The sequence below is a fragment of the Centruroides sculpturatus genome, unplaced genomic scaffold (assembly GCF_000671375.1).
Source record: "Centruroides sculpturatus isolate CEXI.00-Female unplaced genomic scaffold, Cexi_2.0 scaffold1334, whole genome shotgun sequence".
In the NCBI taxonomy this organism is placed as follows: Eukaryota; Metazoa; Arthropoda; class Arachnida; order Scorpiones; family Buthidae; genus Centruroides; species Centruroides sculpturatus.
The window spans coordinates 74,625-218,803 of record NW_019385450.1 but is presented as its reverse complement, the minus strand read 5'-3'; the positions used below and the strand labels follow the sequence as shown (position 1 = coordinate 218,803).

At 32.8% G+C, this 144,179-nt stretch overlaps 4 protein-coding genes across 5 annotated transcripts; 3 read left to right on the top strand and 1 right to left on the bottom strand.

Moving 5' to 3' along the window:
• The first annotated feature begins 26,897 nt into the window (after window positions 1–26,897).
• LOC111639119 (solute carrier family 35 member F1-like) lies at window positions 26,898–76,030 on the top strand. Of its 2 annotated transcripts, XM_023384900.1 has the most exons (7): window positions 26,898–27,367; window positions 29,081–29,240; window positions 61,210–61,366; window positions 71,304–71,359; window positions 72,385–72,539; window positions 74,991–75,099; window positions 75,173–75,331. In XM_023384900.1, the coding sequence occupies exons 1-7, from the start codon at window positions 27,206–27,208 to the stop codon at window positions 75,199–75,201; spliced, it is 828 nt and encodes a 275-aa protein (XP_023240668.1). In that variant the 5' UTR covers window positions 26,898–27,205; the 3' UTR covers window positions 75,202–75,331. The 2 variants fall into 2 exon arrangements, with proteins under 2 accessions (XP_023240668.1, XP_023240667.1); XM_023384899.1 differs by having other exon boundaries at window positions 26,899–27,367; window positions 74,991–76,030.
• Window positions 76,031–88,042: 12,012 nt separating this feature from the next.
• On the top strand, window positions 88,043–105,985 carry LOC111639117 (calcipressin-2-like). Its single transcript, XM_023384897.1, has 4 exons — window positions 88,043–88,304; window positions 104,807–104,980; window positions 105,060–105,237; window positions 105,314–105,985. Exons 1-4 carry the CDS (start codon window positions 88,155–88,157, stop codon window positions 105,466–105,468), a joined length of 657 nt encoding a protein of 218 aa, XP_023240665.1. The 5' UTR covers window positions 88,043–88,154; the 3' UTR covers window positions 105,469–105,985.
• A 1,163-nt stretch (window positions 105,986–107,148) lies between these two features.
• On the bottom strand, window positions 107,149–111,679 carry LOC111639118. Its single transcript, XM_023384898.1, has 4 exons — window positions 111,545–111,679; window positions 109,398–109,472; window positions 109,201–109,338; window positions 107,149–107,389 (listed from the first exon to the last, which is right to left on the bottom strand). Exons 1-4 carry the CDS (start codon window positions 111,579–111,581, stop codon window positions 107,187–107,189), a joined length of 453 nt encoding a protein of 150 aa, XP_023240666.1. The 5' UTR covers window positions 111,582–111,679; the 3' UTR covers window positions 107,149–107,186.
• A 7,219-nt stretch (window positions 111,680–118,898) lies between these two features.
• On the top strand, window positions 118,899–122,362 carry LOC111639124 (disintegrin and metalloproteinase domain-containing protein 10-like). Its single transcript, XM_023384906.1, has 4 exons — window positions 118,899–119,590; window positions 120,304–120,959; window positions 121,046–121,592; window positions 121,668–122,362. Exons 1-4 carry the CDS (start codon window positions 118,992–118,994, stop codon window positions 121,831–121,833), a joined length of 1,968 nt encoding a protein of 655 aa, XP_023240674.1. The 5' UTR covers window positions 118,899–118,991; the 3' UTR covers window positions 121,834–122,362.
• The last annotated feature ends 21,817 nt before the right edge of the window (window positions 122,363–144,179 follow it).

Here is a 144,179-nt window from a genome sequence, read left to right as displayed (position 1 = left end):
TTATAAAATTTTTATAAAATTAAATTTTATAAAATTTTTATAAAATTTTTATAAAATTGAAAAATTTACACATAGGCCTATTATATGAAACGTAACGAACGTATTATTTATTAATATCATCTATTATACACTTATAACAGAACCTTACGTTGTAATTTGAAAATTACTGTATAAATATACGTTTTTTAAAAGTTTTTCGGTTGTGTTTCTAGAAGAAATTTAAGAAAATTTAAAACTTATAAATTTTCTTACCGTTGATTGGTTGTAGATTCAAATTTTTAAAAAATTCTGAACACTGATTGGTTAGATATTTAAATTTTTAAAAGCAGCCACTCTAAATGGATGTTTCTGTTGAAAAATTACTTTATATTGTTTCCTAACTGCGGATTTTTTCTGCTACACTTTAAACAATGAAATAAATTGGTTTAAAAAACACAAGATCATTGGAAGTGAGTTAAGAACTGGAAATTTTATTCTGTTTATAAATACATCTTGGTGTCACAGCATCCCACCTATGAGCCATTTCTCTCTCCTCCGCATCATCGAGCAGTTAATGGAGGCACGCGACGTAATTGCTCCCCTTCCTCTGCTTACGTAATTACACGTTAAACAGTTGTTACGTCACACATGAAATGCTTACGTTTCCTTATTTGATGACTCGATCTAACAACACACGATGTCGATGTGAAGATTCTGTGGTGATTTATTTTCGTGTGTGGTTAGTTTCTGAATTATTTAAAGCCTCCGTTTACGTCATTATAATAAAATTACACACGAAATTGATGTTAATTGATTTTCAATTGTAGACAAGATAAATTGCATTCATATCGCCATTTTTCATGACTTTTCCAGTGAAAAACTTGAGATTTTAGCTTAACCTTTGCTTTATTTTATCTAATTTGCATGCAAATATATACACGTAAGCCTCTTCTAGTGTTTAGTAGAATAGAAGTTCGTTAACACTGCTACGAAGTTTGTAAACAACTACTACAGTTATGAAAAATTGCAATCGCTGTAACGTCGCGTCGCGTCGCGTCGCGTTGGCGTCGACTGCCGCATCTTATTTATCGCTCACTGTTTACAGCTAAGAACATTATTTTAACTGTTTATTACGTTTTTAGAAATGATGAAAATATATTAAAATTCTTAATAAATCAATTAAAATGTATCTCGGTGTTGCAGATCACAAGAAATCGCATTGCGGCACGACCTGTTAGGCGCGGAGCTGTTATTTTAAAGTACTTTTTAAAGTGTTTTTTTATATTATAATAATTATATTATTATTATTTTCGTTGCAAATAAGTTGTATGACACTATTTTATATCCTATTAGCTTTGTACGGTTTTAAATTTGCTTTCGATTTAACTCCAAAGTGTATATTATCGCGTCGTCGCGTGCACCAACTATCGCGTCACATAAAGCACTGGTTATTATATGAATGTTAAAAATTAGTTTAATTGTTCATTATCTTAAAATAACTAAATATGTTAAAAAATTTAGTAAACTTAAGGAAAAAAGTAAAAAAGTTCTTTCATTTTGTAGTTTGAAAGGCTGACGCATCGCGACGCAACCTTTCGCGCGCGACAATGAAATCTCATCTTGGGCTACGGAAAGAGGACGATACAAGATGGAGAAGTGATCAGCACGTTTACCTCCATATTGATCAGCTCGAAAATCATGTAAACATCAAAAATTCCTTATATATACGCACATTTGTCGCTCGATATTCTCTTATCTATTGAATGAGTCCATTGTGAATTGGTTTAAAAAATGTTTCGGGTTGAATGAAAAGTTTTCTTAGAAAAAATTCCATTGGTAGAGGATATTTAAAGTGATTTAGAAACGATGAAGAGCATCATGAAATTCCGAAATCCGTAATTTCGGATCGAGAAATTCGCTTTTCTCTACAACAAACGTGATGATAAAAACGAGATGATGTGATTCAATTGCCTCGTTTCATCCTTAAATTGTTAAAATTTTATGTTAAATGTAAAATTGCTTTAATTATAAGCAGCTGATGACATTTGTTTTTTGTACAGTGCATTCCTCTTCAATGTCTTTGTATATCCCTCCATAATAACTTTATACTTCCTTCTACAATATTTTTTACACACCTCTACAACATTCTTATACATTCCTCCATAATATCTTTGTATATCCCTCTTTGAGTGATAGCAAAGTGAAATATCTGGATAAATCTCGATTAAATGGTTTGTTTCCATCTAGAATCAAGAGAGAGAAAGTCATCGAATCGAAAATTATAAAAATATATCTTTTTGTATCGTTGTAGAATCTAGAAAATATATCTTTCGTACAAAATATACATCTTCCTTCGAATCTCTATAAGGAAACTCCACAGCAGTACAAATTAATTCAAGATTATAATGTTACTACAGAGGTATACAAATTTACATTTTATATCCTAGCTCGTAATGATATCCTTCTTATTGAGTTAAAAATATTATAATGATATTTTCTTTCACTTTGTAATGACATGAAGATACCTCTTGTTATATCATGAAGAGAGACTCTAGTATCTCTACTTATATCGTAAGGAGAGAGTCAATATATCTCTTCTTATATCGTGAGGAGAGAGTCAAGATATCTTTTCTTATATCGTGAGGAGAGAGTCAGGATATCTCTTCTTATATCGTGAGGAGAGAGTCAAGGTATTTCTACTTATATCGTGAGGAGAGATTCTACATCGCAGCTTATTAGACAATTTTACAGAATGTTTATAAGGATATCATTCTCTAATCGCATTATAATTCACTTCTAACAAACCAAATCATTTTTGTAGGGAGATATCAAACCGCAATTATGGGCATCAACTTAGTCTGATTGAATGGAAGTCTCTATTGGTGGAGAGTGTGTGCCGTATCAGCAAACCCGGACCATCTGATTGAAGTTGTTTACCAGCAATTTGTCGGCCCGGGGCCAAATTAGCTGCAGCCATTAGCCAAATGGATTGTCTCCTGTTTTCTGCACTGACAATGTCGTCAATTAGTTGGCAACAACAAACAAAGTGCTCCTCCACCCCGAGATCGGATGAAGATCGCAGACTCTCGCTCTCCCAAATTATCAAATTACCGCTTTCGATCCGATTCTTGTGCAGTCGAACTAATTTTTGCTAAAGCATTTAAAGTTCTGCAAACTTTGGTGTTCGGCCCATCTCCGGTTTTGATTAGTTTGCACAAGTTACTTTAACTGCTTATTGGCTGATAGGTGCGTGATGCAGTTAATGAGTTTACAAAAGTTGGTGGTTGTTGCACGTTTTCATTGTCGATTTTATATAAAAGAGGAGATTTTTTTTGTTCGGTCGTGTTGCTTTTAGTATAATTTTACGCTTCTACTTCTTTATAAAATATCCTGTATGCTCCAAGAAAAATTGCTCTATAAAATCCTGAATGCTGCAAGACAGTGTGCTCCTAAAGCATCCTGCAACTATAGATGATATTCTCTCCGAATTCTTCTGTTCTATTACTTCTCTATAAAGTGATAAAGCTGATACGAGCCTACTCCTTTACGAAATACCTTACTTTCTGTACAATAACATGCTCTACGAAGATCCCGTTGCTCAACTGTGACGTGTTCTCTTCTCTCGAAATTCTGCGGATCACACACCTTGCTACGCTGTCCTCTCCTCCGTAGCTCTCTCGATATTCTATATAAAATACCATTCTACTACAGGCAGCGAGGGGTACACCGTCTATCCAACATTGCCATTTTTGCAGTATTATCTTTTTGCACCACTCCATTCATTATTAATTCAAAACAGCAAATTAACAAGAAAAATGACCAAACCCAGTAAACTTAATTACACCAAGTGAGACCAAGCGTGCGACCAAAGATTCTTCATTCTTCTCGAACTCTCGTGTTTCTATCGTTCCTTAACAATACTCCAAATGACGTAACGATAAATACACCTGCAATTGAAAGGCAGAAAATGGCAAAGTGATCATTCTTCTTGCAGCTCGTTCGATCCGGCAATTTCAGATTTATTGAATATCACTCAATTAGGAAACTATCAGAATCCTGTTTTACTTCGCCCAGAATTTAGTTCGGCAGCAGAATGATTGATATCAACAAATATATCTTCAGACGGTAGTAACGAATGTGCCAAAAAACAGAGGATTTATGGCCCGTTCGTTTTTACAAACTGCTAAACCCTTCCTCCACCAATTCCTTCACAGCTTCTCGAGAACCACGCGGTAAATGTTGGGTGGTTGTTTTGTATTTATTTGGTACAAAGATCCTGGAAACGTGGCCGTTGTTGGGAAGTTCGACTTTATTTTCTTTCATTTGTAAATATTTTTTAAAAAATGTATTCCATGCTGCTAAAAACAAATGAAGCAACGAAATTCAACATCATTTCAGAAGATATTTAGGGTGATAACGAGTGTATTTTATGTCAAAATCGACGAATTTACTATGGAAACGAGCAGCTGCGCGGGTGATGAAAGGAGTAAGAATTAATCGATTCTTACAGAAATCGGGTATGGAACTTCAACCACTTCATTCCTTTCATCGCTAAGCAACGTTCTGTTTTAAGGTATGTAAGGCATTTACACGCAGTTAACTCTAAAACAATACGTTCGTTAAGCTTCTAAAGGGAAGAAACTTATCCCTACAACGGTCGTACGTCATCGTTTTCTCTCCCTCTTAATTATACGACAAGATTATCGAGAATTTTTGATTGAATGGAGTGCATTGAAGATGACTGAGACTTCCTGCTTCCTCTTAATTACTTCCTCTTTCGTCACAAGGAAAAACTCCCACCACTATTTAATTATCCATTAGGAACCATGAAAGGGGGTGTTAAAAAGAGGCCACCAAACAATATCTCGGTTTTACATCTCCACTTCTCTTATCTGTAAGGCACAACTTCTTTCCATCCATTATGAACAGAAGGAGCGAGTTGAATGCATCTTCGGTAAAAGAATTTTCCAGTGGAAGTATTGGAAAAATTGTTTCTTAAATTCTTAAAGAGGAGGAGAATCCTTTTTAAGAATAATTTTTCCAAGATTTTTCTCGTTTTAGTTTAATTCTTAGCCATTTATTACGGCTCCGATTCACTTTACTGTAATAATACAGTGGATCTTCCTGATTCTGGGTTGAATCTTACTTGAATCTTTGATTCCCCATTGAATCATTCGTTATAAATTGCATATTTATATGCAACCGTGGCAATAACGAAGCGTTTAACTGCGAGCTTCCATTACGTTTTTCTCCCCCCCCCGAAGCGACTGTGCCACCAGAAACGTAAGTGCTGCCAGCTCCTAGTTGGCATTTACTACTAGAAAATCCTCCATCCGACTAAATTGCATTTCACGGATATAAAATGTTATGGAAACAAAATGTTTTTGGCGTACAAAAGGGCTTCGCTCTAATGACTTTAGAGAAGCGACCCGTGCATTAACGCATCTAGAGGTAATGAAAAGGACGACTCGTAAAACAAATCGATGCCTGTGACGTCAACAGCAAGCACCCCGTGTCGGCCAAGCGAGCCGAATTTCCTCTAATGAACGTGTCGTTTAGTTGCAACATTCGGACAATGGACTTCCTCTTTGTATGCCCATTAAAATTCCTCATTTTTATTCGAATTTATTTAATGACTAACAAGTTGTGTAGTAAAATAACAAGCAAACGGCAAGTACTCTTACACTGCCGCATTGCCAAGTTGGTGCTCTTTCTCTCTCCCCTTTCTCTCCGCCCCTCCTCTAAAACTTTTAGCAGAAGCTCCTTTATAAATTCTCTTAACTCAATATCCTAGAAATTTCCTTAGTATCTCCCCTTGCGATATCCCTTATTACATTCCTACACCAGTGCTCTCTTATAAACTCTGTTTTAAACTGTTTTCGGAACTTCTACCTTATATATATTCTCTGTTTATTGTGTTAGAAACTCCCCTTACTCCCTTAAAACTCTGCACATTCTTTTGTCAGCATTACTTTATAAACTTTCATAACTTCTTTGACATTCTTTGTCACAATTCATTAGCTGTACTCCTTTAGAAAGTTCCACGCACACGCTCTTTTGATGCAGCATTCCTTCATTCTACTGTTTAGAAACACGCTTCCTTCTAAACTCCATTTCAACTTCCATCTTCTCGGCATCCCTTTGCAGTACACTTCTTTAAGTAACAGCTCCTTAGCTCCTTTAGAAACTCCTTTTGTAACAGCTGCTCTCCCTTATTCCTTACACACTCTCTTGACACTCCTTCCTCCATTCTACTGTTTAGAAACACTCATTCTCCTATACTCTCTTTCTACTGTCCTTTGCAGCACAATTCTTTAATAAACAGCTCCTTAATCTTTCTTAGCTCCTTTAGAAATTCCTTTTGCATGACTTTCCTTTAAACTCGCTTAGAAATCCTCTCGGCATCTTCCTTAACTGTCTAATTATGGAATTAGTTATAAAAGATTTAGAAGATACTTTGTTCTATCCTCCATTAAAGGGAATTAACTGGAAATATCCTCCGTTTTATAGAAAATTATTGGCCAAAGTTTGAAGAAGAAAATCACTTAATCTCTAAAGCGTTGGAGTAAGAATAAATCTGGACTTTCTCCGGAGGAATCGAATGATCTTGCGCTTCCAGAAATCATCGTCTGTAATCTTCTAGAGAGTTATCCTCCTCGTTTTACTCAAGATCCAAGAGAACAGGACCTTTACCGATTCGAAAAACCGATCGATCAACTAAATCTTTCCCTTATTCTACTGCTTTGTACTTTCATTTTCTACCTCTTCTCGATAGAAATTCAACATTTTGCATGTTGAGTATCACTAAGCGATAACGTTTTCTTGATAATAGCACTTGTTAATAGTACTGGAAGTATCTTTAAACGTCAGAAAATGGCTTTCTCCTTAAGATTTAATGGATAAATTATCTCAATTCCTGAATTTTTAGCTTTCGATTATAATAATCATCCAAGTTATAGCACTAAGGAAGCTCGAGAGCAGTTAGAGATGCTGCGGGTGATATCCCTCTGATCTGAAGCATTTCTAGTTTTCCAGCTTATTTGACTAGAAAATTATAATAGGTACCTTATGAAAACTATTTATAATTTATAAACTTTTATCATTTTAAGAGAATTTTACAGAATATTTAAGTATCCTCATTCCCAACTAAACTAAACATTAGAATTACTGCAGGAAAAATATCCTCTAGTCTACAGGAATGGAACTTATACTTTGTCTAGTACAACGTTATTCTCTATGTATATTTTCTCAGTTTGCTGCCTTATAAACCTTCTAACATTACTTTCTATGTAGCAATCCTCTAGAAAATCCTTTATAAATATTCTTGAAACACCATCCCTTTATAAATATCTCCGTTTTACCTCTACATTAGAAACATCTTTACTAAAAATTTCTTTTATACTACGTAAAATTTGGTTAGTTCATTCTCTCTTTAGCTCCATTATCTCTTTCTTGTATCCTCTTAAAATTCTTCCTATAGAGCAATCCTCATTTATTCAGCTGTTTTATAAACTTCTTTTGCATTAATTTCTTTAAATATCCAACATTTAGTTCGTTTACTCTTTTCTAATCTCCGTTAGAAATCAATCATTCATCATTTTCTAAACCCATCTTTATAGAAACCTTCTTGAATTCATAAAACTTAAATCATTAGAGCCTGTTTTAGAGCGTTAACAACATTTAAAGAATGCATATAGACATTTGCTTTCTCTAACTTCTCTCGGAGATCTCTAATTTTTCTCTTTCTCTAACCTCTTTTTTCTCTTTGTAACTGCTTTCTCTCTCTCCTTCTCTAGATTTCCCCTCTAATTTCCTTCTCTCTGAGATTAACTCTTCACAGTTAGAGAGAGAATTTTAGAAACAAATATGCTCTACTCTCTCCATCTCCTCTACTTCTCGAAAAATATTTAAAATTTTATAGAGTAAAATCCCAGTGGAAACAATAAAATACTATACACAGAAGGATGTCGTTGAGAATCTAAACATCAACAACCATACTTCCTCTCGAAAAAGTCAAAATTCTCCACGCGTTATACATGAAGTTATAGGCAAAAATTTTGGGCTGGCATAACTTTAAAGATACTTATCAACTAGTAACGATAGTGTTAGAAGCGTAGGAAGAAAATACTCCCAAATATCCGACATTTTTCACATAAAATTCTTCTGTCGATCCATCCAGAAAAATCGTGTCCCGAATCAATGATGATAAATTGTATAAGGTTTATCGTCTAGAGCGAATCATAAACATTTTGTAACTAAATTCTTGACATGTACACATCAATATCCGTGAAATTTTTACATCGTGATACGTGAAAGATGATACCAGAATACGAGAAAAAATGATATAAAGTTAAATAACAATATTTCTTCTTAAAGGAGGTGAAGTCTGGTGTATTCTTGAAGATCTCGTGTGCTAAAATATAAGAATTACGTTGACTTTTTTTCGGTCATAATCTCCTAAAATTAAGCGATAAGGTGATGCGGATGGAAACGTTAATGATGCTTAAGATAATGGTGCAATTATTAAAAATTTATGATGTATAAACAGATTTATCCACGTATTGCTTGAAGGAAAATTGGACGTTTCTATGACTATTAGGAGTGTTCGACTGTGTCTTATGCCTTAGCCTAAAGCTAGAATCACAAGTAGTATCTTTTGATATCTTCCTTATGGTTCTTGCTCCTTTTTATCCTCCAAATTTTATACTATTTTCGAGATTTAACAAGAATTTTCAGCCTTACGTAAGGAGAAATGAAAAAAAAAAAAAATCTATGATTTCAAGCATTTTTATTGAGGAAAAATATAGAAATATTTTCTAAATATACTTTTCTTCTTTTAGTGATGAAAGTATTTCAAAGAATTTTGTAATTTTTATGATTAAATTTTGTAAATTTTCTTTGATGCACTTGATAGAAACCATTAACATCCTTGAGAGATTCAATTCATTGTTTGATTTTATTGCTCGAATAAACATTTTATAGATAAAGTAACATTTTTTACCTGTTTTTGGATAAGTAAACTTGATTTAAACACAAATTTAAATATTTTAATCTACTATTTAATAATTATTTACATGCGAACTGCTTGTAAAAAAATGGAATCAAATTTCTCAATTTTGTCTTCGATACAAAGAAAATATTAGTAAGTATAAAGAATTTTAACATATAAATTGATATTTCAATCCATTATCTTTAAAATTTACACGAAATTAATTAACCAATCTTTCATTTATAGATTCCAGATTTACTTAATTAACTTCTCTACATTCTTCCATAATTATCATCGATAATTTATGACAATTAGCAGCTATAACATGCTATTTTTGAACTTAATAAGTTAATTATTAATTTAATTGCTTTATTAGGAATAATATTAAAGATTTTACTATATATTTTTTTTATCTTTAGAAGGTAGTCTATCTGCATTTATTCAATAAAAATCATGATAAACTGAGCTTGATAAGAAAGAAAATTATGCGATAAAATTATAAAATATTAAATAATTTACTAAAAAATTTAATAATGTTAAAGAATCATTCATATTTTCTTTCATTTTAATCAAATAAAATTTGATATTTAATATTTAAACTAGATTTTAAATGATTTATATCAATTGTCCCCTATTTTCGGCTTCACTGCAAACATAGGAAGCTATGCGTGTTGCCTCCCATTCAGGAGTTTCGGCGCCTTGTAAGACGAATCTAAAGAATTTGTCATATTTTATTTAAATTATTTTAATTTGGATTAATCTATATAATCTAAACTGTAGTATGCCCCATTATAAATCTATATAGGATTATAATTTTTTTATATTTTAGACATTTTCAGTCATTTTCACGCAATTGGAAGCTGTAAATTTTATCAATTTCTCGACGTTTAGAGACTCAAAAGAGAGGCTTTTTCTATATAAATTTAATTAATTTATCGTCTAGTTACTTAAATTTTAGACAATTAAATCGACGTTTTAAACGTGTTTTGTATAGAAAATGTTAATGAATGTTCATGAAATCGGTAGAATAAGAATTGTAGTTCAGAAAGGTTTTCCAAGCACTGTAATCAGGTTCCAGGTAATAATTCAATGATTAGGGGGATTCCCGCTGATTGAACCTGCTCCGGATCTCTTTAATTGGCTCTTCACGGGGTATGAGGCGCAATTCATGCAATTCCAATGGAGCTATTGTCCCAGATGGTGGCCGAACAGCTAATCAAAGGTCCAAGTCCGGACCGGTGGCAACTACTTCCCTCCAGATTAACAAAGTTCCAGATTGCAGAGGGCATCGATGCGAACAAGTCCCAATGGGCAACCTCCGAGGACATCCCTCTCCTTAACGTCTTTTAAATGAACTTCTTTGTCACTCCAGACGACAAAGAAAGCTTTTCACTCGGATGCTCTCGTGCCCGTCCGATGGTAATTCCAACACGGACCAAGGAAGTTAAATGGATAATTCGAGAAGCATCATCCTTACTTCAAACGTTGGAGGAAAGGGATAGAGAGAAGCAAGAGGAAAATCGATCGGGTACGGAACCGATAGGCAAACAAGAGAAACCAATATAACAGGTACTAAATACAGAATGGAATCTACACTTTGCACAGTTCCTAGGCGTGTTCTTTACTCGAAAAGGTGAATATATAGAGAGAGATAGAAATGCTCCTGATGTTCTCTATCCTCTTACTAACATCAGCGGACGTTAAATGAGGTTGATAATTATAATATTAAGCACGTTATCGTAGGAAATGGTTTCTGATCTCTCTGAAACTGCACTCATTCTTTCCTATCTAATTCTTTGGATGTACGCGTGTTATATATAGTGAAAATTCTCAATTTCGGACCGTAGAAATGGTGTCATTATATAATAATTATGCACAAGTTTCGATAATCGTCTTTGATGTTATGAAAATCATAGAAAAGTTATTGATGAAACTAGCTTTAAAAGGATTGAATTCTCTTGAAAATAATGAAATTAAATCAGTTTTAATTCCAAATATATCTTACAAATCATGTAAAATTGACGTATTTATGAAAATTTACAGAGAATCTTTGTATAAAACAATTTAAAATATATTCTTTATTATAGAAACTTTTATTATTTAGTGGAATCTATCTTAAATTATATTTTATTTACTTTCAAACGTTTCCATACGTCCTTAAACGTCAATTTTGATCTATTCTTGACAGTTTTATTTGCATAAAGTGATAAGAATATAAGATACTAAAGATGTAAGGCACAGAGAGAGTGTAAGATGCTGAGTGTGTGAGAGGTTGAGAGCATAAGATGCTAAGAATTCAAAATACTCAGTGTGTAAATGACTGAGAATGTAAGACACAAAGGCTTAAAATGCTATGAAAATAAAGTTTTATGGATATATCAGATGATAAGAGAGTGTAAAATATGCTGTGTGTGTAAGAGGTTAAGAATATGTACATCTAAGAATACAAGATACTATAGGTAAAACATGGTAAGAATGTAAGATGCTGAAGATAAACAAGATGATAAGAATGTAAAATACTAAAGAGTACACTCTTTACTCGTAAAAACTTGCAAAGAAGGCCACTTTTCTAGTTATTTTCGATCAAATTTGAATTTTTTTAAGATACGAAACAAGGTAATTAATGAGAAAAACACAAAGAAATTTCTGTAATATTAAAGAAAAATGCTTCTAAAACTTCTTAACCTAGCCGAAGATGCAATCTAACTATTCCACAAACTCGAGGAGAACAAATTCTGTAAATTGTAGAAAATTTTAGAGTTTATAAAATTAAATTACATAAAATTCTGATTTTAATGAAGTGTAAGCAATATAAATGGTCACTTAGAAGTAAAGTGATAGTCAAAAAAACACAATTTAGACAGTGACTTGGAGGGCATTTTCATTTCCCCAAGCTTATAAAACAGCTGGAAAAGGTTGAGAAATGGGGTAATTTTTTTTATATTTTAAGTTCCATAAAATTCTCTTATTTCTATAATTATTGATCACTCGACTGGAGGGGAATAAAATGTAAAATATTCGAAGATCAGCTGATGATGCATTGGACCAATCTCTTCGATCAACTTCTCAACATTTTCTAGATTTATCTTTAGTTTATCCGAATGGATTTTTATTTTTATATTTCGATTTTTTAAAATATTATAATTCCTTTGCGAATTTATCTGGAAAGCTTACTCTTATATATTTGTCTAGGAAATCCGAGAGTTTGCTTGATCCTCTTTATTCCTTTATCTCTAGCTGATGCTGTAGGAGAGCATCACCAAATCTTTAGATCTTTACTTAAATCTCGAGCGGAAATGGTATTTTGCGCAGAATCGACGATAAAAATTCTTATTTTTTAGGATTGTTGCATCTGGATCTTCCTCATCACCTATTTATTATACAAGTCCTAGGAGTAAAGTAGAGGAAAAACATAAAATTTATACTGTAAAAATGGATGGAGGACTTGTCTCGCTTCTCAACTGTCAAAAAGCGTTTACTCGTTAAATCCCTCGCCGCCATCAAATTTCGCACGGGTGCCTAATCCTTTAAAGCCTAGTTTCTCGCCTTATCCTTGAAATTTTGTCCCTTACTCCCTCCCAACACGAGATCTTTCCTCGCTTCTTTGCGTAGGAAACTTGCCGAGGGGATGGTCTCGTTCCGAACACGAGATAACAACTGTGGGAACGAGCGTGTCTAGTTCCGGTTGGAGAAGAGCTCGTGCGATTGCAACAGAAATTGGGAGCCGGAGAAACAACAAACAAAATCTCCTACCGGAAGGACTAGAACAAACAGCACTGTTTAGCAAGGAGAGAGAAATATGTCAACTCCACATGTCTGGTTCCGTTTCGACCCCCTCCAGACGGACACGTTCTTGGTGTAGTTCTGAGTAAACACGCTACAATCCATACATTGATCCTCCGCAATCAATGGTTTGCTTGATGCTCCTTTACGCTTTACGCAGGTCCTGATTCTTGTCAGAGTGTGGCCAACGATGCGAATTAATCCCTTGTAACACTCTTAAAGTGACTCCGCTTCGTCAAACCCCCTCCACCTCCTTACGACGTCCAAAGCCTACCTTAATTAAATTATCTAGCGATGGAAGTCGAATCAGTCGAGTCTATCGGAAGTGAGTCATTATCTAAGATGGATGTTACCCCGCTCTGGTGCAGGCTTGTGAGAAACAACTGGGTTGTAACCTGGAGTTAACGCTTGATGGAAGTTTCTGCGTCCGTTGTCAACAAGTTCCAGGTGCAGACATAATCGACAAATTTGATAAGACGAGATTGGCTGCTTAGTTATTGCGTGCTGAAGGGATTTGGCGGCCCTCCCCTCAGGTAGAAGCACGTGTTAATCAGCGGAAAGGAAGTTCATACCCCTCTCAGTCGTCATAAGAATGGAAGCAACCACTAAGAGATGTTCTCACTTAAAATATCGACCAGTTACTGCGCGAAAGGTGTGGGTGTGTTTGTGTGGAACAAAATGAACGGAAGTGTATCGATCCACGTTTTTCCTATATTAGAGTAGCAGCCGGAACAAATGGCGCAAGATCAAATGGCGTCATACATACATCGATGCGAATTGCATCCGATGACGTGACCGAAGTCGAACCCCTCTCCAAACAATCGGTTTCCTATCCTAAATGCAGCAGAAAGTTTGGTCAAAGTTACACGGAAATCGACTTGGATACAAACTTCTCAAGCTTTTATAAAGAAAAAATAATTATCTCCCTCATCAATGTGGATTTTTACTAAGGAAACAATACAAGGAAAGTGAAAGGGGGTGAAAGAAAGCGGAAAAACAAAGCGAGAAACCGAAGAAACGATGAATAAATCCCTCACCTTCGTTCCATTGTCAAGGATATCAAAAGGATTTTGCAAGAGAAAGACTGGAGAGGAAATTATAGAAATGGCTCTGACGACTCTTCAACCTGTTTAAAAGACATTTCGTATCACATTATAGCAATCGTTTCCTATTCAATTACGAAATTTGAAGTGACGTCTCTTTTTACATTTCTCAATAAATCCTTAAAGCACGAACATAAAAGCAATTTTTCTTTATCAAAAGAATTTCTCTACCAATTTCTCGTACACTTCTTTATAAATAAAGAAATTTTAAATGCGACAAAATTATTGCCCTCAAATTAAATCGTTTGAAATACTTTACTGTAAGGAAATATCCATAACTTTCAATTTTTACGTTTATTTTTGTGAATGTAATATAATTAAATAGTTTTTTAAAATGTTCGATTTAAAATAATACGAGAAATAAAACTTAAAAAATTAAAATAAATATATGTAGACCTTTGCTTTATAAATTAGATTTAATTCAAATTGTATTTTTCAATGCTCATTGCTTTAAAATATGATTGTCTTAACGACGATTGGTTCAATTGAGATTGTCTTAACGACGATTGGTCGAATTGTGATTATCTTAACAGAGAAGTAATGTTAAAGAAATAGACTTAAATATGCGCTGTTTCTTCGCAAATAAATGAATAAAACTACATTTTCTTTATAAATATAATAAATGAGGGTTTGAATGAACTTTCCAAGTATGTCTTTGCAATAGTATTTTATATTTCTCAGTGTCACTCGATAAGCAGTGTCGCATGCTTTTAGACACTCTTAAAATGCTATTAAACAGTGACAAATACTCTTAAACTGTCTTAAACCACTTTTAAGCGGTGTCTTCTCATGCTCTTGTGCTCATTTTTATATCCTCTTAAGCAAATTCACGTAATTCTCGAGTTATAGTTTGTCGAACTTATTAAATAGATTACAATCGATGGGGCATAACGATCGAACATAAACTACGACAGAAAGAAGCATACTTTTTGAAATTTCTGGTAATTTTTCTAACCAAGATACATCCGCTCTGTTCTTCCTTCGTGATTAAAAGCTTTTACGAAACTTTTCTAAAAGGAGAAGCAAAGGGAAGGTTTGGTTGTCGTCTATCAATGGCACGACCTTCGTACAAGGAATCGATAAAATGGACGAAATCACCGCCCGGAGTCTGACGGATGGTCCCGTTTTATTTCACATAACAATCCATCTCGAGGTGGTAGTAGGTGTACCTGTACAAGGGGAAAAAAACATGTCCGACTATGTTTATTTTCCCCTCAACGGTCGTAAGAAATGGCGGAAGAGTACAACCCTTGGGTTATAAAATACAATGATTCGCTCCATCTGTTGAGAGCTTTTACAAGTGTACCTGTCTGCCTGCCGTTCACTCACTATATATCACTAAAGCCTTTTATTGCCTGTACAATATCGAACAAGCATTATTTTATCTCTGGAACACGAGGGAGTGCAGAAGCAGCAGTCATTTTTATTACGGAATAACGTGATAAGAAGTAAAAGTGAAGGTGTCTTTTATCCGTTTCTATCGGTTTTATAGAAGAATTAAGAAGTTTCTTTAACAAACTGGCAGGGATGTTGCCTAGGAAGCAAGGGATCACGAACGAATCTTTAATCTCTCGCTGAATCCTTTTATTAGAACACTCGCTCCTGTTCTCGTTTTGGGTGTACCCTCTGTTAGAACATTCTCCTGTTGACATTTTGGGTGGTTCAAGAGTAGTAAAACTGTTTCAGGTAGGTGTAAAAGTCTTTCATCTTATCCTTCACCCCGTATCTTTTAAGGAAAGCTAATAAGACAAGCAGAGAGGAAGAGAGATGCAGTTCCCTACACCTCAACTGTGCTCTTGCATCATTTAACACTTGAAAAATCGCTGAATCTGTGAAAATGATGCTGCATTTTTCTCAATTATGTACTTATTGAGAGTAAGATTTGGACTCTTAAAACATCCTCTGCTCAAATTTTAACAGTTCGAAGACTGTATAAGAACTCCTTTATTAGAATTTAATAAATATAATCAAGCAAAAAGAGAGTGAAATAGAGTTTCGTGTGTTACAACTGCCGTAAACCTCCCTAGCCTTAAATGGCAGCATTTCCGTTTTTTTCAGGCAATTAAGAAGTTTTCTTGATGAATCGATAGGGCCGTCGCAAACGAGTAATTCTCTCTTTGATCACGATGTAGTAAAGAGCAATAAAAAAAACAGGAGAGCCAAACAGCTCTCATATGTCAAAATTCCCTCCCTTTGGGACTCGATTTTACTTCATTGTGGGTAGAATGTAGATCCTTTAAAGCTTGGATTTGCGGTCGTGGCCTTGTAATTAACTTTCTCCTAACGCTTATCTTCTTCTGAGGAAAAGAAAGAATAAAGGTTGCACACCAAACACCTAATTAAAAAAAGAGCATCAAGAAAGGGCGCCCTTACAAAATTGCACGACTTTAATTAACTGTCTTCTTGGCAGTCGTTTTTCAAAGTTCAAGAGTAATTAACAATTTAGTTTCTGTCTTCTCGTAAATAACGACGTCTTAAAACTTCTCCCCTCTAGACAGATAATAACCATAATCTATCAAAGGTTAATAGTCAACAGGCTTTGAACGTGGCTCCTCGTTTCTTAAACTTTTCGCAGCAACCAGTTCGTGCTCCAGTTGCTCCTATTCACCTCGAAATCCGCAATAAACAGAAAAAACGTGGCACCATCTTGCATCAAGAGCTTGCAACAAGAGTAAAAGAATTAATTTTCATAAATTTTTTTTACACCCAACTTTAGGGGTGTGATCATTTCTCAAGGATTTATCCTCTTGTGTAGATGTAGATAACATTAATAAACATCAATTAATGGTATCTACACTTAAATAATCCTTATCTAAAGTGGATAAAATTGTTTAAATCCTAAAATTTTATGCAAATTTTGATTTAAAACATGTAAAAATTTCGATTTCTAACGAAAAATTCGACATATCTAGTAGATAAGATCTCCTATTTTGGAAGATAGATATTGAAAAATTCGCATTTGGTAATAGTTTGTGGGTAATGTAGTGGTCCTAAACATTCATTTTTACAGATATCAAACTACCATTTACTAGCGAAGTTGTAAAAATAAGTGTTTATCAGAAAATATGATCATCAAGATGAAAGGATGTAGATACGAGATGCACTGGAAAGGATAAACAGGAGCAACAGCGTAAGATCTTACTGCATCAATCTAACTTAAGAGATGGTGGCAATAAAAAAAATGATATCGACAGAGAATTGCGCACTGACAAACATCTGTTGCCTAGGAATTACCCACCTGCAACATTACCTCCTGGTGTCACTGATCCTGTGAAATTATCACCAACTTAATCGGCATCGATTCCAATGTGCCATCCTCTTATGGGTGCAGTTTTTAATCTCCTCTTGTCATATTTCTATATATTCTATAATTTAATGGCTTTTTGGAAATGGATAGAAATCCCGGAGCCACACTTAACCAGGTTATACCTTCATCTCTCTTCTTGGGAAATTTTCGAATTTCATCACTGGCTGCACGCTATTTCTTCAATTTTCTGATAGAAATTATATCCGAAGGCTGTTAATCCCGTGCTTTCGAATTTGAAATTCAAAGAAAAAATAAACATCTCCTATAGCTGGAAGGAAGATGATGCTTAGAGAGAACGAGGATTCAAATTCACGTGCAGCATCCTTGCAGCATGGCAACTAAGCCGATAATTCCTCATGTAGAAAGGATAATGTTATGAGGTCATCTTTGTGTTGTGGCCGGAAAGATGACCTCAACTGTTGCCAATTTTACACAGAAACGGAAAGGGAGGAAGTGTTTAATCAATGACAGAAGATGAAGGGAAAAAAAGGAAGGTGGACGAGATGCTGCGACAGAATCCAATTTCCTTGGATCGGGACGGAGGTTGAAAGGAAGGAAAAGAGGAACAAGAACGAGTATCGATCAGTTGCTGGCTTGGAAAAGAGCACATAAATATAGATGCGACCGGACGATTAAAGGAAGATTGGTAGTCCCTCTGAGACGTTATAGGTAAATGGACAGCATTAATATCTGGTCATGTCACGATGGATATACTTTTGCTCGTCTCTAAAGGTTGTCTGACGTATGAATTGAAGGATAGAGCTTGCATATATCTGTCCTCTTCTATGGTTATTTCATTACCTTCATCTACTAATCTTACTATATTATTTTGTCTGCTTTTCTCATTTTCTGGCATTCGCTTTCTTCTTTGCTTAGGATTCTTATTCATAATCCTGTACGAATCGGTGAATGCCATCGTCGGATATTCTTGAATTTATGTATTGAGTACGATCGAACTGCCATTTATGATCGATTTAATCGATCGTATACATGTTAAAATTAACTGGAAACTAATAAAATCGAAATTAATCTTATACTGCATTTATATTTCATAGAACTGTGATACGTTTTAGTTCGGTTTTTCTATAGGGAACGCTTGCACTTTTGTCCGAAAGTTTGCCCATTCTTTTTCTTCATCATCTGCGTGTTCCAATAAGAATTTTCAACATCCCCATTCTCTTACTGAAAGCAGAAGATTCCAACTGGAAGAGTAAGACAAAGATTTCTCTTTCGATAAATTTCTATTTTTCAGCATGGTTTTTTCATAACTTGTATACAAAATTCACTTTCCTCTGCACCGAAACTATCTCCAAACTGTAATATTAATGATAAAAATAACTTAAAGTCCAACATCCATCAAAGTTAATTCACTTAATTTTCTAGGAACGAGCTCAAGAGTGATGGATTTTAAGGTGATTTTTTGGAGAAATCGATCCAAAGGAAACGAATCTTTTCATCCTTTATACTCTCCCAAGCCAGAGAAAAAAAAAACGCTATTTCTAAGAAATATCACATGAATTATTAGTCATAAGATTGCTTTCCTCTAACCAAAGTGGGTGTAGTTCAATTTTAGAGTGATCAAAAAATCGATCTCGTACTCTATCGGGACAGATAATCATTTTATATTCAAAACTTTGATTAGAAACTCGGTATTGATACACGCGATTACAGTATTGATTGGAAGACCACAATTGGTATCGGATAATCGGATTTGAAACCCATAGAACATAATTTCCGAGGTGGTAATTAGCATCTAGATAATCAAAGATATAATTGATTGTCTATATCAAAGCATAATTTGCATCCTGATGAGCCTGGAAAGTATTCGCACCCCTAAAGTAGTGTTCTGTAAGGTTAACGTTGCCAGAGTTTACAGAGTTGCAAGTCACATCGACCGAAGTATAGAGTAAGAGCGAGTGGATGGGCTTCAGTGACGTCCGAAGTCGGGTCCTGGGCCATTAAGCTAATGGGTTCTTAAAGTAAATTCTCAGCCAGAACACGGGCCGGGCCATAAATCACAGGGCAAAGGAGGGAGCTCCAATTCCTATTGGAGACCGTTGGGGGTCTGGTATTGACAAGACCGGGTTATCGGTCGAGTCGACCGTTAAATGGATGCCAAGTGATTGATCAGTTGGAAAACATGTTCCCCGATACGATCGTTCATCCCCACCAACCGGTTCACTTTTATGGAAGCAATGCTGATCACTACCGAATTTTTATGGTTAGGAAACGGCTCATCTCCATTCCTTTTATTCTGCTTATTCAGTTCCTGCTAGGTGGCGCTGTCTCGAGCGGCGGCGCTTCGTACGAAGCGCCGCCGCTCGAGACAGCGCCACCTAGCAGGCTTTTTGTTACGATCCGTTTATTTGTAAAAGCTCGTAATCTGTTTCGGAGTGAAAATTTCATTAAATTTGTATAAATAATGGATTTATCTAACAGATTTTAACTTGTAAATGGAGAGTTTTAACGTAAAATGTTCACTTTTCTTTTAAATTTAGTTGTAGAATTGTTCTTTTGTTAAATTTAATATAAAATAAAATTAAGCTTGACAGAAGATATCGCTACAAACACTATCCTCACTGGCACGTCAAATGACTGTGCGAGCGTTTGAGTTTATGTAACAACGTCTTAAAGATTTTTATTTACAAGACCCAAAATCTTGCCATCTTTCTTTAACTTTATTCCATCAAAATGGATTCTAACAATTAATTTTCGACTTCTTTCTTCCTCCTTTTTGGACATTTTCTTTCAAATGAGGAAAGGGCGTTGGGTTATGCCATTTAATCTTTCTTCGCTTGGTAGAACGTTACAGGGATTCGAAAGGAAAACATCTCTCGTCTGCTCTTCGTCATCCGTCATCTTTAACTAGGTTCAGACAACAACGCCATCTGTTGTCTCAATTACTGCTTCCGAGCCACCGACTCTACTCACTCGCGCCGGAATAAAGCCATTTGACCAGATTTTTCATTCCCAGAAATCGCCCAACGGGGCTTGCAACAACACGATTCATAACTGAAAACAGAAACGTAAACGCGATTAATTTTAGTGGTTGGTTCATTCGATAGGGTCATGATCTCATGGCTAATGCTTCCTCTTTTCTTTTTACTTCTGGGATTTTTTGGCTTATATCATCTACATCTACGAGGAGTGACACGCAAGGAATGATGTAAACAGAGCATTGTGACGTTATCGTACTGTGAATCCATTGCAACAGGCTACATTTCCGCTTCAGAGATCACTGAAACGAAGCATTGACAGCAACGTTTACGGTCAGTCGGCATTGGTTATGGTACCTTCTTCCTCTTATATGTATTATTATTAGACAAGGTAATCGAGATCCGTCGTTTCCCCTTTGCTCTGCTTTCTATGACGTTGTTACTAAGATTCTGAACGATTTCGATACTCGCGTGAACCACTATTATATTTTATTACCTCCCCTAGCTTAGTAACGTGAGCTATTAAAATAAATATGGCGGAGACTAGCAGATACGGACGAAGGCCATTTCGATAAATTATTTTCTTAATCGACTTACGTTGCTCAAAATACTAAAATTTAGAATATATGAAGCTATAAGTCAAGGAGATAATGCTGCAAAAGCCAAGAGAGTGACCTTAAGAAGTAAATTTCAATTTATTTTCGTCTGTGTAAGTGATATAAATCATCACGTCCGACAGACGGACGACACCGCTCGCAGCTAATCATAAAACTAATCGAAGTCTACCTATATTTCTATCTGCAAGTTGTTTCCATTCAATTTGTGAGCCAAATTTATATCGATTTTCAATTGGAAAAACCTCAAAATCCACCGTTATTTCTCTACCTTTTAACTTGGAGACATAACGGTGGTTTTATTGGAGGTCTGTTTTTCCATTCTTCGTAAAACAAACTGAGAATTTACCATCGAAGAATGGGGGGGGGGAGATTTGGTTCCATATCGGAAACACCTGGCTTCAGAAATCGTCAACCACTCAACTCAGATTTATGAGTATGGTGCGGAGGGATAAATTAATTGGTAAGCGATTAGCCATTAACGGCGACTTAGCCACCACCTGGTTGTTTCCGTCGGGCTTTCGCCTCTCGTTAAAAGATCGTTTGCTTGAGAAAAGTGCAGCGAGGAGAATAAAATATGAGGTTTTAATGACGACGCGTCTCAAGTCGACAAAATCTCTCCCTCCGTTTTGTAGGGAAATAGTATAGTTTCCTCTCATCATCGTGTTTCTTCATGAGAATTTGGACCGCTACGACACTTACTGTTACCTATATTGATCTGTTTCTATCGAGATGAAAGTACTGTTCACCTGGTTTCTATGGCACATATCAGTTTTCATTCATTTATAAAAACCCACCTAGTGAGGTTAGATTTACAAGAGCTAAACAATTTATAGTTTGTGGCCTTAAACTACGAAGCTAAAGTTTTGGGCCTCGCACTATCTTAGAGCCCCACATCTTATGATTTCACACTGTTAGAGCCTCACACTATGAATGTATATCAAAGGCCTCACGCCTTTAAATTTATTACTATTTGGAGTGAAAAGGACTTATCTTTTCGTAGTTTCTCTGTTGTGGATGGTAAGTTATGAATTCCTCACGTGCCAACTTATTGAAATGGATTATTGATACATTAATGGGAGAGATAAAACAATGCGAAGTTATTCCCATAAAAAAATAACGACCTTGGAAGTGATATTGATGAAATTTTTCGACTTTCGTCTTTCTTTTTAAACTGCATTATTGATCTTCTGGTTCGTTACGAGACGATTGCTGCTGCTGCAAAGGCGTTAAGCGTGTTTTGATTATTAGCGGTTCCAACCGGCAAGAAGTTGAAATAAACTGTTTCTATAGATCCACGAAATGCTATTAACGATATCGGTAACCGGTGGTACAAGTTTCTAGAAGCGTAAAAGCCACGTACAATGTAGACAACTCGACATTAACGACGAGAAAAATGAGCTCGGGGTTGGCGCGTCAAGCAGAGATTTATCCAGTTGAGAAATAGCCCTGGGGGAGAAATTAGAAAATTTCCTGACGATTGTTTTTTTTCTTTCTTCCTCTTCTTCTTCTTTTACTTTCTTTCTTAAGATTTGATACGTCAACACGCTAAGAAACCAATCGTTGGAGCCATCGATCGGGAGTTGTCGGAAAGTAATGAACAAATTAAAGCACATCTCGTCTCAGAAGTAATGCAGTTGCTTGATGTATCGAACGTTTGCTTGTTGGTTCGGTCCGGAATGTTAGAAATGGATGAACTTAGCGATTTTATGACGTTAACGAGGAGTGGCGCCGATCGAAATGTCGTTGCTTCCAACGTATTTTCAGAGGGAGCAAGATTTCTGAGGACGATAAAAACGTTTCTGCTATTGAATGAAATTACTTTCTTGTAGTAATGGTCCGGTGTTTAATTTTATGTTTATCGAGATATTCTTCCATACTTTTTTTTAATAAACATGCCAACGATACGCGCGCTATCAAAAATAGAATCGAGTGGGATTTAAGGATGCTGCATTGACAAATTAAACATCATTCGGCTTATCTTGTTAAATTCGTGAGTTGTGTTGATGCAGGTAATTAAATAAATGTGCCAATAATGTTGTAAACATTCTAAGTTCTTGAAAATTAATTAACATTTGCATCTTTTAAGTTTCCTAAGGAAGGAATAATTCGATTTAGTAAAATTTGATATGATTACTTTGCTAGAGGGAATGTTTGGGTGCTGTTTTGGCATATCTGAATAAGAATTTTAAAAGGCAGACGTTGGATCAATCGATGTACGGGAAAATCTTGAGGTTATCAAGGCTATTTTGTATCTTAATTCTATGGAAAAGGCATAAAAGTAAACTGATGTAGCTCAGACTGGAGGCCTTCATAGTTGTGTTCAAACTGAAGGCCATGAAAGTTGAGGCTCAATTGGTTTGAAATTTCATTGAGGAAAAAACATCATTTCTCTTGAGTAATTTAGTGTTTACCTGCACCACATTCTTCTTTAAGTTTTGAAATTAACTTTATCTCTTTTTAAACATTTTGATATCAGCGATATTTAGAAAACTTTCCGAATATATTCACTGCTTTGATGGCTAATAACATTAAGGTGAACATTCGTAGCTGGCTTATTAATTTGTTAACGCTTTACAAACAACCATCGAGCTTCGCCCATTTTAATTAAATAAGGATATAAGTTACAAACTGCTTTTTTCATTGTTAACGTGTCTGAAAAATAATAAATTAAATATTAATATGCAACGAAGTGAAAGAGATTTCGAGAATTTCATACATGTAAACATGTGAAAATCGTTATTTTAATGGTTCTGTCTAACTTTCTTCTAACAATTAACATAACTTTTGCAGCTTAACTGTGTGAAAATCCACTTATCTATACACTGAGAAAGCTAAATAACAGGACTAATCTATACAATAAGAGGGCACAAGAAACAGGGTCGTCTATACAGTGAGAGGGTATAAGAACACTACTCAACTACACAAATATAAGCAAGATAACAGGACTCATCTATACGAGAAAAGAATACAAGAACAAGAATCATATGTACAATGAGAAGGTGCAAGAGGACTTAATACAATGAAGAGATATAAGAACAAGGCTTTGTTTGTAGCTCTATATAATCACAAGATTCCAGAATAAGATGTATCTCTACAAGAACAGGATTCATCTGTATGATGGAAATAAATCATTTTATCGTGTTCTTTTAGAGATATGTTTTATCCTTGAATCCTGTTATTGTATAGATAGAAGCTTTCTTTATGTGTACTGTACGTGTTAAACCTTATAGGCAAGTTCACCTCAAGCCCCTTCTGTACCCACATACACCAATTCTCCTTTATGTAATGGATTAATGTATAAGTACTACGAAATATAATAGTTACACATTAGTTCAGTACGTACGAAAACATAGAGCAAACTTAATCATGAGTTTCATTGTTAGGTTACCTACAATACCTTTCTACATAAAGCCATTCAATTATTTAGAATTCAAGCAGATAAAACTCTGATGAATGGAGAAAAATCTAACGAAAAGCTGCAAAAATAAATAAATAAATGTATTTGATAGTTTACAACAGATTTTCTTGTATTCTGTCTTCGTTAAATATTTACTTTTCCGATTCATCTCAGTACGACAGCTATTTTAAATAAAAGAATACATATGCAAATTTTTCGCTTCTTCTTTCGTCAAAATATATTTTAAAAATTTCGAATATTAATTTTAAAGATTCATAAAAGTTTCAGCTTTATAAGGTTAAAAAAAATTAATATTTTTATTAAATAATTCTTGAAAATTCCGTAATTTTGCGTCAGCAGGCGTATAGAAATTCTATCGGTAGTTCAGTGATCCGAAACATAGAATTTGATTATATTTATTTCGGTTGTAATCAATTTTGATTACGAAATTTTTTAGAATTACTTAATATATTCAACGAAAAAGGTAATACAGTATTTACATATTTATGTTCCTGTGCCTTTTCATTATAAGGATGAGACTTGTTCTTGCTCTCTCATATTATATAGATAAACCTTGTTTTGCGCCCTTTGATTGTATAAATGTGCCCTGTTCTTGTGCATTCTCACTGTATAAATGTCCCTTGTTCTTGTGCAGATTCGAGACGTGAACATTAAATTATAAAAAGAAATCTTCAATATTTACTGCATTGACGTATACAGTTTTAAGTAAAATTCTATAATTTACCTAAAGAAATTATAATATATTTTTTACTCTTCTGACGTACGGAACAGAATATAGAAGTAGAAATTACTATTTTTCTCTCTTGTTTTTTTGTAAGAAAACTGAAAAGTTTAGAGCAGGAGCAAAACTAAATTCCGTTGTCATCACGAGGAGGAGAAACGTCACATTCATCGGGTCACCGAACTTTAACCGATATTCACTTATCGAAAAAAAGAAAATATGATGTATTTACTTAGTCATCGTATAGAAAAAAGATACATTCTGTGATAACCTCGGTTGTGAAAGCGCGATGTGTCTATGACAGGTTACGTTTCACATCTAAATAAAAGATTAGGAGAATCGCCTGTAAATTTATATAGTCGGATATGAATCAATAGGAAGTGTTGGAAGAGTGAACAGGCAGAGGATACGTGACCTCATTGATAAAATTATCTTTTAAGGGTTGATTTTGTAATATGAGATCTACGCGTGAAGGTACGTGGTATACTTTAGCAAGCACAGGAAGAGATGAAAAGTGCTTCTGTTTCCGCTTTAATATCCCTTTATAAACTTTCAAGAATTATTCTATTACTGAACTTTTATAACAAACTAATATTTACTTGTAATGTTCAGTTGTATATACTTACTGTTTCTTCATTTCAGAGAAAAATTTACGATATAAATAGATATATTTATCTTTATATGAATAATTTATGAGTTACATTAACTATAATTACATTAACTATCATTTTTCGATATAGGAGCCACTTGTGAATCATTTTCACTTGTAGAATGTGAACTATTTCCATTGTGTGAAATTTATTCTAAACTAGTTCAAACGCATGTACTTTTCGTGAACTAGTTCCTCTGCCTAAACTATTTTCGAAGTACTCTTAGTTGTAGGAGTTATTTGTAGACCCGTTTATAATTGTGAACCATTTCCAGTTTTATGAACTATTTACGAATTATAAAGGAACTAAAATATTGATAACTTCAGTAAACAGCACGCTCACTTAAATAACTCAAGATCCAGTTGAATTTCGTTCCTAATATGAATCATTCGTTCTTCAAACGGCAAAAGAACCAAGAACCAAATAGAAAAATTTGTTTGATTCCAGATATTTGGGTTCAGATTTTGGGTGCATCTTTAAAGAAGCGCAAAAAATCACTAAAGAAGCAACAAAGTTGTTGTAAGTAGCAAAGAACACTGTCTGCTATTGAGTTAGTTCACCGTAAAAACAGAGAAAAACTTGGTCCAGTAGGTATGGCCATCGACCCTCTTTTGAGGCACATAATTGCCCCTATCGACCTCGAGCTACGACGACAATTTTGGTGACCATTCGGGGTCGACACGTTCCATTCTACTAACAAGAGAAGTTGGCGAGTGGCATAATTCCCCCCGCAGGCATTTATGTCTCGCAGGGTTTAACACGCGCTGCCAAGGCAGCACCGGCTGTTTCGGTAATGGTAGGAGTCAGATCGATTTCCGATGACGAGGACCATCCGTTCGGCGATCACGTGACCTCGACGGGAGCCAAACTTCTGACGTTCGTTTTTCTTTAAACAGCTGACGGATAGAGAAAGAAGAAGAATGAGTTCCGAGCCATAAACACCTCCTGTACACAGAAAACCATTTAAGTATGTAAGTTTTAAAATTAACTTTAGAAGAATGTTCCATTTAGTAAAAGAGGGAAAGAATTGTTTGCATCAACATATTTTTTTTAAATAATTTTTATAAAAATGATGAGAAAGATGCTCGAGAGCACCTGAACCGACAACGTTTTTCTTAAAGATGCAGAACGATCGATCGTGGGTCAAAGCGGGGAATAATCTTTACAATTGAAGTTGTTACGTTTGTCTGTCTGTGATGCTCGGCGGGGAAAATGTATTTTTATGCAGTTACGTTCGATGAATCGATTGATTGAATTTAATCGGGTCTTGTTCTCCTCCTCTTCCTCCTCCTCTTCTTCTCCAGAGACCGATAAGAAGTGATGCCTTCGATTTTTTCCACCAAAAAAACAAAAATAAAAATGGAATAATGTTTCGTTATTCCACTTTTTTCATCGGTCTAGCGGATACGAAAATTCCTGAGGTCTTACAGATACGTTACGCTAGCTGAACTTTCTAACTTTTGTGCTTTTTTGTGGCGTAGCCTTGGCGTGCTGCGTATAGCCGTCTGGGTTTGCATTTAACGCTTTAATCGCTCATTAAATTGCAGTGCTTTTGAGCCACCCCCTTAGGGGATCATATATTTTAATTTTAAACCCCGTTCTAGTTTAAACTTCCCATGCAAGATGCTTATTCTCCAACTTGATCCTCATCCTTTCTTTCTCTTCCAAAGCTCAGAGTTTCCTCAACTACGTTCTCCTGTGCATGGTGTTTACCACATGGTTGGCCTGTCGTTCCGGGGATCGTGGACTCATCCCCATTCTTCGCGCCAGGGGTTGGAAATACTTCCTTCTAGCAGCAGTTGACGTAGAAGCCAACTTTCTTCTAGTGAAAGCTTACCAATATACGACATTAACCAGCGTGCAGGTGAGTACCCGCTCTGCAACATCACCAATTCGCGTTTTCGTTAGTTCACGTCCTACATCCGGGTGAGAGGAACGATCGATGCGGCCGGCTGGAGATAACGTCGTACGGGGGGGTCGAACGGAGTGACGTCATCGGCGGTTGTTAAAAGGCTGTGGAGATATTCCGAATAACGGGGAATTTACCACGAACGAAGCTCTCGTTTAACCGTTTCTTTCGCGTCACAATAGACGGGGTTATGGATACGTGAACGGGTATCGATTCGGAAAATTTTCATATAGCCATAAACCTGCCACCCCCCGATAAAGAAGGGGAAGGAGATTTAATCGTCTCGAGTTTATAACGCTTGTATACAGGTAAGGGAGGGCAAAGACTCATCGATCGTCTTCCCTGTTACTGGATGGTGATGCCTAGCATAGGATAAACCATCCGAGACACGGTAAACCGGTGCGAATTTACACAAAAATCGGGTTTTTTTTGTCATGTCCTAGCCGGCGGCTATTGCCATCCGTGAAGCAAAAATTCCTCAGTAAACTAAGTTAACGTCTCTGTCTGGTGTCAATCTGATAAAAATCCTAAAGATAATTAGGAAGGTAGAGATTTTGATGTTGGGTAGGCTGACAACTGGATCAATGGTTTCTCCTTCTTGCCGTTGTTCCTCCAGGCGATGCAATGGAGCAGAATCCAGGTAAGAGTTTGGAAATCAGAACTAGTCCTGGTAACTGAACATTTCGGTCGTTAGAACAGGTGCACAATTGTCAATTTTCTTTAACTAGCATCGTCCGGTTGTACTGAATGCACTATCAATACTGATTCAAGATCTCGCCTCATCCTGTAGTTCCAGAAAGGCCAAAATTATCTAAAAATTCCCTTTTTATACAAATTAATACAGATTACAGACGTTAATAGAAAGTTAGATAATTCGAACGATTGGTACCGATCGGACGTGACGAAATTGTATTTGATGTCACGATAGTTCTTTTTCTAGTTAGACCAATTTCTGGTACCCCAATCTAATAAGGGAGCGCACAATCCGGGTCTCTTTTTCCTCTTTAACAATGGCAGAGAATTTCCTAGAAGCATCCCTCCTCCTGTAAATGCTAGCCCTTCCGGAACGTGAGAAGAATCTCCCTCGAATTCTCTTAATTGAATTGGTTTCTGACCGTGTTCCCGGTTACTTAGTACTGATAGCAGGACACGCGAGTAGCTAACTAGACACCGCAGCCAAATCCTCGCCATTTATCGGACGTAACAAGTTAAGAAGCGTGGCAAAGCATATAATTCCTTATGGCACAAAACTAAATCAATGCAACACGTGCATGGCTAAGAATGGCGGGGAGTGCATCAACTGACCATCCTCATTTCCCATCCCCATTGGAGGGATCTTCTTCGCGTGTTGATTCACCCAGCTGACAATTCTCACTTGAAGCATCCCCATCTTTAAGCCCCCCCAACAGAGGTTCCTGTTAAGAACTCCAATCCTCAGAACGAGGGTATAGTTTGGATTCTATAATACTCTTAACGAAGTCTGACGTGTACTCGAACGGAAGGATGATCTTTTTTTGGTAGGAGAAGGGAGTAATTGTGCACGATTCAAAGTCGAAACATAGCATGAATTATGCAAGAGGGTGGAATAAAGAAACTTCGACACGCGCATTAATTTGCAAATTTTTCAGAATTTCGAATTTATCTTTCTTTTCCTTCCCCCTTTTACAGTTGCTGGATTGCTTTACTATCCCAACGGTCCTTGCTCTATCCTGGATATTTTTGAAAGTCCGTTATAAAATTCTACACGTTCTAGGAGTTGGCATAGCGCTCCTAGGAGTCGGATGCTTAGTTTGGGCCGACTCTGAAGAGGGAAAGACGCAAAGGATGGGTGAGTAGGAGTATTTTTCTCCAAGATTTTTCCTATTTAACTACTAATAAAGCAATAATTAATAATGTTTTACTGCATTCTCCAACAAGAACTTTCGTGACTTGGCACGCGTGTACTTTGAAGCACTGCCAAGTCGAATTTCGTGTAATTAAATAACTCGCTTACCGAATTAAATCCATGATGCATATCATTTAACATGAAGTTACTCGTCAGTGATTAATATCACCTTTAATTATATTTTAGCCTTTGAATTTTTGTGTTTTAGACGTTCAAAATCTCCCCAAACGTTCAAACATTCTTCGGGGAATCCAGGATTTGAGTCGCGATACTCTTGGATCATTCTGCAACTTCGGGAAGATATGCTTATGCACGTATAGGGAATGCACGCGGGCACGTTTATAGGCGTAGAATTCGCCAACCCCGTTTAACCGGGCGCCGGACTATTGCCGATTAACCGGATAATCGATTTATTAGCGTTCCATTCCCTTAAACATTTCTGAAACTTTTACACGAACCAAGCAAGAAAGCTAATCAGGGAGTCAACTTCTGATCGATCTTCTTAACGAAAGGTCAAAGAGGATGAGAAGTTGTCATTCCAGGATGGATCCGTTTCAGGGTTTGTTATCCGGATAATGATTAGAGGAGCGTGGTGCTGCTTACCTATCAAAAGTGACAATGAAAGTTTCAACTTCTTCCTCCTCCCCGGCATCCCGGAAAGGAGGGGGAGCTTAATAAGAATGTAACATAACTCTGTTAATAACGTCAGGGGATGGAGGTAGTTAACTCTGTGACAGATCAGTAACATCGTTATGTGTTCTGGTATCGTCGGAATCCGTAACGAGATGTTTCACGGAACTTCATAAATCAAATTCGTCCGTCCGGAAGGGACCACGTGGTTTCGTGAAAAATGTAATCTTCTCCGGAATTGACACGGCATCCCTCTCGACGTTCCTGATTGGATATTTCGGCAGGGGGAAAAATCATTATCGAATGTCAGTTTGTCATATTTTTGAAATATTTTCCACCCTTTGATGACTGTAATCATCATTTCATTATTTCTTGTACCTATTTTTTACTTCGGGCAATTTACTCTTGTAACGCGTTACCCCCGATGATGGAGGACGTAGAAAAGTCTATAATATATAGCAATTTTTCATCGTAACCTCGTTTTTCCGTGCTTTATTGTCAATGAAGATTTTTCGGTTTTTTTTTTTCTTTTCGCTTTTCCTTCTTAAAATTCCATCCAGAAATATGTTTAATGCTTTCTTTCTGAGTATTTTCTTCCTTACATTGGATGCTCTGCTTCTTGTTATCTTTGTGAATGCTCTTTCCGTCTTTACTTTTACTTTTGAGTGTTCTTTTCTATGTTTGATGCTCTGAGTGCTTGTTTCTATGTTGGATGCTGCACTTCTGAGTGAACTTTTTTATATTGGATGCTTTATTTCGGAGTGATCTTCTTGTACTAGATGCTCTAGTTTTGAGTGATCTTTTCACCATTGGATGCTCTACTTCTGCCTGTTCTTTTCTACCTTTGATACTCAACATCCGAATGCTCTTTTCTACTTTGGATGCTACATCCGATTGCTCTTTTCTGCATTGGATGCTTTTCTTCTGTATTTTTCTTTACGTTAGATGCTTTACTTTTGAGTGCTCATTCTACACATTATATCACCACTTCTACGAATTGTTTTATTGTGTTAATGCATTTTTTAAAATCTTTAATATTGAATCTCTGAACTATATTCTTTTTCTCGAATGTCTCTATTATATTAAATGCTCTTTTAACTAACGACAGATGCTCATATATCTCTTTTTAAACCACTCTTCCTTAATATTAAATGTCTTTTTTTAGTTATGAACCTTCTTTTTGACTGCTTCTTCCTCGACGAATGTTCCTCATAGACATACCTACCTTCCGAGTGTTTCTTTTATATCGCACTCTCTTTTCTCTAGTGTTTTCCTTCCTGTTTCCTCCCAAGGAACAGTTAAAAAAGTCATGTTTATCTTGGTGCTCCTCATATGTTTTACCTGATTGCTCTTACTCCCGGTCTTCCCTTTCAGGTAACATTCAGCATCTGATATTCGTAACAGTGGTCAATATTGCGCAGATTAATGGCATTTTAATTGAAGAAAAAATGTTTTTTTTTTCTTTACGTAAAACCCGATTTAACGGGATTAGTTTGTCTACATTGATCCAAACTAATCTTCTGCGCGGAGTTCAAACTTGCACGGCATGTTAAGCGTGTTTAATGAGGACATTCATTCCTCGTGTTCCAGGAAAAGCTCCGAAGATTATTTTCCTCCCTGATGACGTCACGGCGCAAGGGGGGTTCGTTAATATGACGCCATACGACGTTTCTTAATCCCGTGTTTGTTTAAAGTTTCGAATTTCGTGCTTCTATTTAATCTAACAATAAAATTCTGATTGAAATTCTTTAAGAGTTTGATGTTTACAACGGATTTCTAAGGTTCACTTTTAACTTGTTGTTTTTTAATTAAAGAAAATAAATTAATTTTTATCTACAATTAAATATGCCGTTATAAGAATTTGATTAAGTTATTAATGGCTACAAAACACAAAAAAAGAATCCAGCAACGAGTTGCAGAACTTTCCCGGCCAAAAGAAAACGTTAGAATTGATCATGGCTCCAATCGTTACGAGATTTTAATTTCTAAACTTTTTATATTATTAATTATTATATTTTAAGTGGTATTCTGGAAGAAAATTAGCTATTTTACATCCAAAATGGCATATTTTTTAATTAAAGTTGTTATTTAATTATTCTACTGCGTTAGATCAACAAGATTATGCATTTTTACTAGAAAGTAAATGCTTTTTACAGCCATCCTCACGTGTTTTCCTATAAAACGAGTAATTTTTAGACCAGTGCGTGTCTTGTTACAAAACAAGTGCTTTCAGGACCCACAAAATCGTGTGTTTCGCTAGAAAATGGCTATTTTAGGACTCAAAATGTTACAGATTGTGCTAGAAACGAGTAACTTTCGCACATACAACGTCACGTGTTTACTAGAAAATGAATATTTATAAAACCTAAAATGTTACCTGTCTTAGTAGAAATAGCTTTAGAACCATGCTTTCCTGCTTTAACTCAATAATTTATCAAATATTTTTAGATTTATGCCAATTATACCTACAAAATTACTTACCAAACCTACTAAATAATCCTCAAATTTCCTACCAAACCTACTAAAAACCTACCAAATTTCCTACCAAATCAACTAAATAACTAAATAATCTACCAAATTTCCTACCAAACCTACTAAAACCCTACCAAATTTTCTACCAAACCAACTAAATAACTAAATAATCTATCAAATTTCCTACCAAACCTACTAAAAACCTACCAAATTTCCTACCAAAAACCAACTAAATAACTAAATAATCTACCAAATTTCCTACCAAACCTACTAAAAACTTACCAAATTTCCTACCAAACCTACTAAATAACCTACCAAACACGTTTCTGTCGATACTTGCGTAAATTGTTTACACAGAAACAAAACTCAATTTAAAAAGAAATAAATAAATTTTATACCCAATTATCTAAGAAAACTACTCCCAAGAAAAAAAAAACCCGAAAACACGACAAAGGAACCAACATTGAACTTACTTTTTTTTGTAAATTGACAGCTGGATAAATCCTCCTTCACCTTTCACTCAACGTGATCTCCAGGATAAAAAAGAAAGAAGGAAAAAAAAGGAGGAAGAGGAAGAGAAGATGCTGCGTAATTGTTTAAATCGTCGAACGTGATGCCCTACAACATTCACGGATTTAGAATTATCTCGTGGAGTAGTTTTGCATTTGTTTGTATGGGAGAGTGAACGAGGAGTAAATTAGTTCAATTTTCTATCCCCCTCAACAGGGGAAACATTTTCTTTTAATGAGAAATTGCCACTCTTACTATGAGAAGTGACGGGATAATCTCCCTCCTTCAACCATCTGCTTCTCTTTAGTATAAAGGATAGAAAGAAAGAGAATAAAATGCTTCCATCGCGTGTTACCTTCTAAGAACAGTTCGATAATAAAATTAAAGATGGAGTAGTGGGTAAACTTGTAACAGATGTTCTAGGCAGGCAATTCTTATATCTCTAATTTATAAAGCTATATTAATCAGTTTATATAAGGCTATATAAATGATATCTAGCAATAGTAAACCTAAAAAAAAGCATTTTCTCGTACTTTATAAAAGAATTTATTCGAAAATAAAATATAACTAACGTTCTAAATGGCTAAAGATACAAGAAAATATCAACAAACATAGGCGGTTCTCTGCACATTTTTAAGATATTAACTTTAAAATATACTTAACGATGATTGGCTATTACGTAGTAAGCTTGACGCTAATTGGTTATTTCAAAATTTTAAAGTTAGATAAAAATATAAAATTGATTTTTAATGGAATTTAAACATGTTTAAACATGCTTTGATTAACTGTAACTAGAAATAGTTCAGTTACAATTTAATTAAAAACATTTTGATTATCCTCTAACTATAAATCCTATTCCACCCTTTACACAGCGTGATCTTCGGAATGGAAAACAGAAAAGGAAGGAAGAAGAGGACATGTCGCGTAATTAAAGGATTATTCCTAACGTAATTAGGAACAATCCTTTAATTAAAAATAACATGGCTTTCTTTTAATTAGGAACATCTTGATAATCCTTTAACATCAGATTATATTCTAGGAACATCTCGATTATCCTTTAATTTAGGAGCATTATTAAGTTTAAATCTTTTAAATTAAGAATACCATGATTTTCTTTTTAATTTTCATTTTGATCATCCTTTAAATAGAATCATCATGATCGTCTTTTCAGGCACATCATGATTACTTTTTAATTATATTTACATTGTCTTTTAATGAGGTTCATCATGATCATCTTTTGATTAAGAGCATCTTGATTATCCTTTAATGAGAGTCATCACGATTATCTTTAAATTAAGAGCATTTTGAATATTCTTTAACTAGGAAGAACATCACGATCTAATTAGGAGCACCTCGAGTGTCTTTTAGAAATATCATGATATAATTAGGAGCATCTTGAATACCCTTTAACTGGGAACACTTCGATAACACTTTTACCAGGAGCATTTTCATTACGTTTCAGAGCAAGGAATATTGCAACTAAGAGCATATTTCTTACAACAAAAAAATTCATATTTGACTCCAAACCATCAGCAGAAACTTTCAAGGATGCTTCAGAAACACTACACCCTTTTCTATCAACTGCAATATTTCTTTCTCTCTCTCTCTTCCTCTTTAAAGATGGCAATTTCAGAGGTACAATTTCAAATTCAATGGTTAGGTTTCTGGTATTATCGAGTATTGCGTTAAATTGAGAAATATTGTACAACTAACTTTGGCTTTTCCACCCCCGAAGAGGTGGCTCTGTGACTTTGTATCCAACGTTCGAGATGACCATCCTCTATTGAAATCTGCCAGATATTGAACAGAAATGGAGAAGATTGTAATATTCTGATTTATCTATCGACCAAATGATGCAAAATAAAAAGAATTCCCAGATGATTTATGATGAAATGTTACGTTAGTAACAAAATTCTTCGGATTTTTACGCCGAATTTTGATAAATTGGTAGATATTTTTTTGCCCCTGTTTACAAAACTTTTTGTCTATTTTCTTTCATTTTTTTGGCAATTTCCCTGATAATTTCTGTTAAATAATTCGACGCGTAAGGGCGAAACGGTTGTCGTGAATAATTAAAATTATTAATTTTTTTAACGATTTTGCTTCCGCGTAACGCAATTTATATCACACGTACAGCGTTAAAATTAATAATTTATCATTCGATCCTGTCAAGTACAGTAGCGTGAATCATTTAATGACGATAACTAAATAATTTCATCGCGATTTAGCCGAATCTCGTTGACATTTCGGAGATTCGGATAGACAAAGCGACCGACTAATCAACTTTTTTTTTATTAGTTTGGAAGTAAGATAAAGAAAAAAGTATACAAAATTTAACTTGCAGAAATCTCTTGATTTTTATAAATAAAGAAAACTGGGAAAAGAAAAAAAAATCAAAAAGGAAAAGGAAGATGAAGAGGAGGAGGAGAAGGAGGAGGGATGAGGTGATTTGCATATTTGTCTCGGGTTAAGTTTCATGAATTGTAAAGTTTTCATTTGGAATTTTATAGAAAAGTCTTGAAAGAAATCGAAACTAGAATCTTTCTCCTGATTCTAATTAAATGTAAGATCCATTCTCCATCTTCTCTACACGAGAGATGCTCAAGAGCAGCATCTTATATACAAAAGATTACTCCATATCTTACACATCAGCAAGTTCCTCCACATCAAACCAACTGTAACTAATTTAATATTCATCCTCTATACTTCTCTATCGGTTAAGATAGATAATCAATATTTATTTCCGGAATATTTCTTATTTATTAAAAGAATATTTATGAATTTCTTCCGTTTAGATACGCTTTTCACTCCACCATATAACAATTTGATTTTGTAACGAACTATCTGGAAGTTCAATGAAGTACAGTACGTCTCGATGTCTGTTCGTATTATGAGCTTGGAAATTCTATAGGAAAGACTTTGTATAATTTAATTATCTAAACGCATTGTTTCTATATGATAAAGGTGTATATTTAAATTGCATTATTGAGAGAATTTTTGAATTTAAAGTTATTATCTAACCTGAAATTTTTATGAATGAAATTCTTTCGTCTTCATCTTACGATCTTCATTATACTAGGAGCATCAAGACGAGTGAATGAGCAGGTAAGAAAGTTAATCTTCTTGCTTTGATTAACAAGGAACTTGATTTTCTGCTTTGATTTAACGTGATACTAAGAGCATCAAGATGAGAGAATGAGGGTGGAAAGCACTTGATATCCTTGCTTTGAATCAATAAGATGCTAGGAGCATCGTGATGAGTAAATAATGTTGTAGAGCATTTAGTTTTCTTGCTTTGAATCCTGGCTTGACAAGAGCATCAAGATGAGAGAATGAGGGTGGAAAGCACTTGATATCCTTGCTTTGAATCAATAAGATGCTAGGAGCATCGTGATGAGTAAATAATGTTGTAGAGCATTTAGTTTTCTTGCTTTGAATCCTGGCTTGACAAGAGCATCAAGATGAGAACATAAGGATGTAAAGCACTTGATTTTCTTGCTTCGAATCCCAGAATCAACAAGATACTCGTCTAATAATACTTGATTATGTTGCTTTGAATCCTACGATTAACCAGACACTTGACAGAGGCTATAAAGTATTTTTCTGATCATCCTAGAATCCTAGGATTACAAATTAATTGCCTGAGGACATAAAATGTCGTCTCCAACAAGATATTTTGCTTACAACATAAAAATACTTGGCTAAAATGCCCCGAATCCTAAGAAGATCAAGATACTTAACTGAGATACCTTGTGATTGTATGGACTGCGAGATAACCCAGATGAGTATCTCGATGATCCTAGGATTATGCGTAATGATGAGATGAATATCTTAGGTCTTACTTTCTCTTATGATAAGAGAATCAGCCTGACATCTCAACGACATCCATACAAATCACTAGGATTATAATTCTAGCAAGTGATGTCTCGTGGAGAATTGCAAGATTTCTCAGATTTAAAGCTTGCAAAATATATTTAAAGCATTGTAATGAGAACATTTAACTATAATTTAACTATTTGCAACATTTATCCTAATCAGAAGCTAGAAATTCTGTAAAATATTTGTTAGCGCAGAGCGACGCGGCGCGNAACAAATATTACAGGAAAAAGTAAATAAATTTAAATACAAGAATATTTACTATCTTTTTATAATTTATATCTAATTAGTTCCGTTCTATATAGCGAAAATTTGGAAGGATGTGTTAAATAATTTTTACACAAAGCGAATTTAGTAAACATCGAGCTGGCGCGTCGCGTCGCTCGCGGGTTATCGATAAAAATCTTGATAAATTCTGTTTCCGATTGATATTTTTCTTGAAAATAACATTTCTAGTTATTTTATACCACTAAATCCAAGTATTTTATCCAAAAATTCCGCATCGATAGCTTCCATAAAGACAAAATTCCTCCATTTATACCTCGTGTGATGATGGAAAATAAAGAAGTTTGTCTCGAGAAAAATCTATATCAGAAGCAGTAACGATGTTACTCTAAGAAAAGAATTGATAAATATATTTATAAAAAAAATATATATATATATTCATATAAATTCGGCATTTTTACTATATACAAAGGAATGGACGGTAGAGAGATGATGAAAGTGATGCTGGAAGATGCTGGAGAAGAGGAGGAGAAGTTCTCAGCATCACAAACGAGAGAAGCAGTATCTTAACTTTCCCTTTCATTAAATATCGACCGAAAATTGTTCAAGGAATCAACATTCTTGAGATTTATCTAAAGAGAATTTTATTTTTTGTCAATAGTTACTCGGAAAATGGCATCTTTCTCTCGTTTCTTCCCTCCATCTTTGTTTGACTTTATCACTTACCATTGGTTTCTGGCAAATATTTCTTTCTACATCTTAGTTTTGTGATGCTGAAGAGCAATTTTTCCTGCTTATAAAATAGAGTTTATCATCGCTTCGTTGAGTTTTTATGAGGAGTAAGTCGAAAACTGAAGTCGAAGTCAACTTAAATTTCAGTTTTCTTCGCTCCTCTTTAGAATATGCTCTTTCTTATCCCCGAAAATTCCATTTTAAATCAGTTATTTCGTGAGTTTAATGCCTTTAAGATGTAAAAATTTAAGTTTTTTTTCCTCCTTAACTGATGCGGAATATTCAATTAAATTACTCGTTTTTCTGTCCTTGTAACGCGATTTTTTAAGTAGAGATGAATTTTTTACCACTTTTAATGCTTGGATTCTCCCCGCTTCTGTCTAGTATCCGCACATCTATATGTCTGTCCGTCATTTCGATCCTAAAAACAGTCATTTCTCTCATAAAATTACAGCTAAATCAAAGAAAAATTGCCATTTTGGAAAGGATGAAGAGCGGAGTTTTGAACGTTTGTTCGATATAAAAACATAAAATTTCATGTTTTAAAAAGATTTAAATGATATAGGAAAACAAATTTCATAAAAATTTCATGTATTTTAATGTTAAAGATACGTTCAGAGCATGAAATCTTCATCAGTCTGAGATCCAAACCATAGAAAGTGGGCTATTTTAATGACATTCTTCTACAACTTGTAATTTAATGATCTCAAATATCATTTTAGTATCATTAAGATCGGCACTTGGACGGAGGAAGATGTAATTGTTACCTTCCTTGCCCATTTACTTACAACTCTTACACATTATCCGGTTTGATTAATGACATTTCAAAGGAAGAAGCATCGTTCGAACTTATGACACGTTGAATTAATATTGTAATCCTGATTTCTTCTTTTAAAAACAAGAGCTAATGAAGAAGCTTTCGGGTACTCTTTGTATAAAATATTTGTAAAACGCAATGGTGGGATACGTTGAGTGAATGGGGACCGAACCCGTGTCTTTCGATAGTGATGAATTATTAGCTTATGGAAACGTAAAGGAAAAATGGAAGTTTTCAATCTTAGGAAGAGTTTGATTAATCATTTCTGATGGATGTATCTAGAAAATTCAGTTCTTTATCGTGTAAAGAAGAGCTGGAGCAGTTTTCGAATGCATCCCATAAAGTACAGCAATCTTTAGAAGCATCATTCAGCATCACGTAAAGATCAAGTAGAGTAGTTTTTAAAAGAATCATTAGCATCAGTTAAAGGAAAATTCAGCATCATTCAGCATCACTTAAAGAAGAACTAAAGCAGTCTTGAAAAGCACCATTCAGCATCGCATAAAGATCAAGTAAAGCAAGCTTAAAGCGAATCATTCAGCATCATTTAAATTAGAATTAAAGCAGTCTTTTAAAACGGAATTCAGTATAATTTAAAAAATAAGTAAAACAGTTTACAAAAGCATTATTCCGAATCGTTTAAAGTAGAATTAAAGAAGCGTTTAAAAGAATCACTTAGCATTAAGTAAAGATCAAGTGGAGTAATTTTTAAAGAATCATTAGCGTCACTTAAAGGAGAATTAAAACAATTTTTAAAAGCAGAATCAGTATCACCATAAAGATCAAATAAAGTAGTTTACAAAAGAATCATTAGCATCATTCAGCATCACATAGATACGAGTAGAGCAGTCTTCAAGAGAGTAAATCAGCATCGCATAAAGACGAGTTAGAGTATTTTCCAAAAGTACAATTCCGCATCAAATAAAAATAAGATTTAACAATGGTTAAAGTCATAACTCCGCATCACATAAAGGCGATTTAAAGCATCATCCTAAAATACAGTCCAGCATAATCTAAAGATGATCCAGAGCATTTATTGTAGAGCCAATTGCATCCAACCAAACCAATCATTGTTATGTCTTATTGTCGCCACATTTGTCGGTCGAAGTTTTCACTCTCGGATGCTTAATCCTTTTATCTTTCGATTCGCTCCAGTGGCGCGTGGATCGTAAAACCTATCACGTCACGCGCGCCTCTTCGCTCCATTGACTTCTAGCTTCTTCTCTCTCCTCCTGACAGAATTATCGCACTAATTAAAGTAACTCCGCATTCCCAAACCATCTAAAAGAAAGCCCCGAACAGTTTAAAAAGGTGATGATTAGGTAAAAATGGAAGTGGGAATGCATTTGTGAGATTGAAACTCCCCTTTTTATTCCATTGTTTGATTATCTAAAACATTTTCTGCTGCTAAAAGTGAATTACTTGTTTAACTATAATTATTCTAGTCGTAGATAATGCCATTTTCCTCCAATTTTTTAGTGTGAGAACTTTATTTTAATGTAGAATCTTCTCGTCTCCATCCATTCGAGGAAGACCAAGAGCAGATTTCTCTCGAGAATAACTTAAAAAGTTACTAATTAATTTAATCATTAGTAACTAATTCTCTGGTTATTTGCTTCGTTTTTACGTATGTTAGCTTTATTTTATGGTAGGATTTTTCGTTTTTTCTTAGTAGGAGAGCTTCGTTTTAATGTAAAACGTTCTCGTCTCTATCCATCCGGAGAAGATCAAGAGCAGGATTCTTTCGAGAAAACTTAGTAAATTATTAATTAATTTAATAATTAGAACCTAAATTATTTAGTTATTTGCTTCGTTTTTAGGTAGGATAACTTTATTTTAAGATAGGATTTTTCCTTTTTTTTCCTATGAGTTTAAGGAAGAGCAAGACCAAGATGCTATCTAGAAAACTTGGAAAGTTATGAATTTTTAAAGATTTAGGATTCCGAATTCTGCATAATTTTTACATTTAAATTATAAAATTTTAGACTTTTTTTTGTTTAAACATTTGAATTTTTATATAAGCAAAGTGGAGTTTAGAATATATATATATTTTTTCTTTCTTTTTTTGTATGTCATGTCTCTCGAGTGGCGTAAGCAGAGAAGAGAACAAAGATTCGGAAAAGGAGAAAATTTTACTTTTCTTTGGAAACAAATCTTTACAGAAATATTAGTAAAAAGTTTAGATTTACAAATACAAAAAGAAATTTTTCTTGTAAATTTAAAAAATATATCAAATATTCTTAAGAAATTCGAGATTAGGTATAGAATTCTCCACTGTAGATCTACGTTTAAAGTCACGTTCTTTGTGGATTTAGTAGCAAAGGAAAGATTTTAGAAAAGTTTTTTTTTTCCTTTGTTTATTTACGCAACAAATGTGCACTTTAAGAGGTGAAATCAGTGAGAAACATCGCCAGAAAAGATTTAAATTTTAGTTTCTTATCGATTTTATCGAAAATGTCGATCAAATTCTGTAGATAAAAATCGATATTTAGAAATATTTCTCTACTTTTAAGCATATTAAAAGTAGAGAAATCTGAAAATGAGTTATCTGAAAATGTTTTATCGTGTAGAGAAATTCGAATTTTACATCTTTTCTCACTAAAATCTGCTTTGTTTATGTACGTTTAACATGCAGATACACTTTATTCACGAGTGTTTACATGAATATGAGCAGCATCCATGTAAGATCAATATTAAAGGATGCTGATAAACATCATTCTACTACGTTTATCATAATCAGAATTCGTGTGAATTTATCATGAAGATGAGAGCATCAACACAAAAGTGTGCAACATCTCTATGCATTTACGATGAGGAGAGCAGCATATTAACTGTAATATTCTAAAGATAAGTAAATACAGCAACAGATAATACATTTTTATACAGGTAAACAACATCCTTTTACGTGTAACACAATCATCATTCGTGTGAATTTATCACGAAGATGAGCAACACCATCACAAAGATATGCAGGAACTCTGTACATTTACATGAGGAGAGCAGCATTTTCATTGTATTATTCTAAATACACGTATATACAAAAAATATACGACAATATACGTTATTTCACCGTAAAAATAAAGGAAAGAATCCTTACAAACCAGTTGCAAGTAGATGCAGAACATTGTAAGAAACTTTTCTATTGGATAAAAGTAGGAGTCGAGATGTAAATTGACTTTTCTTAGAAGATAATAAGCATGAAGTTCTACTATTTTTATCCAATAATTTACCTTAAACGATGCAACTTCTTAACAAAAGAAACATACAAAAAAATCTACAGGAGTTAAGTTTATTTACAATCGAAATGTAACTTAATCACTTCAGTTTCGAAGTGATGCTGCACACAAGGGAATTTTCAAGCGTCATTGAAGAAAATTTATTCATCTGATAGAAAATTTAATTTATCAAACAGTATCTTATATTATGTCCATACCTCATAAATATTATTTTAGCTGCGTATCAAAAGATACTAATGAATTGATTTCTGTTTGAAGTAACTCGAGCGATGCTGCTGTAAATAACGATAAAATATAAAAAGAATCGTTTGAAAAGCAATTCTAATCAAATAATTCTAAAGAAAAATGTTATTTTCTATGATTCTTTCAATATATTTCCCGTTAATGATGCGAGGAAATTAGTAAATAACGTTTACATATTCTTGATTTTTTTCATTTCTAAGATTTCTTGTAAAAATTAATTTATTCCACAGCTTCTTTCGTTTACATCCCTTCGATTTTTTTTCATATTTAATGCTAAACGTGTTATTTATAATTTATTAATTAAATTAATCAGTTTCGTATTAATCATTTTAGTTTGTTCGTCTGTTTGACTATTCTCACCATTTCTCTCAAACTAAACTAGTTAGATGAGTGAACCTTTGTATTCTTCTAGCACCTATGTTGTTTCATTTATCATAGTAATTCGTCTTTCTGTATGTCTGTTCGTTCGCCTTTTACCTTCTCACAAAGTTTCCACTGATAAAAAAATCTAAATTAATCTGCTAATTTTGTAAGTAATAGTACGACCTTTTGCGGAATTATTTATTTCTTGGAATATTGGTTTTACATATTGCCAAAAAATGCATTGTTTTTTGGCTCCAAGATGCCAAAAAAAGGCACAAGTTTATACCTGCTGATAAAACGTTGAATTGATGAAGCCAAAGATAACAACAGACTATTTCTGTTGTATTACTTTATTCTTATTAAATTTCCCATGATAAATTTTTACCACATCTTCCACAATAAATCGTTTTTAAACTATAAAAATCATCGTAAGGTTTGCTTAACTTTTAAGCAGTTTTTTTTTTCAATATTTATGATGATGAGAATTATTTAAAATTATTACTTACTTAGTAACAATATTCTTCTATCAATATCAATTATTCCATCAGCATTATCAATATTCAGTACTGTGTTCTTGATGTAATTTCTTGATCAAGTTCCTTTTTACTAATGCAGTGTCCATGTTTCTCCTTTCTCTTCCTGTTTCCTCCTCGACTGTTCAATGTTAGTGCACCTCTTATATCATTGATACTTCTTTGTAGAGTGAGTAAAAGCTCTTTTTCATCAACTAAGTTAAACAGTTCTTTCTTCCTAACCATTTAATCGAATTTCTCTTATGATTTAAGTACATCTGCACCACCTGCTACTACATACTTTACTGTTAAAGGAAATCTTACTACCACACCAACTGTTCCTGAGTTTTATTGCTGCTATAATTGTCAATTTTTTTGATTTATTTGTCTAAAAATGAAATTAAAGATGATTTTACGAGTAAAACAAAAATAAAATTAACAATATTTTAAGACATGGACAAAAAGTCCATGAATACCTTAACCTGTAATTACATCTGACATCATTCTCTTCATCGTGTAAACTCACGATGAAAGATAAATTAAAATTATTCTATACGATTTTTTAATTTATAAAGATTAAATTTCTCTTATATATTATGAAATTTATCACTTGCCAGATTTATTTTTATTTAATTTACTTGTAAAATTATAGAATATCTTCTAGAAGATTGTGTAAGGAATCATTACAATTTCTTAGAATTATTAAGAAACTTCTATAATTATGATAAAATTAATTATTTAAAATTATAATTTTATAAACTTTCTTGCTGGTAAATTAATAATAATTAAGTTTTATTTAAGAAAATAAAAATTATAACTTTAATAATTATAAATTTTATCATATAAGAGAATTTCCCCTGATAATCAGCTTTCACTGCATAGTTCTTGAGTTCGAAGGGAAAGCCACTCAGTAGTTTTTCTTAAATATTTTCATTTCTGTAATATTTTACATGTAAAATATGCTTAAAGCTTTAAATTTAAACACTTTTGCGCTTAAATAAAACAAAATTTTAGTTATAATTCTATAGGAACAGCGTTTAAAATCAATTTTAACTCACGAGTTCATCCATCCTTCGTTGGCTCTCTTAATGATAAAAATATAAAAAAAAATACCTCTTAATTAAAAAAATTAACCGAATTATCAGGATATATTCTACACATTGTGCTTGTTTTAATGCATTTTTTCAAAAAAAAAATTCGTTTATTTGTGGGTTTTAAAATGTTTATGGGAAAAAAAGAAAAATAAAGAGAGAAATTATGGATGATAAGACAACAAACAGCTTCCAACATATTCATTTTTTAGTACATTCGATACGTAGCTTCAATTTGTTTATAAATATTTTAAGTTTACAGGGAAATACAGTGTTTGCAACTGTATTTATTTGTTTATAGGAGTGACATACGTAAATTAAATATTTATAACTATTCTAAAATAATTTTTATAATTATTTATAAAACTTTCAGACTAAAAATATGACGATTTAAGAATAATGAAGATTTTTCTAGGTTTTATTTGCTAAAAACACTTTAAAAAGTGTTAATTCGAGCATATTTCTATTATAATTCTATACGATGTGATGCTTTCCTGCCTTACATCCAAGCTATGCAGATAAAACATATTTACAGGCTTCATAACTCTATAATGAGGTAAAAAAATCAATTAATTTTTCACTTTTGAATTGTATAATTTATAATTTTATAAAGAGAAGTACTATTTTATTTGTAATATTTAATTAAAATTCTAAATTCTCTTAAACATCTTCTTACATCCGAGTGATGCGGTGATATACTGTTTTACACGAAAGTTGTGCAGTGAAATCACCTTACAGGCTTCACATTCAATAATTTTAGAGTTGTAGAGTTTATAATTCTAATTTTTAAATGGGGAAATAAATAATTAATTCTCTTCGAGCATTCTTTCTGAATGAAAATGATGCGGTGCTTTCCAGCTTTAAACCAGGTGAAACACGAGTTGCAGGATGGAAAAATTAATTGATTTATAGCTTGGAATTGTAAAATTTATAATTTTATATACTTTATTTACACTTTTACTTTAAATTCAACAGTAGATAAAGTCATTTTTTTCTGTCTGTAATTGTCAAACGAGTAAATTTCTGTTCAATTTAATGGCATCACTTCTGTAAAATTTATCAATATTAAATTATAGGAGACAATGGTCAACAAATAAGAAAAATCGAATATTTTTTCCTTTCCTCCTCTGCCAGAAAGGAAATCCAAGAGAGAAACAAGAGAATAGAATCAATATAATCTTTAAATTCAGTTTCTTATCGATAATGATTCCAGATCCTGTTCGTGGTCTATCTACTTTTCTAAGAGAAGAAAAAATAAAAAAAAAAAAATAAACTCTAAAAACTTGAGATTTTTCTAGATATTCCAATAAATTCTTACCCTTAAGATAATTAAAATAAATGCTTTATTCTACACTTAAATTATCATAACATGTTATCACTCCAGGCTACTTTAAATGAATGATTTAACAAACGACAAACGATCACGTTTCACTAGAGATTAGCTGATTTTAAGGGAGTCAAGTATAAATTAGAAGGTCTCTAGTTATCTTCCTTACCTCATAAAGCATAAGGTATGATGAAATTTATCTCGAGATGCATCAGTTTTCCACAGAGCATTGATGAAGATGCACAGTTATCTAGAGAAGAGAGATGGAGATGCAACTGGAGAAGGCTTAAAAGTTCGTTAAATCGAAAAGTGGGATTGGAAAAAACCCGCATTTAACGATAATTAAGCGATAAACCGAAAATATTTACGTTGGAGTAAGTTAGTTCTAAGGAAAGAATACCGTATCGATTGTTATATATGCAATGCTATGTTCTATAGGATTGTGTGTTGTAGAAACTTGGAACGAAAACCAATAAACCAATAGCCACTCACACTGTACCAAACTACGTAAACAAACTAGATGTTACCTTCGATGGAAAGCAAATATTTTCCTTACAAGAGTGTAGAAATTATCTGTTACGCGGATTTTCTATTGTTTACAATTGTTACGTTAATTTAAATTATTTTCTTAACTTATTATTGTCCTGATTTTATAAACTATAAGTTTACCTTCAATTTTCTTTTTCCTTTCTTAATCTGTTTCCTGCATCACTATAAAGAAGCATCACCAATTTCTCTATTGATTATCATCACTCCTCATCCTCGACTATTGTTTTAATTTCTAGACGTGAAATTAGTAAGAACGAACATCTTACCCTCGTAGTTGTGTGTTTTCTGCTTATTAAGAGGGGAAAATCGAAGAGAGAAATGATAAAAGAGATCTTCTTGGAAAACTGAGAGTTTCAAGCTTGAGAAGGAGTTAAAAATCTATTTTCTGCAACTAAAATCGAGTATTATCTGTTAAATTTTTATAAATCAGAGCTTAAATTCGATGAAATGATTCACTTACATCATCCTTTTTTCTAGTTCATACAGCGTAGGATCAGATAAGAACATTTAAATATTGATTAACTCTAAATTTATATCTCGTTGAACATTATCTCGAGGAAGAAACTATTTTCTTTTAATTTATTTACTTGAAATACAGGTGAAACTCTCATCTCTCCGATAGAAACTTCTAATTTTGCTCCTTAATTAAGAGGATTAGTCACTTGAGTATCTCTTTATCAGATACTGCAACATCTTCTAGAACATATTAAGCATCTTTCGGGATTTATCTCGTTAATTTCTGTGATTCATTCGAGATAATCGTAAATTTACTACTTCTACGTGTAACTGGAACGTAAGAATAACACTTAAAGACAATTTTTAAGTATAATTTTCAATATATTTTAAAATATTCTGTACAGCAATGTGTTTAGATAGCTGGAGGCTTGTCTATAAATGTATCCCAGATGCATCTCCCTTCTTACTACAGTAGAATTGATCCAGGTGCATTGCTCTATCCAGGTGTCCTTCTCTCAATCAGATGTATCTCACTTTAGTAGAATTGAACCAGGAGCACCAAGTGTACCTGTATAAATTCTGCTGAATCCAGGTGTACTTCCCTCTATCATATTTATCCCACTTCGGTTGATTTAATCCAGATTCATCCTGTCTATCCAAGTGTACCTCTGTTTATCCAGTCACATCTGACTCTAGTAGAATTTTATCCAGGTGAATAAACAGTTAAAATATACTTTATACAGAAAAATTTCCCAGCAAAGAACTAATTTATGTCGTATCTGTCAGCCATAGCATCAACTCTACAGAGTGGAAACACCCATTTTCTATCCGTAACCGGTGATAGAGAATGGCACACTTACTACATTTATGTAAAACTGTCAAAACGATTAACTGTTTTGCATGGTGACAATCATAAAACAGCTAAACGAGCGAGTGGCATCACCTTACACTTCACTAAAACTGGATTTTTCCAACTACTGGAACTTGTTTCCTTTTTTTTTTCTATTAGACAAACTAAACAAGCGTGTAATCATTTAGCATCTTGTTCTTCCTTTCTGGACTTCATGCATGAGCGATCTTTAGAGAGGAAGCTAACACTTTGCAGCAAGAGAGAAAGGAAAAAAATCCTTGCTTGTATTTTTAATTAGATTGCTGAAGCAGTTTTAAACTTTCTGCAACGTCTACAAACCCTCGAAACATCAATACTCTTAATGTTTTTTTTATAGTATAATTAACGACGTTGGTGATTTTTTAAAATAATTATAAACTCTCCGGAGACTTTCTGATGAGGATTTCTACTAAAAATAAATACCAGAAACTCGACCTGATGTTCCTTTTTCGTGTTTTCTTCTCGTTAAATTGTATATAATTAATGTAGGACACAAAATCTCCGATTGTCTTCCACCAATTTTCGACATCATCCATAGCAAGATGATTTCTTCGAGAATCTCTGAGATAATTTAATGCATCATCCTCTCTTTTAAACTGATTCTTGAAGATCATCCAGAGCAAGACCCATTCTTTCAAGCATCTCTAAGATCATATTTTTAAACATCTATTTAACGTGTCTAAAACTACTTAAAACTCGATTTAAAGCCTTATAAGATGTTTTAAGTTTTTAAAATTATATTTTTCAAGATTTTAAATTACATTATCAAATTAATTTCGAAGAAAATTGCCTCCTGTTTCCTACAGTTGACGTGAAAAGATCAAATGGATGTTGATCTTCATGCTCTTCTCTTGTTAGTACATCCGTTCTTAACGATAGATGAAGAGGGGTATTTATTAAAATCAATAACTTTTCTGCTTGTAACACAATTTAATCGATTAATATTCATAAAATTACTTTAAATTATATTTATACACCTACAATAAATAAATTTTATACCCAATTATCTAAGAAAACTACTCCCAAGAAAAAAAAAACCCGAAAACACGACAAAGGAACCAACATTGAACTTACTTTTTTTTGTAAATTGACAGCTGGATAAATCCTCCTTCACCTTTCACTCAACGTGATCTCCAGGATAANTGATTTTAAAGACTCCTTGATTATGCTTCTCTTCTTGGAGAATCTCAGTAATTGATATAAAGATGAACTTTGGATGATCTATAATCTATCTTGATGATAATCAAGCATTTTTATTATAATTATATATGAAATTTTATTAATCAGAAACGGCTTAACACGAACGATAAGTCTAAAAGAGCATCATCCTTTGAGAGTTGGAGAAAAGCATCTTCCTTAATTTTTAATTTTTATAAATATTTTTTTCAATTTAACTTGTTAAATTGGATGAATTTCTTAAATCTATTTTTATATTTATCTATAAACTAGAAAATATTCAAGTTCTGTGGTTTATATTGACTTAAAAAAACAAACTTAACGTTGTTATCCATTCCATCTTCTAAGATACAATTTTATAGAAACTACTTTTCTTGAGCTCTTAGAAAATATTGGATAGGATTCTTTTAAGGTTTTTTTTGGAATTTTCAAGCGCAGGAAGCTCTATTTTTTCTAAAAATCATCATTTAAATCATCTACATATAACAAAAATTACCTAAAATCATCCCAAGCATCGTCTCTATTTAGCATAGAGCAGAGCTTTTTCTCTACTAATTAGCATCTATCTCTAGGATAATTTCATATAAATTATGGTAATTAAGTTTAAAAAATATAAGATAAAAATGCCTTTAAACTTATTTTTAACTGTTTAAAAAGTTTATTATAGTAAAAAGTTTGAATTTTTGAAGGATTTTTAGACACAAGTCGACACGTTACGTGCTTCCATCCTTATGAATTTCTGTAGCTTTATGGTGAAAGAACATCAAGATATAAATGGAAAAATCTTTGTTTTATATTTAAATTAACTCGATTACTATTCAGAGATTGATGAGGTTTTAATTGGTTTGAGCCTTTAACAACTTTAATTGATGTAGACAATTAAGGTAAGTGGATGATTGGTAATTAATGCCATTCAACAGTTTTAATCTTCTTCCTTGATTTTTTCGTTGTTGTAAACAGATTTTTGAGATTATATAATTTATTTTGATTTAATTTATAATTAAAATTAAAATTTCATTAAATTTTTATAATTTATTTACGAGATAAACCTTTAAAAACCACATTTTTCCAGTCGAAAATTCATCACAAAACTCAGCATCTCTACCTAATTATGTTAAAATAAATGTCTTAAAAATCAATAAAAATTAATATTTTATACCAAATATTTTACATTTTTTCATGTTATTTCACTTAAAATATTTAATTTTACTTTAATTTTTCTAATTTTCTTTTTTACAGAAATTTTATATGTTATTCTGTACTTGTGATAATCAGTTGGATGGTTCGTGTACTTCGTTTTTATGCAATTTATTAATTTTAATTATGTTTTTAAGCATAATTATAGAAAAAATAATCTCCAATTTGCTCTAATTTACATAAATTAATTTTTAAATTTGTTCTTATTTGCATAAATCTTCTCCATCATCTCATAGAGAACTTCAATCTATAACCAAGAAAACTAATTTTCTTCTGTGTTTCTATGAAAAACTACAAAATTTTTTATTTTTTCTACAGATTATGCAGGTTATAAATCATATAAACAATGTATATAACATTAAATTGTTTTTATATAACAAGAATTTCTAGAGAAAAATGAAAGAAAACATTATGTTTTTGCTCATTCATCTTGTATACAAACGATAAGTAATGCTAATCTGGAGATACTTTGAAGAAAATTTTGATAAGATCGTTGGTGAAAAATGATTTAGAAGAGAGAAGCATCTTTCCTCTTCCTCCTCTTTCCCCTTTTTACGTGATAGAAACACTCTACAACGAGTTATTCTAGCAATAAACACTCTTATAACCGAATTCTCCAACCTATCACCTATCCAACTCGTAGTAGATGACACACAAAATTGCCTCAGCAACGTCGAAGTAGGGACGATATATATATATATATATATATATAAAACAGTATATAAGTTAGCGTAGTTATCATACAGATGATGTATAGCATCATCTTTCTCAATGGCATCCTTTATCTTGCGCTTCATCTACTCCATCTGCCTCTAAACATCCCTTTAAAGATGTACAAATAAATGGTGTTCCCTCGTGTTTCTCCACGACTAAATTAATCAATTTTCTGAAGATAATTCTTAAGTTTCTCTCCCGCACATTTTGCATCCTTGAATAAACAAACATCTCTTGGAAATGATCAAGTATGATGCTGTGTTAATCGAATGGATAACGCTGTCACCTGATCGATGCTTAACCTTTCCTGTAGCATTTGGCATTGATCTGGAGGATAAAATAAACATTAAATAAGGAAAATCTCATTAATTCTGACTTCTTCATCTTCTCCGCATCGATCTGTATCTGTAACAATAATTTCTTTTTCTAAAATGAGTGCTGAAACGTTGCCTGTTCGTTGACATCTCTCGTTTCTTATGCATCCTTAATGCTCTTTTTCTCTTTAATTAGCTGTTTATTAAGGTTTTTCTCATAGGTTGGATGTTTGAAATTAAATTTTTCGTTTAAAATAAGTGATCATATTGCACGGATCGTGTCAAAATGCACTAAAACGTAAGAATCATGTGAATAGAAGGCAGAATCCACGCCTTTCTAGCGTATACACCCCACTAAACCTATCAGAACATAGATTTCCTATCAATATAGGTCCGAACCCACGCCTTAATGCAGAGATTCTAGCTTATAGATCGTAATAAATCTATCAGAATATAGATTTTGTATGAAAAGAGGAACGAACCCAAGTCTTTTATCAAGTTTATAAATAAATTTTCATTATAGATAATTAATTTTTCAACTGTATCAAATTAACCCGCATTATTATTCGCATCAATAGGATCACGTTACATCCTTGTCGAATGATCCAATTAATAAGATGAGAATGTTTATTCGTCGTAACGAAGACAGGAAAATAGTCCTTCTGTATCTTCTATAGAATATTTTCTCTTCTTCTTATAGGATGATAAGGATAAGGAAGATGAGAGAGATGATCTCCTCTCTCGTCATCTCCTGAATTCTTGGCGATTTTTTTTTCTTTCGAGAAGGAAGATGCTTCTTAAGATTCACAAGATGAGAGTTTTTCTCTTTCTGAATCCTGTAGGATATCCTCTAAAGAGATTCTCTTCTACTCCATCTCCTGAATAATATGGGATGTTTCCTTTATTACAAGCCATACAAGGCTACACATCGTATGGAATCTGCTTTCCTCTGATGCTTTTGTGTGGAAATTTTTTTCTTCTTTTTGTAGATAATAACATATATTCTATAGGATGCTTTCTACTTCTACGAAATTCTTCCTTCGTCTGCAGGATACTCCCTCCTTCTACAAAATGCTCCCATCTCCTGCAGGATGCTCTCTTCTGTCATGCTACACAACACGTTTTCACTTCCCCTATGAATCTAACTTTACAAACTCCTACTCGTCTACATGATTCTATACGCTCTCTCCTATGAATCTCAAGAAGAAAATTAATCCCAGGAGATAGAAGCGAGAATATAGAGTCCTGTATTCTTTAAAATAAAGGATTGTAAGGAATAGGATTGTATTACTTAAAAGTCAACCTTCCAGTCCTTACGTTCAAAGGCACTCCAGAATATCCCTTATTTTTTTATAACTGTCCACATTTAACAATGGATAATGTTCAATAAACAAAACGAAACACTTACAAAACGTAATGAACATTATCCTAAACGGATTATCTTCTAAAAAATGGAGATTTTTTTAGGAGAAACGTTCGTTGGAGAGAGTAATCATTAGCTAGAATGCCACTTTATTGCTTTACTCTAAGATAAATTCGGTTGTTTAAGAAGAAGTAATTGTTTTTATGGACAAAGTTGGGTGTTTTTAGAAGTAATTTACTTCTTGGATTCATTTCCTTTGTGATAAAAGTGATTTTAGACGGTCAGACATAGGAAAATCTTCCTTTTTCTTAGTTAAAATCCGTGTATCCTCACCTTATCGATCCGTCGTTCGACTCTTAATTGTTAAGAAAAAATGGCATGTTAATGTGTAAATATGATAATTAACACATGTTAAATTTTAAAAACTTTTAAAAACCTTTTCCTTAATCTTTCTCCATCATCATCTTTCACGTACGATCTTCCACATCGTCAAAAAATTCGACTTTCTCCTAATCTTACAGCATCCAAAGAGAGTCGTTTATTAATAAGTCAAAAAAAATGTTAAATTTTTGTGCAAAAAATGCAAAAAAATAGCAATATTTGCATAAAGTAGCATAGATTATCCGTCGAGAAGTGGTTTTTTTTCTTTAATATTTCCTTACATTTTTAATTAAATGGATGCTGTTATTCGGGATGAAGACGGAGCGCATCATCCAGGATGCCGTCATATCATGAAAATATTGAGAAATTTTAGGGAATTTTCCGGTTTTTTCGGGGTAATTAAGCGCGGAGAAGGTGCCAGATAAGTGCCTCTACGCGAAATTCGGGAAATTTGGCGGGAAAAATGGCGCGGGTTCTATTAAACGGCGGCCGAACGAGGCGATTTTTAGTGCGCTGCGTCTAAACATCCTTAGAGTGGAGGGACGTCTCGGGAGGATGTAGAGAACCATAGACGATCCGACTTTAAAGAGATGCGGCGTTGAGATTCAGAGAGCGACGCTGTGGACAGACAAACGGAATAAAGATAAATCCCTCCTTTTCCCAATTGGGAAACGTTGGCCGAAAATCGCCCCGGGTCGAACGTGACGATGTTTATGGCGCCGTGTGACGAATGGCAAATCCTCTCCCTCGCGCGCTCCTAGCCATTTTATAACCCTATTTATTGCTTAACAATACGGCCGAATGCTGTAAGAACTAAACTGTGACCCTGTTGTGACCGGTGAAGTTTTCCTCCCCTCTTCTACCCCGTCTTTAACAATGTAGGAAGGTGTAGAAGTAGGTGGTGCGTTGTTGAGTGATTCTTCGCCTTGTAGGATAATCCTCCGGCATCGTTTTGTGACGTTTCGTGTCCTTCTGTTGTGTACACGACTCGTTCTGTAATATTCTGTGTGCTTCTTACCATCTCGTACACCGTACTTCTGCAGAGTGTACAAAACAATCATTCTGGAGAGTTTTTCCACAATTTTGTAACATAAAAACTATCATTTGAAACGTTTCGTACAATTCTACAGCGTACATATCACTGTTTGAAATGCTTCATACACTTCTGTAGCGTACAGATTACAATTTAAAGCGCTTCATACACTTCTATAGCATATAAATTAAGTAATCTGTACAGTTTTTGTACAACTTCTGCTGCGTAAAAACTACAACCTAAATTGTTTCACACTCCTGTATCGCGTTTTGTGTACTACTTTATCGTACAGAATAACTAACGTGTACAGTCTCATCTTCATTAACGAAGCACAACTGCACAGAGTTGTGCATCATTCTATACTGTTTCGCATCCTTAAAGCACACAACGATTAACGTAACCTTCTGTTAATTAATTCATCAATACAGCGTAAATAACGTAAAATAACAAAAAATACGGGACGAATAAGTACCTAAACCAGTATCATAAATTAGTAATTAAAGTGGAGTCAGTCTCTTACGATCCTCATCTTCATCCTCTTGCAGCGTTATCGATGCTCCCATTCTCCGTTCTCTTGTTCTAAAAACAAACAAATAAGTAATTTAATTCTGGTGTTTTCTAGTAACATTGGCAATTTTGATGATTTATGTCTATAATTTTATTCGTTTATGAACAATGAACCGCTTCACATCAATCACGTGCAGTACAGACGTTATCTGAATTCCTCCCCTTCTTCTGCGCTCGTTGGTGTGTCCAAGTGTTCTTTTTTTACACTAGAAAATGTGGTTAGCGTCTTGCTTAACACAGCCTTTTCTAGTGTTTTTTTATCCTGTAAAAATGGCGCGCGACTTTCTGACACTATAAATTAAAGCCATTTCGCTAGTAACATATGTTCTTTACAGTAAAAGTGACTACTTTGCCGGAAAGGGCGCACATTTCTCCTATGATTTTCTTAGAAACGTCCACAAAAATTAATAATTTTGGCCATAAATGACTTAATTTTGATCGTAAAGTTTTAAGCGATTTCCACCTAGATGGGGATCGACTTCCTAACTTCGAGGTTGGCGGATTTGCTGTAAAGAGTCACCACGCACGGGTAGTTGTGTCTAAAATCAATCAAACACAGCGAATTAGATAAATGTGTAACGTAGCTACAAGCAAGAAAGAGTCGTGTATGACATACAATGCTCTATTTGTCGACTCTTAGCTAATTTTAATGAGCAGGAAATGGATTATTTTAAAGTTCACATGATGCTAAAGGTCATGACCTTTCGATCTTTACACAAATTAACTTGTAACAAGTGTAAGAACCACCAAATTTCGTGTTAGAAAATCCATTACGTTTGGGAATTTTTACGAAGAGTAAATTACGTAGCACTATTTCTCGACACGTAGTTAATATTAGTGAATAGGAAATGTCTTATTTTAAAGCCCGCGTGATGCCACAGGTCATGACCTTTCCACCTCTACAGAAATTAACTTATAGCAACTGTAGGAACCACTCAAATTTATCATCTAAATATCGTAGAGGCGTTGACGAAAATGCTAACTTCTCTAGCTTTTAATGGAAAAACGAGTGAATTTAATCTCTCAAATTCGTGATTTTTTGGGAGAATTTACTTCAGAAAACTATAAAAAAATAAAAAGAAAGCACAGAGAAAATATTTGGAAGTATTTATTTTCAGAGGGGGGTCTTATCTGTAGACAAATCGAATGTCAAACGCCGACGACCTCGAGAAGTTTGATGACCCCAGTTCTAAAGAAATGCTGGAATTGTTAAGGATTGTTGAGAGAAGAAAAGGTTATTCTTAGAAAGACCACGAACATCATTGTATGGAAAGAGTGAAAAGAACATCCAATCTTATCGTGGATCCAACTACAAACGATTTCTAAAGATGACCTCCATCACTAAACTGCTCCCCAGCATCAACTGCTTTCCAGCGTCATAGTTTTAAGCTTCGTTTATCGCTTGAAATTATCAGAAAAAAATTCAAATTTGTAGTGTTTTCTTTTCCTAATTTATAATCATTTATTCGTGTAAGTTTTTAAACTGGAAACAGAGAAACTCCTCTTCATCTTCCTCTGTTAATCATCCTGGATGCTGAGGATTATCCGATTTCGTATGGATGTTGCAGCTTTCTGTGTTAGTCTGTCGTAAAAATTCCTTGCAATTTTAATAAAATAAATTAAGAAAAATGATACTTTTAAGGTTTCTTTTAAGGTTTAAACGTAAGAAATTTCTAAAAAGGTTCCAAAAAATCCCAAAAATATCGACTGAATTGTACGACAATCGCATCACGAATACATAACTGTTAGCATATGATTTATGGATCTTTGGATTTGTTACAAATGGTAATATTGAATGATTTATCTGGATATTCCATTTGATATTCGCAGATTCTTCACTCTACAATTCCTCACGATGCTTTAGAATCGGATATTTGGCTATAAAAATAAAGATTTATGTCAAATATACGAGGGTTGTAACACAATTCTGTGTCTGAAATCGCTGTAATTAACATGATTTTAACTATAATTATACATAAATGAGATAAAATTCGTGTGTAATAAAGTAATTTATTGGTTTTTTAATGCTTCTTCCTTTAAAATGTGATAATTGGATTCGCGATGATGAATTTTTCCAGCATCTTTACGGATCTTCTTTCAGCATCTTTATAGAATTGCTCGTGTCTTCTTCTTCAGCATGGATCTGCTGATAACTTTCAGCATCATTATGGGCTTATTCATTTCTTCCAGCATATTAATGAATCGACTTTCCTCATCATGAAGGATTTATTCACTTTTTTCAGTGATGAGGGCTCCTCAGCATCCGGAGATGAATTGGATGCATCTTTCTTGATTTCTCGTGGATAAACTCGAATTTTCTATCAAAATATGGAGTTTTGTAAGCAGTTAAGCTTCGAATTTTTTAAATAAATTAATATTTAGCATCTTCTACGTGGAATATATGAAGAAAAGACAGGTTTTCAGAAGCTTATAAAGTCGTAAAAAATGTTAAAATGTAGCTAGACAAACGGAATTTTTTTAAGGTTTTAAGAGATTTTTATTAAATTTATAAAATTCCGAGCGTTAATTAATTAAATTCCAAATATTTTAAAGTTAAAACGCCTAAAATTGTAATATTTAAAGCAAGAGAACGTTGAAACGAGAGTCGGAGATGCGAAGAACAGGTGGAGTGATCCCAAAAAAGAAATGCATTTTTTTAATTAAAATTTCTAAATAAAAACACACAAAAAATGAATTTTAACGATTGAAATGTCAAACTTTAAATAAATATATTCTAATTTTCGCGAGGAATTCCCCTGAAAATTATATTCAGTAAGTGAAAATGCCCTCTAAAGTAAGAGAGATGATGAAATTTCAATCAATAACACTGACTTTATCTCGAATTTATATCTAAGTTTACTGGAAAATTTTAGGTTTTTAACAAGAAAATATTAAGATAATAACAAATATTTTGCATCCTTAATTAACTTGGCCCTTTAAAATTTTAGGGAAATTCTCCAAATCATATAAAAGAATTGGATGAAAGGATGCTTCATCTACCACATAATTCTTATCTTTAGACTAAGATTTAACTATAAAATATCACAGAGAAAATTTCTTGTATAAGTTTCTTGATTGATACTTAAGTTAAGACGATCCTTTGGTTGTTATAGCAACGGTTACTATGGAAATTTGTGCAAGTATCCGATCCTGATCATCTTCCGGATGACGTATCCTAACTTTTATCATCGAGAATTGTTCTATAAATATTATGTTTAACGTTAAATTACGATTGTATTCTATAAAATTGTTTTATTTCTACAAATTTCCTTTAGATTTATAAATAAATTTTACATTTAAACATTTATAAAAATGCAGAAAGCAGAAGATAAACACAGTTGTATCTCTGTGATGTTCTGCATAGATCAAGGATGATGAAGTTTTAAGTGTTCTTAGGATGATGAATTGATGATTTTTTGAATATTTTCTCCTTTATTCATAATTAAAATCTTCAAAGATAAAGTTTTTCTACTTTAAAACGTGTAGATTTACGAGAAACTGTCACTCCTCTCAGTTAGATGAGGATAATATGCCGTATTCTCATGATGTAGATTTCATATTCTTCTTCTTAAGATGATAAATTGACAATTTCCTAAATCATTGCTCTCTTATTCCTATTTAAAAACCACTTAATATATTTAAATTGAGGGAAATTTAGTTAAACTGTGCCCCTCTCTCATTCCGGATGCTAGAAGATGTAGATGGAAGGATTCTATCATTTTATCCTCATTAGTTTATATTATTAATTCCTCTAATGATTCTGGAGAGTGTACTGATGTTAATTTTTTAATTTAGACTCTAATTAACTCTCCAGTCAATAATTTAACAAGCTAACAATGAAAGAAATCAAGGATGAAGATGGAAGAAGCTACACTGGGTATTAATCCTTACTGTTTTTTCCTACTTTCTACAGTTCTAGGAGGTGTTAAAGGTCAATTTTCGGTTGTAATTCTTGTAAATTTTTCAATATTATATTATTAATTCCGTAGAAAACTTCCTGTTCTCCTTTCTAATGCCATTAAAGTGGAGAAAATCGTTAAAGATTCATTTTTCTCCAGAGAGCAAAATGGACATTTAATTGCTACTGCAATCGAATGTTATGTAGTCCATCAAGGAATATCTCGACGGAAATCCAATTCTTTTTCAATAATGAGAGTAAATTTCAACATTTACCACCCTTCTCTACGTTATTAGTGGTCCTATTCGTGATATCCTCTCTGGGATATACAATTTTTAACATTAATCCATAGATCCCTCCAAACGAGGTCTGCATCACTCTCAAGAATCGAATTTCTTCATTACTCTGAAATCGGATATATCCCGAGAATTCTGAGAGATATATCCCCCATCCCGAAGATTATATCCCTAGTTTCAAGGCTGTATATCTCTTATAACGTATGCAACTCTCTAGGAAGTGATCCTGAGATATCCTTATAGAATTATCCTAGAATATATTCCAGAGAAAATGGTAGAAGTATTAAAAGAATTCTAAAGGATATTCCTGGATATCCTGCGATCATATTGAGTAGGAAAACTTTAGGATATTCTCAGAATATTCTGCATTATATTTCCCTAGGAAAGCCAGGAGATATTCTGAGATATTTTTTCAGGAATATTGAGAGTAACCTGAGATCCATTGCAAAGAGAATAACAACAATTCTAAAGGATACATCATAGGAATTTCTTGAAAATATGTCAAGTAAAATCAACATATCTTTTGCAGAGTATCCTGGAAATATCTTGAGATATATTTTAAGAGAATAGTCAAAGCCTTAAAGGATCATAAAGGATATATTTTAGGAATTTTCAGTATATTGTGGGAAAATTTCCAGCAGAATATTCAGGGAATACAGAATTTTTACATTGTATTCCATAAACGATCCCCATCTTCAAGCGTCATTCCAGAAGATTTCTAGTCATTCGGGTAGGATCACGAGCGTACGTTTAGGGATTTTCCCGTGAAAATAAGGGATATCATCCCTAGAATAGGGAGAAAATTGTAAACATCTTAAGATACACGCCTTAGAAAGTAAAATATTTCATAATTTATCATGTCACACGTAAAATGATGATGATCATTGATGTGGATTTTTCCACGTACGAAACGAAAAGCTTGGATTAATAAATGTAAAATTTTTTTTCTAATTTTTGTAATTTTACAGCTTAAAATTTGCCATTTTTTGCATTTTCTATTCGGAATTTTCCTTTTTTGACTCGAATTTAACGAGTTATTAAGCGGAGGATCAAAGAAATAAAATTGCCACCATCCAATTACTCGATAATTGTCATCGTTAGGAAGATGTTTTCTTAGGGAGAAAAATTGATTTTTTTTTCGATTCAAGCTTATCTCGCGGCTTCTTTAATATAATTTGTCACGTTTAAAATTAGTTATTTTGCCAATTTAACACAACTTTTTTAACTTAATAAAGTATCTAAAGCATCCAAACTGTCGCATCATCCGGAAAGATTTTCTCCTCTTCCTCTTCTTTCATCGATTTTTTTGCGGTTTTTATATTAATTTATGTGTTTTTATATAGTTTTTTTTTAAAGAAAATAAGCGTCATAAAACACAAAAGCATTTAAATCTTAGCTTGCTCCACGTTATCACTTTCGCAGCATCCTCATCTTTACCTGTTAAGTTAAGCAGGAGAATATCGTGTTTTACGTAATTTATATAGATAAAATGTATTTTTTAATTTATTTTAAGCATAATTTTAATTATTTTAACTAATATTTTTAATTTTTAAAATGATAAAGAAGATTAAATTCCATTTAAATTGCATTACATCTATCAATACATCTAGATATATTTCTTGCTTCCTCTTAAATTATCTCATTTTTCCCTTCGATTTCTTCATTTATAATAAATATTTTGAGTATTTTTATATCAATTTTATATAAATTTTTAGAAAATAAAAATTATAAGTTACCTAAATTATAATTTGCTCCACGTAATCGCTTTAGCAGCATCCTCGTCCTCTAGATAAATCGAGTGGGAGAATCTCATTTTAATCTTAATTTATATTAATGAAATATATATTTTAACGTTATTTTAAGCATGATTTTACTTATTTTTAACTGAATTTTTCATTTTTCAGGATAAAAATTGATTTAAATTACGTTAATCCTGAAGGTCGAAGATAAATTAAACCGGTTACGGTTAGTCTCACTTTTGAGAATTCGAAAATAAGAGAAGTTTAATTAATTAAAGGGAAGGAGAAAAAGTTGTTTCCATCCAAAATAACAAATTTTGAAAGGTTTTCGGGGGGGTTACTTCTTTTTCTTTGCTGATGTTTGCAGTCTTGTAATGAGAAACGTCGATCTCTAATTAGCTGAGGCATCGACTGTCATCTTTTTCTTTTTCCTCGTCCCTGCCTCTAACTATCCTTTATCTTCTGAGGAAGTGGTTCCATCTAGCGAGCTGCAGCAACGAATTTCATCACTTCTCGCGTGTTGGGCAGACATTTAGCTTGGTTAAATGTCAAAAAAATCAACTTCGATTTAACGTAATAACGTGTGAAGTTTGTCTCGTGTAATTCGTTTGGAGTATTATTTATTCCAATTTTCGTCACTTTTATCATCTTTAGTGGGAGATTCTACACCATCACTTGACATTATTTAACGTTTGAGTAGATCTAAATCTACTTTATGTTGATTCTTTCACATAGATCCTTATATTGATCCATCCGGAATGGATCTACATCCGCAGATCCACACTAGAGTTGATCCAGCACATCATACAGTGGATGATGTACAGTTTCTCTTCCTCTACACACCGTTATCGATTCATTAAAACGGATTCGACACTACTTTAGGGTGCGTTACGGCACTCGAAACCCGACTCTACACGTTAATTAAGTATCAACGCCTACTCTACAGCTACTCCCTCCGGCCGCACACCCCTCTACCACGTGACTATTCGACATATCTGCCCTTTCCCTTTCAGGTTTCTCACCAGTCAACTTATCGATCCGGATAGAAAACGACTCCAGGTTATCGGATCCCCCTCCTGCCCCTCTTCTCTTCCTTCTCTCCTCCGCACACACAAGAACATACGGAAAGATACTGGCGACCACACTAACACGTCACTAATTGCTGCAGACGTTCATCGTCTCTTCGTGAGAGAGACTTTCGAGGGGGGGAGAGAGGGAGTTAAAAGAATGGGAAATTAAGCAAATTGAGTGGGGCTCAAAGGCGAAATTTTACTGAAATCTTGTGTATTTTTCTTGTTTCTTTCAGTTAGTAACAGGCTACTTGGTGATATGCTCTGCCTATCGGGTGCTGCGCTGTACGGAATATCAAACGTGGCCGAGGAATTCGTAGTCAAAACTTATAACCAGGTGGAATTTCTCGGGATGTTGGGACTATTCGGAAGTGTCGTCAATGGAATTCAATTGTAAGTATACCGTTTTTCACCCCCTTATTTGCTCGAATTCTTTATATATTTCACCAGTTTTTAACTCCCCTCTTATCCGTTTTAATTAATTTTCATCCCTCTTATCCACTTTTATTCCATTTCCTTCCCCTTTATCGTTTATTGTTTTATCTGTACACGTAATCTATTTTTCATCCTTCTCTTCTTGGAGTCATTTTCATTCATTTTCCTCTCGTTTGTCCACTCGAATCAAATTTTATCCATTTTCAATCGTCTTCTTCACTCACCTGAATCAACTTCCGCCCATTTTCGTCTCCCTCGTCTACATGGACTATTATTCATCAATGGTTAATTCACTTGAATATCGATTTTTCTTCCGTTTTTCGTCTTCCTTATCCACTTGAATTCGTCTTCACTATCTAATCATGCACTAAATTTCACCCTCTTATCCACTCGTATATGAAACTTTACCCCGTTAACCACTTTTAAACATGTAAATCTATAGAGAATCCTTCTAAATTTTCACTTATCTTCATCTTTTTTATCGTTCTAACGAATGTGACGCTATAAACGAGTAATAGGCCATTTTCTTTTGTTTATAACCAGTAATTGTTAAGATACTAAAATGAAGGATGCGTTAAGAAGCGCTTTAGAATTCCACAATCAAAGAAAAGCTTACAAGGAATTCCGGAAATATATTCCGGAAAGTGAAAAATTTCTTTGTCTTCTCGGAATTTTCTCTGATTCTCCCGATTTTCCGTTTGCTTCGTTTTAATACCGCATCCTCCTCTTTCTCCTCCCGATCTTTCTCGTCTCTCCTATGCTATATTTTTTGTAATTTAAACAAGATATTGCGATCAGACAAACGGTGTGACTAGTCTGATTATTTCTTACACGCTCCTTTCCATTTTAACTACACGAGCAGCTAGGAATGGCCAGGTTCTCTCCTGTTCTTATCCATCCCTATTTATAGGGATAAGGATGAAGATTCGGTAGATCCTATCACATTGATCCTTATCTATTTCTACAGATATAATAAAAGGGATCCTTAGTTATTCCTATAGATATTAATAGGATGATAAGAGAGAATCTCTTCACATCTTATCCTTTCTTATAGATAAGATAAGGATGGTTAATGTCGTAAGGATAGTATTGATTCTAATTCTATTCTTTCTTTGTCCTCCTCTAATAATAAGGATAACAAAGATACAATACAAACGATTCTATCATTTTCTGAAGGATATGCTCCTCTAGAGAAAGCAGGAAAGAAGAGATAACAAGGATCCTGTCATTTTCTGAAGTATATGATCCTCTAGAAAAGATAGGAACGAAGTGATAACAGGGATTTTATCCTTTTCTGAAAGATATGCCCCTCTAGAGAAGAATCCTCCTCTAGGAACGAGAAGGATTTTACACTACTCTTACTCGTTCCTATGAATAGAATAAGAAAACTAGATGATAAATTTGTTCTATTTAATCAACTACATTCTTCTAGTTAGGAGAGAAACTATTAAGGATTAGTTATATCCTATCCTTATACATCGTATTAAATAAAATGATAACGACAGATAAAGATGCAAATGATTCTATCTTTGCCCATCTTATCCTAAGTCTACCCTATTCAGACAACGTCTTTGAACTTCCAAACAGACAGACAGACAGACACATTTAAAATTGGCAGATAAAAACTACAGAATCTCATATCAAAGCATCATTAATAACGATCAAACAACGTTGTGAAACACGATTTTAACTCAAGAATTTTCTACTGAGAATCAAAAAAATCATTTTAAATTCTGTTTTTTTTTGGATTGAAATTTGCGTTATTTCATGAAATTTTGCGAACTTTTCCCACTTAAATGAAATAACTCGCATTGTTTCTTCTTTACCTCTACCTTCGATTTTATTATTCTAGTCCAAAAAAACCACTTTAAACCATCAAAACGTCTTTGTTTGAAGCAGATAATATAATTTTTTTTATCTAGAAATACATATACAAACAGCATTATCCTACTCTTTCTTCATCAAACAAAGACTTAGCTCTACTAAATTATTCCAAAAAGCAAATCGTATAGGATTAAACGTAGGCAACCTTCTAAAAATCGATATATAGAACAGATTTCTATGAAAAAATAAGGCTTTTTAGGTATAGAAATGTCTATAGACGCTCTATTTTTCAAAATATATCACTTTTATAGACGTTACTTATCCTAAATTTCTAAAAAACCGCTTGCAAAATTACCATTTTGGAAGCTTCCAGTGATCTGGATGGTGATTTTTTTTAGATTTATCGCATCCAGATTTATATTATCCGTGTCTAGTGTTGATTATTTTATAGAAGGAACCGTTAGAAAATTTAATAGATTATATCTTTGGATGCTGAATAAGTTCTCCAGCATCTGATGAAGGATGCTCTCCAGCATCTCTCGATCTTCACTTGGATGAGAGATGCTCTTGATTTTTTTTTTACAGTTATCACCTCTACATCTTCAAGATCGATAAGTTCTCCTTCTTCTTCTATGCCACATATGACGATTCCTGACCTTATATATAAATTAATTTTCTCATGAATTCGATTGTGAATTCGATTTTCTTCTACGTGATCCGCATCACTTAGGAGATGAACATCCTTTTAATATGTCATACATTCGATGCGATTTTTATTACTTTTATTTGTCTTACACCCTTAAGTAAGTATAAAATAGATTAATTATGGATTCTAAATGCTTATTTTCACAAAATAATTTGCCAAGTTTCACATGTTATCGTACAAAATGCGTTTATTGTTTGATTTGTTACGTGGAGAAAGATGGGATTCTCTCTCTTTCTTTAGATGAAACGGTGCAGAAATTGAGGAAGTAAAGCAAAAAAATCATAATTTTAGTGTATTAAATTGTACGTATTTTTATAATTCTATAAAGAAAATTCGCTAAAGATGCTCTTCTGGAGCATCTCCTGAGAACAAGTGATGCTGGAGAGCATCAGCATCCTTTCTCCGAACGAGGATAAGGAGATGCTAGAAAACAGTATTTATCCAATTTAATGATTAAAAGATGCTGAAGAGCATCTTTTACTCATTAAATTGTTTTCATATGAGCTAATCATTAAATTGTTTTCTATACAAATATGCATAGCAAATTTGAATGAAAGAATTTAAATGAAAGTGGATACAAAAATCAATTTTAAAAAACTAGAAGAAAAGATAGAAATTGGTAACCAAACTGTCTAAAATTCAGTATTTTCGAACTATTTTAGCTGTAAAAATGCATTGTTTCTTTCACTAGTGATGTCAATCAATCGTTCTTCGTAACCAATTCTCTCGAAGCTGTCAGATGTTTCTCTGAACTGTACAAGAAATATAGCGAAAACCACTTCTATCCATTTACTCTGTAGAAGAAGTCGTGTCTTTTTTTGAGTGTTTGTGGCCTCTAAACTTCTCCATATAACTGATTTTTCTGTCTAAAAAATATCGATGTCAATGCTGAGACGTGGCTACTTTTAGAAGTCAAGATGCTTGAGTTTTGAGGAAAATTGGGGGAAAATTAACTAAAAATTGCCTTTGTTTCATTTAAATTTAGCCCCGTGAAGTTAATTTACAAACTTTTTGTGGTTCCTCTTATCTTATTTTGGCTACAATTAAGCAAAATGAGAGTAGACATCCACCACTTTATCTGCAATCATTTTTGTGAATTTTTGCATATTTTCAGCACTATTTTTTTGATTTTTCTTAAATTCCTTAACCTTACAGTTAAAACAAATTAAAATATAATAAAATTATAAATTTTATCCCGAAATTTTTAAACATTTTTCCAATTTTTCTTGCCATATTCAACTTTAATCAAATTTATATATAATTAAATTGTACTCAAAACTTAGTAGTAAAAATTATATAAATATTTGGATCATTTATGACTCTAAATGTAAAGAAATAGTACCGAAAAATGCTCACTAGGAGTAGAAATGGCGCTCTCTGTAAGTCAAGTAGCTGTATGATTAAGATTCTGATCTCCAGCATCCGAAGGGATGCTGGAGATCAGAATCTAGAATAATCTGAATTTTTTAAAAATATATTTTCTTAATTTAGAAAAAAATGCATTTTATACTTAAATTTATATTAAAAAGTGGATTTTTATTTCAAAAATCGTAAATTTTAATACTAATTTTTTTAGTTTTTCTCTCATAGTTTACTCTCGAGAGCGCTTAAAAATAGAGTATTTAAAGCAAAAAATTGAAGAAATTACAAAAGTTCGACCTTAAAAAATTGCATAAACTTGAATTGTTGATAAAAAATTAAATTTTTTAGTTTAAATTTTAATTAATATTTTACAATTGGTCAATTAAAGACTAAAGTTAGAGTTAGAAGCAATGAGAACAAGGCATGAAAACTTGAAGAATTTTCGGTTTGTTGGGTCATTTTTTTATTAAAAAAATTTTTTTTTGTAAAGAAAACTTTAACATTTTGTGTTAAATTTATTAATTTTTACATTTTATAAGTAAAATATTATTATTAAGAATGATATTAATAGGAAAATTGCTGTGGGTTATACTCCGATACGCTTTAAAATTATGTAAAAATAATTGATTTTTTAGCTATTTTAGTCAAAAAAATTATAAATTTCGTATTAAAAATTAAATTTATTTTAAAATAATTTTAATATTTACACAGTTTTTAATTAAAACTGTAGAAATTATAACATATGTACGTGTCGTAGGCAGAGGAATGTAACAAACCATAGAAAAATAATTGATTTTTTTTACTTTTTAGTAAAAGAAATTCGCAAATTTTGTACAGAAAGATTGAAATTTCCTTATAAAATTTTAATATTTCAACAATTTTCAATTATAAAATTAAAATTTAACTTAAAATCAACACGTAAATGTGACTAGTGATCAATGGTTTAAGACTTAGAAAAATCTCCAAAAAAAATGTAATTTTTAAGGAAAAAGTAAAAATTAAAATTAAATTTTAAAATTATGAAACCAGGAAATTACAATTTATATATACATTTTAATTATAATTAATTATATAAGTTGATATGGTCAATTAATTAGGATTGTCTCATTCAAAACGAATTTTTAAGCAATTAATAATTAGAAAAGTTGTATTAATTAATAAATATAAAATAAAAGAATTAATATGAAGTAATTAATGAATTTCTCATCGATTTTTATTCATTTTTTTTTCTAATTAAAATCAAACGAGGACTTCTAATCCACTTCACTGTAATTAACAGAAGATTACTTTGAATATTTGCTACTTTATCGATTGATACGTGGAAAAATATAAGGTTTCCCTGATCTTATGAGGCCTCCTAGTAATCATTAGGTATTTATGCATGCGACTACGTTAAAAATTTGCATAGATTTGGGTGATAAATTTGGTCAGAAGATTAGGAAAAGTACACTGTAAACACAGACTTTTCCAAGCTAAACTGTAATATATAAGAGGCCCTTACCCTCTACGAAGTAATGATACGTGTTAAAATATGAGGCTCTAAGCTGCAGCTTGTTTAATTTACGTTCAAATCGTCCCTGGGGCCTTTTCACAGTTATATGGGCGATTTTATGGGCATCTTTGATGATGGAATAGAGAAAACTGGAGCAGTTGAAGATGAGGAAGAGACAGGGATAGACTTGGACTTGATATATAACAGGCCCTTCCTCTCCGCCAAATAATGATACACGTTAAAACGTGAGGTCCTTAGCTATGGACTCATAACGTGAGGTCTTTGCTTACGTGAATACCAGAAGTGGAGAAAGATTCAAGTTTTCTCATAGTTAAGTTCTGCGCTGCTCTTGAATCACACCGATATGATAGGGTCCCAGTTATGGCATCAGATTTAAATTTCGATATTCTTACTACAGTTTATGACAGATTGTTTTGGGGCCTCCATTAACAGGGGGCCCCAAAACAATCTGTCATAAACTGTAGTAAGAAATTGCCCTTTATGTCAATAGAATAAGTGGTTTTATCCGTTCCTCCACATTGGGTCGCAGGAGAGAAGCTGTTAGGGTACATAATACCAAGAAACCATTCAAAAGCACTGGAGATCTTTCAATTTATTTATCATTTTAAAGTAAATTTATATTATTCTTCATTAAAGAAATATTCTTCGCACATTCCCTCAATAAAAAATGAAAAAAAAAATGAAAAAAAAAAAGGAAAAGCCATAACAATCGAAATGTCCATAATAAATTCTCCTTGGCATTTTCTTCAAGTCGGTGTGCAATTTATAGATACGCAGTTACTTTCCCTCATAAACGACATTAAAATTCCAAATCCTTATCACTAGACAATAGTGATTTACTTCATTCTTTTTACCTTATAACAATTCAAAATGTTACATAAATCATTGTGGACTGTACAGAATTCCAGGCGTATCATTAACGCGATATTTCCTCTTCTGACACTCCAGATCTTCAATTATATTTATATACACGTGAAAAAAATCCAATTGGACAATTGTACAAATCCAAAAGAATTCCTCCTCCTCCTTCTCCTTTTCCTCCTCTTCTTCTTCTTCTTCCTCTTCTTTGCATTGTTCTTTTTTTTAAAAGAAAAAGTAATTTAATGACTTCGCATCTTTGGTAAGATTCCTTTCTTTCTAGTGTTGTTTTTTTTCCCTCTGTTAAACATAAAATTCCTTCATAAAAATCGCACCGGTTGTTAAGGTATCGCAAAATTTATCTTTGGAATTCCTCCCTTTCATTCGATGTTTGAAATTCTCTGCTATTCACTGGTCAAAGAATGCCACAAACGAATGTTTTGTTAACAGTAGATCGCCACCGAATTTTGTTCTATTCACTTGTAATGCAGCGGTGCATCGCTCTCAAATGAAATCCTTTTTTACGTGTAATTTTTTAGTGTTTAGATAATAAAAAAAATGGGAGAAATATATTTTTTTATGGTAGAAAAATTGTTTCTTTATTATTTTCCTCGCTCCAATTTTACATATCTATCATATTAAATCATTATTCTGATGATTCTTCAAAAAAAAAAAAACCATGGCAAATTGCATGAGCTTCTTCAAGAGTTCTGACTCTTAAAGAAGATTATTTTTCTAAAATTCTAAGCAAAAAAATCATACAAAAAGCATATTTCATTATAAATATATCTTTTTCTTCACTTAAATTTTATATATTTACCATGTTAAGTCACGTTTATATTGGTTCTGTTGATGGTTCTTGAAGAATCTTCTTCCGGGTGAAGGTATGCAATTTGATTTCTATCTAAAATACCAAGCAATACAATACTTCCTCCTGATTATATCTTGGATAAATTGCAATTATTTTAATAAATATTTCAATTATTATACCTTAAAAAGCTCGCATCTTTATAGAAATTGATGTCCTGCATCATCGTCGAGTTCATCAATATTTTCGTTATAATTAAAAATTTGATGGAGAGAATGCAATTAATTAACTGTCAATAAAAGTGATTTTAATAAAATTCAGGGGGGTAAAAAATAAATTTATAGTTAAAAGTGAAATATTTAATTTGTATGACAATTTTACAACTTTTAACTTAATTTGTTTACGTAAATTCAACTTTAAATCGTCTTTAAATGTGCCGCTTGAACATACAGATAGGCTATTATCAATAGGACGCATGTTAAAATTATATTAAGCGCTGTTAAATTAAATCGATTATCTACAAAATAATCCATTTATCCGCTCGCCCCGATTTTAAACCGCAGATTATGGTTAACAAATCGTGCCGTAAACTAATTCCGCAAGGTGGCGCTCGGCAATTGCCATTCCGAAACGCCACCTAGACGAATTAGCCAAGAAGTTTCGGCTATGAAGCGCCACCTTGCGGAAACGGTCGAGTAATTTGCAGTTCTGAAGCGTCAACTTTCAGAGTTAGTAAATATAATTGCATTTCTAAAGCTCCACCTTTCCGAATTAGTGAAGTAATTGCAATCTAAAGCCTTCTCACTTTGTGGTGTTATTATATAATTGCCGTTCTGAAACGCTACCTTGCGGAGATAGTGATTATTTGCAATGCTAGTACGAAATTCATCTCGTAGAGTTAGCACATAATAACAATTCTGAAGCTCCACCTCGTGGAGTAAGTAAATAATTATAGTTCTAAGGCGCCACCTTACGGAATTAGTAAATAGTTATAATTCTAAAGATCCACCCTGTGGCGTAAGTAAGCAGTTATAGTTCTAAAGCGCCACCTATCGGAGTAAGTAAATATTTTTGTTCTAAAGCGCCACCTTGCGTATTTTGTTTGCAATCGAAGAATAAAAAGCGCCATCTAGTGGAGATATTTTAAATTTTTTTTCTAAATCTGCAGTTTCAATAATTAACGACTTATATTACTGGTTATTAGATCTACTAATGAGTTTTTTTACGTTTGAGGTGTAATTATGTGTATAAACGTAGTAAAACTTAAAGAAGTTACAAAAAGGAAGAAAAATGCCATGCAACAAAGTAAACAAAAATAATTCATCATTAATCCATATTAATTAATGCCGGACTTTGAATTTGCTGCTAGAGTTAACTGATTATCGATTACATATTTTTAATTATCATTTAACAATTTAAATGCTTGCCTGAATGATCGATTGCTGTGTTGCAACTTCAGGACGTTCGCATTGAATTTCCGGTTTGGCTGCGTTCTTACTAGCGAAACCGGAAATTGAATGGGAACTTTCTTTGCCCGTAACATTTCTGGATAGAATGACTTGTGAGAAAAAAATATATATGTATTATTATTATAATTAGATTTTCCGCTTTAATGAGGATATCTTGTAACGTTTACGCTTAAATAATATTGCAATTTTACTTCGAATGGTTGAAGTTTCTCCAGATGTGAAAGTAACTTGCGACACATTCTTTCTTGATAATTTTATTTAATTATTGCAAGTAAAAAATTTTATTTAATGAAAATAAATGTTTACATTTTTATTTTGTTTTATATCAGAACACGGGTTTTTCAGTTCTTTAGTATCATACTCTTAGGTCCGAACGAAGCCTATGGATCCCTTCTCACGTTAATGTTTCTTAAATACACAAATTAAAATCCATAGGATTGCATTAAATAAAATTAAGGAACTTCTAGTATCTTATAGGACCTCTTATCCTGGATATATGCGGCAATACGGTTGGGCATGGAAACATACAAGCATCTTACGCTATCCTGCAACAGATTCTTTTCTACAAACGTTGCAACTCCTGCTTTACATACTTCATAAACAGTGTAGCCAAAGATGGCATCCCACAAATCTAGACATCGAGCAAGCCAAGGAAGTGTGGCACTTGATAAACATTCCTGGGAAACCATGCGGTCGAGCATTATCTTGCTGGTAAATGCTCGTTTGTAGCTCTGCCAGACATGAGAACATAACACATTCGTTCGAAAACCTCTAAACAGCAGGTATACTGAAAATCCTGAACAATTCTGAGAGCTTCTGCGAACCTTTTTATAGCATTATCTGGTGAATAATTGGATCACAGCTGTATTAATTTACATGCTTGATACGTGTTTCAATTAAGAGGTTTTAACTTCTTGAAGAAGATTTTGGAGTGTTTACACTTGTATTTAATGCAAGTTCATCAGATCCTTGACAGATTCTTAATGAGTGTAGGCCCACCAGTGGATTAAACCATTGGTTCTCGAGTGATTGCACCTGACCAACATAAGCTATCTGTAACGCTACACACAGGCGATTTATCAGGGGGTGCCTCCGGGAGGAGTTTATGGAAAACTGGCTCCTGTGCAGGTGTTTAGACACAAGAAACCCAGCTCATTAATGAGGCACAAAGGTTTATCCACTCGGTTAATGGTGAACACGTTAATATGTAAGAAAACGCACGTCTTCTCTCTGTATTTAGTGTGTATTTTATAATTTATCTTACGCGTAATTTTTACTTGAAATGTACTTTTCTTATTTAAATTATAATATATATATATATATTACCTCATACAACTTTATTTTTTAACACGCAGGGCAGTATTAGAAAGGCAAGAAGTCGCTGTGATAAATTGGGAAAAGTGGCAAGAAGGTGTGTAAAACGTTTATGAAAACTCCAACTCAGTTAAGTTTTTCTATAGAGCATTATGATTTTTACCTTCATTCATCTTCTTTTACGCTGAAAAATTGGATAGGGCACATAAAATCTGCGCATATTTCCTGTTTTTATATGGGATAAATGTATACGTGTGGGATCAAATGAATTTTTTTTCAGGAAAGATGTGAAAGAATGGTTCTGTGGCTTTATATACGTGAAACGAATGCGATATAAAAGGGGGAAAAGTGTGAAAGATAGAGGTCAAGATCGCTTGGTTTGAACACGTGAGAAAATACTCGAAAGAAGGGGAAAAGAATGATTGAGTGAAGAAAAATTGTAGCAGAGGAAAAGGCGTGTTTCAATAGGAAAGTTTGGAAGTGAGATGTAAAAATTCAATTTCATTTTTCAAAGACATCTCCTCGCCTTTTCCTTTTTTTTTTTCTAGAAATATGTCAGCATTTTTTTCTTTTTCGCGATATAGAAATAGCCGAATATAGGAAAAAACGAGTATATTATGTATTGCTGGTCTTAGATGTGTATTTTTACACACTAATTGCGGGAAATTTAAGAGAATTCTGCAGATTTTTGTGTACAATGAGAAAATTTCAATTGGAAAGAAATTTAGGGATTGTGAATTTTATTACTTAAAAAATACAAGTGTAAAAATACTTTAAAGTGAATTTTAATTGGAAAGTGCGGCATCTTTCCTCAAAGGGAATTTTCTCCAAGTGGCATCTCTCCTGCACTTTCTTCTAGACTCATAGTAATTAACAATAGTTTTGACGATTTTATAACAAAGCCATACATACCCAGAATTTCCCTCAACCTAAAAGAACGTATCTTCACAAAAGAGTGGGGCATCTTTTCCTCGCTTAACGATTATCCTATATAAAAACTCGAAATTTAACAGATTTTTACGAGTTGTAAGATTCAAGTTACGATTCTATCTATTGTTTAAAAGTACATTTAAAAAATTAATTTATAATATAAAAATACTGTTTTATTGTGGTTTGTTGCAGTGTCCTTGTTGTTGGGATTTGCGGGATGTCTCTTCCTGTTATACATAACCATGCCAGTTGTCATGAGGGTAAGCAGTGCCACAGCAGTTAACCTGTCCATACTCTCTGCAGATTTTTATTCACTTATTATTGGCCTTTACATATTTGATTTTAAGGTAAGTTTAACATAAATTTAGCAATTTATTTAATTCAAATGATGATTGGTTTTTAATAATTTCGTGCAACACATGATGCACTCCTTCATAGTTATCAGCAAACATGACTAGTGTTTATGGCATGAATAAACTAAAGCACATAAGCGAAAGAAGCAGAGTTATAAGCATTTACATATGAGCTGGAGAACTATTATAAGCATCAAGATATGAGCTAGAACAGCATTGTTATATATACACATATATGAGCAGAAGCTGATATGAATGCTTCTTTTCACACATAAACAGGAGAAGCAACTTTATATACACTTATATATGAGCAAGAGCTGTTAGAAATGCTTATTTGTACATATAAACATGAGCAACAGACGTTTATATTACAAAAAAAGAGCATAAATGTGCACTAAATCTCTGAACTCATTTTTCTACACCAGAAAATACAATTTAAACGTAATAAGTATGACTTTTATGATATAAAGTACGTTATTATACGAATAAATCCGTTAAAAACAGTCGAAAAATCGAGTTTATTATAGAAATTCCCTTCAAAAAAACAAACTACTATCTCAGGAAGATAAAAGCGACAGACAGGACGTACGTATTTTTTTTTTTTAATAAATTTTTTAAGAGGAATACTTTGTTTGAGGACTGCGAAATGAATAGAAAGATAACGTTGCGTGCACAAATAAATGCTAAAAATTTCATTTATTTTTACGTAAAATAAAAATCGTTTTACATGCAACAAACATGTTCAAAATCAAGTTTAAAAAAATACATTTTACAAATTGATTTACTTAAAAAAAAAAGAGAAAAAATTACAAAAATTGATGACAAGTGGAACGAGTAAACTCCATGAAATTTATGCATTTCGTTCAATTTAGGTATTTATTTTCGATTATAAAAGAATAAATGTGCTTTTCGATTTATAAGTCTTTATTATGCTAACGAAAATCAAATTTGAAATTTTTTACACCAAAAATCTTCCCCTTTTCTTTTGTTACATAATGAATGTAAACAATGAATGTTTACATTTTTGGACTTGGAGCGATCTTCAAACGTCGAGAAATGCAAACAAATTTGGGGAATTTTTCTTTATTTAGGGATGTTAGTGTGTATTTTTGTTCCTTTGTGTTTTCGTGTGTATGCGGGGAATGATTTTGTTCACCCACTTTAAAGCTCGAATACTTCCATGCCTTTTGTCGAAACTTTGAGAAATTATGCAGGAAGGTTTGTGTATTAGGGGCATCGATGCTCTTAAATTTTGGTGGTTAAAAGCCGAGGGGTGGGGAGATAGAGGGGAGTCACTTCTCGTATCGCGAGTGGAGTCGGGCTTAATGAAGATTTTACTCGTTATTAGTATTTACAATATTTTTTATAAAACTAAATATAACTTTTAAAATATTGTAGTAGTAGTATTTGCATGGAATAATTTATATGAGCACAAAATAATGCGTTCAAAATAATTTCTTTGATAATGGCATGAAATAATATGGAGTAGTAACTACATTCCTCTGTATTTTATAGAAATTTTTCGCATTTATACACTGAAAATACTTGTACAACTACATAAAGATTAACACCCTTGATAGTAATTACAAAATTTATGCTACTATAAATAGGTCTCGGTTAATATTGTTATATAATAGCGAATAAATAGTTAAATCAATTCAGTAACTTATTCGGAATAATGCATGAGATTAGCTGTGTAACAATAGACGAGAGCAATGCAGAATCGTAACAATATACGCCACACTTAATCGTAACAATGAGTGAGATCAATAATTGTAAGATAGAGCAGCAACTGCTCATACCTTTAAAACAAAACATTGTTAAAATAAAGAATAGAAAGAGCGTTGTCTCGAAAAAGTGAAAGGAAAAAAAATCACTAATTCTCATTATGGTAATCGTTTGAAATAAACACAATTAATGAGAATAGAGTCTAATATAATAGCTTTAAGAAAAACATAAAATTAAATAATACAAAAATTAAATATGTTTGTCAAAACTATGTTAAATATACATAGAAGTATTGCAAACAATAGTAAAGTATGCTTACACGTTATCTATTAATTATCATGATTTATATATGACCATTAATTTGGCTTATATTGCTGAATTTGCCGAAATCCAATTTTTTAAATGACTTTTATGATTCTAATCATCTGCATGATCAGCAATTAGAATGCTCCCGGTCTTCCCTACGAGGCAGCATCAATTCAACGATTACCAAATTGTATCATGTGATTATTTTCAGTTAAATTTTTGAAATTTTTTTATTTATTTCAGTTAACAATAACGAAGAATTATTACACGGAAGGAATTTAATTCCAAATTAAGTTGTCATTAACTATTATTTTTTCGCGTATTCTTACTGTTAAGTATATTATAAAGTAGATACCACGTAGGAAAGTTCTTAACGTGTTTTTCTCTTCTCCTTCTTTTTTTATTTTACAGTTTCACTGGTTGTACAGTTTATCATTTGTACTCGTTGTTACTGGTGTGATCGTGTATTCAGTCAAACCCACCCCAATTGCCACTGCCCATTACAGAGAGATGTCTGCAGGTGAGATGCAAGGTGATGTTGAATTAGCTAATCAGACACCCTGTAGTACAGTAACCTATAATTCTGTTGGCAGCACAAGAGATGAATCGGGGAGGGAACTAGTGTGGAACAAAGCTGCCACAGTAGTTTCTGTATCGCACTCTGTGAGTGTACACGCTAGAGATCAAGATGAACCTAACCTTGATAGAAGAAATGGATCAGCAGGATTCCTACAAGAGAACGGATGCTGATAGATAAGTGATGAATTCTGTGCCAAAAATAAAATCTGTGCTCAATTTATGGCTCGTTATGGATTCTACATGCTGGAAACGTAGCCATTTTTTGCCCAATGAAGTGTCGAAATTATACACAACAGCTGCCAACATTTTACACCAAAAATTCCCCCACGAATTGTACAAAAATGGAGACACAAAATCGAACAATTTTCATCCCCGGTGCACAATTGTGTTTCTTGAAAACAGTGAGGAAGAAACAAACATAATATGCTGTACATAATTATAATTATATATATATATACATATATATATATATATATGAATATAATGTACACAGACATCATAGGTGATTGCGTGTACACCTAGAAACTATTGTGTGAAGTCTTCACGCATTCATATTGTTTTTTCAAGGTTTAAATGAATTTTTAATTTAAAAATTTTAGGTGATATAAAAAGAAATAGAGGTCCAAACATCTGTTAAACAATTTTTAATCGCTGCACTCTCTAAAATTTTCACTGTTTCTTAACAAAGAAACACATTATGATGTTTAAGGAAAGTCAATTTATATATATATAATATATATATATATAATCTGATATACAGTTCAAGCTGTGGGAGTGTTAAGATAATGTTCAAGGCTAAAAAAAAACACCAAATTCATGAAAAATTGTGTCAAATTTCGTTGAAATCCCCACAAGTTTGTGCCTGTGATGAANAGTGTAAACGTTAAGCTTATTTTCAGATGTGGTTAAAAGTAACTCCTTCTGAAGACAAATCGAGTGTTCTAAATTCTATCAGAGGTGAGAGCGTATAGTAAATTATTTAAAGATATAAAGAACTAGACTATCTTGATAAAACAACTCCTCTAAGCCTCTTAAATCATTTATATAAACAACAAATTACTGAAGATCTTCGAAACTTTTAAAGTGTCATAAACAAGATTTGAAAAAAAATGCTCTTTATGGACGTTTATTATCAGAGAAAAATTGATTTAAATCTATTGTTTTTTTTTTATTGTTTACATTTAATCTTGATTTATGTAACCAAGAATGTAAAGTTGATGCGTTTAGTTTTCTTCCTTCTCTGTTTAAAAGCTTTCTGATGGATCCATGTATTACTTAATTTTACTGTAGTCTAACGTGGCTCTTTGCCAGAGTGTTAAATCTTTATTCTCTAGATAATCGCTAGAAATTGATACTAAAGGAGGATGTCCGAAAGGAAAAAAACGTTTTACTGCATTTCTTCTTCGACTAATACAATTATCTAGTACATTATTTAGTGTTATAACACTGCAGAAACACTTCTTTATGATTATTACAACGTTTATGTTGAGATGTGATATTGTTTGTTGGGTTTTTTTTTTTTTTGTTAATATTTCTGTCATCAATAAATATAAATTATGATTTACGCTTATAAATCTGTACGTTTCTCCTCTTACTTTCAACGTTTTCCATATTTAATAACGTAGAAAATATATAAAATAAAAAGAGAGATCATTGAAAACAACGTTTTCTAATGCTCAAACGTTCGAATTTAATCATTAAAACGTTTTCTATCGTTTTTTTACAATATTTTTATGTTACCTTACATGAAAATATGATACAAAATTAATTACAGGGCAATTAAGTTGAGAATTTTAGCATAACAGTTAATATCTGGATATTGAGATTAAGGAGAAGATGGAGAATGTTGATGCTAATCTCACTTATTAATGGAGTTAAAATTAATCTTCTTCCATAATTTTCTATTAAATCTTAATGTTATTCTTAAGATTTGAGATTATTTTTATATATTTTGGGTATTTTTCTAAAGTGATTCACGTTTATTGAAGTGTATCTTGTTTATCATCCCTTCTCCATCTTACGATGCACTAAGGAGTAATACAGTTATCTTCTAATGGATGAGCTGAATCTGTAGTTAAAAAGTGGGAAAATGTAGAAAATTTCTCTTTAAAATGATATAAAAATAAATAAAATAAATGAGAGTATTTGAATTATCTTAACATTACTCAGCATCAATCTTGATGCTGAGTAATGTTGCTCAGCATCAAGATTGTTGCTCTTGTTGCTCTCAGCATCATCTCAAGATTGTTGCATTAAGTAATGTTGCTCTTGTTGCTCAGCATCAATTTTGATGCTGAGCAACAAGGATTTTAAGATGAACAGAAGAAATAAAGAAGAAACTGCATTTACAGTTGAAAATTCAAATAAAAATTTTTTAATTAGTCTTGGGAATTTTAGAATTTTTTTCATTCGACTATTCAAATTTTTAATAAACCAATCAAAAACTTTTAAAAATGAAACTTACAACTATAGATAAAACTGTCCAAGCGCCATTTTGAAAAATTCTGTTTCAAAATGGTGCCTTTAACCATCTTTAATAAAATTCGCACACTTTAAAAATTAATTAAATTTTAAATTATTTCTACATTCCAAATTAATTTAAAACTTTTAATGATTTTTTTTCAATATTTAAACGAATTTATCTTTCTTTTCTTCATCTCTCTGCCATCCTCCTATGCTAATTTAGTCATTAAAAAATCTTATTTTATGCCGAAATTTCAAAATTTCAAACTCGTATCCGAGTTCTATCTTAGAATTTGTAATAATCTGTACAAAAATAGCGCAAAACTTTTCCGTTTTAAGAGCCAATTTATGTACAAGTCAAGCCGATTTTAAGTCTATCCATTAATCAAGTGGAGCAGCATATTCGGGCACAAAATTTGTGAATTTGATAGCCTGAAGGCATGAAAAATTGAGAAGGATGAGTAATTGAATGATAAGAAAAAACGTTATTGGATAATACGTTCATTAAACAATTACAGAGAAGTAAGCGAAGTGTTATAATTGATGCTTTTTTAACACAGTTTAACACATTATTTTAATGGTGAGGTGTGAGAAAAAAAGGCTCTTGTTCAAGAAATAAAGAAGTTTTCCTCCTCCTAAAAAGTCTCTCTTATAATTACAACAGAAATAATTACTTTATTTATTTAAATGTATATTGTATTTGCTGAGTATAGAAAAGTTACTACACACCTAAAGTATGAAGTGAAGAATGCCAGATTTCACATCTCCTACAGGTAATATCAGATTTCACGCTTGTCAGGCGTGAAGAATGTTAGAATTTCACAAATTTAAAGATGAAGAAGTAATGACGAGTATTACTCTGCACACTTCTTGAGAGTAAGAATGCTAGAATGATACAGCAAAGTTGCAGAAATGGTGTCTCAGAGACACACATTAGTGGAAAAGAATGCTAGATTATAAAATCTCTATTAAAAGTATTAGATTAAATACCCACTAATGATGGAGAGATAATTTGCACATCCTCTAAAAGTGCATTAAAGCAGAAGATGAGGGCATAACGAGGACAGTAGGAGGATTAGCGGTGCAACTACTAAGTTTACTTTCAGATATGATTGTATGGAAGATTTCTGCATCCTCTCCGCTTTTCTTCTTCATTCTTTTTACACCTCTCCTGCGGAAGTATATCTCACAACTTCTGCTTTAATACAATTCTAGAGGATGCTCAAACTAACATTCTCCATAATCTAACACACCCCTTCAATCATTCTAACATCCTTTAATCTCTAGAAGTGTGCAATCTGATACTTCATCCCTGATAGACATGCACTCTCCTACTCTTCATCTTTAAAGTTGAGAAGAATAGGAGTGTAAACGTTAAGCTTATTTTCAGATGTGGTTAAAAGTAACTCCTTCTGAAGACAAATCGAGTGTTCTAAATTCTATCAGAGGTGAGAGCGTATAGTAAATTATTTAAAGATATAAAGAACTAGACTATCTTGATAAAACAACTCCTCTAAGCCTCTTAAATCATTTATATAAACAACAAATTACTGAAGATCTTCGAAACTTTTAAAGTGTCATAAACAAGATTTGAAAAAAAATGCTCTTTATGGACGTTTATTATCAGAGAAAAATTGATTTAAATCTATTGTTTTTTTTTTATTGTTTACATTTAATCTTGATTTATGTAACCAAGAATGTAAAGTTGATGCGTTTAGTTTTCTTCCTTCTCTGTTTAAAAGCTTTCTGATGGATCCATGTATTACTTAATTTTACTGTAGTCTAACGTGGCTCTTTGCCAGAGTGTTAAATCTTTATTCTCTAGATAATCGCTAGAAATTGATACTAAAGGAGGATGTCCGAAAGGAAAAAAACGTTTTACTGCATTTCTTCTTCGACTAATACAATTATCTAGTACATTATTTAGTGTTATAACACTGCAGAAACACTTCTTTATGATTATTACAACGTTTATGTTGAGATGTGATATTGTTTGTTGGGTTTTTTTTTTTTTGTTAATATTTCTGTCATCAATAAATATAAATTATGATTTACGCTTATAAATCTGTACGTTTCTCCTCTTACTTTCAACGTTTTCCATATTTAATAACGTAGAAAATATATAAAATAAAAAGAGAGATCATTGAAAACAACGTTTTCTAATGCTCAAACGTTCGAATTTAATCATTAAAACGTTTTCTATCGTTTTTTTACAATATTTTTACGTTACCTTACATGAAAATATGATACAAAATTAATTACAGGGCAATTAAGTTGAGAANGAATTATTTTAATTGATCGTTCCGTTACTGGGTTCTGTGGATGTTTTTAAAAAAAACTTAAAGTTTTTGGGCTTTTTTTCCGGTAATTTATCACACGAATTCTTATTGATATAAGCTTTATTAATGGAAATTCATTTCGGGTCTGTATGACCCTTCTTCGGTATTTATTTTTTTGTACAGATCATAGCGAAAGAAATAATATTTATAAATTACATCTTTCTTTCTCGGATTCATACTTCACTTTATTGTATCAATTATACGCATTCTGGACACAATATTTACATAAGAAATAATATTTATAAATTATTTCTTTCTTTCTCGGATTCATACTTCACTTTATTGTATCAATTATACGCATTCTGGACACAATATTTACATAAGTACTTGATTAAATTTACTATTTTTTGGGAGAGGAACCATTTTTTTTTATGTTAAAATATATTTTTTCGATTCTCGAGATGTGTAATTGAATTATTTTAAGTGCTTCTAACCAACGTTTCTAGAGTTATCTATGATAAAGAACAAGGATGCTGGAAGGATGAAGAGGAGCAAGATCCAAGATGGAGATTGTTCGAATCTGTTTTCTTGTTAGATTTTTATTACTTTATACTTCTTTTAAAGCGTTATTTAGAGCCTTCTTTAATCCATTTCCATAATAAACGCTATTAAAAATATATATTACCCTTATTAAAGAAGTAATTTCCTGTTTGTTTATCTGATCGGTTTTTTTCTATAATCATATATTTATAGAGATCTTTAAAGGGGATTAAACTCTTAAACACAATCTTTGCTAAACAAATAAACCATTAAAGTGAAAGAATCGTTTAGGATAAATATCGCTGATGCTGATTTTAATAGGATCTTGCTACATCTTTCCATATAAAATGCGGGTTTTTTTCTTTATTATTTTGCATAATTGTGTTACTTCTATTGAAAAATTTACCTTTCTTCACTTCTTTCTACTCTTCTTTATTTTAATTCGTTAATCTGTTTGTCTGTACAAAGCTTATTTATCAAGAAATTCACTCAGAATCTTGGGAATTTGGTTTACAAAATTGATTTTTCAGTACCATACATACTTTTTTTAAGTAAATTAATTGTAATATATAAAAAAAGTAGAATGTTCTTTATATAAAATTAAGTTTTTATTTTAATTAATGAAAATTTTCATTTTTTTTCATCTATTCAGAATTAATTTTATTCTGATTCTCTGCTTTGTATGAAATTAACAATGTGATGCTACGTTAAACATTTAGCTAGAAAAAATTATTTTATAATTTTTAATATTTTCTGGATATTTCTAAAAACTTTTAATGTATTTTTCTTTGTATAAATTTATTTAATAATTTTTTTATTTTTTCACAGTTTTTTAATGCTTAAACTCAGCATCTCTCTCTCTTTCTCTCTCTCCTCTCGCTCTTCCTCTCTGTTTGGCTACCTCTTACAATCCCAAATTTCTAAAAATATTTTCGAATTTTTTTTTAAGAAAAATGTAAAATAATCTTAAAAATTTCTATTTTTAAGCATAAATAACCAAATTAATTTAAAACTTTTAATGATTTTTTTTCAATATTTAAACGAATTTATCTTTCTTTTCTTCATCTCTCTGCCATCCTCCTATGCTAATTTAGTCATTAAAAAATCTTATTTTATGCCGAAATTTCAAAATTTCAAACTCGTATCCGAGTTCTATCTTAGAATTTGTAATAATCTGTACAAAAATAGCGCAAAACTTTTCCGTTTTAAGAGCCAATTTATGTACAAGTCAAGCCGATTTTAAGTCTATCCATTAATCAAGTGGAGCAGCATATTCGGGCACAAAATTTGTGAATTTGATAGCCTGAAGGCATGAAAAATTGAGAAGGATGAGTAATTGAATGATAAGAAAAAACGTTATTGGATAATACGTTCATTAAACAATTACAGAGAAGTAAGCGAAGTGTTATAATTGATGCTTTTTTAACACAGTTTAACACATCATTTTAATGGTGAGGTGTGAGAAAAAAAGGCTCTTGTTCAAGAAATAAAGAAGTTTTCCTCCTCCTAAAAAGTCTCTCTTATAATTACAACAGAAATAATTACTTTATTTATTTAAATGTATATTGTATTTGCTGAGTATAGAAAAGTTACTACACACCTAAAGTATGAAGTGAAGAATGCCAGATTTCACATCTCCTACAGGTAATATCAGATTTCACGCTTGTCAGGCGTGAAGAATATTAGAATTTCACAAATTTAAAGATGAAGAAGTAATGACGAGTATTACTCTGCACACTTCTTGAGAGTAAGAATGCTAGAATGATACAGCAAAGTTGCAGAAATGGTGTCTCAGAGACACACATTAGTGGAAAAGAATGCTAGATTATAAAATCTCTATTAAAAGTATTAGATTAAATACCCACTAATGATGGAGAGATAATTTGCACATCCTCTAAAAGTGCATTAAAGCAGAAGATGAGGGCATAACGAGGACAGTAGGAGAAGGATTAGAAGTGCAACTACTAAGTTTACTTTCAGGTTTTATGGAAGATTTCTGCATCCTCTCCGCTTTTCTCCATTCTTTTTACACCTCTCCTGCGGAAGTATATCTCACAACTTCTGCTTTAATACAATTCTAGAGGATGCTCAAACTAACATTCTCCATAATCTAACACACCCCTTCAATCATTCTAACATCCTTTAATCTCTAGAAGTGTGCAATCTGATACTTCATCCCTGATAGACATGCACTCTCCTACTCTTCATCTTTAAAGTTGAGAAGAATAGGAGTGTAAACGTTAAGCTTATTTTCAGATGTGGTTAAAAGTAACTCCTTCTGAAGACAAATCGAGTGTTCTAAATTCTATCAGAGGTGAGAGCGTATAGTAAATTATTTAAAGATATAAAGAACTAGACTATCTTGATAAAACAACTCCTCTAAGCCTCTTAAATCATTTATATAAACAACAAATTACTGAAGATCTTCGAAACTTTTAAAGTGTCATAAACAAGATTTGAAAAAAAATGCTCTTTATGGACGTTTATTATCAGAGAAAAATTGATTTAAATCTATTGTTTTTTTTTTATTGTTTACATTTAATCTTGATTTATGTAACCAAGAATGTAAAGTTGATGCGTTTAGTTTTCTTCCTTCTCTGTTTAAAAGCTTTCTGATGGATCCATGTATTACTTAATTTTACTGTAGTCTAACGTGGCTCTTTGCCAGAGTGTTAAATCTTTATTCTCTAGATAATCGCTAGAAATTGATACTAAAGGAGGATGTCCGAAAGGAAAAAAACGTTTTACTGCATTTCTTCTTCGACTAATACAATTATCTAGTACATTATTTAGTGTTATAACACTGCAGAAACACTTCTTTATGATTATTACAACGTTTATGTTGAGATGTGATATTGTTTGTTGGGTTTTTTTTTTTTTTGTTAATATTTCTGTCATCAATAAATATAAATTATGATTTACGCTTATAAATCTGTACGTTTCTCCTCTTACTTTCAACGTTTTCCATATTTAATAACGTAGAAAATATATAAAATAAAAAGAGAGATCATTGAAAACAACGTTTTCTAATGCTCAAACGTTCGAATTTAATCATTAAAACGTTTTCTATCGTTTTTTTACAATATTTTTATGTTACCTTACATGAAAATATGATACAAAATTAATTACAGGGCAATTAAGTTGAGAATTTTAGCATAACAGTTAATATCTGGATATTGAGATTAAGGAGAAGATGGAGAATGTTGATGCTAATCTCACTTATTAATGGAGTTAAAATTAATCTTCTTCCATAATTTTCTATTAAATCTTAATGTTATTCTTAAGATTTGAGATTATTTTTATATATTTTGGGTATTTTTCTAAAGTGATTCACGTTTATTGAAGTGTATCTTGTTTATCATCCCTTCTCCATCTTACGATGCACTAAGGAGTAATACAGTTATCTTCTAATGGATGAGCTGAATCTGTAGTTAAAAAGTGGGAAAATGTAGAAAATTTCTCTTTAAAATGATATAAAAATAAATAAAATAAATGAGAGTATTTGAATTATCTTAACATTACTCAGCATCAATCTTGATGCTGAGTAATGTTGCTCAGCATCAAGATTGTTGCTCTTGTTGCTCTCAGCATCATCTCAAGATTGTTGCATTAAGTAATGTTGCTCTTGTTGCTCAGCATCAATTTTGATGCTGAGCAACAAGGATTTTAAGATGAACAGAAGAAATAAAGAAGAAACTGCATTTACAGTTGAAAATTCAAATAAAAATTTTTTAATTAGTCTTGGGAATTTTAGAATTTTTTTCATTCGACTATTCAAATTTTTAATAAACCAATCAAAAACTTTTAAAAATGAAACTTACAACTATAGATAAAACTGTCCAAGCGCCATTTTGAAAAATTCTGTTTCAAAATGGTGCCTTTAACCATCTTTAATAAAATTCGCACACTTTAAAAATTAATTAAATTTTAAATTATTTCTACATTTTAAAACTAAATTTAGATATTATTTAAAATTACATATTGTTTAGTGGACAAAAAAATGGCGTCGTTCTGGGTCTTAAGTTTTGATGCATTTCCATAAATCCAAGTAAATTTTAATAAATTCTAATTAAATACATTTATTTAAGTGTTTAAACACGATAAACAATGTAAAAGATTAGTTTCATATAACTCAATGGTACAAAATGGCGGCCGCCATCTTGTATATTCGTGGACACCAAGACTTATAATTCATTTCTATGGACAGAAAACTAGAGTTTATATGGCGATACTTTTAATAGAAGGTAGTATTTTAGTTAATTATACCTTTCTAGAACATATTATGCTTTATATTTGAAGGGTTTACAACGAGATCAATGCAGAGCACCTTCATTATCGGGGAGGATAAGAATATACATTATTAAAGAAAATTTACAGGTTAAATGAATTAAATTTAATTATTTTTACATAAAAAATCATTTTCTTTCTTCAAAAATATAATACATTTATATAAAACAATTAAATATTAATTAAAATAACGATTTGAAACATGTTAAGCCACCGATAGTTGTTTCTCTTCAACTAGGAATATGGCGCATAATTAGTCGATTAGATGCTATATTTGTATAAAAATATCTATTTTTAGACATTACAATGCTTTATCTACGTTGGCCCGTATCATAATTTAAATAAAAAGTGATAAAATTTCAAGAAATTCAGCCAAAAAATTGCCCCCAACGTCTTAATAATCTTGAGCTTCTTTACAGATATTTAGACTTATCTCTTCTCTTTCATCTTTAAAGTTGAGAAGAATAGGAGTGTAAACGTTAAGCTTATTTTCAGATGTGGTTAAAAGTAACTCCTTCTGAAGACAAATCGAGTGTTCTAAATTCTATCAGAGGTGAGAGCGTATAGTAAATTATTTAAAGATATAAAGAACTAGACTATCTTGATAAAACAACTCCTCTAAGCCTCTTAAATCATTTATATAAACAACAAATTACTGAAGATCTTCGAAACTTTTAAAGTGTCATAAACAAGATTTGAAAAAAAATGCTCTTTATGGACGTTTATTATCAGAGAAAAATTGATTTAAATCTATTGTTTTTTTTTTATTGTTTACATTTAATCTTGATTTATGTAACCAAGAATGTAAAGTTGATGCGTTTAGTTTTCTTCCTTCTCTGTTTAAAAGCTTTCTGATGGATCCATGTATTACTTAATTTTACTGTAGTCTAACGTGGCTCTTTGCCAGAGTGTTAAATCTTTATTCTCTAGATAATCGCTAGAAATTGATACTAAAGGAGGATGTCCGAAAGGAAAAAAACGTTTTACTGCATTTCTTCTTCGACTAATACAATTATCTAGTACATTATTTAGTGTTATAACACTGCAGAAACACTTCTTTATGATTATTACAACGTTTATGTTGAGATGTGATATTGTTTGTTGGGTTTTTTTTTTTTNTCATGCTAAATCGAACGTTTTTGATACTAGATTAACTTCTAAAGTATATTTTTTTTTTTGTTTTTATATTTTTCAATATACTGTATTTATTTTGTTTGTAAAAAATAAAGAAATAATTTTTAACGATACAATAGCCACGATTATTATTTTAAAAAGTTTACATTAGGCTTAACATCGACGAAAATTCAACGCGAAGCGACACGTAATGGAGAAAAATTTCAACATTGGATAGGTTAATGTATTTTTTCGTACATAATCGGTTATCCGAAGAATAAGTTATCCGAATAACTCCAGTTCCCAATTGATTCGGATAAACGACGCTCTACTGTATTTAGTACATGTTTTAATGCAAAAATATTTAAATAATATGTATATTTAACATAGATACACACCGATCTCTCAGCTACCAATAATTGTAACGATGCGAAAGTGGAGTGATAAATATTTCTGCCACTTCGAGCACTGCAGTCGCTTTGAGGCGTAAGTTTTGCTATGCAGTCACCTGTAAACATTTAAAATTCTTTTTTAAAAGTGAAATTTTACTCATTTTTAAAGGATTGTTTATAAATACTGATTTAATTCTCGTTTTATTTAGCGGGCTATAATAAAGCTAATTTTTATAATTAGATACGAAGCAATTTGGCTTGCGATAGGCGATCAGGCCGCCATCTCGTGAGAAATTTAATATGTAGAAATAAATAAATTTTTAATTTAAATTTAGGAGACAGTGTTACGTTTTATTGTATCACTGCGTAGATACTATTGTATTCTATCCTTAAGCCTCATTTAGTATGATACGGCTGTTATACCATTGACGCTTCAGTAAGAGCGGAAAATTTCTAAAATTGACCACTGCGGACTTTCGCGCTGCTAGCGGCAAGAAAACACAATAATTGTGAGAAACAATACAAAACTCGAAACGATAAAGACATTTAATTAATTCTCGCCGTTGTTTATGGTAATTGCATAAGGGAGAAGTAATTCGAATGGCATTCCATAAGCTATGAACAATATTTTACTTAACATTCACCCGTAGCACATGTGAATTATGCACATGATACGTATTTTTGCCGCTCGCCGCTCTACAGTCCGCAATGATAAGTTTTACCACCAAACTTTTCGCCGCGAAAATCTACTCTGCATATCCTGGATAATTCTATATACAGTGACAACTCATTAAGGGTTGCAGTGTCCTAATTTCACAACTATCGCCTTTAGGCTCGACATACAATTTCGTGAATCTAAATGGCTTTACGATTGAATTTCATTCAAATTTCTAGCAATTGTCAATGCAAGAAATTACTATTGAAATTAGTAGTTGCTGTGTCGTCTCAACACAAATCTTCCAATTCCCGAGTGGATAAAACTACTGAAAACTGGTCGCGGGTTTGCGCCTAACTAGCCATGTGGATTTTTCCGGGTTTTCTACACCTAAATAAAAGAAATTTTCCCAAAAAAATTCTCTCGGGAGGCATCTTCTCCTTGGAAAATCATTCATGTGTTGCGTTGTTTGATACCAATCCAATTCAACCCCTCTGAGGATCCACATAGTCAAAAATAAATAAACAAATACAATCGCAGTAATGTTGAGCGCCATTCTGTGGTCATTTTCGGAACAACTTATATACCGCCATTTTAGTTTATCACCTAAATAATTTTCTAAAATAAATAAAGATCAACGAAAAAAAAAAATATATATATATATATATGTATGTATAATGTAGGGACTAAGATAACTTATAATTCTAATATCCAGCTAGTTATAAAATCATTTCTATGGTTNTATATATACAGTAGTTAATTTTTATTATAATTAAGTGAAATTGCGATGTAATTGATGAAGTAATTTAAACAAACAAGAATATCGAAATTTAAAAATTAATTAATATTAAACTTTTAGTTAATAAATATTAGCATCAGAAATTTAATAATTTCAATTAAGAACAAGAAAACTATAAAATCGCCATTATATATTTATATATGTTTCACCTAACGACTTCCAGAGGGCACTAAAAAATCGACAATATTGTTAGCATTTATTCTTTTAAAACGGCTCATAATATAATCACGTATTAATAATTATTTATTTAAAAATTTACTATATTTATATTCGACCATTAAAACTCGAATTCGTTATTTACTTTCGGGTTAGGGTTTTTTTTTATGAAATTGATCATTTAAAATAATTTTCCGGCAGGGGGCATCTTGTGCACCTTTTAAAATGGTGGCCGTATGATGCCGGAGACAGAAAACGTTTAGGTATTTAGTTGAGAATAGAAACAATATTAAGTATTTTCAAGAGAAGAGAATGAAACTATTCGACATATTACCAAAAACTATGGATTTCGAAAACATAACAACAGATTTCGAGGAAAATGGAACGGAATTGGAAGACATTCCCACTTCTTTAATTATAACTAATGTAGACATCTCAGTCTATAATGATGAGGAGCAAAAGGTAAGTGATAGCGACTTTCTCCCCTTATTTTATTAATAATTCGACGTAAATCAAGCTTTTAAATGACCCATTTAACTGACAAACACCATTAACTCCCTTTTAAAAGTGTTGTCAGAGGAAATTACCAAATATTTTGCATTTGGCAGCCTTCTTCAGCATCAAAGTGAACATATTTTAACCTTTTAAGGCATTTTATATAATAAAAACTACATAATTCTTCTTTATATGTCAATGATGACCACCTACAACTTTGGAGTGTGTTGCAGTGAAGTGTACTTTTAAGGGTAATGAGTGAGATGCAATGAAGAGTACTTTAAGGTTAAAGGTGATGAGTTTTTTGCTTAAATTGAAGTCAATTTACCAAATTTTGGCTTGTTTATCATGCTAATTTCTTGCATTTTTGCCTTTTTTAAGGTGTAAGTGAAATAGTAATAATGATGGTGTTTGGTTTGGGTTTTAGTGTGGCTGCAGAGATCATTTGATGATGCGCTTGATGCATGCTATTTTTAGAATAAGAAAACCCTTATTTTTTCAATAATTTGACATAAATTAAGTTTAAATGACCTGTTTAACATTTCATTTAACCAACAAACACCATTAACTCCCTTTTAAAATGTTGTCAGAGCAAATTATCAAATATTTTGTACCTGATAGCTTTCCTTGTCATCAAATCAAACATATTTTAACATTTTAAAGCATTTTACATAACAAAAAATGCATAATTCTTTATATGTGAATGATGCAATCTACAACTTTGCAGTGAAGTCTACTTTAAGGGTGTTGAGTGATCAAAATTTGCTTAAATAAAACTAAATTTACCAAATTTTGTTTATGTTGCTAATTTGTTGCAATTTGTCCTTTTTAAGTATAAGTAAAGTAGCAATGACGATGTTTGGGTTTTAGTGCGGCTGCAGAGATCATCCGGTGATGCGCTTGATATGTGCTATTTTTAGAATAGGCTGCTTGAATATAAAGAAACATCATTTGCATACATGTGAAAGTTTACTAGAATTACTTACAAAAGCAAATATTATTATAAAGCTATTTTAATCATGTTTATCTGAGAACTAATTTAATTATATTAGAGTTAATTAATTGAGAATGTATTATTCTTGTCTAAAACTACAATGAAGAAATGAATTTATGTAATGAAAATATTCAATTTCTACAATTCTAAATCGTTTGTAAAGCTTGCATTTAAGTGTAGTCTTACTTTTAAGTTGTATTGTACAAGATCTTGCAGTTATACCTGTTTTGCAGCCTAAATCTGTAATAAATTATACATTTGAACTTCAGGTAATGAAGTCTGAGATCTACCAATAATAAGAAATAGATGTGTAGAAAGCTATTGTCGGGTAGGTTTTCAAACCATTCTGGTTCATCATCAGCTGGTTTTAGAATGAAATGATGATGAATAGATTCTTAAACTAAGTGACGATGAGACAGAATGGCTTGTAAATATTCTCTTGATGATGATGCAAGCTTCTGTTCCTACCCGGAGTCTGTTTTTTGTTGTAATTAGTGTATGGAGTCATTAGTTTGTTTAATTGATGCATCATAATGTTTTAAATGATTTAATGATGATGATTACTTTATTAAATGGTTCTTGAAGTAAAGATGAATGTTTTTACCTCTAGAATTTTTAAATTAGCAAGTTTACAGTCTATACTTACCTTGTATATTCAGATTTAGACAGATCTTTACTTTTATTTCATAAAAAAATTATTATTTTAAAAAACCTCTTAATTATGTGAAAAGCATCTAATTTATTCCATTTGTTTGATGGTGAAATAAGAATAATTCATGCACTTTTTTAAAAATATTCTGTTCTTACTAAATATAATTTTAGTAAATTAAGTACAAATGATCTAATTTACAATTAAAATTAAAAATAAATTATAATAAGACTATATAAAACTTTTTATCAGAATCTATTTTTAGTCATTTTAATTATTTTTAAAAACACTTTTAATAAAATTTCATTAAAAGAAGAGGTTTTTCTATAAATATATTTTTTTTTATTTGTACATTTTGTAATTTAATAAATTTTTAAACAATGTTTATTTCTGTTGATTAACAAAAATGTTTATATTTATGATTACAATTCTTTATTTTTGTGTAATGATGTCGTGCAGTCATTACTCAAGATCCCGTGTCTATTGTGGGTTCAGTTAGGGACACAATGGGATGACTAGGCGGAGAGGAACAAACCCGACACATCCGGATCAATCATCCAAAATAATTTCTGCGGTATTTCATCCGACTCGTCGGAATTTGATTCTGGGTCCCCGGAGTTGTGCACCAACACCTTAACCACTCAAAATCAAGCTGTAAATGTTATATTGGTATGGTTATGATTTTATTTAAACTTCATAATTTGTATGCGACAATTCTCCTAATCCTCTTGGCCTAAATAAGTATTGGTTAAACAAAGTCATATATAAATGTTGAATACATGTATATTAACAGAGAGTCAATCTAATAAGAAATTATACTTTTACTAGTGTTACTTTAGACACAAAATCAAATTTTTTTAGTGTTATTTCTGGCTTCTATTCAAGTACAGACTCATTTAAAATCTGGAACTTTACTAACCAACAAGAGACCACTTTCCTCGCCTTCATGATTATATACATATGTCACTAAAAGGTAAAAGTTTTTTGTAACAAATGATTAGCGTGCTGTCTATCACTATATTATAGATATTTTTCATGATTATAATAATTAATGTTCTTGAAGTAAATTCTGTATTAAAAATGAGCTAGAAAGGCTCAAAAACACTGTTTATGAAATGACTTAAATACAACTAACTTTTTCTTATCAAGACAGAAGCTCTTAGACTGTTTGATTATCCAATTTTTATGAAAAAAAATGTTTTTTGTACAGCAAAATTAATGAGACTCGGAGGATATTATAGGATAGATGCTGCTTACATAAATAGAATTTAACAACCCCTTGCTGCATTGCATCATTCTGTATCCTATCCGCCGATCTCATATGACTCGTCACTCGGATTCAAATGGTTATCTGTTATTAGCCGCAGATCAAGAATGATAATTAGAATGGTTAATTACTATTAATCGTTATGCGACATTATAAATTCAGGATTCATTATTTCCACTCCTTATCTTGCACACTAAAAAACAGTAAACAAATTCAGAAACAAACAATTGTATTTGTTTTGAGGCACTCGGTCTTACAATGCTTCATTTTTAAGGCTGCTGCCCCATCGAGTAATTAAGTAAAATATATTTTTGGTTCCCAAAAGCAGCAATTACCTGTGCTTTTGTAAATTATGTTGGGTTTTTTTGTATGAATTACAATACATTTCAGATGTTTTCTTCATTAAATTATTCTGATTCAAATATAACAAATAAGCCTATAAGATTTATAATATACTGTATTTTGGATATGAATGCAAGCAATTCACAACCCTCTAGTTGTGTAATATTTAGAGAGAGGTAAGATCAAGATGTTATATACTAGAACCATCTGAAGTCAATGAGGAAAAGGTAGAAAATTGTTTATTATTAATTATGTGTAAGGAACAAGTCTTGATGAATATGAGTGTAACAGTCAGGTTTATAAGTTCTGTTTCTAAAAGAGGTAAGAAGATTAACACTACTATGTCCTTACTGTTTTACATTTCTATGTACCATATTTACTTGCATATAAGACAAGGCTTTTATTCATTTTTCACTGCTTCAAAAACCTAGGTTGTCCTATATGTGCAAGCGAAGGATTTTTTGCGTTTTTACAATAATTTTTGTGAACCATGTATAGTTCATGCTGCCATTATAGCAGGGTGCTATCGAGGTCAGATGAATGTTGCTTTCAAAGAGATGGTCACTTAGCAATGATTATAAATGTAGTTATTTCATATTTGTTAAATTGGTATTTTTAATGAATATTTGCACTTTCCGAATCATAAAAAATAAACTTTTCCTAGTCATGTGCATTGTAATCTTTCGGTTTTACTATGTGGGTATCAGGTGTGTGGAAAAGCAATCCTCAAGAGCTGTTAGCAAAGTCATTCAGGAAATACTGCATTTCAAATTCACTCGAGGGATCAGAGGATGATGCTTTGTGGAGTGAGAGTGAAAAAGAGGAGAGTTGTAATGGTACTTCGAAGAGTCCGAGTAAACAAAAGATAACGTCAAGAAAACATGGTTGTTTGTTTGCCGTAATATGTGCATTTGATAATATTTTATTTGTGATTTAAACAAAATAAAATCAGAATTGTATTAATAAATCTAATTTTCTTTATTTTAATCTTTAAAGTCACACCTCATCCTATATGCGAGATCATTTTATATGCAAGTAAATACAGTATATACTATCCACTTGGACCTTGTTTATTAATAAGACTTATTATACTGGTGTAGTTTCTGATTATCAAAGAGAGGAGATCTAAGTCAAAGCAAAATATCTTTTTATTTTTACCTGCTTCCATTTTTTCTAATGTTTACCCTGCTATTTGAATCTTTCACTTAGCCAGAATTTTGGCTGTAGATTATTTAAAATTCAATATTAATTTTTTTTACAAGTATTATTAATAAACAAGGTCCAAGTAGATAGTATATACACAGTAGTGTTGATCTGTTTGTGTGTATGTGTAATTCAAAACAGGCTAACATTCATGGTGGCTTAAAAGTCAGTTAACCATTTCATTGATTAAACTATCAAATTTTTTTACTTTACAACTTCAAATTTTTTTTACTGTTTACAATTCATATTTTGTGTATTCGGAATGTATGATACAAAATAGTTAACACACTTTTGAACCATCCTGCATGAAAATAGACAAATTCATAAGTAATAATTTACATGTAAATATTTTCTTTTTTCCTGTAATTTAAAAAATTGATGTATTTTTATCGTACAGAATTTTTTATTTTTAGAAGCATTACGGACTAATCGTTTATAATATTTTTAGCTACATACAGATATAATATTTTTAAAATTTAAATTGTGTGTTTTGTAGATAAATATCTATTTTAAATTTATCTTTGATCTGACTTTATATGCTGTTAATATCTAAATTGCATTTGCATTCTATTTATAAATGTGTGCTGCTAAATTGTAGCAACCGACGTGCGGCTCGTTTTCAAAAATGTCCTCTTAAAATGCAGTAATTTGCTTCTTGATATCGATGTTACTGATATGTTGCAAAGTATTGTCATTTTGCAAAAATGATTGCTTAAAACAATTGCTTTTGTAATATTGTCTGTGGTTTCTCTGTGATTGTACGACATGGTAAATATTTCCAAACTATGCCCTCAACTTATGCCCTACGAGCATTAAGAGGGCTTTTATCACTTCGTCAATGCTTGGCTAAGCCCACAGTAGATTGGCTCAGGGGCAAGATATGGAGCTTGAGTCCAACCACTTTCAAATATTTGCATATTAAACTCAAAATTGAGCTTTCAGAAGGACAGGCCGACACCTTTAATGCTTTACTCCACATTATTCATTAAGATACATCCATTAATACAAATGTAACTTAATGAATTGTTTTTGTGTAAAGTTTGCTGATGTGTCATATTAAAATTAGTAAATCAAAAGCTCTTAGTAACAGTTAGTCTTTACCAATCATGTCAGATGTCATTGGATCTTCCAATTTAAGCAGTAGGAAATCCAAACATTAGTGCAGTCAGGGGTGCTGTTGTCTAACCTCATTTGGAGCTTAACAGTTTGGATCTATCTTAAATCTACTTTAGAATGAGTGATTGGCAACAGGAAAGATGTTGGGCCGTAAAATAAAGCAGACTTGGGAAAAACCACACAAAGTGAAAGTAATAATGTTTGGAAACTTTCAATTTCTCTTTCTCCGTGACCTATTTTCTTAATTAAATAATAAAACTGTTTCGACTTTTATATTCAGTTTAGTGCTTTTTAAATTGAAAACAGATAACAAAATATTAGAAATGATTTTAAAATGTAACTTCACGTTGTCATTCTCAAAATAAAATGGGAAATTTTTGAACGGCATTTTGTTTTTTCTTCGTTGCAATGTTATCCGCTATTTTATCTAAATTTTTAAATATTTTTCATATGTTTTGTATAGTTTGAAGGATGACAATAGCTGTAATTTAACAGTAAAGACATAAACAAAGTTTTTAAATTCTGCTTGAATGATATTAAATGCTCTCTAACTTCTTTACAACACTGTTTATGATCACTATATTAACTTTGCGTGGAATTTTTGTTGTATTTACCAAAATAAATGCCAGCATTCTTCAAGGTGTATGCAATTTAAGAAATTAATTTTTAAAAATTGATTTTGAAGATGTTTCTAGGCAACTTTGATCTTTGTTTTGTCGGACTAGAACAATTACAGAAACTGAAACTAGAATAGTTGCATTCGTTTCTTTAGTATTAATCATTGAGAATGGGATTGACTGCCTCGAATGTCTCGAAGATCAATTTAAAATCTTGTTTGTAACAAGAGATGGTGCCTGTGTCAGTTTTCTTCTTTATACTTCATAGAAAAACTAATCTGTTCAAGATTAGAAACTTTAGAGAGTATCTAACTTCTTAGATAATTAATTTTTTTTTTTTCATGTTTGTATTCTTTCAGAAGGAGTTTTTAAATAGTGATGCAGAAAGTTTTGATTGTTCAATTTAACTTGTTTTTCTAGATTTTTTAAAGAAAAATTCGCCTAAATAAAGGAAAATATTCAACGTGCATACTTCTCCGCCTACCACTACCCAGACAACACAAATGAGCAGTTACTATGACAATCACAATAACTCAATTGAAAAATACTAGAACTTTCCCAGAGAAGGGGAGGATGTTTGCCTCCTTTTTCTATGTATGCCTAACTGAAATAATCAAAGTATCTAATGATGCCCAGTTTAAGCCAAATTAATAGTGATTACATGTATAATACTTAATTTTTCATTATTTTATTATCTTATCTTGCTGATTGTGTTGCTCGGTTTACAACTCCGCAATCCAGTGGTGCCCAGACTTTGATTTGTGAGCCAAATTGTGTGTAAGATAGGCCACAGATATTTCATATTTACAAATAGTACACCTGTTTTTATCCATATTTCTATATCATAAGTTGGCCTGTCAAATTTATTTGCAGGCTAGAATAAGATATACCACGAGCCACAGTTTCATCTCTGCAGCACTACTGATTGTTAAAATTGAATTATGTAAGAAATTTATTCTGTCAGCTTTAAAAAATTACTGTGTTAAATTTGTGTAGAATGGTTTATTGAAGTGGCATCTCATACAACGTATGCCTTAAATGGCGAGACTATGAGCCTGGAAGCTTGACCTTACGTCATCAAATGACCTATTGTTGTAGGCTAAGAAGCCTGCATGCATTTTATGGTTACACAAAGCATTGAGAATGTGGAACAAATAACAAAAAGTTTATGAAAAAAGATAGCAGTCTCGCTTACAAAGGAAGACAATTTGAAGATAGATAAAATGATAAATGATGTGGAAGACAAACATTGAAATTTATCAGTAGAGCTGACTTCTTTGATTTGGAATGAGATGAGGAAGATGATGTAAATAAATGTAGAACAAAAAGTCTCATATTCTATTCTAGACAATGCCTTTTCTATTTTTCTTACAAGAAACATCTGAGAATGAGTTAGTAGGCTGAAACATTTAAGATAAACATTGCAATGCATTTTGTTCTGTCTTATTTCTGCTACTTTAATTTTTAAATTTGAAATTGTTTTCCTTGTTTTCAGAAGTCCATCTGTAAAAATTAAATGTCTGATTTACGTAGTCTTTAACAAACTAATAAAACATTCCCTGTGAGCTTTTCTTTGTTCATTCATTAAAGTTTATTTTTTCTGATTTTTATGTAATTTATATAGCAATACTAAAGCTTACTTCAAATCGACAGATGTATAATTATGCCAACAAAAATATAAATTAGTGTTTTACAATAATGCTTAGCTCTCTCTGAACAGCAGTTTTCACCAGAGTTTAAGTTAGCATGGAGTCCAGATGGTGTTCCAGACCAGAGAGTATGGTTCTCGGGGCTGTCGAGGAAGGAGCTGGGGATTTTTCACTAGATCCAGAGAAAACTTGAGCCAGTAGTAGTTCCTACTTCTATAAAATTAATATTAATTTTACTAAAGAAATGTTCTATGTATTTCATTTGTTAAAAGAAATGGCAGAAGGGATCCACTTATTCTTTGGCACATATGAGTTGTTTTTTTTTTTTCACTCCACTCCAATATTCTAGTCAGTGTAGAGTTGCTTGCAGGAATGACAACCGACCATAAAACTTGTGCTAAATCGGACTGTCCCTTATGCAGAGAACAAGAGTCAGCAACTCCCTTTCTAAGAGGAATTGTCAGATTTCTAATAAAATAAAGCTGCTGTTACAGCTATTGGTAATTTTTACAGTGAAAGGCATTTTGTTTTCCAAATTTCCCAAGCTCATTATTTATACAAAGAACAATTTTCATAGCTAATAACTTCACATTTTTCCATAAAATATAAATTTCTTTGACAGTTTTAAATTCCAAAAACTAACACAATTGTTTCTTTATAACATTTGAGACGTTAATAACATGATTATGCTTCCGGCGGGATGTTTGCAGAAGCCTTCATTTACTCCTTGTGTGTGTCAGGGTCGCTGTTTTAAGTATCCAGACGGTGCATCCACCGATCAATAACTTTAACCAGTTACGCAACGATATATTATGTCAGAATTTATGTTCTTCTGCTGTTTGTTTTTGAGGACATGTTCTTCTCATTTTTCTTAGAATAAGTTTCGAAACGTGGCCAACTCTTTCTGTGTATTGATCTCAAATGAGTCTTTGTCATAGTTAATAACTGGATGTCTTAAATTTCTTTAATGTACCGTGTCTTAGCATCTATTCATTAGCCATGCTGTTTAGAATGGATTATTTGTATTAGTAACTCAATCTGTACACCAAAATAGTAGATTCTATAAATTACAACTAATTATCAGTATAATTATGTCTCTTGTCATCAGTTTATTGGTATCCAGATGATATCTGATCTGTTTTTAAATTGTTTACAGCATTGTAATTGTTTTATTATTATATGAAGTGATACATAATCAGATGATGATTGTAATTAATTAATTTGATTGAAATATGCTTTGTGTATCCATTAAATGTAACTTATAATTTCTGATTTGCTATTTGGAATTCTTGTTGCATCCTTTATTTACACAATATATAACAACTTATTTACACACTACTCCACTCTATACAATTAAATTGAGGACAAAGCAGCCAAGAGGGTGAATGGAGAAGTGACAACATCAATGTCTAAGAGTGGTCTGGTAGAGGTAGCGGAATAGGTCGGACGGAGGTTAGCTGATAATCGTTAAACTGTCACTAGCAGCGAGACGAGCTAGTTGTTGACCGGCTGGCAAGGGAGAGTTAGGAGAATTTCATGCTCCTAGATTCTTTCTTCATGTGCTATTATGTGGTTGGTGGGTTTTGTTTCTCAAGCTTCACTCCACAGCTATTGTCCTCCAAACTTTGTGGAGAACAAAGTTTTTCTTCCTTCGATTTATCTAAAGAAGGAACAATTGCTTCCATTACATTCTTAATTTACACAAATATTTACATTTATTTTAATATAAATTTTATCATAAAATAAAATATTCTAAGTTTTCTTTGACTTATTTTTATACTTAATTTTTGCTAGTACAGTAGAGCATCCTTTATAATAAAAGTTCAGCTAGAATTATACAAAATTTTATTTTCAATTGTGAAATTTTAATGGTAGTAAACTTCACCCGGTGTTCGATAGAAACTAAATTTTAGCTCCATAATGGAACTGTACTTTTAAAGTGAGAAGCTTTTGTCAGCACGTTTTGTCTGTGTAGAAAGCATTATTAGTTGGGAATCTGTCACAAAAGTATTGTGGAAAAATTAGATAAGAAGGAGAGTGCTTGTAAAATTCATTTGTATGAATCACTTTTTGATTTCATTTAGAAAAATTGGGTTTCATTTTTAAGTTTAAAAAAATGTGTTGATGCTAGTTTTTAATAGATGATGATGGATCAGTTAAGCACCATAAGCATGTCAGATCAGATCTAATTTTATAAGCATATTTCTTTTTACATTGATGAAAAATTAGTGCTATTAAATCAAATTATTACCTAATAACATGTTTAAAATAATTATGTAATTACAATTTAAGTATCATTTGTCTGAATGTAGCTTTATCCAGAACTCCAAGATGAATGCTGCTATTCAAAAAGTAGCTTGATAAATCTTTGTTAATTGATAAATTTGATTTCAGATTTTTATTATTTAATAGATAAATTTAACACGAGTTATAAAAATATAACTTTAGATGGCACTTTTCGGAGAGAATGATTCCTAGGATGTAAGCCAAGCCTTGCCACTTTCAGATCAAATGTACTGTACCTTCAGATTTCATTCTCTCTATCCAAATGTCCCATTTTTCAAGTTACTCAAGTAGAAATTTTTGTGGTAATGTGTATAAAACAACAAATTAAAGTTTGTTATATTTGTATAAGAGAAATTTTGGGTGATTATCTCTACATTCTTGGATGCGAGGAAGGGGAAACCTAGCTTCTGTTTCCTTTGGATGCGAATCATCCTGTTGCATCTTTCTGTGTTTGTACTTTGCATCTTAATGGAGTAGAAATTATACTTCCCTACTGCAGCATCGGTTATATAATTTACATAAGAGATAATATATTCTAGTAGACTAAAATCTTTTAAGTATTTACATCATCAGAAGACAGTTGTTGGTTGCTTCCAATTTGAAAAAATTCTTTTTTTTTTCTTTTTAATTAAAATTTAATAAAACTTATAAAACAGGAATTTAAACTTTTTATTGCTTTTTTTTTCTGTTGGTTAAGAGAGAAACTGCAATTTTCTCTGATTAGATTACGTCCGAAAATATTCGAAGATAACGAATTCATCAAAATTCACGAACTGCGTTATCAAATGAATTAAATGAATAAATTTGAAATCATTTTAAAACTTAAGATTTCCTTTTTTTTTTTTTTTTTTTTTTTCTGTTTTAGTTTGTAATTGCCTTCAATTTTCGTCCTTTACTTTTATTGACGGACGGCAGTAGATTCTGCGCTACCGTCATCAAATACCCTTTAACTTATTATTTTGACGATTTATGGCCTATATGATGACAATAATAGGCACGGTAACGAGACACTTTTTATTTATTTATTTTGTTTTATTTTCCTTTTTCTTTTGCCAATTTTATACCTGTTTCGTCATCTTCCGTCTCTCAAATCTCTCCCCTCTATCGTTTAGATGGAGAGGGGATTTTTGAGGCAGAGGATGAGGAAGAGAGAATTCAATTCTAAAATGTATTCAAAATGATCTTGGGATATAGGATTTGGTGCCAGATTTTCTAGCTCTGACTTTATTCTGAATGGCTAATTTTGATGCCACTACATATTTATTTAATCAACTGGCAAAGTATAATTAAAAATAAGGTAATTAAAGCATCAGAGCATGATGTTTTTTTACATGTTCAAAAACATGCTCTAGTTAAAGTTCTTATTTTTAAATTGTAATTTTTTTTTAATGGAATATTAGTTTGTACTTCAGTTAGCTTTAAAGGCAAAACTTTCCTGATGCTATTGGAGTAGACAGGTTTTTAATTTCTCAATCTCTAGTTTCATCATCTTTGCATCTTCAGACTGTGATGCAGAGCATTTATCTGTTGTAGTGGTTCTCAGAAATGTATTTATTAATTAAAAGTCACTGTTAAGTGTGATAATTGATTCTGATAGTGATAAATTATTTGCCACGTGACCAGATTCTTGTCATATTTTCGAGTGGAAAACTAATGGCAAGTTGCAGAACCATTAATGGTCATAACTCACGAGAAAGAAGGCGATCGTTTTTATATAAACTGCCGACGTAGGATTTCAGAGACTTCAGACAAATCCAAAGCTCCCAATTCAATTTTTCTTCTTAAAATTAGATTTTTTTTTTATTCTATCCTTACTTGCAGTTTTGGAAGTTTTTCCTTGAATTTTTGTCTGTTTTTTTTTGTGCTTTACATTTAAGTTTATGGTTCTTTAAGAAGAAATTTTCTTTATTTAGATCTTATTAATTATAACATGCAAATTCCCTATTATTTTCCTTATTAAAAAACTGTTTATTGAGTATTTTGTTAAGCAGTTATACATGTAAAATATTAAGAATATCAGATTATAAAGACTTAAGTCTTTATAATTTGATAATTTAATAATGGTATGACTTTTAGGAAATAGGGGAACTTTGTTTTTTTTTTAGTTTACAAATTGACAAAAATCGTGACACAATTCATAGGGAATACCTTAAAAGTTGTTAGATACATTTATTTTCTTAAAATTTAGTTAAAATATTAAGATATAATCACAATTTGCAGTTTAGAATTGTGATGCGGAGGAGCAGTTTCAATTACAATGCAGTAAAACCCGGTAAACCGGAAGATCGAAGTAAATTTTCTGCTGAAATTTCGAAACTTTTTACGAAACAGAGCAGTTTAACTGTTAGTTAGGTTATTAAAACTTGTAAGTAGACAATTATTTCCGCTAAATTTTAAGAAAGTGGTCCAGAAAAGCTACCTGTCTTCAAGCTTAAGTTACACTAAAGGGATGAGTGATCACTTGTGGATATTGCTTAGCCTGATATAAAAATTTTCTTTCTAATTATACACATTTTGTGTGTATATTATTATATTGTATGTCAAAATGTAAAAAATATAATCTTGTTTCTGCTCTTAAGTACAATTAAGTAGCATTTGTTCAGAGATGCGGATCCTAATCTGTCACTTAACTGAGTTTCTATAATCAGTTTCTATATTAACAAGCATTATAATATATAATTATGTGCTTATGTTTGTTCTTATTTATAAAAATAACAAATTTTGTAAGAATTTTAAGGGTAAAATGGCCAAAACTTCAACTTTTAAATCGTCAAAGCAACTAAAATGCTTGATTTAAATGTATTTTACATTAACATTTTTTAATGTTTTAATATTTTACTAGTTTCTTTTCTAATTTAGAAATTTCTAAATTTAATTATTCAATTTTTTTTTAATTATGTATGAGTGGTTTCATTACTTAAGCATGAGCTCAATGCCGAAGGATGTCTGTTAACAGAGCAATACCCTCCAAAAAATATCGATTTTTCATGAAAAATTGACATATTAGAAGAGTTATCGAAGCTAAAACTTGAAAGAAAGTTGTGTAACGTCGTTTCCTGCATTTATTCATAACTTATATTACGAAACAACTCCTATCGTTCAAGCGTAACAAGTTAATAAGCGTAGACCAGACGTCGCGGTTACTTTACAATTTTTATACGCTTGTAGGATGTAAAATTCTCATTATGGAAGGGAATTAATTTGAAAAAAGTTTTCAGAACATTAAAAATAACTTTTTTTGATTTTATATGTTATGAGTTCAAAACGAATTTTTAACTTGAAAAATCGATTTCTCCAGCATCCCTGCATCATCTTCGCAGCATCACTAGATATTCGAAACGTAACCTTACCGGATAGTGATGACAAATTTTAGGAAAATATCGATAAATATAAGTTTTTGGGGCCTTTCTTTAATATATTAAACGACATCGTTTGGTAAAAATGGCAAAGAAAATGAAAAATATGAGCATCTTCCCATCTATCCGGAGCGGTAAGCAGTCAAGAAACGATGCGAAAATGTTGAATAATAGCATAAATGTGAAGCATAATTCGTCATATAAGGCTATGGAATCTTCCCATGAGCATTTTTCATCATATTTTCGAAGGTTTAGCGTAATCAATTTTCTCTACTCCAATTTTTTATGCGTGTGTGTGTGTGTGTGTGACGTGCTTCGTGTTATACACATAATATATATATATTTATTTATTTATATATAGATGGAAACTTTAGGAACTGTTTGCCACCTTTTTTTAACGTTTAAAATGTATAATTTGAATAGAAAATTCCCGGTTTTCTAGCATTGTATCGATGAGTCAAGGTGATTTAAATAGAACTTAACGGTAGAGTGACGTTCGTTAGAGTGTGACGTTACACATTGCGACACTTTCTCTTTCGTTCTCGCCTTTGTAAATGATACAACTGTAAGTGTTTTTATTGGAAATATCAATAAAACCGCGTTAATCCAGTTAGCAGCCTTCCACGTTCACCTTGAAAAGCGCGAGAGGTCACGGAAGTAACGTCACGCGATAACCTTTCGTCGGCGTTATTCGATGAAAATTTACAAAATTTCCTCGTTAAATCGAATAAAAAGATGTCGTCGGAACGTTTCTATAGCGTTTAATTTAAGATATTTGCTGCAAAATTTGATTTCTTTTTTGGCGTATTACCCGCACACCCATCTTCGTAGATTCGCTCGAATTCGCGCTTTAAATTGCCAGAAACGGAAGCGAATTTGGGGAATTTGTTGCCTAGAACTTGTTTTATTTTAAGAAAAATTCCCTAGTTTAATATTTAAATAGGGAATTTTTAAAACGGATTACACGCTCCAGACCAACGTTGGCATTCATAAATGGCGGTTGGAGAGGGGGTTTCGTGCCTCGTGGGGAGTTCTAGAAATTAAATTTAAACGTTTAATTGCATTTATAATTTTCATTTCTAGAAAAGACATTTTAGTCTTTTTTCAAATTGAGAAATTGAAGAAAGATAATTAGATTTTCTGGCCATTTTTCTTCTTCTCCACGCGCCAGCTCAGATGATATGGATGGGATGGATGCGGATAACGGAGATGATAGGAATCTTGTAGATAGGATGGCGTAGATGATAGGATTCGATAATAAGAATTTCGATCGAATTCCGTTTTTGGATGATGAACATTCTTCTCCCCCAAACGTTAACCTGAAGCCGAAAAATTGAAGAGGAGATCCACACTTTCTGCCGCGATTTTCGTCACTTCTGTCCACTTTTTTTTCTTAGTTTAACCCCTAAATTACGTCACGGGAAGTCGGACACGTGTATTTTATTGCTATTTTATTTTTTGGTCCAAAAATTCTGTTGTTTGAACTTGAATTCCGAAAATCGATGCGATTAAAATTCGCGCATCGATCCTCTCGAAGTTCAATGTAATTCCTGGCGTTTTTTAATGTTGTTTTTGATAAAAATAACTCAATTAATATTTATGAGGCGTTTTTTTTGTTATTTAATTCGAATTTAATGGAATTGGAACCGAATTAAATCGATATTTCGGGTGTTAAGTCTAGCAAGTTAGTGGTAGGTCACAGGGAAACTCCTGTCTGCTATGAAGTTTCTGAATTGAAAAATTTATAGTTACTGACAGAATGTTTACAGATTGATGCTGGAGGATGTCTTTTGAGGGATCGGGAATATTTTCCCCCTTCCCACCGCATCAGATGCTCCTGAAGATAGTTTCGGTTATTGCTTCCTTTCCTTCTACGTGAATTATTCATGCTAAAGTTATATAAAATTTAAAGGATGAGAATCGTATAGGATGCTCGAAATTGTATCTTTTACGAGCCTTCTAAGGTGTTCAAGCCGGGGAGAAGTTCTGTGAAGGATCAATAACGTGCTGCTTTTTTGAGAAGCGAGAGCTCTTTTCTCCCTAATTTTATATGAAAATGCGAGAAAATGAAGCTTTGCGTGACTTTTTAGACCCTCTTTTGTTAAATAATTAGCATAGAAAGAGCGATTTTGACGTAAGAGTAACGGTTGGAAGAAGCTGGAGCAATGTGAGGAGTTGAGGGACGGTTCGGCTCGTATCGCGTTGGAAGTGATTTCAGCTAGTCGACCGCGAGCTACTTTATCCCACGCTTAAATGGGGAGTTCCTAGCTGGAAGTGAGGGGAAAATATTTAAATCTGAACGGAACTTTGCCGGTTTAAGTGTTACCTTTCAATTTTAAGCTTTATTCTTCTGTTTGGAATAATAAGTTATCTTTTGTTCGATGATTAAGTTTTAGATGGAGAAAGGAGGAGTCACGCCATACGATCATCAGACAATCACAAGAAATGTTGTGATTTTCGGTTTGCATTTTTGTCTCGAATATCTTCATGAAATCTGCTGGAATAGCGCGACCTTTTCCTCCATTTTTATCGATTTTCTTTCAATTTACAACGTCGATTTTCTTCAATTTTCTTTCTCTAATTAAATTACATCTGTGAACGTCTTAGTTTCAAAGCTTCTATGTAGGTATTGAGTTGACAAGGTGGCATGGAAGCTTTGATACTTCTCTATAACTCTTACGAGTACATAAGTGAGAGTTGTGGATTGGTGTAGGAGATGCAAGCAGGTGTAATTGTGCTCTTCTAGTCTTGTGGTAGGTTTGGGCAGTGTAAATTGTGCACTTCTAGGTTGGTGGAAGAATATATGGTGCATATTAAGTTGTACGACACTACAAAGACTTAAATTCTGCACCCTTAAGAGTGTGAGAGGTAAGGACAAGTGTTAATTGTATGTACTGTACCTAGCGAGAAAACTTGCCTATGCATTTACATTTAAATTATAGAAACGTCATTACAACTTCTTATTAATTAGATTTTTGTATCGTCGACAGGCTCGGTTCGAAGCTCTGTTTCGCCATTTCGAAGAAGAAGCGACATTCCAATACTTCAAAAGTTTTCGTCGTGCCCGCGTCAATTACAGCAGCCCCGCATTTGCAGCTAAGGCAAGAATCCAGTGTCACAAAAAGCAAATGGGTGATAGTATAATGAACTGCTACTTTGCGCAGGTAAGGAAAACAAAAAAAAACACCCCTCCCCTCCTACCGCTTCCTAGTGAATTTCCGGTCTGACTCTTCGCCCTTCCAGCCTAAAACCGACACGAAAGACTCGGATTCGTCGGATTCCTACCTACAGCCACCATCCCCCGTGCGCCAGTTCCTCATCTCTCCTCCAGCATCACCACCGGAAGGATGGGCTCCCCATCCGGAAGCCGAACCCACCGTCAATATGGATCTGTTGGCTGCCATAGCGAATTTAGGACCAGGTAAGCTTCCCTCCTGTCCATCTGTCTGTCCGTCGATCTTATTTTTTAAAAAAAAAACAAATCTGCCCTGTTTTAGGAGAAACCCACGAACTTCACCCACCTTCGGAATCTCAGCCGGGTATCGTCGTACATGTCTGCGAAGATCAACAACCACCCCCTGGTCCTAAGTTAAAAATAGTGCAAACTAGATGCCCCGAACGGTCATCGTCTACAGATTCTGATTCACCTTAAGGGGAGGCGTCGTCACGTTTTGTCCACCCCGTCCATCGTATATTTTTGGTTTTTTCTGTTTATCCCTCTCCTCCCTTCCACCTTCGACTGACGATGAGGATGGCGACGACGATGAGAGTTAGGAGAAATTTATCCATGTACACACACGAATAATATAAAAAAATATATATACATATATATATTTTTCTTTTAAAAAAAAAATCACTATTTTTGTCGGAAAGTGGAGAACTTTATCGATTCCCCCCTGAGTTAAGGCATTAAAAAAGTAAAAATAAATGAAGACAACGATTTATTTTCATCCTCTCCTCTCTCCTCTTCCACTACGATGAGGAGTAATACAAATTAGAGGAACGAAGTAGTAGTTCTGTTGTCTCTAAATATATAATTATATACATATATATATATATAAATTGGTGATAATTCGGATGTAAAGTTTGTTATTTATTCAGTGTTTATGTATAGATCTACATTGGATAAAAATAAACCATGGTAGAATTTAATCTCCTAGTCGACGTTGTGTGATGCTCATTATTCATTCCGACTCATCACCATTTTTCTGCTACTTAAACGAGTTTTAATGCGAAAAATTATGTAGTAATAAGCCGTGTAATTATGTATCGCGCGTATTATCGATCGAGGTGAGGCACAGACTTTATTATCTTATCGAATTTACAGACGTCGGATGTAATTCCGTTTCCGAAATTAAGTAGAAATTCGCTTCCATTTTCTAGAAATTCATTTATTTCGGGTGGTTTTTGTAAAATGTTGGATGTAGAAAGCGCCGAATTTATCCATTAATGGATAGGAGAATTAGAGTATTTATTGCTGTGGTTCGTGGTGGTGATGAAGGGGGATTTATGTGCGCGGTTCCAAGCGAATATGTTGAATGTTTTCTGTTCAGAAATCCTGTTTTTATTGATGCTCAATCACCTTAGACACTAGTGCAATTACTAGAAGACAATTGCTTGAAGGATGCTCTCTCGTCGAGAGCGAGAGAGGAGGATGTAGATGAAGTAAGAGACGGTTGAAAGCGCGAGAAGAAATTACACGTTTTACTTAATGACGGTGATTTTGATAACGTTTTCGTGCATCTTTAAAGCCATTCCCTCAATCTTGATGCAAAAATTCTTCCTACTTTACGTTATTTTTTACGTCACCCTCTTCATTATGGTAAATCCCACTCGAAACTTTAAAAGAATGGAGGAATTTTTAATTGTTTAAGTAAGAAAATTAACTAGAAACAAATTTTATTATTTATCATTTACAATATTTCAATTAAAACTAAGATCTGCGGGTATATATATGTGCAGAGAATAACAGGAAACACGTCACTGTACAGCATGAAATTTAGCTGCAGTGCCCCAACAGATATTAATTCAACTCTTGGCATTGATCTTGGAATATTTAGTAACAAAAACTCATCAATTATCCGCGTGTTACGCGCGTTATTTAACACAAACATTTTAAAATCCGTCGAATTCTCGGTGACGTATCGATCTAAAAATTCCATCTTCCCGTACAATATTTCGATTATGAAAATACAAAAGAAGAGAAAGGGGGAAAAAACTGAAAGTATAAATGGAAAGAATCTTCGCTTTCTCACGAAACAGCTTAATATTTATAATGCGTGACGTTAGGGAATTGGTCGCTCAAGTAACATTTAGTTAATGGAAGTAAAACCCACCCCCTCCCCTCTGTGCCCTTTCTTGGAATCTCTATCAAAAATCGAAGGTGTCTGCATCGAAATTATCATCATCCTGACGAATAGGAGCGTCGTTTCTACCCTCCTGTTGCCTGTTTGCGGTTCCATCGTGCGCTCTTGATGGCCAAGGTTGGTTGTTATTCTTCTCTCTGCCCGGTTTGTACACGTAAACCGGGGTGTTGTTCGAGTTGTGAATGGATGGTTGGAGAGTGTGATCACCTGCAACGAGTAAAAGATTAAATTTCTGAACTTCTCTAGCAGCGGAATGGCGCTAAATTGCCACTCTTGCTGCTTCCGTAACTGTCTTAACCTATTTTAGGTCTGTTTGCGTACTTAATTTTAGTAGGAACTGGTAAATTTATAGTAGTAGAATAAGTAAACTTTGTTGGAATCTATGTAAACAACATCAATAGCCTCTAGGATTCTCTAAATGTCATATAGAATGTACATCAAACCGCTGCAACGCGAGTGAATGATGGCAGTGAAAATCGATATTGACTATTTAATGTGTCCGAAAATATCTATAGAGGATGTAAGGTCGAATCGTTCCGCTACTGGAATGTAGAGCGAGAAGAAATATATATATATACGCAGATAAATTCTACCACCAGAACGAAAATTCGATACTAGAGAACTTCAAAAATTGCCAAAGTTCGAACTTTTTCAGTTGAAAATGGTTGTGTGTGTGTGTGTTGGAAAAACGAGTGTTACGCCGCTTTTTTAATGCTCTTCGTGCTCATAAGTCCGAATATTTATCGCATCCACTGCTCTTGCCTGTTCTTTAATGGTTTTCTAGATGCTTCAACGTGCATCGAGATGTAGATCTTTAATCGAGTTACCTTCTGGAGGCGATTGTTTATCTTAAAACGTAGCCTCTTGCAGCAAGTGTTTGCACATTAGCTAACAAGATTATGACTAAAATCTCTTTTTAGTCTCGTCCTCTCTTGTGAGAAAAGCATTGTTGGGATTCTTAAGCTGTGTTCCTTTTTCTAGACTTATCGATTCTGATGGAAAACGAGTGGTGGAGTTGAAAGGGAAAGCGTGGAGTTCCGCATCACTAAACTAATTTTAGTAAATATTTTTTTTCTGGAAATACAAGGCTTGGCACGAAACGGTCTTCATTCTCCTTTTCTTGATGATGATTTCTTTAAGATTTATCCATGGAGGAATGTTAAAATGGACTCGAATATTTAAACAATTACGTCCGTGCTTTCCATTTAAGAAATGGATTTTTATAGATGCTCGAGTGTCGCCTCTTCGTCTCTGTTTTCTATTAAATGGAGCTTCAAATTCTTCTCTCGAATGAACATTTTTTTCTATCAGATTCCTCCACAATTACACTGCGTTCGCAGCACTCTCGAGCGAAAATGGAAAAAGTGTGTGATGACGAGAAGACGAGTCGTCGCTCCATTGACGTCACTGCTGTCTCCAACAGATGACAATCGATGAGCAATGGCAGACGAAGGGGAGGAGAAGACTTAATGGAGCCGTAATTAATGCGCAAATTAACTTTGCTCTAACAATTTGCAGCTGAATCGGCAGTTTTATCCATTTGTTCCTGATGGAAACGACTCGAGATTGTTCATGATAAAGGTAACGAATACTAAAAGAATCCCTTATCGCTCTTATATGGTGACTAAACTTTATTATATTTCTGGAAATATTAGACAATGACTCTTAGAAATTTAAGAAGTATCGACAATATTCCTCTTTAGAAAAGCGAAAAGATAAACTGAAGGGGATCGTCTTTAACTGTTTAAGCGTGATAAACGGGATTGGCGTGTGGTTTGATAACATTATCTCCGTGTTAAATCGCGTGGTATTTCGATTGTGAAGCGAGTTTGAGCCTTTGAATTTATATATCTATACTTTTTCAGTTTATCTTACTCGTAAAAGGAGTCAGAGTTCGATTTCTAGCTTAATTTTGACGATCCCTAAGAAAGAAACCGTGTTGAAGAAGATCGAATATCATATTGCATGGAAAATATCGTTAAGATAACGTATAAGAAAGGTGGAATAAATGACGCTACCTTTTAGTAATTGGTGCCTAGAATAGAATTGACTAGGCACGGTTCTGCATAGAGGATCCTCTGCATCCTTGGACATTCTTCTGCTGGATCTCATCTGAATCTTCGGTAACCATACTTCATCCAAGTCGAAATCGAATCCTGAACAGATAATAGTTATCGAAATATGAGAGGAGGAGGAGAATATCCATGGCACTTACCTGTTGGTATGGATCGTCGCTTGATAGGGCCCAATCTCTTCTGTTCTGTTCCTGAGGGATGTGAAGAATCGGAAGCTGAAAATATAAAATGTCTTGATCAGTATATTGTCATTAATGAGTACAAAGAACTGGGAGCTTTAATTTGATAAAATGGGCCTGATTGTCTTCCAGTTAGAGCAGCCTCTATCGGATCCGAGCGAGCAACCCTGGAAATTAAGAATTATTCATACCGGATATATCAGGTTCCGTTCCTCACATATCCGGTAATCCCCCCTTTGTTGGCCTGACCCAACCCACGATGGGTATAGAAAAAACGCTTAGTACTTATGCGACAGAACGAGTAAAGGGATGATTATGGGATCTAATTTTTTTGCATATTAAATTTTTATATGCTCGGTCCTGTAGACCGATGGCATCTTAATGAATGAATGGATCAAATTACCAAACACTAGTGAAGTCGCGGGTTCGCGTGGAGTTTTTCCGGTTTTCTTCGTATGTACAATACCTAAATAGGGTCGGTTTTCCATAGAAAGTCCTTCCAAAAGGTATCTATCTTGGCAAATCGCCCATGTTATGTTTTATATTGTCATCCTATTTAACCAAGATACTTTATCTTCAATCTTTATTCAATTTAAATTTTCCAAAAATCATTACTAATCGTCTTGGACACGATCTAGATTGGAGGAATAAGCATTGATGAAACGCTTTCTTTTCAGCAAGAATTACTGAACTTTATATTGATTTTGGAGATGAACTTTCTTAACGTGCCAAGAATTTGAATTTACTTTCAGTTCAGTTTACAAGAGATGACCTTGTAATTGAACTGACAAGTGAGAGCCGTTATTCAGCAGTTAACATACTCTGGCAGAATTCCGCCATTTTGGCACGGTTGTTTCCACTCTAAGTGTATTAAGAGGGCTTCATTAATCATATGTGTTTACGGGTTCGGTGGCCCACAGTTGGGGTGCCGGATGGTGAGAGAAAGCGCTTGACATGTCAGAGTGATAGGTCTTTCACGCCTCGGCCTCCATTTTGTTACTTTAACAGTCAGATTATTGTTTTGCGTGTAGAAATTTCCTTAAAGTGGGGGAAACCCCCGCTTCAACTTTTTATCGTGGGTAACATATAACTTATCACATAATTCATACGAATAAATTATAAGGGAAGATTATATTATGAAATATTAAATGTTCTTACTCTAAATGATTTAATAATGGTGCAGGGAAACCGTTCTTGGCTGTGCAAAAGTTAAATTGCAACACGTTAAATCATAATTTAGTAATGCTAAAATTACGATTTCTTTCCGAGAAGAGAGAACAAAGAATCTGAAATTTCAAGTGATTTTATGAAATTTTCAATTATGCATGCTAAACTTGGCAACTGACACTGCAATTGCACTTTAGTTTCTTTGAATCGTTTCTAAATTTATATTTCGTTATAAATTGCATTATTGTTTTTTTTATTATTATTTTATTTACAGGGGAAAAACACTACAAAATAAGGGTGAATTCACATCAGAGAAGGACAATTACTTGCTTTAATGGTGTTGTAGATGCGTGACATTCAGTTGGAGAAAAACTAAGTGTCCTGAAATTTTGAATTTTAAACGTCATCAGCGGTGAAAGTTATTCTAGAATTATTATTATATCACTTTCGATGAAAGGAGCAGCAGACAAAGAGGACGTTTCGTCTGTCTATCTTTCGAAAAGTATCCATTCCTGGAACAGGAAGGCGCCGAACAGGAAAGCTTGTACTACAATATAAACGATTTAAACAAAGCGACAGGATGAAGACCAATACAATCTTTATATAAAACGTCAGCAATAATGGCACGAGAGAGTCGTTAGATGGATCTCGCACAGGATGACCTTTTGACATTTTCTACATTTTTCGCTCCAAAGAATTTGCCTCGCTGGAAATTGTTTAGAAAAATAATTTAGAGCAAAAGCGAAAGTTGCCACACGTTTCGGTTGGCAACGAGTGTTATCGTTAATCTGATCGATCCGTTGCTTGGTTACGGTGATTCTGAAGTAACTGAATTTACAACAGGGAATTGAACATCAACCGAAATATATCCCGTCGACGTTTCTGTTCGTAGGGGGAAGTTTTTAAATCCGAGAATTTTTAAATTCCACGTTTCTACTTACCGATCCTCGAGTGTCCTTCTTGCTCTTTGGGTTTCATGAAACAATGGAGACGAGGTGTTTGTATCCGATAGTCGTTTGCATGACGATAGAAATTGGCTTTTTGAATACAGACCTGCTAAGTGAACCTGTCGTTCGATGACACCAAGGGGGGATTCGTGGGCGCCATCTGGCGATGTAAATGAAAAGCGCTGATGGCACGCTTCGTGTTATGCATTCCCCGAGCAACAGTCCTTGTTTACTGTTCTAAATATAAGCAGTTAATTGATGCGTGTGATCGATTTGTCCTTGTGCAGTTGCAGCTTCGTGGGTACCGTATTATTTTCGTGTAATTGCTTATAATGGTTGATTTGCTCTTCTTGTAATTCTTAATTGCTATTATTATCGATAAAATAAAGTTTTGTATAGGTGCATTTGATTCGGTTTATGATCCGGTAGTATTACTAGTTCGCTTTTTTATGATGTGTTCACGCTCTATAACCATTTTCATAATGATTCTTCTTTGTTGTTAAGTAGTTGAATGCTTCAGTTGCTTGTACTGAAGTTACATAACGGATCCAACGATCGATTGTGCTTGTATCTTAAAAACACCAAAAATATTTACAGAAATTAGAATGATTTTCCACGGAGAACTCGAGGAGCAATCGATATGCAAATTATCAATTTCTTATGCTGTATGAAGTATGTCATTGGACTTCAATCTGAGAAAACAATACTTCTTGAGAGTCTTTGTTGCAGTTAACAGCATTGTATCTCGTTAAAGGATTTCATCAGGGTTGGACTTGTTGAGGCCCTTCCTCACTACCAATTTATGACAGAAAAACGTGAGGCTTCGAACTATACACTCATAACGCGAGAATATACTGCAGCTTATCTAGCTTATGTGGAAATCTGGCTCTAGATTTGAAGAAAATTTGAGATGTTTTTTGGAAATATCAAAAAATTGAATCGAACACCCAGCATACAGATATGACAATCAAAATATTGATTTATTCCTCTTTGAAAAATCTTTTCGATGTTTTATTTCTCTTATGACTCGAAAGAAATGATAGAGATTGCTGCCACTCGATGACAGTTTATATGAGATTTTTGACTGAAATATTTGTTTTTCGAATCAAATATTTCTTAACGCTTCCATTTTTCTGTAACGTTTACACTGACTTAAGTTAAAGAAAACAATTTGTAACCTATCGATCCTGCCAGCGAGCCAAAGTGACAAATCAATGAGTTTCTTTTGCAGTTCTCGAAAAAATAATATTACAACTTTCCAACAAATTAAGTTTCTTCTCTATCAAACTCCAACTTTTCACATGCTTTAAAGGTCAGACATACTACGTATCTTACAAATATTTAATTGTACCATTCCTTAATTACATTGTAAGATAATATAATATGCATAAAAACACTTGAATGCAGTTGGGTGAGTTTTCTTTGTTTTTAAATTGGTATATTAATTTTGAAACTTGAATTTTCTTCCGATCACCATCGACTGTCACGTAATAATTGAAAATGATGTGACGTAACTGCGTTAAGGCGTATAGAAGGATCAAGTGGACTAATCTGCCATTTTGTGTTTGAAGTTGTTATATGAAAAATCATCAAATTTAATTTAGATATACGAACTGTTTATGAAATTTTGTGGTACTCCTATGATATTTTTTTTGGCACATCAGGTGCGAGCTGCTGTAAAACTGGCTTAACGAAAGTAGTGCAACCTGTAATGCCACTGATGTGAATATTGGTGTCAGGATGTCCTATTTTTATTCAACACTCTGCCATGTGAGCACTGAGAGGACTTCTTTCGCCTGTTCATGGGTTTATGCAGCCACAATGGGAGTGGCAAAGAGAGATTCAACGTATCTGCGATAGAATCCTGCCCACGAGAAATTCTTGAGATTCACGAGTTAAATTTCAACCAGGGTCCACAAAGCATGCTGCTTTGAGGATCCTGACGCCTTTACCGCTTCATTATCTGGTTGTCAAATGGTAACTAAGATTTTTATTTCAGTTCTGCATTTAAAATCTAACACTTGAATTGCGATAACATTTGAATGTCGAAGTTCAGAAAGCTTTATGATCAGTTAGCCCTTTTATTTTATAAATTGTAAATGAATATTGATTTATCTTTCTTCCATTTCAAATAGATAGATCCATGGATATATGAACTAGGACGTCTTCAGGATTTCTTCAGTTTATTCAAGGTCATTAAAGAAGTCTCATTGAGGGTCATACAGTAATTTATTTTGAGGTGTGCTTTTTATTGTGCTTTACTTCATTGAAATTACATACAAACTCTATTTAGAATATAATAGTTATTTTAAGAATAAATGTCTCGATTTTTCTTGATGTACCAGAGAACAGAGAGAATACATTTTCCATGCCAGTTCTATTGTGGTGATTGCAAAACTCTTTAGTTTTTGGGCATGATTTGAGGATATCCGAAAAATAATTTTTTTGGATAATATCGCCCACCAGTGGCCGAGTGGATAAAACCAACAAACATTGGAAGTTGGTCGTGGGTTCGCGCCTCGCCAGCAGCCCAGTTACGTGGAGTTTTTCAGGTTTTCCTCACGTTAGTAACACCTAAGTAGAGGCCAGTTTCAAGGCTGATGTGCACATTTATAGAAACATTATACAGTAGACCCCTATAACGCGGGTTCCTATAACGGAGATTCCTATAACGTGGCGAAAAAATTGCGACTGTAATCGTATAAAGACGCTAAAAGGGACTCGTAAAACGTCGTCGCCGACTCGTGTCGCGATAGGATTGGTCGAATCTGGACCAATAGTAGACGAGCAGCCGAACTACTTACACGCTAGAGAGTTTTAGGCAAGTTGAGTTTATTATCATCTGTACAGTATGTAAATTAGGTACCGTAAGTCTAATACAGCACTAATTTTATACATTTCTTGTGAAAGAAACATTTCTTATTCAACGGCCATTAAAAATTCTTTATGTTAATGATGTCTCCAAAGTTCAACGAAGTTTTCGCAGAAAAAGAACTTATCAGAAATCGCGCCCGCCGTTTGATGCGCTGCTCCGCGAGGAAAACAAGCTTAAGCAATGGCGACGTCGAACGGTGCACACTCGGTAAGTAATCCTACAATTTTTTGTTTATAGCATAGTTTATACGGATTATTCCCCAAAAAATATACGTATTTTGGAAATGTTGAGTCGAATTAGTCTAGGATCGAGTAATTTTATAGAAGAAAACCTTTCAAACAGCCGTAATCCGTAAACTTCACACGTGTCGGGCTGTGATTGGCAAGGACTCGTACAAAATTGATTCATAAAGAACGGAACGTATCTACCGTGTTTTAGGGGGGTCGACTGTATAATGTTGAACAAAGAATTCTTGCATCAAAATGAGTAATTCATGTGTACTTTTCATTATATTATTGCTGATGATGATATTGATTCAGAATAGCGGTCGTTTGCTACTATTAATTACTTGCTACTTTTGTTTCAAAATGACGTATAATTATAATTCTAAAATATACTACACTTACAACGTAATCAGATAATGACGATGAAGAATAAAAATTGACAGTAAATTTAGACATTAATCTTACAGACGAATAGACCGACAGGACAAATCATTGGCGAACTGAAAGTGACTTGAGAGAATTTAAAAATGTGGCATTGTTTATTTTAATATAATCGCTTGAGGTCGCTGCAGCTTAGCAGCAGCGACATCGAGCGGAAATTGATTCCGAAATGAAATTGTAATGTACTTAACACCCAAAATACTTTTATATTTGTTTTATAATGTATAATTGAGGAAAATATAGACATCAGTAAATATATTTAGGAAATAAATCGAAATTTGGATGGAAAATCCTAACGAATTTAATCACTAATAATAATAATAATAATAATAATAAATTACATGCGATTTTAACCATCTTTATATATTTAAAGTCGAATCCCTTCAGGAGAGATTCCCATTTTTTACATTAGGGTCTTATAGATTAATATTAAATTGACAACAGTAGACGCCGCTTCAGTACACAGTGCTGTATTCTGCATTTACATTACATGATTGGAAAACTCGAATTTATCAAGTCTAAATTGCTGTAGATCGATGCAAAATTTCAATTTTCCAACCCGCCCTTAGCTACGAATTTACAACGTACAAATGTAGCTGTTCATCCTGGTAAATGCGCCATTGGCAAACCGGTTATAAACGTCGATATATTGGTAAACACGGGCGATTTATCGAGCGATACTCACGTTTGTTATACAAATATTAATACAATAGTTCATTAGGTACAACTAACGACGCCATTATTAAGCAGAAGAGAAAGATGATGATGTCTCAGGAAAAGCGTTCGTTTGCCAAACCACTTTCTTCATGGAGTCAATAATTGCTAATTATTTGACTTCATCAAGACTGCTTAAAGAGAAGAAACCAAACAAACGTTTGGTTCCTCCTCTAGGAAGTCGCTCTCAAAAAAACAAATGTAAGAACAATTGCAAGAGCGTTTTTTGCCACGGAACAGCTTCAAACCAATTGTGTGATTTGGCGTCAGAAGTTTTGGATGCTGGTTTTTTTAAAAAGAATTCAAAATTGCATTGAAAATAAACTCAAACTAAATATTTTTTTGTATAATTTTATTCTATTATTGCATGAACATCAATGGTCTTGCACCACGCGACCTTAGATCTTCACTCAAATGGTTCAATTTCGAATTTTTGAGAGAGATTTTTTTTCAAATTTAAAAACTATATTGCGTTTTTTACAATTTTATTAAATACGTAAGAACTTCCGATAACGGCAACCTTTAAACAGAGGACATTTCGGGAACATTTTTTAACAAAAATTTAAAAAATTGACGTTTGTTTTGAATGTTGTTTTTTTGTTTCCATCAGTGATCGGTGTTCAGAGGTTTGGCTGTAATTTTACTTTCCTGACTCTATTATATATAAAAGAGGGTAAGTATGGCGATCGGTCAAAAAATGACCCCCAAGATTTTTACATTTTTGGATTCTGGACACCTTGAAACGTCCAGAAATGCAAAAAAAATTCGGGTTTTTTTTCCTGTATGTACTCTGGGCACCACTTTATTCGCTCGTTTTGAAGCTTAATAACTCCTGCTTATTTTATTCAAATTTTATGAAATTTTGCAGGGGGTTTGATGCTATTAAATTTCAGTGGTAAAGGGCGAGGGCGCGAGAGATAAAGGAGCGTTGTGTTTGGTATCTGGAGTGGGGCGAACTCAACGAAGATTTTATTCATTAGCATTTACATTTACAATTTCTTTTCTTTTATAAAACTCTTCCCTACCATCGAAATTAAGCTTTTTTTCGTTTTATAATAATTTATATTAAAAAGTTTTAAATAAAATATCGTAATAGATGGCGCCACACGCAGCTTTAAACGATGTTGCCGGGAAAGTTAATCAACTCGATTTTGGATTTCTTTTTAATTCTAGAAATGTTGTATAAATCCAAAGAAGTCTGCATCTAATTGAAATGCTTTTAAAATGCTAAAACACATCAATCCGTAATTAAATGCGTATTGTTTAGAAGAATCTAAACAATTACTTTTTACGTTTTCACCCCTTACAACTAAATTTATTTGAAATAAATTACGTAATTGCACCCTAAAAAAAGCTTGAAAACAACCAACTTTACTCTTGATTATTCACAAAAAAAATCCATTTTATCGTCAAGTTTTTTTGACAGGTGATATTGATTTTGATAGATTGTATCAAAGTTTATATATATATATATATATAAGCTGAGCCGGTTTACAGAATTTACACCTCTATACGATAATAGAATTTTAAGCGAGTTTATCTAAAAAGTTCGCAGAAAAATATATGTATATTTTTTTTTAATTTGGGGAGAGAAGACATTTAATTTCATCCGGTTTTGCTTCCTCTAATATGCTCCGTAAATACTAGCCACTTCTAATAATAAAAATTGATTTTTCTATCCAATAAAGCAAACGTTTGTAGAAGAGTAAAATAATTTTATTTTTATGAGAGAACAATTTAAAGATGGGTTTTTTTTCTTTCTTTCTTTTTTATTATTATTTGTTCGTAGAGAATTCAATTTTATTAATACTTCCTCGCATCATTTGCAACTGGCATCGCTCCTATTGAACGTGGTTTAATGTGATATGGATCGATGTAACTAAATAATGTTGTTGTCTGTCCGTCACGCTCGCTATCTTATACGTCGTCGTGTCAGCTGAACAGTAATTGCTAGTGGCTAAGATGAAGTATCGGTTTATAGAGCGTGACGGACAGATATTTCTTTGATAAATTTCATTTTTACTTTCCCGGCTGCCAGGGAATTAGCGTAGTAATTGGATGAAGTTTGACCCCCCTATTAAGGAGCACTGAAATGTAAAAAAACCTTTACAAAACTGTCTCTTTGTTTCGCATTAAGTTTTAGCATTGAATGAAATTTTGAAAGTTGGCAAGTTATTTCTATATATAGAGCATTGATGGGTGCCACTTCTCTGGGCGCTCTAACAGTGCTGCCACATCTTTAGCCATATATATGGAGCATCCAGAGAGATGGCACGACCACGTACATTTGAATCCACAACAATTGAATATGTTTGTTCGAAAACCGTCTCAATAATCCATTATTTTACGTAATAATAATAATGTAGCGCTAAAAGATCTTGGAAGAAATGTCAAATGTCACAGGTTTGACGCTACGTAGAAGAACAATATGGGAAAAGTAAAATAACGTAGTCTTATAAATAAAATTTGACGGCTCTTATGATATATGAAATAATAAAACGGAAATATATTTAGATTTATCTTTAATATCATAAATAAATCTTTAAAACATGAGGCATAAATAAGCAAATTTAAATTTGACCCGTTTGTAAGAACTGGAAAACTATTGGAGAATTTCAAATTCCACGTGCTTTGAAATTGATGTCAGATTCAAAATGGCTGCCATTCTTCTCCACTGTTCTTGCTTGTGAAACGAATTGAAGGATTGCTTTTTTTTAATGTAATCTTTATTTAACATGTATAATATTCAAGTGTGAAAAAGTAATCCAATTACAGCACCCAGTGATGTAACACATGCATTAAGAACATCCAATTGTTTACAATTTCAACCAATAAAATACTAGCCACAAAAATAACATTTTAGTTTACACAAAAATAACAATTTTAGTGTTAACTTTTAACATTAATGGTAATACGCCACATGTTCAGAGTGGACCAAAAGTCAGTTTACCGAGATATTTTTACGACGATTACACGCACATTTACGCCATTTATTTGAATACCATTGAATTACTAATACTATAATAATATGCGGCTGTTAACTAACTTTCGAGCCACTCTATAAAAACGAATGAAACTGAATAAAATTTATATTCGTCGAGCGAGCCTTGTTATAGATTAATTTAAAATTTGAAATTGCGTTCGATTTCGGCTTGATAAAGGAATTTCTTCAACGAATTAGTTAACGATGTATCGCGTTGTGTTTTCTGTGATTATCGCTTTCCTAATTTGCATAAATTATCAGCGATACTCTTCAGCACTAAGTGACGTATATAAAATCGACTCATTCATTTATCTTAACATATCTACATTCATTAAAAATGACATGCAATATGTGAAACTGAAATTCTCGATTCACCAGAAATTCCATAAATTTAACCTGAAAATGGACGATTCTTTCTTCTCTGTAGCAGCAAAAGTGTACGTGCATTCGGAAGAGGAAGCCGTAAAGTTGCATCTTAGAAACATGCCATCTGCATCCATATTCGTAAGAACATCCTCCGATCAACCAATTATTTACGGGTATTTTGTAAATGGTGTGTTTATTGGAAGTTTTCAAGATGGCGGTGAAGTTTATTACGTAGAACCAAACTATTACCATAAACAATTTTCTAGTATGCAAAAGGGAGTTATCGCTTATAGCCTTAAGTCAGTCGTTGCTTACAACACTGATACTGATGGTAAAAGAATTTGCCAGGAAGAATTGGAAGTAAACCAATTGCAAATCAGCAAGGAAAGTGATATTCTTTACGATTATTCTTCGAATATTTTAGCAAAAAATGAAAAGTTAGTTAAATTTTTTACCATTAATGAGTAACTGGTGTATCAGGATGCAGGCATAAACATTACAAATTTTGAGTAGATCCGAAAAATTACGAATGGAAGAGAATTGTTTTGAAAAAGGACATTTTTAAAGTCAAAATAGAGGATACGTTCTCTATATCAAACCCAAAAGAATGATACGTTTCTATTTCGGAAGGGCGCAGTAGTAGCCTACTAGATAACACCACTGCAGTGGTTAACAAGTGGGGAAGCTTAGGCAATTGCCAGGGCCTCATGCACGCACAGACCACTAATTTTTGGATCACCAACCGGTTGTGTAGGCAGGGCCCAATGCATTGCTTTGCCCAGGGATCTGTAATTCTGGTAAGACTGCCCTGCACTACTGAACACTGATAGTTGGTCACGAGTTCGCGCCTGACAATAAGTTTTCTTCATGTGTCTAACACGTAAATAGGAGCTAGTTTCCCATTGACAGCCTTCCCTAGAGGCACTTTTCCTTCAACAGATTGTTCTGTTATCCCATTACTCTGCTCCATTTTGGAGGCCATATAACTCTACATTAGATGCTACACGGGTTCTTTAGCATAATTTTCGATTGTTACACTGGAATGATCTTTTTACCAATTAACATTTGGCGTTTATGTTCAAGATATTCTGTTTATGCCTCGTTCTGTAAACCAAACTAAATATTTTCTACATAAAATTTTCTTTTTCAGATCTCGGTTGAGTTGTTCTTTAGAGCTTCTAGCAGATTACACGTTCTTCAATTATATGAACAACGATCTCAATAGAACCATTTCAGAAATGCTGTATCATGTTATGAATGCCCAAATCATCTTCCAAAATGTAGATGCAGATGGTGATGGCAAACCGGACGGGATCGGATTTAATGTAGAAATGATTACAATTTTAAAAAGTGAAAACATCATCCGTCATCCTATACAAAATATAAAAACAAATGATTATAAGGAATTTCTGGAACATTTATCAAAATATCATCATCCTTACTGCATGTCGATCTATTTTTGTCACAGAGATTTCTGGAACGAATCGGGTTGTGCCATAACAGGAATTACTGATAGAATCTGTTCCGAGTCTTCAAACAGTTCGAAGAGAAACGGTGTGATATTTATTTCAAATCTTGAAAGAAATCGCGTAGTGCCGCGATTTCGAATGTCTTCCAACTTAGTTCATCAATTTGGACACGCTTTCGGATGTTCTGACGATCCTGTGACCTGTAGACCTGGCGATTCCAACGACTTGGCTGGAAATTATATTATGTATCCCGATTCACCTTATGGATCATATCCAAATAATTTTAAGTTTTCACCTTGTAGTTTGAAATCTTTGAGGCATACTCTTAAAGCAAAAGGTAAGAACCCAGATCTCATTTTCTAAATTCTGACCATTCTGTACATCATTGCAATGTGATATACTAAAATTCATTGTGTAAAATAGATCATTGTTTGAAGAAACTCGAGAAATCGACGTGTGGAAATGGTGTCATTGAAGAGGGAGAATCGTGTGATTGCGGTGAATCTGTTAGTAATTGCAAGTGTTGCAACCCTAAAGGATCTCCATACGAGTGTACTCTAAGCAGAAATGCTCAATGCTCTCCTGAGTTATCAGAATGTTGCGATGATTCTTGCAACTTTGGTTCAAAAACTAACACGACATGTTTTAGTAATAAAACCTGTTTTAACGTTTCCAGTACGTGTCGTGTAGATTCACCATTCTGTCCAACATCTCCTGAGCCTGATGGATCACCTTGTCTTGGAACTTCACGGACCTGCCGCGATGGTAAATGCATCAGTAACATTTGCGAAGATAATGGTTTAGAATTATGTGAATGTAAGTTTATTCGTTGGGAATGTCACATATGTTGCAAGAGCCCAAACACTTCATGTCTCAGTGGTCAACGTTTCAATTTTTTCACTCCTGATCGTCGGTTATATTTGAAACAAGAAGGCTCGTTATGTGGCAATAATTTCGGAAGATGTTTAAGGCGAGTAAAGTAATTTATATATTCAAATATATGGTAGAATTACAGGTTATAACAAGCGCTTTTCTTATTTTGTAGCAATGGAAGGTGCCTGATAAGAAGATCCTATAATCTATGGTTTCATATTTTTCCATTTCCTTTCCTTTTGCTGTTTTTTATTTGTTTCGTATTCTTGCGTTACGTTGGGAAGAAACGTTATTATGCGAGACAGTTGTCTGTTAAATCAAGGAGAAAGAAAACATGATTTATAAGGATTCAAATTAAGGAGGAATATCTACTTGATCCTCCTAAATGCATACGTTTTCAAGTCAAGTCGGCAAGTTGCTGGAATATGATTTTTTCATTAAAAAATCTTTGCATTTCTTAGGATATTTCCAAATATTTTCGATAATATATCCTCAAAGCTGCTTTAAGAGATAGCTTTTCAAAATCACTGAAGCATTCCTGAAAATCTTCAGGAAGCTTTGAAGGCCTTCAGAAACGTTATGGTTCCTCAAGCCGTTTTTAAATTTTCTTCTAAAAACTAGAAATTTTTTGAAGACCAAAGTGTTTTCAGTGTGTAAGATTTCAAAAACTTGACCGATTTTTCGGAAGACTCAGATTTCCAAAATTTACAGAAATATGAATCGTGCTGAAGAGTTTTCAGAAGATTAATTTAAAAAGTCGATTCAATATTTATACTGCAAAGAAACTATTGTAAAATCGGTAACATTATTGAATAAATAAATTTATCTTTAAATAATTGAAATAACGTAGAGATTCAGTAGTTTTGTTTTGTTGTTTACGGCAACGTGACACGCGGGGCTATTTGTCGAGGATATCCCTTGAGATCTTTTATGGAAAACTAACTCCTATTTAGGCGTTGCAAAAGTGAAGAAAAGCTGGAAAACTCCATGTGGCCGGCTAGTTGGTGAAGTGCGAACCCACTACCAGTGTTCAGTGGTTTTATCCACTTGGCCACTGGTGTGCTCCGCGTTTAATGGTAGCACTTGCCTTGTTAAAATTCAAAACTTGTACTATCTTTTTTTCATTTTTGGCTTTTATAGCTTTGTAGACACTACGAGGTCCTTTTCATACCCGTTGAGGGTTCGGCCAAGCCGATAATGGGTGAGACTGGGTGATGAGGGATGGAACCTGATATTTGATTTGGTTTGATAGAATATGGTAACGCAACATGTGGGCGATCCCCTAAGAAAAGATGCCTCCAAGAGGGTGGTAGGGATAGGACTATTCGCCAATGTGAATCATTAGAATCTGGATTTAAGTCGGGTGATTTTGAACCATTTGCGGAATGTGAAATTGCTGCGTAAGTCACAATGACAAGACTAGGGTCGAGACTGTAGATTGATGGTAAGGAGGTTTCAGGCTTCTGCTGTAGAGGACACGGAATCGAATCCTGTCCACCAAAACCTTCCGGCCACCCCATTGTAAGTCTATCCGAACCCGGAATGAGTATAGTGAAAAGAACCTGTGTAGTAATATAACGCAGGGGAAAGATGTAAAAAATGGAAAAAGAAGGGTCAGGTCTTTGTTTCCTAAATACATTCATAATTTTCATTGATCCGAAAACGGCAGATTCGGTTGTTTTTTGGGGGGCGGGTTTTTTCTTTTTTTTTGTTTTGAGGATCCTAACTTAAAATTTATGGTAAGAAGAAATGCAAATGTGGAGTAAAAAAGCTTTTCCGTATTTAGATTTGCAAATTAATTTAAAATAATTCCACGTAATTTCATATTGTAATAATACACGATTAATATGATGAAGCTAACAATGCCACCAACAATGGAACGTCTTTGTATATTTTGACAGAAATAAGGTAAGTTGCATTTTGTTGATTATTTATATCGATAAGTACCTCTGGATTCGGGCCTCCTTGGTTTTCGGGTCCCCAGAAACTTCCAACTTAACTAACACGGTTGTTACGCCATTGCGGATAGTCATACAAGTACAGTACATGTTGGCCTTGTAACCGGTGTCCGGGGAATTTTGAATGTCCATCATTTTAAGTTTCTTTTTGGAGGTGGGCGTGTTGATTTACTGAGTAAATTACACCAGTATTTATTTGTTGTGTAAAATACACCACTATTTGCAGATTCGCTGTGTAAATTACTGACATGTGTCCTACATAATATCCTAGCCCGAGTGGATGAAACCACCGAACATTGGTAGTTGGTAGTGGGTTCGTGCTTCGCCAACAGGCCGACCAAATGGAGTTTTCCGGATTTTCTTTACGTTAGTAACATCTAAATAGGGGCCAGTTTCCCATAAAGTCCTCCTGAGAGGCATTTTCCCTTGGCAGATTGCTCATGTGTTGCATTGCACGGCAGCACGTTACATACATTCATACGATACACGATACATAATGGCGATCTGCCGAGGAGGTGTTTCCCGTGATGCCCCCTTGGGTCTTTTATGAGATACTGGTCCCTATTTGGGTGCTATTAATGTGAAGAAAATCCGGAAAACTCCACGTCGCTCGGTCTGCTGGCATGCAGGAACTTATGACCAGTGTTCGGTGGTTCCATCCACTCAGCCAAAGTGAGCATTAAACATTTAAAGATGACTGAAATCATTAAATTAAAGTAACCTGTGATGATTTTTATTTTCCCGGCTGTTATATATAACAGGAAAAGTACGGCAATCTGTCAAAAACAAGACCCCCAAAATTTTTACATTTTTCAGAAAAATTCGGGATTAATTTCTGTATGTATGGATGTTAGTGTGTGTGGGGCACGATTTTGTTTATCCTCTTTGAAGCTTAAGAACTCCCGTGCTTTTTGTCGAAAATTTCTGAAATTTTGCAGGGAGGTTTGTTTGTCAGGGGGGTCGATGCTACTAAATTTTGGTGGTTAAAGGTCGAGGGGGTAGGGAGATAAAGGGGGTCGTGTATATCGCTAGTAGGATCGGATTTAATGGCGGTTTTACTCGTTATTAGCATTTACAATTTTTTTTATATAAAACTCATCCCTATCCTGAAAATTAAGGTTTTTGCAATAATTAAAAATATAGAAAGTTTTCTGCTAAAATATGATAACAGACGGCGCTACGTGCAGTTTTAAACGTCGCTGGGAAAGCTGAGCAACTCGTTGCTAATTTATTCTTTATGCTTTTCACTCCGAAATATTCTTACCTTAATTTTTATCGTATTTTATACAAATTAAGGAATTTACCCTATTAAATATTTTTAAAAAATTCATCACCATTGATCATCTGGCATTGCAACACCCCACAAACAATTTATTTTTGGTTCAACAGATCATCATGTAGATAAGAATGGAGGAGGAGGAGGAGAAATGAAAGAATTTATCTAGAACAACATCAAATTTTGTTCCCTTTTTAACGTTCATTCTATACGCGATACAATCTCGATGCAACATTAGACGTCATCTAATTTGCATACGTTTAAATTCTATCACTATTAGCCTTAATTAATATGCAAATTGATTTAGATAGAGATTACTAAGGTAATTTTCAAACTTAATTATAATATAATCTATATATTTTTAAATTTAAACATATAGGGTGGGTCCAAAAGTCAGTTAACCAATTCATATTACAACACTTATTTATTGGTATATGTGAAGATCTGTTTACATACTTTTATCAAGTTTTAAGTCACTACACTACCCGTCATCCCTACTTAAGTGGCCCAAGTTACACGTTTTATAGAAGTGTAACAAGATTTGTATTTATTCCCACGGAAGATTGGTAAAATAAATCAGACAGGCAACCCTTCTATCCTTCTATTATATATACAGTATATAAATAATAAATTTTAAATTTAAAATAATTAGAACTCTCATTATCTAACTTATAACCAAATTTATAGTTATGTACTGAACTACTATACCCACAGCCCGTATGGTCGCCCATTGCTCAGAAATTATAGGTAATAGAGATGATTTCAATATGGCATCGAAATTTTTCTGTATTTAATTACACTCTCAGACATTTTAATGGTGTATGGACTACAACGTTACATAAGCGGTCCTCTGCGATATTTATAATATGCACGCATTAGTAGACTAATCGAAGTTATAAAAAAACTTGATCGATGATTGGCTAGAATGATTGATGTAGGCGGAGTTACGCTGATTTCTGTCAATAGATACTAATCTCGCTTATTTTTTAAAATAAAATACAGTATACGGTTTTTTCTCCAATGATTTAAAAATTTTAGAGAATTTCCTTTATTTGTGCGGGTATTTTTCATTTATTTGCGAGATTTTTAATTTTTAAATGTGATAATTTGCTTAAAACTGTCGTTGTTGATTAGGTTATAGAATCTTTTAATAATTGCATTACATATGCCCGCCCGTGACTGTGCCGCCATTTTAGAATATAAAAAATGGAGTTTTAACACAGAACTTCGCATAATATTTAAATATTTAAGAATTTTTATTATTTTAACTAAGAAAATATTGCAAAATAGCTTACAATTCTTAGATAATTGCTCTTTTGTAGATGATAACAATACTATGATAGTTTAACTTGTCTTGCTTTATTGCGTGATTGTCTTGTTGGTTTCCACTTGTTGCATAATCTCTATTTATGTAAATATTATTTCAGAACATTTATTTGTTCAATTATTTTTTTCATATTTATTATCCGTATTTCCTTAAAAATCAATATTATGTAATTCAAATTGAATCCAACTATGGTATAAAATCTCTGAACAATGGCCACATACAAGGAAAATAAAATAATTGGCCGTTGTTTGAAGGTTACTTTCGTATTCATTTTGTTTAACATGCCTAACAAATGGACGCCGTTTAGAGGTGGTCGTTATTGGAGGTTCGACTTTAATTTTATTTTTAAGTAAATTTAACATATCTGTATATGTTCGCCATGTTTGTGTTTGATGCGCGCGTCGCTTATCTCTCGCGACTCGTCGTCTCTTGCGCCAATACGTCTTCAACGTAAACAATAAGTCAAAACAATGCAGAAGGAAATTTATTATGTAATATTTATACATTTACTTAACTGCTAGTATCTTGATTGGTTGTAATCGACGTAATTTATTTTATTAATTGTTGTCGAGTGCGATGCGACATTGCGTCGCGTATCGATTTTTGAAACAATAGTAGAAACGTTAAACTAAAATTATTTTTTTGAAGGGGGAAAATGATAAAGTAATTTTCGATCGCGCGCAGACAGACTGACATTCGGAAGTTATGAATAAGTCAATTAATTAACACGTGTCTTTTTTTTTCTCATAAAAATACGCGTGGTTCTGCGGATGCGCGTTTGTAACGCGACGCGACGTTCATCTCAATATGGCGACTTGCTGACGATGCCGAAAGGGTATCTGAAATTTTACGTTTATTTTAAAATATTCACATGTAAAATATCTTTAAAAATTTGTTGAATTTTTTAGTTATTTTATTTTACTTAATCTCTCTATATTTAATTATATATATAGAGAGAGTTTAAATATTTAAAATTTATTTTTAATTTTATAAAATGTCAAATTTTAAAAAGCCACCAATTACAAGAGACGTTAATTAATGATGCAGGTCACGTGAACAGTGTTCTCGTTCATAAACAAGTGTGACCTCATTTGTCACTTCATGTAAACTTAGATTTTTGTGGTTCGTTTTAAACAAAAAATAAAGGGAAAGAAAATGTTTTTTTTGTCCTATTAAGCCAAGGTTAGTAATATCGAATCGTAGTGCTCTTCACGAGCTGTATATTTGAAGAAATAGTTGTACAAAGAATCCCTCAAATTCAAAATTAACATTTTCAATCACGTAACAATACCTAAAAAATCATAGGACCAATGGAAGAATACTTTGTGACGTAACAAGTGAAGTCGCACGTGACTGTATATCATGGGAGAATTTCGTATGTTTCGCCAATGAATGTACACGTGTACGTAAATTCCATCCATACACTGAAAATTATGCTTTCAATACACTGTGTAAGTATAAATATTCTATACAGAAATCCTCAGGCAAAAGAACTTGACCTGCATATATATAAATACACACACACAATTTGTGTATTGTACAGTAATCTAACAGCACCATACAAAACTTTCACACCACTATACACAGGTATGTAACATAACTTACATAAAGTAGGTATGCAGATACATACGTGTCATATGAAACATACTTCACATGCATACATATCACCACGTATCTGTTCTGTAAACATAAACACTTCAAGGATACATTAATCGAAATGTACAGAATAAATTGCCTATATATAACTTAAAGTATGTCAATTTGTCTAGCTGCATAATTGTGTTAAAAACATGGTCATTCGAACAAAGAAATTTACCTTAAAAATGCAGTCTGTGGATACTTAGTGTACATAATTGAATGTGTCATATGATACATGAAGTAATTTTAATGGAATTTTTAATTAGAATTAATTGTAAGGATATTTTTTGAAACGTATTTTACCGATGTAATTGTAATTAATTTGAATGGAAATTCGTTAATATACCAGACTGTCCTTGAACGAGTACTTCACGGGTGTTAAGTTATTTTAACCTTATTTTTCCTGTTTATATTTTTAGAATTAATATAAATTCCCTTGTATTTATATAGTTTCCCCCTTTAAACAAATAAATTTATGCAAATGTGTCTTATTATTTAATTATAAGACAAGTTTATGGGGTGATTTTAGCTCATGTTTACATTCCTCCCTTTGACGATTCACCGCGCTCCTTCCATCTATTAGCCTTGGTTTTTTTTTTGTTTTTTGAATAATTTAATCGAAATTTTAGTTTAAAAAAAGTTGATTTATAACTAAAATAATTCGATTGTAAATGTGTTTAGCGAAAATTCGGGTGAAATGGCCTTAAGGGAAACATGCCCCACGTATCAAAATACTGTACGTGAATCTCAGAGATAATTAGTAAAATTATAGATTGTTAGCATAATTACAATATTACATGGTCTCTACACAGGGACGTTATATACAAGGGTGAAATGCCCCTTTGGGAAAAGATGGCCATTTAGTATTCTATACGGCATCGCTAATGAACAAACATTTTATTTACGCATTAATAATGTAATTTAACGATCGTGTGTAAATGATAAACTAGTCATTAAGTACCTTTCTATGACTAATTTAACCTGGGGCATCTTTCCCATTTAGCTCCTCTTCTGAATACATCCTACGTTTGACGGATTTAACAATGTTTATAAGTCAGTAAATCCTTATGTAAAGTGTATTGCATATGTGAAAGATGTCAGTCAGGTTTTTAAAGGTGCAAATATCGGTATGCCCTAACGAACACAGTATAAGAAGCATAGAAAAATACCTCTCGATCGTTATAAGACGGCGACATCTCGTCTTAGCCTCGGGTAAGATGCCCTAGGACTTTATTTTAAGCTGTTTAATTCAGTTTACCTCAGGCATATAAGATGGCTGATCTAAAACTACTTTTCTGGTCCATAAACTTGAAAAATTTTAATTTAATTGATTTTTATCCAAAAATCCAATCTATGGAAATCGATTAATCCTAAGAATTAATTAAATAAAAGTTTGAAAATTACGCCCAAATTTCCTGCGAATTAATTAAAAATCAAACTGTTAACTACGTACTCCAATTCTCGAGACACACAGCCGGGGGATAACTTTGGTGACGTCGTCATCACGGTCACATGTTCCTTACTCATTCGACCTTGCATCAAATGAGCGCTATTCTGTGGCATTGCTTTTTTAACTTAGCATTTCTTTTTCTCTTTTTTTTCGTGCCAAATTATCTCGTCTCACGAATAAACAATTGATGTTGGCATTACCTTTTAACTTTTTATAAATTGGCGGCATTTATTCGAGGGCGAAAACTTTATCAGGTGTGACGTTAAACCGAATTCAAATTCGTCAACTCACTACTTAATTTGTTTAATTAAACTACGGAAATCATTCCATTAGACTGTGAAATACGAGGGCTTTCAACTGTTTATGAGGAGGAAATTTTAGGGATATTTTCTGTTAAAATTTCAGTAGAAAATCTACGGTAAAATAGGCAACGAAGAGAAAAAAGTCCGTTTTTCCCCAACTTACTCCGTCCTTCAATTAAATAGGTTTTAAGTATACACAATTCATGTGTCCAGATAATACTTTTTATTATCCTTTAAAAAAACCTGTTTTTTTGTAGTTTCTATTCAGCTATTTTGTATCCAGACCAACAGACGTACGCGTGCTTTAAATTGTGTCGTTGATATTGTATGACCTTCAGAAATTCAATTGTTTACGCTGGTTAAAAACGCTTTAAACAATATAATAAAAGTAGGATACAATGTCTACAGTCTACAGAATTTAAATCTTTCCTCTTCTCAATTATAATTAAAATAATGAAAATACGTTTGTCTTGTGTAATTTTACAGTGTGACGAGGCTCCTACCAATACTTTTTTTCATTATTCTTTACCTTTCGTGTCTTCCACAATTATTGCTATTTATGGAAATGTTTCCTTTACTTGCTCATATTAATTTAATGAATGACGTGTGACTAGTAACATTTGAGGAAATTTCGCAATCGTTTGAGTGTTTCTTTGCATTTAAATAGTTGTTTTCCCGAGAAAATGTACAGTCATACTTGGTAAAATTTTATGTGTAGACACGAAATCCGTCATCATCGAACATAAATTTGAAAATGTTTGGATTAAAACTTCAAAAAGGTCTTTAATTAATTGAATTTCTCTGAAAAAGAAGGTTCTTCCCAGTTCCTCAAAGGAGAGAACTTCATGCGAGTTCTTAAAGAAAGGACCATTCCAGTTCATTAAATAGTTCTTCAAGAAAGCATCATCTAGTTCCTCAAAGAAAGGATCTTCATAAGAACTCTTGAAGAAAGCATTATTCCAGTTCTTCAAAAAGGATCTTCATTCGAGTTCTTGATGAAGGAGCATATCAGTTCCTCAAATAATAGGTCTTTATCCTATTTTCTCAAGAAAAGAATCTTCAAGTTAGCTCTGTTATTCAAAGAAAGAGAACTTTATTGAAAATTCTTTAGAAAACATGAAAATCTTCAAGCCAGAAATGTATAAATTATTTATTTCTTCTGCTATCTAATGATATCAGTTGGATTTGTTCGAATTATCCAACATCTAGCATCGCGTGTACAGGTATACTGTGTATTTTTTTTTTTTTTTTTCATTGGAAAGTCTGCCATCGCGTCATACAGGATTACCCCCACAGTCTAAATTATTCGCGGTAGTATCTTTGTTTCGACAGCGATTAAAGAATCGAGCACTCGAGGCGTTAAGGTACCTACAGGTACAATTTCGGTCACGCTCGACTCTGCCTTCCCACCCTATTGTCCAGATAATTGCGGCCTCTCGACGTCCATGTGATCTAGTCACTTCTTCAAGGGCATGCGAAAATAACGGAATGCAAACTACAGAAAAAAAAGGAAGGAAAATCGTTACGTAGAGGTATTTCACTGTATAAGCTAAAAATCGTCGTTAAGTAAGGGTACTTTTTGATGACGTGATACGTTTTGCCACCGCGAAATTTACATGCAACTTCATTGTCATTTTCATGCTGCAAGCGAAGTACAGTTATTATAATGTTCACGTTTCTACTTTTAAATCTCGCAGCAACCTTGTGAAACCCGAACGCCTATGGGCATCTACCGTGACTAATGGGAAATCCGGTCCCATGATCTTGTGATTTACTAAAAATAACTCTTATTAAGCTAAATTATCTCGAATACCTTATATAAAGGTGCTAAGGTGGCAATACAGAATTAAGCGTTTTTTCTGAAGTCTGCAAAATGGTCATCCTGAGCATCCCAGTCTCTTCAGGGAATGTCGAATTGTATCCTGAGCACCAAAGTTGCTAGTGTATCGTAATTATCTTTCATTTATGATTAAACTCTGAAGAAAAATCTAGTAAACTAAGAACAGATGGGACAAGGAAGTGTTTTGGTGCTCTTTTGCCCCCTCTCTACGAGTTTATCTCAGCGTAATCACGCTGAAGCACTTAAAAATCATTTCTTTGTGCAATGTAACGAAATACTGGGAACTTTTCATAACATGATACCATTTACATTCCAAAAGGCATTTTATGAGTCACGTGCGCCTTCTATTCATATCTTAAATGTCAGTAGATTGTCTGACCGTAAGCAGCTGTTGTATCCATCACAACTGAAAAACCCCTTAACCAATAGAAACAATTTTAATGTCATAAAGACGAAGTATTCGACATATTCATATGACGAACATATTTCATTTTCAGAACGATTCGATTCAGGAAACGGAAATTATGAGTATTTTTGTTTCTCGTTCGTGTCGCGTGTCGCGCCGCATCGCATCGGTAGCGCTGCGTCACGTCTACAGATCAAATTTTTTAAATTATATTAATTTTTATTTAATAAATATGAAAACAAGAGAATAAATAATAGAATAAAAGCACATGTATTAATAAAAAAAACTTAATTTTAATTCCGAAATAACATTTTAGATTATCATTACTCTATTCCGAAAGCGACGGATCGATCGCGATCTACAGATTGAAAGAAATATTATAAATTATTTGTAGTTTTTGTCTAACTTTTTCCAAATTTTAATGAAAACAAAAATTCATTACTTGTTTCAAGCTTTGCTTAAAATATAGAAGTACGTAATTTTATAAATGTTTTAATATAAAATGTTTGAAAACTTCGTAAAATTGTCTTATTATACCAACCTTGTATGGTCAACTTTTCGACGTACAGAAAAATATTTTTAATAGTCGTTAGATGGAAAATGTTTGTATAAAACATTAAATAAATTAATTTTGATAGAAGATTTGTGATATTTATATGCAAATTTGTAATAGATAAGTTTATATTATATGTAAATTTATGGCATCACTAACGTTTAAGATATGCAGTTAGAGTTTATATGTTGTTACCAAAATCGGTGATGCGTTATTGATTTAGAGTCGTTTTTATCTTAATGTTGTTACAGTTAAGGACTTCTTTTTTCTTTCCTAGAATCTTTATCCTTAATGGAAATTACATTCTTAGTAAAAGTTAGTGCAGACATTCTGCCAGAAAATCTAGTTTTGGTTTGGAGTAAGTAAATTGACTTACCTTCCAATTGGTTTTTTTACTTTTTTAGGTAACTATAAAAGGATTTTCTGCATATTTTCTACATTTAACATAAATGTTTGATATTTTTTAAAGCATTCTCTATCTAAGGATGGTTGAAAACGTCGAGATGACGATCGTAAGAGGTTGAATACCTTATCAGAATTTATGAATTTTTTTTTAAATTTCGAAATTATTATAGAATAAAATTATATTGATAAATGTTTTTAATCGTATTTAGAATGAATAAATTTAATTTTTCGTTTATAAAATTGCAAAAGCTTTACATATAAACGGGAAATAAATCATTACTCCATTTCCAATCTGTAGATCACGATCGACAGAAACTGAAATTTAACACGAGATTGCGACTTAACCGCCTACTTGCTGCCAAATTGTTTAATATATTATTAATTAATTAGCCGTAATGTAGCCCAATAAGAATACGACTGTTCGTTTGATTAATAAAAGTTTATCGGATATGTTAGTGTATAAAATTAAAATTATTTATAAGAATAAGATAGAGATTAAATTCTGCTTGTTTTTTAAGCTTTAAGTTATTTTTATTTAGAATGAATTGTTAATTTTTCGAACATTCCAATTGATGGAACAAAAGTTATAAGCGTATTCATCTCTCCTGAGCGTTGCGTCGCGCCGCGCCGCTCGCTTCGTGTTTATCTTATTTAATTTTCTTTTTCACACATACTTTTAAGGTATTTAGCCTATAATAGGTTTTATCCACGTTTCTAGATACCGAGTTAAACAATTATTTATTGTCTATCATATTATTTCATTTTTCCTATTTACATTATGTCTTGCCGTGTTATTTTCATTATGGCGACAGGTATACGGTGAAGCCTTAAAACTTCTTGTCAATATATTTAAATTACGCGAGTACCTTTCTTTATCGCTATTAACTGAAAATGTATAACTAAACAACAAATCAAACTACATATACAACTTTATCTACTTAAGATGTAGCATATTTGGATGATTTAAATGTTTTTTTTTATTTTTCTCAAGTCTACGCGTCGCGTTGGCGCGTCGTTTTCCAGCGCGGCGCGTATTAATTAAACGGTAACCGTTTCGTTTTAAAATAGCAAACAAAAATAAACACAAAGTAAAAGAAAACTTGTGTCATTTGTGCGTATTTTTGTTTATGTTTTAAACAATGTTTCGTTTTCATAATATATAATAAAAATAAATTCAAAATGTTTTCGTTATAGCCCGGCGCGACAAGGCATCAATGCTTTAAAAATAACCTTCAACAGCTTCTTTTCTAAAATATTTCTGTCGAAGGAATATTTTCACTTTACTTCGTTCAGATTTCGCATTATTTATCTTCAAAACTTTGATTATTTTTTAAAATTTCGATTGTTGTGTTTACAGTTAGTGTCGATCGGGCGCGGCGCGTAGCGACACGCGCCCCGCTCGATCAACGATCGTTTCTACTTTGATCATGGACTCCACTAGGCAATATATAACTTATACATTTAACTTCATTTCCAAACGTTCAATAATTAATAAGTAGAGCGTAACGGACAGATACGGCATTTATTACTTTTATATTTGTTATAAAACTGCAGAAAATCGACGAAAATAGGTAGATTTCAGTCGAAAATTGTGCCGTTTTAAACGTAAATTAATAAAATTTTTAATGAAAAATAAAAAACGAAACTAAAATGGAATACTTCTAAATGTTTTCTTGATAAATATTGATAAAATGTTTATAAAAAGAAACTTTTTCAAGCTTGATTTAGGCTGAAATCCGATCGAGTCGGAGAAGAAAAATTTTCCATCAATTTTTTTTTTTGGTATGCCAAAAATATCTAAGTGTATTTTTTGTGGCGGGATTAAATAAATTGCCCCCCAAAAAAAGAGGAAAATATTCCAGAAATATCATTACAATATTTATTTTTACAACACTTATCGCTTGTAAGAATCATCCAGAGCCATAGCAGCGGCTGTAAGACAAATTTACATCCAAATTTGCATAATTAATAGCTCAAAATGGCTGGATATTAGTCAAAATTTTCCAGAATTTTAATCATTTTCTTTGTTTTATCTGAAAAAAATCTCTATTTTCTATTAATAAACCTGGTTATCCGCAGGTTTTATGGACAGACATGAATTTTCTTATCCCACTTATCTTCAGGTTCGTGCCATGTGTTTATGCATAAATTTACCCAATTAGCGGCTCAAAATTTGCCTGAATTTTAATTATTTTCTTCAATTTAATCGGAAAAGTCGCCATTTTTCATCCGTGGTTCAGTTGTCTACAGATTTCGTGCCATGAATTTTATCATTTAATTCATAAAATAAGTAGAATTTAATCCTCCTCCATACGATGTTTATGTATTTTTATATAAAATTAGATAAATTTCGTTAATGGGAGGCTCTATATCATTATAAACTCATTTAAAACATTTAAATTCGTGTAAATCTTAAAAAATAAAATATTATGTATATAAAAAAAAATCTACTCGCCACTAGAGGGATCGCGATCAAATTACGTAATTTCCGGCTTACCGGATACCATTTCCTGCACTTACCTCATTAGCGAGTTTGAAATTGTAAATTGACTAATTAATTACAATTAAACTTCAATTTGCGTTATTAAATTGAACGAAAAGTATTATTTAGAATGCAAATATTGATTTTATAGAAATTTATTGATTAATCTCAATATATTTTCCAATTTTAAATGATTTTTTCGCCTCTCATAGGGATAGATGATGAAGGAAACTGTTAGTTGAGTGGCTCCATCTGTATTTACTTAAAGGAAACGATCAAAATCCCATTCTTTGGTTTCTCAAGGTGACTTTTCAGGTGCGAGATCTTCCCGTTGCATCTTCATAAAACCGTTATAAAACTGAAAATTACTAGTGGAACGGGTACAAAACCTTCGTGGCACCGTCCTGATTCGCATACGAAGGTGGAATTCGGACATTTTCTCATCTAAACCATTAATTTGAAAGACGAAACCGCTTCCTGAGTGGACCACTAAGCGAGCAGTTCATCCGGGAAGAATTTGAGGACTTTATTTCTAAACTAGAACTTCCCAAAGGGCATAATACTTTCACGAAATCATTTCTCTGAATGCGATGTGGAATCTAAAGTTTAATCTTCAGCCAACAGCTGTGAGTGAAGGATGGCTTTGATTGACTTTATATTTATTCTCGGGATGTCGAGGTGAGATGCTGGAGCGAATTGCCGCCATAATTTTAGAAATAACCTTTTAATTTGGCGTTTTTTAATAAATTTTCGCGTGATTATTGTGATTTTTGCTTAAAGAGGCTTAATTAATCGACGTTGATTGCGGCTTTTGGTCGTTCTTACTTGATTTTTGACGCTAGCCTTAGAAAAGGTTGCTTTGCTGGCAAAAATGGAGGAAAATTAGGGTTTTCGGGCATCCTCTTTTTCCCGGACGTCGTCTACATTTTAGCTTTGTGTGCAATGTCCGGGATGTGTTTTTAAATTATCCTGCATACTAATTTTCTCGAAGAATTTCTAAAGTATGTTGGAGGTGGCGTGTTAATTACAGTTAAAAATAAAATTTCTTCATTATCGATGCAAATTACACCAGTATTTACCGAAAATCGCGTGTCCTACATTTTTTTTAATGTCCTACGTTTTGGGGTAAAGCTGTCTTTCTATTTTTTCATTTGTGGTTATTCAGTCATTCTAGAAAAGATGCCAAAAATGTAAATAAATTTAAAATTTTTATGATAAAAAATATAATTTCTCATATTGCATGTCACATTCATTCTCATTCTCAGGTGGCGCTAGGGTTACTTTTTCTCAGGTGGCGCTGACAAACAATTGTCGTCAGCGCCACCTGAGAAAAATGTTTATGCTCTGACCGCCGCTATTTTCTCTCTGTGTTAATTGATTTTTCTTTGTCGCTTTAATTAAATTAATAAAATTTATAACTTCTAGTTATTTTTAAAGGAAATATTCAACTAAAACTTTAATAAAATCATATTTTAAAAAATTCTTTTAAATGTCGTATGGAAGAATCGAAGCTGTACTTACACAAGTTAATTCCCTCTCTTACCCCGCCATTTTAACAGTAAATTACCTCAAACTGCGAATAAGTGGCACGATTTGCACTTTAACTAGCAAAAGACATAACCTTAATTGATAGATGCCTAACTTGACTTGAAAACTTGCAGCAAAAAAAGGGAGTAAGAATAAGATTTTAAGCAATCCAGACACGTCAAACGAAAGTAAAGCTTCCTTCTTATCGCGAGTAAGAGGTCATTACAAGTTATTTATTGATAGAAAGTATAGGTCACGGTTACTACGTGCTTTATTAATAGCATTAATAAGGCAACTGGTAGCAATTGAAGCGGTCACTAGCACTAAATGACCTCGTGTAAATCCAGATATAAACTGCCACGAGTTTACCTTCTATCGTCGTTTTAACCTACTCCATTAAGGTTTTTTGAGTGGTGTTAAGAAATTCGATGTCCAGGTCATTAATTAACGGAATGACACATCTTTCGTTAAAGAGGAAGTTTTTAAGAAGATGAGAAAAGGTCATTTGAACACTTTGGAGAACGTTGCACCGCTGGCAACGGCACAGAGGTCGATAGTTGAATTATTATTTTTGCTGTTTTTAATTAGTGTAGTAGTAGTAGTTGAAGGAACTCGGTCGTAGACTCTACCCCCCACGTTTGTGTTTAATTAATTATGGTCTTTGTCTATTGTTATACATTGTTATCTCTTTTTTTCTCTTTGTATCCCCGAAGGACCGATCCTCTGTGGGGAAGCCAGAGACAGACGGATCGTGTTTCTGTACTCCTTCTTCTCCCTCACTATCGGTTTTTGGTCTGGTTTTTGTCACGTGTACCCTGCACCCCACCCGAACGTGTGGTGCCAGATCACTATAAGGTACCACGCTGGTTCGTTAGTGAAGTTTGATTGTAGACAGAGAAATCGGAGCGCGCTTATCTTTTTCTTACTCGGTAATGTCGAATAAACTGTCACCCTCTTAAATTAACAGTCATTTGGCAAAGTTTCTAACAGAAACTCGATATTTGGGTGGTCCTTTCTGGCAGTTTTCCTTCTAATCGTGGCGAAAGATGCGAAAAAGCACACACCCCCGAAAAAACGGTTAAATATCTTAATAAAAAAAAAGCAATTTCCTCAAAGGTTACAGCAGGGGAGAACACTCTAGCGTAATTACACCACAGGAGGCGTTAGAAAGAGGGAACTTACACCAATCTTAGCGCTGTACCAGGGTACAGTTGTATCACGGGATCATTTTTCATAAAGAACGAACTGCTCCACCCTTGTTCTTTGTGACATGTTATATGACAATTTGTACTTTGTATCGGATTTCTTAATTTTCTTTAACTTTCGACTCTGCAGATTTTATCTCGCACGCAATCCAGCGTATAAAGTTACTCTTTAGGAACCGAAATTGCGCTGCTCCGAATAGAAAAAAAACACATAAACTTTCTTAACAACCTTCCATGCGGGTGGGGTCGAGCTTTGTACAATGAGCTCCAGTCTTTGTTTGGTGACAGTTTATGTTTAAGTATGACAAATTTTCGAAACGGGAATCTGTCAGGATTTAGTTTTACTCAATAAGGATCGAGGATTTCCGCTTAAGTCACGTTTGTAGTAGTAGTGTGGCACCCACTGCCCAGTTTCTAAGCACCAAATCAGAAGTAAAGTCAATTTTTCGGTCCGTAAAGCTAATTTATCACACTAGACAAGTTTTTCTTTAGTAGGATTTCGTCTAATTTTAGTAGGATTTAATAGGATTTGTTCTATTTAATGAAAATTCCATAAGCATGACAATGCTCTGCTTACTTGATTTTCCGGTTTAGGAAACGTTATTCATAGGTGAGAGTTGGTTCCTGTTATTTTTTTGGGGGGGCGTTATTTTCTTAGTAAAATATGAATAAAATTTTTATAATAATAACTTTGATGCGAAACTGGAAATTACTTTCCAAACTATTGAAATGAAAACGTAAATTTGTTTTTTATTATTATTATTTTGTAGTCGTGTTGCAGAAGAGAAAAATCACATTTTTCTTTCATATTCTTTCTTCTTTTTTATTCCTGGTTGAAGAAGTCTTGACGACTATTTTATTTTCGATTTACTGTACTTCTAACCGTTGCTCATAAAACTTGTATACGCGAATATGACTTTTATATGTTCGATGTATGTAATTTCCAAAGTTTATAGTTGTAATTGCTCTTGCTGGACGTTGCTGAGAGGGTATACTTTGCTGTGGGGTTCTCATTCTTGTTACATGCTATTGNGCATCGGTAGCGCTGCGTCACGTCTACAGATCAAATTTTTTAAATTATATTAATTTTTATTTAATAAATATGAAAACAAGAGAATAAATAATAGAATAAAAGCACATGTATTAATAAAAAAACTTAATTTTAATTCCGAAATAACATTTTAGATTATCATTACTCTATTCGGAAAGCGACGGGTCGATCGCGATCTACAGATTGAAAGAAATATTATAAATTATTTGCAGATTTTGTCTAACCTTTTCAAAATTTTAATGAAAACAAAAATTCATTACTTATTTCAAGCTTTGCTTAAAATATAGAAGTACGTAATTTTATAAATGTTTTAATATAAAATGTTTGAAAACTTCGTAATGAAAACAAAAATTCATTACTTGTTTCAAGCTTTGCTTAAAATATAGAAGTACGTAATTTTATAAATGTTTTAATATAAAATGTTTGAAAACTTCGTAAAATTGTCTTATTATACCAACCTTGTATGGTCAACTTTTCGACGTACAGAAAAATATTTTTAATAGTCGTTAGATGGAAAATGTTTGTATAAAACATTAAAGAAATTAATTTTGATAGAAGATTTGTGATATTTATATGCAAATTTGTAATAGATAAGTTTATATTATATGTAAATTTATGGCATCACTAACGTTTAAGATATGCAGTTAGAGTTTATATGTTGTTACCAAAATCGGTGATGCGTTATTGATTTAGAGTCGTTTTTATCTTAATGTTGTTACAGTTAAGGACTTCTTTTTTCTTTCCTAGAATCTTTATCCTTAATGGAAATTACATTCTTAGTAAAAGTTAGTGCAGACATTCTGCCAGAAAATCTAGTTTTGGTTTGGAGTAAGTAAATTGACTTACCTTTCAATTGTTTTTTTACTTTTTTTAGGTAACTATAAAAGGATTTTCTGCATATTTTCTACATTTAACATAAATGTTTGATATTTTTTAAAGCATTCTCTATCTAAGGATGGTTGAAAACGTCGAGATGACGATCGTAAGAGGTTGAATACCTTATCAGAATTTATGAATTTTTTTTTAAATTTCGAAATTATTATAGAATAAAATTATATTGATAAATGTTTTTAATCGTATTTAGAATGAATAAATTTAATTTTTCGTTTATAAAATTGCAAAAGCTTTACATATAAACGGGAAATAAATCATTACTCCATTTCCAATCTGTAGATCACGATCGACAGAAACTGAAATTTAACACGAGATTGCGACTTAACCGCCTACTTGCTGCCAAATTGTTTAATATATTATTAATTAATTAGCCGTAATGTAGCCCAATAAGAATACGACTGTTCGTTTGATTAATAAAAGTTTATCGGATATGTTAGTGTATAAAATTAAAATTATTTATAAGAATAAGATAGAGATTAAATTCTGCTTGTTTTTTAAGCTTTAAGTTATTTTTATTTAGAATGAATTGTTAATTTTTCGAACATTCCAATTGATGGAACAAAAGTTATAAGCGTTTTCATCTCTCCTGAGCGTTGCGTCGCGCCGCGCCGCTCGCTTCGTGTTTATCTTATTTAATTTTCTTTTTCACACATACTTTTAAGGTATTTAGCCTATAATAGGTTTTATCCACGTTTCTAGATACCGAGTTAAACAATTATTTATTGTCTATCATATTATTTCATTTTTCCTATTTACATTATGTCTTGCCGTGTTATTTTCATTATGGCGACAGGTATACGGTGAAGCCTTAAAACTTCTTGTCAATATATTTAAATTACGCGAGTACCTTTCTTTATCGCTATTAACTGAAAATGTATAACTAAACAACAAATCAAACTACATATACAACTTTATCTACTTAAGATGTAGCATATTTGGATGATTTAAATGTTTTTTTTTATTTTTCTCAAGTCTACGCGTCGCGTTGGCGCGTCGTTTTCCAGCGCGGCGCGTATTAATTAAACGGTAACCGTTTCGTTTTAAAATAGCAAACAAAAATAAACACAAAGTAAAAGAAAACTTGTGTCATTTGTGCGTATTTTTGTTTATGTTTTAAACAATGTTTCGTTTTCATAATATATAATAAAAATAAATTCAAAATGTTTTCGTTATAGCCCGGCGCGACAAGGCATCAATGCTTTAAAAATAACCTTCAACAGCTTCTTTTCTAAAATATTTCTGTCGAAGGAATATTTTCACTTTACTTCGTTCAGATTTCGCATTATTTATCTTCAAAACTTTGATTATTTTTTAAAATTTCGATTGTTGTGTTTACAGTTAGTGTCGATCGGGCGCGGCGCGTAGCGACACGCGCCCCGCTCGATCAACGATCGTTTCTACTTTGATCATGGACTCCACTAGGCAATATATAACTTATACATTTAACTTCATTTCCAAACGTTCAATAATTAATAAGTAGAGCGTAACGGACAGATACGGCATTTATTACTTTTATATTTGTTATAAAACTGCAGAAAATCGACGAAAATAGGTAGATTTCAGTCGAAAATTGTGCCGTTTTAAACGTAAATTAATAAAATTTTTAATGAAAAATAAAAAACGAAACTAAAATGGAATACTTCTAAATGTTTTCTTGATAAATATTGATAAAATGTTTATAAAAAGAAACTTTTTCAAGCTTGATTTAGGCTGAAATCCGATCGAGTCGGAGAAGAAAAATTTTCCATCAATTTTTTTTTTTGGTATGCCAAAAATATCTAAGTGTATTTTTTGTGGCGGGATTAAATAAATTGCCCCCCAAAAAAAGAGGAAAATATTCCAGAAATATCATTACAATATTTATTTTTACAACACTTATCGCTTGTAAGAATCATCCAGAGCCATAGCAGCGGCTGTAAGACAAATTTACATCCAAATTTGCATAATTAATAGCTCAAAATGGCTGGATATTAGTCAAAATTTTCCAGAATTTTAATCATTTTCTTTGTTTTATCTGAAAAAAATCTCTATTTTCTATTAATAAACCTGGTTATCCGCAGGTTTTATGGACAGACATGAATTTTCTTATCCCACTTATCTTCAGGTTCGTGCCATGTGTTTATGCATAAATTTACCCAATTAGCGGCTCAAAATTTGCCTGAATTTTAATTATTTTCTTCAATTTAATCGGAAAAGTCGCCATTTTTCATCCGTGGTTCAGTTGTCTACAGATTTCGTGCCATGAATTTTATCATTTAATTCATAAAATAAGTAGAATTTAATCCTCCTCCATACGATGTTTATGTATTTTTATATAAAATTAGATAAATTTCGTTAATGGGAGGCTCTATATCATTATAAACTCATTTAAAACATTTAAATTCGTGTAAATCTTAAAAAATAAAATATTATGTATATAAAAAAAAATCTACTCGCCACTAGAGGGATCGCGATCAAATTACGTAATTTCCGGCTTACCGGATACCATTTCCTGCACTTACCTCATTAGCGAGTTTGAAATTGTAAATTGACTAATTAATTACAATTAAACTTCAATTTGCGTTATTAAATTGAACGAAAAGTATTATTTAGAATGCAAATATTGATTTTATAGAAATTTATTGATTAATCTCAATATATTTTCCAATTTTAAATGATTTTTTCGCCTCTCATAGGGATAGATGATGAAGGAAACTGTTAGTTGAGTGGCTCCATCTGTATTTACTTAAAGGAAACGATCAAAATCCCATTCTTTGGTTTCTCAAGGTGACTTTTCAGGTGCGAGATCTTCCCGTTGCATCTTCATAAAACCGTTATAAAACTGAAAATTACTAGTGGAACGGGTACAAAACCTTCGTGGCACCGTCCTGATTCGCATACGAAGGTGGAATTCGGACATTTTCTCATCTAAACCATTAATTTGAAAGACGAAACCGCTTCCTGAGTGGACCACTAAGCGAGCAGTTCATCCGGGAAGAATTTGAGGACTTTATTTCTAAACTAGAACTTCCCAAAGGGCATAATACTTTCACGAAATCATTTCTCTGAATGCGATGTGGAATCTAAAGTTTAATCTTCAGCCAACAGCTGTGAGTGAAGGATGGCTTTGATTGACTTTATATTTATTCTCGGGATGTCGAGGTGAGATGCTGGAGCGAATTGCCGCCATAATTTTAGAAATAACCTTTTAATTTGGCGTTTTTTAATAAATTTTCGCGTGATTATTGTGATTTTTGCTTAAAGAGGCTTAATTAATCGACGTTGATTGCGGCTTTTGGTCGTTCTTACTTGATTTTTGACGCTAGCCTTAGAAAAGGTTGCTTTGCTGGCAAAAATGGAGGAAAATTAGGGTTTTCGGGCATCCTCTTTTTCCCGGACGTCGTCTACATTTTAGCTTTGTGTGCAATGTCCGGGATGTGTTTTTAAATTATCCTGCATACTAATTTTCTCGAAGAATTTCTAAAGTATGTTGGAGGTGGCGTGTTAATTACAGTTAAAAATAAAATTTCTTCATTATCGATGCAAATTACACCAGTATTTACCGAAAATCGCGTGTCCTACATTTTTTTTAATGTCCTACGTTTTGGGGTAAAGCTGTCTTTCTATTTTTTCATTTGTGGTTATTCAGTCATTCTAGAAAAGATGCCAAAAATGTAAATAAATTTAAAATTTTTATGATAAAAAATATAATTTCTCATATTGCATGTCACATTCATTCTCATTCTCAGGTGGCGCTAGGGTTACTTTTTCTCAGGTGGCGCTGACAAACAATTGTCGTCAGCGCCACCTGAGAAAAATGTTTATGCTCTGACCGCCGCTATTTTCTCTCTGTGTTAATTGATTTTTCTTTGTCGCTTTAATTAAATTAATAAAATTTATAACTTCTAGTTATTTTTAAAGGAAATATTCAACTAAAACTTTAATAAAATCATATTTTAAAAAATTCTTTTAAATGTCGTATGGAAGAATCGAAGCTGTACTTACACAAGTTAATTCCCTCTCTTACCCCGCCATTTTAACAGTAAATTACCTCAAACTGCGAATAAGTGGCACGATTTGCACTTTAACTAGCAAAAGACATAACCTTAATTGATAGATGCCTAACTTGACTTGAAAACTTGCAGCAAAAAAAGGGAGTAAGAATAAGATTTTAAGCAATCCAGACACGTCAAACGAAAGTAAAGCTTCCTTCTTATCGCGAGTAAGAGGTCATTACAAGTTATTTATTGATAGAAAGTATAGGTCACGGTTACTACGTGCTTTATTAATAGCATTAATAAGGCAACTGGTAGCAATTGAAGCGGTCACTAGCACTAAATGACCTCGTGTAAATCCAGATATAAACTGCCACGAGTTTACCTTCTATCGTC

What these genes read in the sequence shown, in the direction of transcription:
- LOC111639119 (XM_023384899.1), top strand. Translation starts at nt 27,206, where the DNA reads ATGGTGTTTACCACATGGTTGGCCTGTCGTTCCGGGGATCGTGGACTC. An exon ending in CGACATTAACCAGCGTGCAG is followed by an intron (nt 27,368 to 29,080) that starts GTGAGTACCCGC and finishes CCCCTTTTACAG; the next exon opens with TTGCTGGATTGCTTTACTAT. An exon ending in TTGGGAAAAGTGGCAAGAAG is followed by an intron (nt 71,360 to 72,384) that starts GTGTGTAAAACG and finishes GGTTTGTTGCAG; the next exon opens with TGTCCTTGTTGTTGGGATTT.
- LOC111639117 (XM_023384897.1), top strand. Translation starts at nt 88,155, where the DNA reads ATGAAACTATTCGACATATTACCAAAAACTATGGATTTCGAAAACATA. An exon ending in ATAATGATGAGGAGCAAAAG is followed by an intron (nt 88,305 to 104,806) that starts GTAAGTGATAGC and finishes TATCGTCGACAG; the next exon opens with GCTCGGTTCGAAGCTCTGTT. An exon ending in CATAGCGAATTTAGGACCAG is followed by an intron (nt 105,238 to 105,313) that starts GTAAGCTTCCCT and finishes GCCCTGTTTTAG; the next exon opens with GAGAAACCCACGAACTTCAC.
- LOC111639118 (XM_023384898.1), bottom strand. Translation starts at nt 111,581, where the DNA reads ATGAAACCCAAAGAGCAAGAAGGACACTCGAGGATCG. An exon ending in GCGACGATCCATACCAACAG is followed by an intron (nt 109,339 to 109,397) that starts GTAAGTGCCATG and finishes TTATCTGTTCAG; the next exon opens with GATTCGATTTCGACTTGGAT. An exon ending in TAGGCACCAATTACTAAAAG is followed by an intron (nt 107,390 to 109,200) that starts GTAGCGTCATTT and finishes TACTCGTTGCAG; the next exon opens with GTGATCACACTCTCCAACCA.
- LOC111639124 (XM_023384906.1), top strand. Translation starts at nt 118,992, where the DNA reads ATGTATCGCGTTGTGTTTTCTGTGATTATCGCTTTCCTAATTTGCATA. An exon ending in GCATACTCTTAAAGCAAAAG is followed by an intron (nt 120,960 to 121,045) that starts GTAAGAACCCAG and finishes TGTGTAAAATAG; the next exon opens with ATCATTGTTTGAAGAAACTC. An exon ending in AATTTCGGAAGATGTTTAAG is followed by an intron (nt 121,593 to 121,667) that starts GCGAGTAAAGTA and finishes CTTATTTTGTAG; the next exon opens with CAATGGAAGGTGCCTGATAA.